The sequence below is a fragment of the Parus major genome, chromosome 5, assembly GCF_001522545.3.
Source record: "Parus major isolate Abel chromosome 5, Parus_major1.1, whole genome shotgun sequence".
Taxonomy (NCBI): domain Eukaryota; kingdom Metazoa; phylum Chordata; class Aves; order Passeriformes; family Paridae; genus Parus; species Parus major.
The window spans coordinates 25029994-25163212 of record NC_031774.1 but is presented as its reverse complement, the minus strand read 5'-3'; the positions used below and the strand labels follow the sequence as shown (position 1 = coordinate 25163212).

The 133219-nt window shown below is 44.2% G+C and overlaps 2 protein-coding genes across 12 annotated transcripts; both read right to left on the bottom strand.

Annotated features, from left to right (window-relative positions):
• Positions 1-15896: 15896 nt before the first annotated feature.
• MGA (MAX dimerization protein MGA) lies at positions 15897-76444 on the bottom strand. Of its 10 annotated transcripts, XM_033515456.1 has the most exons (27): positions 75530-75604; positions 75133-75248; positions 73075-73188; positions 61888-63029; positions 55461-56391; positions 55060-55147; positions 54829-54924; positions 52173-52301; positions 50727-50825; positions 48652-49289; positions 47652-48009; positions 46559-46782; positions 45566-45706; positions 45073-45148; positions 43157-43677; positions 41387-41684; positions 39049-39675; positions 38178-38477; positions 35067-36748; positions 28633-28757; positions 27241-27292; positions 25385-25570; positions 24586-24697; positions 22797-23030; positions 21988-22164; positions 21406-21558; positions 15897-20436 (listed from the first exon to the last, which is right to left on the bottom strand). In XM_033515456.1, the coding sequence occupies exons 4-27, from the start codon at positions 62949-62951 to the stop codon at positions 19136-19138; spliced, it is 9612 nt and encodes a 3203-aa protein (XP_033371347.1). In that variant the 5' UTR covers positions 62952-63029; positions 73075-73188; positions 75133-75248; positions 75530-75604; the 3' UTR covers positions 15897-19135. The 10 variants fall into 10 exon arrangements, with proteins under 10 accessions (XP_033371347.1, XP_033371348.1, XP_015486215.1 ...); XM_033515457.1 differs by having other exon boundaries at positions 25385-25567; positions 75133-75596; XM_015630729.3 differs by having other exon boundaries at positions 38178-38474; positions 75133-75596.
• Positions 76445-88227: 11783 nt separating this feature from the next.
• On the bottom strand, positions 88228-129858 carry TYRO3 (TYRO3 protein tyrosine kinase). 2 transcript variants are annotated; one of them, XM_015630649.3, is made up of 19 exons: positions 129337-129858; positions 125900-126083; positions 123747-123847; positions 119557-119727; positions 116708-116794; positions 112657-112772; positions 109653-109830; positions 109052-109194; positions 107605-107749; positions 103299-103428; positions 102362-102462; positions 101311-101406; positions 99514-99594; positions 97773-97865; positions 96937-97058; positions 96535-96644; positions 94918-95077; positions 93497-93633; positions 88228-90690 (listed from the first exon to the last, which is right to left on the bottom strand). In XM_015630649.3, exons 1-19 carry the CDS (start codon positions 129422-129424, stop codon positions 90315-90317), a joined length of 2619 nt encoding a protein of 872 aa, XP_015486135.1. In that variant the 5' UTR covers positions 129425-129858; the 3' UTR covers positions 88228-90314. The 2 variants fall into 2 exon arrangements, with proteins under 2 accessions (XP_015486135.1, XP_015486136.1); XM_015630650.3 differs by lacking the exons at positions 123747-123847; positions 125900-126083 and having other exon boundaries at positions 129337-129854.
• Between the last annotated feature and the right edge of the window lie 3361 nt (positions 129859-133219).

Here is a 133219-nt window from a genome sequence, read left to right as displayed (position 1 = left end):
GGAGGGAGACGGGCGGCGCTGGCGGAGGGATCACGGCGGGGGCCGTGCCCGGACTGTGTGGGGATCCTGTGCTGTGTGGGGAGCCCGTGCTGGGCTGTGCCTGGGGTGGCCAGCGGTGCTGGTCGAGCTCCGGCGCGCTCTGATGGGGATCCGAGAGCGCGTCTCCCACACGAGAGCCAAGTGAAAACCGGGAGAAGGTCAAAGGGGCGTTAGAGGGCCGTTCTGCCGTGCCCGCCTCCCCTCAGGGCCCATGGTTGCTCCCTCCGCCCGCACCGTCCCCTGTCACCCTGGCGGTCTTTTCCCTGTTTGAACCTGTTAGTGTAGTGTCTCTGGCAAAATGGAACGCAGGTTGACTTAACATCCAAACTTAATACAGTAGTTCCCAAAAATAACCAAACTACACTTGCCCTGACACCACCAACAACGGCTAAGCAAATATGGAGCATCCCTTGAACAGTGACACCAGAAATTTGGAAAATTGGCCCATACATAATAAAAGAGGTAGGACAACAACATCATTTAAACGTCATTTAAATCATCTTGGTGTCTCAAATGGGTTGAATTGTTGGTGGAAATTAGTGTGTCTACAATTCACTGTTTGTGGACCCTCTGACTTAAGTTGTTCCTTTTGACCAAAACCATTTACAAATCTCGGGTGCCTCCTACCCCTTCAGAGTGGCACACCATGCCAAGGGGTGTTTGCTGTAGTTGGGGGTGTCACAATGTCCTGACTTCCCCACACACACCTGCCTGGCCATTCCTGGCTTGTCACCACATCCTGCCTGTGCCACTACAGGAGCCTCCTGGGGAGTGACAGGGAAGGGGACGGTGAGACTGTGTCACCCTGCCACTCTGGGGTGAGAGAGGGGATGGAGGATGCACCTTGTGCCCCCACAGTTTGGGACAGCCAACACTTCACTGGTGTGTGGATCTTTTACAGGGTCTTCAGTGTTCACAGAGGTGGTGTGGAGGCTGCTGGCAAAGACAAACCCATAAGCAGCTGAGCTGGGTATTCCTGAATGACCACAGGAGTCCACAACCACACAGTGGCATGGTAGGGACCCACTGCATAGGTTCCCAACTATGATGAAGTCCTGGAGCTCCTTCTCTCAGCTCTTCGAATTTTTCATTAGGAGTCTGGCAGCCCACTGGCACATCAAGACACCCATTGAATCAGAAATGTGGACACTTGTGTGCTGGCTCCTAGCAGGTGAGAGCCTAGAAGCAAGTATGTGTCAGGCCATCTTTTCCCTGGGGCTAATACCTGTTCCCCAAGGAAGAGTTCAGAAGGCACTATGCTAATTCCTTGCTTCCCAAGTGGGAAGAGAGACAGCTGCCCTCCCATGCCATGGCAGCTACTAAATTTCAGAAGCCAGCAAGCCTGAGCTGCTGTCAGAGGGCATACATTTAGGATGTAGTTCTCTCTCTCAGTCTGAAGAGGTTGTCCATATCAACACTGGTCACACCACAGCCCTAATGGGGAGAAAGGAAACCAGCCTTTCCTAGCATGGAAAAGTCCTGCTAGCTCCCTCTTAACATGCACTACCATTTGCTGCAATTTGTCCTATGTCCTTGGAGTATCTTTCTGGCTCCCTACCGCCTACTGTGGGTGACTTTTCCTGCTCCCTTTCCTGTCTTTGACGATTGTCCTGTCTTCAGTGACTAATTCAAACCCAGACTATTCATAGCAATTGGAGATTATCCTTCCAAAAATACAGGCTGTGAAAATTCGCTGAAGTTCAGGCAGAGATTTACAATGACAAATGATCCATGGGTTAGGGTCTTCCCCATGGTAGCCAGCATACTGCCAGCATCACAGCTCATGACTGGGTAAACCTGCACCGCCGGAATTTCAGGAAAAGTTTGTTCACATTCCAGGTGGGATTCTGAGCAGGCACAAGGGCCTGCAGGACTAGGATCTTAAGGTTTGTCTAGTCAGAAACCTGCATAAATGGATGAAAACACCCAGAGGCATAATTGGACTTGCTTCTAATCTCTATCAGTAACTTGCAGGAAGTGAATTTAAATGTCAGTGTCTAACCTTTGATAGCTTTTGTTTTGATACACATGCCAGATGCTTGTTGCTGCATCAAAATGTCATAAGGTTCTGGGAACTATGGCTTTTTGAAAGATACCAAATTTTGTGGGGTTTACAATAAAATTGCAAGAGTTGTTAACATTGCAATTTTTTTTTTAAATAGAGGTAATTGAAGTCCATGGAGCTAAGAGTGTTAGAATCATGGAATCATATGGGTGTCTTAGTTTTCAGCCCAACACATAGTCTGTGACACAAGAGGTGGCACATAAGAAAAGGATTCTTTTAGAAAATGTGAATATTGCCCATTCCTACCAAACCTCTTGTCCTATTGCTCAATAACAGTGTCTTTATGCTAAGGGTAAGGAGAAACTCATGAAGCAAACCAGGCTTGCTGCTGCAGCAAAAATAAAATCCCTCTTCTAGGAAGAATTACACATATACTTAGTTTTATCCAGGCTATCAATTTTAGTGAGTGGAACTACTCACAGTGGAAATGGAGTTTGAAATGTGCACCAGCCTGTACAGGACTGGGACCTGGCACTGCAGAGGAAAAAAAAATGTAGTCAATAGATCTTAAATTTCTGCTGTTCAACACTAAAACATCAGAGTCATCACATTTGGGAGAAACATGCATACATTTGAGAAAAAACTGAGGGGTGTCTTTGAAAACAAGGGACAGCTGAGATGTATGCTTGGGAGACACTGTTTAAATGCAAGTAGAATTGTTCCTCTTTTGTTGGAAGCTGAGCACAGCATAATGTGATTTGTGATTACAATTCTTTGTGTCTGTGAAGTGACTGAAGCGACAGGCTAACTCTGAAACATCACTGGACTTCTAAATTCACTGAAAAGGAACTGGGACAGGGAACGGATGTTCCTGATTTTCAGACTAAAGCATACCACCTTTCTAGTTATTTTTGAAGCAGCATGAAATGTCACAGTTTTTTCCACTCTTTGTCCTAAAGAGAAAAATCTTGCCAGTGGTTTTTAAAGAAACTTTTTCTATAGTTTCATTAATAAAAACACTTGCTCTTTATTTCCTTGAGCTCAATAATTCAAAAGGGAAACAGGCAGGAAACACCAGTTTCCTCTAGGTATTGCAGTACAAGTCTTACCACACACCTGTTTCATTGTTAGGGGTATCTGATTTTCCAGTTGTAATACCAAATTTATGAAAGGTTAGTGTAAAACCCTTGCACTGACTCTACAACCACTGGAGCTTTAGCTGGAGTGAAACCAGAGCAGATGAAGCTGTCCTGTGTGGCTCCTGTTCTTACAGCCCTATCCTCCAAGAAATACCAAACCACTTGAAATGGAGAAACTGCTTCTCATCCAGTGGTAAGACTGGAAGCAATTGGTAAACCTGCTTCTCCATGACAAGCCTCCTGATGTTGCTCTTGCTCATGGCATGAGCAGCAGTCAAGCTGGTAATCTGGTGGCCAGTCATTGTGTCAAAGCTCATTAAGGGTGCTTGTGTGGCTTGTGTGGAGCAAGTGCTTCACTCTGTGCTCACTCACTCCAGCGCTTGCTGCTGTTTCTTTTGTAGTGCCATTATTGCCTCCACTATTGTCACAGATTACCTTAATTTCTGAACAAGGCTTGTGTTTTTACAGTATGGTCCTGTAGAACCCATCTCCACAGGGCAGCGCCTTGACTGAGATCAGTTAATGATAACCAAAAGCAGCAGGACTTTCAGCTTCACTCTGGAGTCATGAATTCTTCCTTGACAGAAAGGATAATGTACCATGAATAAATTATGTCATTTATCTTTGACATTTCCAGCATTTGGTCTTGAATTATGTGTTCTTCAAGAAGTCTTCTGAGAGATGCCTTAAATTATGAAAGAACAGATGCCTCAACAAATTATATGCCATATTTTTGAGCACTAAGCAATGAAGTATCTGAAAATGTTTTTCTCTGTTGCAGAAATCCTCTGTGCTTTTCTAAGAAACAGCATTTTGCAATAGTTCTGTAATCCTGTAGGGCTCTGTACAAAAGGAACATTTTGGAAATGATTTTAAAAAGAAGTTACTTTCCTAGTTAAGAATATGGTGATTAAAAAAAAGAGCACATATAAGAAGACACAAACACCAGGGCAGAAGTGCCATATGAGCCCTCTCAGGGTGATAGTAAACCTCTCCTTGAACTTGTTCTCCTTACAAAGCTCTTCTCACTGTCTGTGGCCAGGCAGGGAGCATGAGATGAGTCTCCAGACAGCCATGCTGATGTGTTGAAGGCAGATGTAGTCCCACAACTGGATACACTAAGAGCTTTCCAATCTCTCTGTTTGATGGGGCTGCAAGGTGCTCTGTGCCTCTGAAACCCTGATGTGCTGATGTTGCAGCCAAGCCCTTGGGTGGTAGCTTGATCAACCTGGGGTTTTGCCATTTTAAATTTGTTTTCTTAGTCAGAGAAACCAATGTGAGAAAGGATTTCATTTTGTCAGACACTGATGAGCTGGAGCTGACATGCTCTCTGGTACTAGAGGGAGCTCCAAACTGGAAGCTGTGGCAGCCAGCATGACCAATTGAGGCCAGCTCAGTGACCAGGTGAGTTAGTCAGGGATCAGCATCACATTATGCAGATTCATAGTGCCCACACAGCTTAGAGGATGGGTTGATCACCTTCACATGTGCCTGCAGAAATAGTGGGTACAGACATTTTGCTCCACACTCTCACTGCTATGTTCCTGAGCAGTTTTCAGGCCAAGTGAAGAGCAGAGAACACATTTTTCCCACAAGCATTAAATTCTGTGGAAGAAGAGCATTTGTTCTTCTGTAAGAGCTGCCCACCCTCCAACCTCCAAAGGACCATAGTGTTGCTTTCCAGTTAGGATAATGACTGTCATTTCAACCTCACAGGATGTTGATTCAGCAGGGTCATTATGCCTTTTTCCTCCTGCTGACTTCTTGTTAGAGCAGTGAGCAGCAGGCACTCAGATGTGGAGAGAGGGTGGAGGAAAGACAAACAGCTTTGGTATAGTCCAGAATGAAAATAAATGCATGATAAACTAGACAGGTAAAGGGTAAGAGAAGAAAAGCAGCTACCAGGCAGTATATAGAGTGCATTTCATGTTTAACTTTTCTCCATCTGTGAAAACGATGGGAACTTAATAATAATTTCATTATTAACCCCTTAATCAGATATGAATTTGCCCTGGCAAAAGTCACCCAAGAATTCTTTTCTGGACGCATGGAGGCCTCCAAAGCTCAGCATACGGTGTGTCAGGTGATGAAACCCAAACAGAGTTAGTTTGCTTTTGTTGACTTATTTTCTGGCAGTGAGCTTTGTCCCTTCCTCTCTCTCATTTATTGCCACAGCTACAAGGGATAAGCAGAACGATTTTCTGGAAATTGTTTCCAACCATAGCTTAGGTCTTTTTATCAGGCTCCTGATACCTGACCTGAAATGTTTAAAAACCAGACAGCAGTTACACAGAATCCTTTCTTCATGTGTTCCCATAGAAAAGTCATGTAGACATGGTTCATAATGCATCCAGGGAGAATATGCTTATATCATAGATCCCAGCTGTGCTTTAAAAAAAGAAAAATATACATGCATGAATGCCATTCAGCTGGTTACCAGGAAATTTTGTTGATAAAGAGAAACCATGGGGAGTACAAACAAAATGTGTAGTATAGAAAGTTCAGTTGAAGATAGAAAGTTACTGCTTAGAAAAGGTTTGTATCCACTAAGGACTGATAGTTTCTGTAATAAGACCAAATGTGTAGAGATGTACTTAGAAATCCCAGGCAAAGTTACACTCACTTTTTTCTGAAATTAAAAGAATGTGCCCTAAACCAAAGGAAAAAATTACAAATCCATTTCAATTTTGACTCTGCTGTTATAACAGGTAAACTAGTCTCCTTATGTCTCACTCCTGTATTTCAAGGGATCAACAAAACCCATGCCCTCAATTAAAACTATTTTTAACATAATTAGCAAAGTGCTCACAAGTGTCCATTCAGCTGTCAAAGCAAGGCCGTGTTCTGACTCACCTGGTGCCCGAGGCACGCGTGCATCTGGTGTGCAGTGAGGTGTGCTTCCAAACCTGCTGTGATGTGGCAGATGTGATTGATTAAAAAAATTCTCTGCTGGCTGACTGAAGCCTGGAGGAGTGGCTGCAGGACTTCCCACAGCCAGCTTGGGCAGCACATGTGGAGAAGGATCCTCAGGAGAGCCTCCCCAGCACCTGAGTGCTGCAGGGGTGGAGAAGCCTGGCAGGGCACTGCAGAGGCTGGTGGCTCCCTAAAAGCGAGGCCACAGGTCCCACTTCTTCTGTTCCAGCCTCACCACCAGTACAACACTAGTTGTATGAACAGCTATCCCCACTAGCTGTGGCCTAGCCCACACATTTGTGCACTTGCCAGCTTGTGGAGGGAGATAAATGATGTTACAACCCTATTGGATTTCCACCAGAAGCAGGACCCGTCTTTGTTGTCCATTTTTCAGTGGCAGGGGATGAGAATGCTATGCGGTAGCTGCTGAATGTGAACGTGTTGTGCTTTCTGCTGGCTGCGTGGATGTTACAAGGGAGGATAAACATCAAGTACTGAGGCAAAATTCAGCCCAGACACTGCCTGGGGCTGGTGAACTCACCACCATCACGGCTTTGGTTGGTCAGACAAGCCATGATGTGGTACCCAGGATAATCCACAGGGGTCCTTTCAAGCTTAGATCTAACAGAGTCCCATTTACACACAGGACCAAATGGTTTGACAGTCTCAAAAGCCCTCAGTGGGAATGCAGTGCTGCATGAACTCTGCCACTTTTAGAGTGTAGTTATCTGGGACCTTAGATGTGGGTAAAATAGCACCATGCAGATAGGAGAAGGCTGTCTCCCATTGACTGGTCAGGTGCCATGGCTGGCAGGCACACAGAGATTGGATGCTGGATACTCCTGCTTGCAAGGGGAGTCCAGAGCTGAAAACCACATGATAGGAAAGCATTTGACTGAGCTGGTACTTAAATAAGGGATGCTAAATCCTTGTTCCCTTTTGTAGGAGTTATTTGTGTTCCATTGTTCTCCCTAATTACCGCTCTCTGGAAATATATACCACAGGATGAAATTACCATTGAACTCTGTGAGCAGTGATAAAGGCCTCCCTTAGAGCAATCACTTTATATCTTTCCCGGTTTTGGACCCATAAACCTTTTGCAGTGAGTGGGGCTGCAGACATCTACACACTTCATCTTGTTGGCAGTGGGCTTAAGATATTTGTGAAAGGTAGTCAAGAAGAGCTACTTCCCACCTATGTCTTAAAAGTACTTGCAAGATCTCGCTGAGCAGAGGCTGAAAGCTGCTGCTTGACTGCTTGAACATCATCCAGAGGCCTGTTCACTGTAGAAAGGTTGGGTTGGGCTATGTTACATTGGGCCAGGTTAGGTTAGAGAGAGCTCCTTACTGTTCAGGCACAGAAAGGAATCACAAGATAGCTTTTCCAGCATGTGTCTAAACAACTGATTGTCCTTCACTTGTCCTCCCTCTGGCAGCGTAAGCAAGAGCATACAAACTAACAATCTTCACTCCCAGACTTCTGGAATGGAAAGCCCAGAGCTGTTATTTTCCAGGTTCTGCCCTCACAGAAGAGGCCTTGCAGCTTTCTATGGGGCTAAACATCAGACAGGAACAATGCCACTGCATCACTTGGCTGATGTCTCCTTGAATGTTCTTATTTGTTTAGGCCAGCTCTGCACAGACTGCAGGGAGAGCACCCAGCACAGAGGCTGGCCCTGGCCCAGGGGCCTGAGAGATGCTTGCAAACCCCTCTGCTGAGCTGGTGTCCCCAATGGCCTGCTGTCTAACCTCCCCCCATTCCCCAAGGGTATGTAGGTCACATTGTTTTCCTCTGAGCCTCAACTGCTCCTGTTCTGCCACTTTGTTTGCAATTAGCCCGTACTTTTGTAATTGACCTAAATAAGCCCGTTTGTTTCATTTTCCTCCATGCCATGCCTTATGTTTCCAGAGAGCTGTAATTAATAGGAACAATGCAGCATGAATATCTTCTGCAAGCCCAAAGCAAACAGTGTCCTGGCTGGACTTAGTCCTGCTCTCGGTGCTCCACAGCAAGCTGGCAATATAAACCAGAACTCAGGAAGCTTTGGGTTTTGCCCTGAGAACAAGAAAGCATGACAGATCTTGACTGTACTGTATGGTCTCCACAGATGCCTTTTATTATTACTACTGTTAGCAAAATTAAAGAACTAGAGCAAGGTTGTAAGTGAGCAGGCCAGTACGGAAGTCCCTCTGATAGCAAGTGATGTCAAAGTGTTACATTGGAAGCCCTGAAACCCACCCATTTGTATCAGTTTTCACAGCTGCTCACTTTGCCTCCCACAATCACACTTAGCACAGTGATGATGTTCTAAATTTCCTCTCAAGTCACAATCCTGCCCTCCCCATGAGGTCTGAAGTGTGAATGCTGGAAAATCAAATGCAACAGAGCATGGAAGTTACCCCACTCAATCCCTCATGCTGTTGGGCAATACTCAGCTGGACGGGTTTCAGGCACTACTTTTTGCCTCAGTTTTCCCATCTGTTCCCATGAACTCCTGCTTGGAAGGGAACACCTCATGAACATTTTCTTTATTTGCACTACTTTTTACCTTTCACATCCTTAAAAGACAAAAGTAAACAACAAAACAAAACCTTGCAAGAGAGCTTTTCCCAAAACTTCCTGTTGTGTTCCAGAGCTTCCCACAGAGATGTTCTGCTGCTTCCCACTGGTGTGTCCATCTCTGTGTTCCCCTCCTGCCGGCAGGGCTGTGTCAGGGCCCATATGTCAGGTTGGCACAGAGGTCAGTACCGAGGCCCACAGGGATTGTCACAGAGCCTGCAGAAGAGGGCTTAGCACTGTGGCATCCCTGAACACCAAGCTCCATCCTCTCACCTCAGAGATGCTGGAGGAAGGCACAGGGAATGAAATGCAAACTACATGTCATGCTGTTTGGAAACCAAATACCAGAAATGCTGGCACTGCATCTATTTGTAGTTTTCCTGACATGTTGCCAGTATCCTACCTAGGAGCATGCAGTCAGTGTCAGTCCCTTTGCTCAGAATTGCTTCTCTAGAAAGACTCTGAGAGGACTTCAGTCGGTGTCAGAGGGAAAGCACAACCCGGTCCCAGAGCAGACTCTGTCCAGCAAGCAGGGAGACAACATGGAGATAGGCACTAGAGCTGTGACACTTGGTTGTGGAACTGGGGTTTTCCAATAAGCCTAAATTTTGTGCCCAACTCTAACTTAATTTCTTTGGGACCTAGAGCAACATATTACCATAAACCCCTTTTAAAATTGCTTCCATTTAACCTCTTGCTCCTTGACACAGACTTTGAGATCCAGGTTTCCCCCTTTCCCTTGGCTTGCAAAATTCACCATGCAGAACGAAATCTGAACTTTCCACTCCCCATGGCAACCATAATTCAATTAAACAAGACAAACCTTGGACAGCAGTTGATCCTTGGACAGGACGTGGTATACTGAATACGATACCAGCAGGAGGAGAGTGAAACACAAAACTCGTGAAACAATCCTGTTAAAAGAGAGTTGGCAAGTGGGTGCCCTTCAGGACAAGGACACACACAAACACACACTCTTGCCTTTCTTTAGTCCAGCACACTTTACATAGATGACAACAATTAGGAAGGACTGGGATTAATGGCAACTTTTGTGTGCTTGCAAGTCTATCTGAAGAGCACTCAAGTGCACATTTAACTTGTATTGATGGATGCATTTGTTCCCATTGCTAATGTGCAAATACACGTCTGACTAGGGATGCCTTCCTTAAGCAGTGCCAATGTGAGCAGAAAACAAATGTCAAATACAAGAAAACTGCACACAGCCCATTAGTCATCTGGCTGGATGACTGACTGAGAGGGAAATATGAAAGTATAGCCAGATCACACTCTCACGGTGGTGAAAAAAGGAAAACATGGTGACTAAATACCAAAGTCACAGCAAACCCAAACATTATTCTCAGAATGACTAGAATTAGGAATGCTAGAAGGCTGGTAGCAACAGCCTAGAAATGTTGGCCAGGAAGAAGCACTTTCTCCATCCCTTGAGGTTTTTAAGTCCTGTATGAAGAAAGACCTGACCAGCCTGATTTGATCTCATGGCTGCTCGTGCCCTGGACAGGAGGCTGGACTACAGAGCTCCAGAGGGCCTCTCCTATGTGAATTTTCCTATGATCCTATGAGTGCCTATGATTCAGCATACAGAGAAGGCAACTACTGACATTGCCATGACAACAAACTGGGTTTCTGCTGGTGTTGCAGCTTCCTGCAAAGAGAAGAGCGCACGCTTCCCTGAGAGAAATGTTCACAAAACCCCTCAGGATATATAGCACTAGATTCTTTGGAGCTTTGCTTTCAATCTAATGGAAGAATTAATAGGTTATCAGCTTGTTGCACAGTTCATTTCTGCTTCTGTTTCAATTTTCTTTTTTTTCTAAGATAGTGAAGAGAAAATTACATGCAATCTTGCAAAAAGAAGATAATTACATCCTCCCCCTTGGGGTGACAACCAAAATGGCTTCAGCAGATACTCCCAGTGCCAGTGGGAGGCAGACAGTCAGCAGGCAGGGCCAGCTGCATGTGGCTCAGCACAGCCAGCCCAGTGCTGTAAAGTGTATTCCTTCACCATTTGCCCTGTGGTCTTCCTAAATAGAAGCACATGAAGTGAAACGCTTCCAATGTTTTGTTCAAATACAGCAAATGAAATCTCAGCTGTGGTACCCAGGAGTTGGAAGCTGGGAGCTGGGCAGATTCGAGGCAGTGGTGCTGCTGTGGCCGGTCACACAGCCGGGAGTGGTGGCAGGGCCGTGGGACTCTGCTGCCGCAGCTTCTGTCTGTGGGGGAGATTGGAGACACGAGAGCTCTGCTCTCCGCCACGTCCGCTTCGCACCCGGGTGCCGGCAGCACAGAGCACCTTCAGAGGCAGGGGGCTGCTTGGTTTCCTGCATGCTTCTGCTTCTCAGCCACAGTCAAGGATCCAGCCCCCTGGGACTCACCTTCAGCCAGGAATAACTTCTGACTTGAGGCAATTTTAGTAGGTCACCAATGCCGCTGGCTTTTTCCTTTGGCAGTTATGCTTTCCTTCCTCACCCTATGAAAATCGAGTTTTCTTTCAAACATGAATGTGCCCCTTGTAAGCTGATCTGCAATATAATTATTTTCTCCCTTGCTCAGCAAACTTTGAAAAACTGGACATTTTCCCCATCAAAGCCAGACAATGAGGCCTTGTCTACGCTGGAGCACAGTAGTAACAATTCCCACTGTGGCTGCCATCAGTTCAGTTCGCCTGGTGGGAGCCGTTTATTAACATTTTTTTCCTGAAGACTAAGCCTCCCGGTTCAAGTTGATTGCCCCACTTGTCAGAGCCACAAAACATTTGTGGGGCAAGATTTTTTTGCCATTCAAAAGCTAAGGAAGCAATTCAAAGCTTTGCAAAAGCAGTCATGAGCTGCAGGTCTTGAGCCATTTTTAAAAACCGAGTCGCCATTGTAATCTAGGAATGCAGACACTACTCCTAGAACTGCAGACATTACTCCTAGAACTAGAGCTGATCAAATCATGTTTTACTCTAGCTGCATAATGTTTTATAGTAACATCCAGGTTCAGCACATCTCTGAAATAAGGCACAACATTAGCTCACACCTTTTCAAAGCTCAGCACTGCCTGTGCCTCAGCCTTAGGCTGGGACAGACAGCTTCTTATCAAGAGCTGTGCCCCCATGGGGCCCTGGGGCACCACGGGGACCAAGGGCTCGTGGCTGAGGACAGCGCAGCTTCACCCGTGCCAAGCAACAGCTCCTGCAGGAAGAGGCACCTTTAGCTGCTGTTTACACAAACAGCTCCAGCCTTCATTGGATACCAGAAGAAACCAGACACCTTGTCTCCACTGAGCTTTTTCCTTCAGGAGAAAAGAAACTCAGCAAGGAATTCCAGGATCCCTTCAAAAATTTCTATTTTTCAAAAATTCAAAAATTGCTGTTTTAGGACACCTTAGGCTGGAACATGTTTTGTGAATAAAAGAGTACAGCCAGCAAGCCCTCAGCCATGCAGAGGACAGGGCCACCCAGAGGGAAGCAGAAGAGAGCAGAGGGATTGGCTTGACACTGGTGGTCCTCAGAAGAGAAAACCCAGCACATGCTGTGCTTAGCAGCTGACTTGGTGCCAGAAGGCAAATGTAGCCACAGGCCTGGGCTTTGAGGTGCTGGTGTGTGTGTCATGGTGGGCCAGGGAGCAGGGCGGGAAGCAGCAGGGTCTAAGCTCCTTTTTCTTACACAGAGGATAGGGCTCAGAGATCCAGTCCCAAGCAGGCAGAAGGACTGGTGGAAGAAGAGGAGAAAGAGGAGCACCTGCCCCTCAGGCCAAGAGCAGGTGCTCCTGTTTCTCGTGCAGCTGCTGCAAGAGGGTCTGGCACACAGGGCACTGTGAAGGCAGCAAGGGATGGGTGGTGCAAGGGCTGGCAGCAGCTTCTCCAGTTGCTTCTGCCATACTACTGAGTCAGCTCCAGTGCAGACCCACCCTTCTCCTCTCACTGCTGCAGGAAATCCTGGCCAGGCACTGGAACGGAGGCTACAGAGGCACGTGCTGCGGCAACAGCCATCAGCTGACAGTGGTGCACTGTCCTAAAAACACCTGTAAAGCTCTTATTGTCCTGCTAATGGGCTTCTTGTTAAACAGACAGTCAAGCTGCTGCCACAAATCAAACAAGTCCTGATCATACTTTCAGTCTGCAGAAGGTCCAGAGGAAGGGGGGTGGGGTCATCAGTCATCCCATCCTCATGGGCGGAAAACACACTGTGCTGTTCCATAAACCAGCAAGCTTGTGTCATGCACTCATCCTCCCTTTTGGTTTTTTATGTAGATTTGGTCCAGCACAATTTAAAAAACAAACTCCGGCCTCTTTTTTGAAGATGATTGGTATTAACACTGGGGTTATGTTACATTTTTTGTCTAAGAATAATCACAGATCACTGGATCCCAAAGTCCAGGAGTCAAAAGTCTATTTTCCAGATCCAGTGGCACCTCAGAAGCATGAAGAGTTTTATATCCTTGCAGTGCTCAGTAGCCTCAGCTCCAGACTGGAGCCCATTGCTCATGTAAGCTCTGCAGACCCACACGAGCCTACATACCAGAAACTTTGTGCCCTGAAGAAGCCAGGGAAGAGCTGTGCACCCGCACGTTTTGCTGCTCTGTTGGGGGCAGCCACAGCCCTGCCCCAGCAGGCCCGGGGTTTGGCCAGAGGGACAGAGCAGGAGGAGCTGGGCAGGCTGTTTCATACAGCTGTTGCCTAAGGAGTTAATCGGTGCTGAAAGCCGCTAAAAATGGCATGCAGCTTATGTCTGCGTATCTTTTTTTAGCTGCTATTTAATTGCCTGGTTTCAGCCCACGAGGCACAGCGTGCTGCGGCACTTGCCAGGGGCACCGCTCTGCGCCACACAGGGGAACTACAGGGAGCAGGCAGGGAGCCCTGCGCCCGGCAGGGATGGGAAAGGGAGTCAAAGGCAGCAGGAAAGCCTGTCTCTTCCTCCTCGGAGCTGGTCCCAGCAGGCTGGCAGAGATTGAGCCCTGCTCTTACAGCACAGCAGCCCATCTGCTCATACCCATGCTGCTGTGACTGCCCCTTGATAACCCCCCCAGCACATCCACGCCTTACAGGCAGGGATCCTGGTTTGCTGGCAGCTACTCCCATGCTGAGAGCTGAGACAGCAAGGCAAAATGCTGCCTTCAGGTTTGAGTCCCTCCACACTCATCTCCAGCATCACTTTACATTGGAGAGCCAGGACCAACAGCTGTAACCTCGAGGAATCTCAGTCCTGTACACTAACAGCCCTACAAAAATCAGGGAACTCTCACAAGAGCAAGATGAACCAGGTAAGTTCCACCATTAAAGCAAGGAGAGGTCTTTTTGCTGCCACAGAGAGCGGGCCCACCAAAGCAGGGGACAGCAGGGTCATTCCCAATCACATCAGCACAGGTCTGACACCCCAGGCTGCTGGGCTGGATGCATAACTGGGTCAGACAGACACAGCCATAGGTCCCAAAGGCCTTCCTGGCATCAGGATGTGCTTGTGCTGAGGAGCGTGCAGGAGGTCATGGAAAGACCAGGGCAAAGGTCTTTCCAGCTTGAAACACTGCACTACACTGCGAGGCCCAGGCAGCTGGTCAGGAGGACACACTGCGGCTTTCCTCTTCATCAGGGAAGACCCAGAGAAGTGAAGACTAAATCCTTCTAGGGGTAGAACTCTATTAACAGAATGAAGAGAGGGACACCTCCAGAAGAGCTTCTCACCTGTCAGATGCCTCCAACTCCCAAGAGACACAAGACAGACAACTGAAGTGAGAGCTGGGGCAACACAAAATCCAAATGAACAGGAACAGCCAAGTACACCGTGGTGTAATGATGCCTTCTTGGTCTGCAGCAGCATTTGAAAGGGCAAATAGATGAGGCAATGAGCTCAAGTGACAACAAATGGCATTACAATTCCTCCACTACCATGACCCCAAATGACAGTTATTAATATAGATTCCATTCATTGCCAATTATAGACAAACTGGTTCTGCACAGTTTTGGATTGCATTTACAAACTCAAATTTGGCTGTAGCATCAGTTACTGCACAGGCACCCTGAAACTATTAATTGTAAACAGTTTATTTGTACCAACATCTGCATCTCCATGAACATGATGAATAATGCTGAAAAACACAGATCCCCAGCACAGATTGTTGGCCTCTGTTGGAAAGTTCTTTCCATTGCAAGCCTGACTGGATATACTTCATGCTTATAGTTCTTTCTATTCCAAGAAGTAACTTTAGCCCTTAAAATAAGGAGTAATAGGATGAGGCCTTGCTGAAGGGTTTAATGAGAAATTAAAAAAAAATATGTTGACTATTGACCATTTTTATCAATTCTTTCCTGTGAGCTCGGATGTTCCTCTTTAAATAAAAATAAATTCTGTGACATGTCTTCACCAGTCAATTTCTTACCCTCATGTGTACTTGCTCTCTTCATTGTATTTTCTTGCATTTTCTCAGGTCTGTAAGGCTAATTTCTCATTTGTAGAAATGTACTACATAACAAAGAAAAAAATACCACCAAAAAAACTCCAAACAAAAAAACACAAAAAAAACCCTGAAACCAAACCAAAACCAAATTAACAAAAACCATAAAAAACCCCCAACACCAAAAAACCTCCAATCAACTGATGAACCAATCAACCACCAAACAAAAAAAAAACCAAACAAAAGAACCCCCACACACTTGCAACTATGTTATCTTCCATCTACTGCACTTGGAAGCCATAGACAGCTACTTGTTATGAGAATCTTATCTATTTCTTTTTAAAAAGCCTCTCTCTCCTCTGACACTTCACTTGAAGGCAGATCTGCAAACCTGTTCCCATAGGACAGCCCTCCTGTTCAACTCCTCTAAAAGAAACAAAAGATAAACCCAGGCTTGGGGTTGGGGTACGGACTGGAGAACACTTTTCTGGGGGCTTAATCTCTCAGCCCTCAGGTTTTTATTCATTTTGTGCCATGACCAAATGTTAACCACCCTGGCTTCCTGCTCAGGATACATCTCATAGAAAATAAAATCCCTTTGGTGCCTTTTCTGCACTCAGCAAGTCAAAATCCCCTCTCACAAGCGATGACATTTCCTGCATAGTGCTAAGACTAAAGGGAGAAATCTCTGAGTTGTCTGATCACCTGAACCAAAACCCAAATGCCTGCGCTGCCAAAACTTCCGCCTCAGAGCATACCACGTTCTCAGGTCCAATGCCAGGTGCCACCAAGAGCCCACCATGTCACTTCTGCTCCCTCTCTCTCCCTGTAACAAACTTTAAAAGCCAGTTTCTAGTTGACCTTGATTGGTTTATTTTAGTTTTACACTTTGTCTCTCACATACAGTTAAGAGTCTTGTACTGTTAGATTTCTACAAAAATATCAATTTTTCAAAAGCAAAAAAGAGGGAAAGATATATTTTAATATATAAAAGGAAAAAAGCTAAATCTGACATTTCATTATATTCTTAAAAACATTCCAGTCTATTTACAGATGTGTAAAAAAACAAAGAAAATCTCCAGGTCTCTTGGTCAAGCGAGAGCGTGCGCCTGGCAGGGGTTTCCTTGGTTCTCCTGTTTCCAGAATCTTCTCATTAGGTGTCATATTCTATGATTATTGCCTCAAATGACAGCATATGTAATTTTTTAATGTTTGGGAGGTTAAGGGAAGAGCAAAGAGTCAGCATTTAAATTCACAGCAAAATATTGTGCTGCAGACATGAGACAGTGAAACGGGCAAAACCCAAGAGCATTTCAAACATGCTTTGTTGGCTGGTAGAACCCATCAAAGATCTTGGAACCACACCAAATGCCGCCTTTTACAGCCAGACTGGGGGGACTGTTCTTAGTTAACTTACTAATTACATTTAGGGACCAAAAGGTTTTGCTGTCATCTTGACATCTTTACATTTTTACTGCAGTAAAATTCTTTTACTGCCCAGTGCCAAACAGTAAATTCACATCCAGAAATTTTATGCTACCAGATAATAAACAGAACATCCTTTAAAAATACAGCATTTCTTTTAGATCATACATGATCAGTTATCATGTTATCGACTTCTCTGTCCCACAGAGAGCACACAGTTCTGTGTGTGCTAATTAAAATTGGCTGTTTGGAACCATAAAAAAGTGAGGTGCAGAAACAAGGGCTAGTTGTTAGGCATTAATTAAATTAGGAATTTAAAAGTAATGATAGCACAAGTCTTGTTGCTGTTTCTTGCACAGGAGGAATGAAATCTATTGGCAAAACAAACGGCCACAAGTTAAAAAATAAGCAGCTTCAGCCTATTGGAAATGCTCAGAACCAGATTCCCAGGTAGAATAATAATTTAAGTCTGATGTAGTACTAGTAAAATAATTTAGTTACTCCAGATTTCTACTAGTTTAAAATAAGGTTAAAATCCTTAATAATAAGCAATGTTTGTCTAAGTACTTACTGGGATTGTAAATCCCATTTCCTAAGGCAGTAAGTAACAACTCTAAGACCCTGCAGGACTCTCACAATGACCTAAACTCTCTTTTCCAAATCACTAATATGAGACTTGCATGAAATACTACAGTAGTAAATATGCAAAAGGCAATAGAGAGTTGTTTGAAACTACTTTTAAACACACTGTTTAGAATGGCCAAGTGAAAAATCTTTTTTATGTAGTCTCTGGAGTAACTTTACACACACTGAGCTTGAAGGGCTTCTCTCCTCTGTGGCATAATATAAGTGAAAAGAAGATGAGGAAACACCCAAGGTATGTCTATTCCCCGATGGATCTAACCTAGACAGGGATCCAGAAGATGCAGCGTACTGAACAGGGCAGATGGTTGTACAGACACTGCTCCCTCACTGTGGAAGAACAGCACTCACAACACCTGCACAACCTCAGTGCTGGAAGGATGAAATTCCTGGATTACTGCATCACCAAAGATGGGGAATTTGGAGGGCAGAAGGTAATCCCAGCTGCTGCTGCTGGAACAGTTAAGACATGGAATTACATTCCTAAACATAAAAAAAAATGCACCATTGAAATTTTGTATAAGTTTCAATTTTCATGGCAACGTTTTTTACCTTTTTGGAGCAGTTAAGAAGCCCCCCAAGCGCACCGTAACTTATATTTACAAACTTGATAGGAAAAGATTGTGTATACACTCATTAACAAATCATCTCTCCGAGGCTGAAAACTTCATTTTTCAAGAAAACTATGAAAACAGAAATTGTGTACAAAAATATAAATATCTTTACAGTCTGCAGGCCCCTCACAGTTCAACAGTTGAACAGTGAAGAACATCTACAGGTTATTGAGTAAGCAGTGGCAGAGAAGAATAAAAAATACATCTTGTGATTCAATACTGCCCTATTTCCCTGGTAATGAGCATTTTTGTTGACTTTTTTGCTATACACAGCTTGTGCAAATGCAGTGAGAAACCTCTGAGTACCTTTCCTGAATTTATAAAGAAATGAAAGGTTTGGAAAGCTATACACATATTTTCATATTTACATTCACATGTACACCTCGCTCACTTACGCCAGGCTACAAGACTCCTGAAAGCATTCTGCGTTTTCACAAAGCAATACCTGGTATTAACATTCCCAGTCACCTCATACATCTTGAAGAATGACAGAAAGAAAGAAAACAGGACCTGGGAGAACACTTGAGCTACTTCAGCAACGTATTTAAAGATGTAGCAATAGGGTGCCCACATTTTCTTTCGACTCTCTGCAATTTTTCTTTACAGATGTCCTAAGCATCAAAGGGGGAAGTATTTGTATGGGGGCAGAAGGTGAGAGTGAGGACAGTATTATTAAAGTTAAGATACTGTCCTCCTTCTAATTACATTGGGAAATGTATTTTTCTTCCCCAAGCAGTGAGAGCTATAAATGTTTATTAAAATTTTCTGCATAAGCATAAGCTCTTAGAAAGTTTCTGCTAGAGAACTATCTAGCACCAAAGAAAAAGCCTTTTCACTTCAGTCCTCTGCAGTCTCAGATTTCCCTTCTGCTGCTCTAGGTATCAACTTTGAGAGTAACTACAACCTGATTTCTGCATATTTATCATATTCTGCAAATATTAAAACAAGCAAATGTGAACAATGCCATTTCTGCATAGATAATTTGCCTGGTAAAAAAACCAAATAATCCATATTTTTTCCCCCAACAAGACAGCTGCCTCCCTACTGGGGAGAGAAAAAAAAAAATCTCCTTTCAACAGCCTCAGTTTCTCAGTCCCTTGACAAACTATTTCTGTGAAGAACCCAATTTTGGAAGGATACCATGTGCCCAGCAATGGTTATAGATCGTCTTTGCTGTCTTGAGAAGGGGAAGGAGAACACCCAGAATACAACAGTGAGGTAAAAATACATCAACATGCTTAAAGTTTCCTAACACTTATTTGACATTTTGGGGCCTGCCCCTCAGATGAACACAGTGCTGATGCTATACAGAAAACAAGTATTGCAGACAAAGGAGGCTGCTGAACAATGACACTGGCTCACACTGCTCTAGATCTCTGTTCCAGTCTGATAAAAAAATATCTGCACTTATTTGCCTGCTGAATTTGAAGGCAAGGTCCCAGCAGTATTCAACTTTGCAACCACAGGTGCTAATGTGGGCATTACTTTGTTATCCTGTCCTTCTTGAAGAGTTGCAGGTAATGAATTTTTTGCCCCACTAGGTGCCAGTTTTGCAACTACAGGTGCCAGTAAGGGCATCACTTTATTACTCTGCCCTTCTGAGTCCACTGGCAGACTTGCCACTTTTAAACCAAGTGGTGCCAGCTTGGGCATGGGCCTCCATGACGTGTCAGCATTACTGGCTTCTGGATTAGTCTTCATCTGCAAAACTGGTGGAGTCACACTAGCAGCATCTGACAAGGTTGTTACTGTTTTGCCATTCCCACCACTGGTTACAGACAGATTGGAAAGGGGATTCTTCATTTCAGTACCTATCACTATCTTTAAGACATCTGCTTCAGATGAAGGCTCCCCGGAGTTCTTGTCCCCATCACTAAGGTCATCATCTTCCAGGTGTAGCAGAAGGGGGCTTAAAGAGCCACCACTCTCTGGAACTTCAGAAAGGTCCTTGAAACTGCTTCCCAAATGGCCAAACTGGAAGGAAGACCCATCTGCAGTGGAGAGATCACTGGCTGTTCCCCGACAAGCTTCTGCATCTTTATGAGAGAAATCTGAGCTGAGGGCACCAGGCAGCTCTGACATGGATGAGGCATCATCATTCAGCTGCTGGTTGAGGAAGGCGATTTCATTGAGCAGAGAAGTGAGGGTTTCATCAGTGTCATCACTCTCCTCAATGCTGCTCAGTATCTCACTTGTATCCAGGTCTGCTTCCTCCATTGCCGATGCTACTTTCCTCAATTCCATTTCTATCCTGGAATCTTTGATCTGCAGCTTGCGGAATGATAATTCTTTGGATTTTAATCTTTCCCCTCCAGAATCACCATCTTTCCTCCTGGCTTGGTTTCCTACAAACTCACCAATGCAGAGCTTTTTACTGAAGGACTCTGGAGGTTCCTTTGTACGTGATATGTTCCAGAGTTGTGGAAGGGCATCTTTATTTTCAAAGAAAACTTTTGTTGGACCTGTGGTATTTCTTCCATCTCCGCCACTGTCTCCCAGACCTGGTTTGGCTTTTTCTTCTGAAAGGATGTTGCCACTATTTGTAGTTTCAAGGGGTGCTACAGCCAAGGATTGCTCAGAAGCTGGACTGCCTGCAGCTGCTGTTGCATTAGAGTTTTTGTTTCGGTTCAGGTTTAGATTCATGCCTGCTTCCGCAGCCAGTGACGTTACATTAACAATCTTTGGCATCATGAATGAATCTTCGCTTTCTGCAAAACCACACAAAGCAGCATCCATCAGGATATGTGTTAACTGTGAGGTAATTCCTAACTAAGTATAATTTGCTCACTTTCAGGTCTTCCTCAAATAAAGTTCAATTTAAACTGCTTACACAGTTCTGGTCAACTGAAGCTTTAACACACCAATAGCTTAATTTTCAACTTGTAGAATAAGAGCAAGCTCCAGTGCAACCAGCTGCAACACTTGCAGTTCAGATGGTGATGCACAAGGCAAACAAAATGAGAATTTTTCCTCTTACTGTTTTTTTTAAGCTTTGTTTTTATGACCAGTACTGGTTTTGTGCTCTACAGACACATTCCAAGGGACTAAATAATTACTTATTTTCTGCCTCCAAGCCGTTCCTGGTTAATAGCACTCAGATTTTTCCCAGCCCTAAATCTGAAGTGAGCTTTCCTTTTTCGTTATGACCAAATGACTACAAGGAAGCAGAAAGTGATTGGCTTGCCTCTAGTACAACAGATGGCAAGCAGAACCCTGTTGGCAGGAACCACCCCACACCTAGATCCAATGTACAGCACGAGGTCCTGAAAAACAGCCCTCCCATGGGCAGCAGAGCTGGCAGGGTATGGGAAGGGGTTGTGCCACAGTAAGAGCCTGAATATAACAGGCAAAAATTTTCAGCAGCTCCAGCACCACTCTGAACTGAAGGTTCCCCAGGAGGATGCATTACATCACAGCCACATCTCAGTATCCACTCATCCTGACTTTCCTGAGGGCAAGCAGGCTCAGTCAGATGAAGGAAAAGTTAAAAAGCTCTAATCTATAATCTCCTCAAGGCCCCTCTAAACTTTTCAAAACATTTAATAGTGATTTTCTTTGAATTTCCAGACTGTAACACCTATCACTACTTCCTAGTGAGAAAACAATTTACCTTCAGTTTCGCTGGGATAGTGCTCCCTGCATGCAAGCACAAAGATTCATAAAAACAAAGAGTTTACCTGAATGGGGTGCTGTAGCTGATACCACTGCTGAGGGCACTGGATTTTCAGCAACAGTTGACAGTGTAATAGGAATGGTAGAGTTAGTAAGGATTCCTTTTACTTGGACAGGAACTGTTGATCCTGGCAGTTGAATCATCACAGAAGTAATACCTTAACCAAGAAAAGCAAAACAGAGGATGAAGTGGAAACGAAAGCCTTTCAGACACTCAGATACAGTATGTTCAGATACTTCAGATACTCCTGGAAAACAGGAGGTGGATACTTCAAGGCAAGACTTCACATTACAATAACATCTTAAAGTAGTAAAAACAGAAATGCAGACTGCTTATGTGATTAGGAATTCTTCCCTATGTTTCCCTAATTTCTGAATAGCAAAATTTTAACACATTCTACTTAACCTGTTGATAAACTGACAGTTCGAGTTAATGACATGTAATCTCTCTTATCAGAGTCAAATTCTACCTCAGTCAAATTGTAAAAAACTCCTAAGTATTATAGCAAAATTTATTCACTTCATAAACTGCTCTGCACATCTATGAACAGCATTATACTGATGAACATCATCCCATGTGATCCTACCTGGCTGTGTTGTCATGGCAGTACCAACCCCTCGAGGCTTTAATTCAGCCTGCAACAGTGTGGAAGGAACAGCTGCCACCTGCCCTGGGACCAGGGGGCTCTTCAGAGTAAGCACCTGCCCCTGTGGAGTCATCACTACGCTTGCAGCCGTGAGTGTGAGAGAGGCTGAGGAGTCCTCTGCAAGAAAAGAAGTATGTAAAACACTCATTCATTCTGGCACAGCACCTGGCGAGAGCCAGCATTAGGTACAGCTCTGGAAGGAGTTATTCTTTTGGTCCTTCCTACATTTATGATGTGATGGTCTCCATAAATGTTGAACAATTCTCTACAGGTTCTCAGCCACAAAAGAACTCTAGGTATCAGATAACTCTGTCAGCCATTTAATTTTAGAGCAAACTTCCACCATGTTGAGAGCTAGCATTTTGAGGAGGGAGACTTTAAAGAGTCTGTTCTAGCAACCCCAGCATGCTGGGGATTGAACTTCAGGTTTTGACTAACAGAAAAAGAACCACCTTCAACTCTTCACTGCTGTATTGCAGTAAAACTCCCTGAGATCAAAGGACAACTTAGTAAGAATTTACTTCCCATCATTCCGAAACTCCGAAGTCACATTCACCTGAAGATCTCAGTCATACTGGTCTCATCCTTACTGAAAACAAGTGGCTCCACACCTATCATATGGACATTTCCCGGTCCTGTGCACAATTCTGTTTCAGGAGTGAGGCTGCCTGCACAAGCCAGCTGGCATTTTGCCCTCCCACAGGGTGCAGCTTCAATGGCTGTCTCCCCTTGCACCACTTGTAGCCCACCTGTGGCCCGGCCTCCTCTCCTGGCAAGTATCAGTGGCTTGCCCCTTCTGCTTGTCATCGCTATCGGGGCTGGCTCTCTGGGGGCAGCAGAGGATCCTTCTTGCTGGGTGCTAGCAGTGGAGGCTGCAGCTGATTTCTGTGGCTCAGGTTCTTTCTTCTTTTTTTGTGCTTCTATTGCTTTTTGTTTAGCATAAATATATTCCAGCTTCTTCAGGACAACCTCTTCTGTCTTTCCTACAGAAAAATTATCAGAGAGTCAGCCTACCTTCAAACTCTTTCCAAAACTAAAATGCTGAAAGTAGAACTAGTAATATGCTAAGCTGACATTATTCAATTACCATAAAACAGATAACTGCCATCCCCACCAAGTAAATAGGATACTTAATATCAGAGGGAAGTATTTACCTATTTATTCCAAATTTTTTTTTTCCCCCTTCAGAAACATTCGCACATTTTAGAATTTATCTGCCATTTTGATAAGCAGAAATTAGCCTGGAAAAGCACAGGCTCTTGATGAACAAGAGTTGAAAACACCCACAACTATGAAAAAATCCTTCCATGTCTCCTAATGATTAACACACAGCTACTGGAAAAAATGCTACCTTTACCAGGAATGAAATTTCTTGGACTAACGAACCTTGTTACTCAACAAATGACACTTGAATGTAAACTCACATATAGTTTACCATTGCCATGAAATTCTAACCCTCGACAAACACACAGATTTTATAAATAATTTATTTTCTGCATACACATTTTATGTGTTTAATATGATAATAATATGAAATACACAGTTCAATACAATCTAAGTTAATATGACTTTACTGGCTTGTTTTCTGCTTAGTGTTTATGTTCTAACATTATGGTATATTTTTAATTAAGTCTATATTTAATTAACTATCCTGTGAGAGTACCTTTTCCTCATCAAATTTGAGGTCTTCACTAGGAATACAGAAGATCAGGTAACCACTTTGTGAAGTTACTTGCTTTCATTCTCTGCTCAAAAGGCCTCTCATACATTTCTAGATTACTAGACTTCACTACAACACTTTTTACTTATTATAAATCAAATACCTTATATATGCATGAATGGATTAATGTAAATACAAAAGATTTAAGTGTCTTTCATTTCTACTTCACAGGTATTCCCCCTGTTTATATTCCCAGACTGTGAGAAGATTAGAAGAATATTTTGTTTGTTCACATGTTTTGACACTGGTGAAAATGTCACTGCTTTCCTACACCTCCAAATGAGACAGAAAGACACAAGTAAGTACAAGGTGAAATGTATGGATGAGCAGCAGTTTAGAATCTACTGCAGTTTTGTTCTGTGTACATAGCTGACACCTTCTAGCCTCCAGGAGCACTGATTCTTGGGAAAGCAGCACAAGGGGTCATTTGAAAAGCTCTGCAAGTAGACAGAGGTTTTGGTCCTGACCAGAGCTGTGTGTGACTGTGAAGGGCTGAGCAGAAAAGGCGTTTCAGGAAGTGACCAGTGACAGAATGAAGTGACACCATCACCCCACCCTTCCAAAGGAACCAAAGCCTGTGGCTCCCAGCACACAGAGCGTTCTACACTTCCTTTAGACATGAAGGAAAACAAAAGCCATTTTTAACAGCATGATGAGCCTATCACTGAGTCAGAGCTTAGCACAACTTCAGCATTATGAGTCTGAATTTTATGTGAACCAACAGCACATCTGGATCCAGCAATTACGCCACACATTCTCATTCCTAAAAACCTTTTCTTTCATTATTGCAGCTAGTTTACATCCAAAATCAGTCTCACCTGAGAGCGTGGATACTTTTCGAATCAGACCGTCCCGTTTGCGTGTCAGTAACGTCTTCTGTCCAATAAACTTATCTGCCTGATCTGTCAGTCCTTGGATTTCTTCAAAAGCCTAGAACAGTATTGGGGAATTGATTTATAAATCAGTCACACACAAAATAATAATTTTCCTTCCCAGAAACACTTACAAAATTAATTTTCAAATTTCTGTAATCCTGAGAAAATAGGATCAAGAGAAAACATGTAAAGTACCCTGAACACCAGCTTTCCCTAAATGCTGGTTGAAGAGTGATAAACATCTTGTTTGTCCCTCTCAGTAATTTTTAAGAAAAGGTCAGCAATTTTTAAGAAAAACCCCAAGCTTTTATCTCCCAGTTTCTAGGTACAGCTGAAAAGCATAATTACATATCTACCACTCATGTTTAGTTTCCTGTCATTTACATCTTTACAATTAAGCTTTTAATGCCTGTTTTAATGCCTAATGGAATGCTATCTTCTCAAGCATTAATGGATTTAAAAATTTCCTTATGTACACAGTAAACCACTAAAGAATTAAGACATAATGTTCCATGTTTCACAAAGAATACAAGGGGTGAGACAATCCAAAAATATATGTTCACATCATCAAGACCAAGCTTTTCAGAATACAGATTCTTTCAGGTATTGTTTTGTTCTAGAGAGTCCTGCAGAAAGGACAGAAGGCCCCTCTACACTGGGACTCACTTTGAAGAGCTGATACTAGTGTAATTATTCTGTTCAGATTAAATGATTCTCCTCACTCAAGCTCCAAAATACCTACCTGCTTGAGAATGTAGCATTTGGAGACCTTGGGAAGGTTCAGCAGCCCCAAAACTCTCTTCAGCTTGTCAAAGAGACCTCTCATTTCATTACGTCGTCGACGCTCATTTGCCGTGTGTGTCTGGCGGTAATGAGCAAAGGCTTCTGCCTGGGACTTCAGCTTCCTTTTCCAGGTTTGATGCTTCTGCTGGAGGAGTAACCAGATTGACCAGTTTAAGTTAAGAAGGCAATGTAATGGCAGACAATGCTCAAATGCACGTGAGATTTACAGCCTTTCTACAGGCACCTGAAGATTCCACGCCATGCTATCCTGCTACAATGTCTTCCTGAAAGTTCAGAATCAGAAGCACACACAGTAAGAAATTAAATGCTGACCAAAGAAGTGACCAACATAATCATATCAACCCTAATGGAAAAGAGCATGAGTTTCTTTAGTTCATAAGCATTGTTTTTTTTTACAACACAAGGCTACTTAGATAAAATCACAGCATTACAGCAAAATCACATAAGTTTGAGCCAAGTCTTTTTTGCTTGCTTGTCAAGAAAGTCTACTAACGAATGAAATAATTACATCAAAACAGGAGACTTGAGTATTTTCCCTGGAGTTAAACCAGTTTGATTTCTGTTTTCTTTCGTAGGTTCATATGGGTTGGTGCCAAAAAGACATTGTAAGTCAGAATGTGAAAGATGACATTGTCAGTTATCACCCCAGACATCTACTAACAAACAGAAAAGAGCCTCTGGTTTTGAATTTGCTTAAGCTTCCAAAAAGACTACCAGACAATAAGCAAAATTACGGATTTCCACAGATTTAAAAGTTTGTTATGTCATTGTTATGTTACTCTTCCAAGTTTTGTACAACTATGCTATTTATTTAATGGGTAAGTAATTAACGCAGTTGTTTTGGATAATTTTAGGTCTGCTTCAAACCCCAGAACATCAGCAGGAAGACTCCTCAGATTTAGTGATACTATTTCTGAGCCTGCTGGCCTAGGAGGAATCTGAAGACTTGTCTCCTGAAATCCGGCTCCTGAGAGCCATTTTGCCCTCACAGACAGACTTGAGCACAGTACAGCTGCAATTGCTCCTGCGTTGGCTGTGGGTTCCTGTCAAGTGAGGGCCTTACAATGGAAATTCAAGGGCAGAGAGAAGGACACATGGAAAAGGTAAGGCAGACAGAGCATCCTGGACCCCATCCCTGTCTCAGACAAAGGCATACATCCCACTCTGCTCTCATAGCTCAGACAGACACCTGGTTCCCACCACACTCAAAGCCCCACCCAACCACAGCAGGAAGCTCTAGAGCTGATGTCAAGTATATCACAGACAGTTATGGACAGAGAAACTGGCTTCAGAGCCACCCGAAAATACAGCACGAGATTCTGAAGGACTGCAGTGAGTTTTGGTTTGAAAGGATTCTGTGATATCTTTAACTTGCCTAAACACATATTTAAATTTCTGGATTCAGAAATCCTTCATCCAATGCTGTGTCCATATAATTCTACACACTTCAACACATGAAAATTTTGCTCATTTATTATTTTAAGTGTGTTGTAAAAATTATTCATGCCAAGAATACAAAACCTAAGCAAACACAGTCATAAATAAAAGGCAGATCTTCATCCCATAGCTAAAGCTGAATCTGAAACCCACTGATGCCAGCACCAGCACTTTTGCGTTAAGGAGATTTCGACAGAGCAAATCCCTCCCCACCACCCCCAGCACATTTGGTTTCTTGCATTTAATCACAAGTACCTGCAAGGCAGATAAGTCACATTAAGAGCTGCATGTGAGATGAAAGTTTATCTTTAAAATGGAGATGTGATACTAAAAGGAAAGAGGAGAGCAAACATATACCTTTGAATGTTTTTCTGATAATGTTTCATCCGAAGAATTAGGAAGATGGTATCTGGAAGAAAGGTAAAAAGTTTTTCCCAATGCTACTCATCTCATACACTCTATCCTCATTAATTACATTCCAACAGTCTAGAATTGCTCAATTTTATGCCTTGAAATTAACTTTTCTTGTGTAACTGCAGAAAAGCAGGATACTGTTTTCTCAAGAAAGTGAACTCTTATCTCCAATGCTATCATCCTGGAAGTAACTGAGCTGCTCTGAGAGCTGTGAAATTATCTCAGAGGGCAAAAGACAAACTATTTCACTATATGCCAAAGAGAATAAATTCAGCTTGTGACTGTTAGCTGCATAAAGTATCTTTTTAAATTATGTTTTGGTTCTGTTTTTAATAAACACAGATTTAATATAGATGGCAGAGCAATCCTTCCTCCACCGAGAACCAGCAATCAAAATCCTCACATTTATTACTATCCTAATATATAGTAATAGCAGCTTCCTCTTATCTCAGGAGCTGCAACCAAACAAAGAAAACACACATTTTAAAATTATTTTTTATAAAATATGACATCTGTTTTTCTCTCTCACTGAAAGATCTTCAAAATTTAAAACCAAGTCACTACCTAAGGATAAAAGTTGAGCTGTTATCCTTAAAGGGGAGGAAAAAAAGAGGTAACTATCTGGTAGATATATCACCAAACAGTTTTTTCAAAGTTTCTAAAAAAAAAAAAAATCATCTTCAAACAAAGAGAACTATTGATGCAACGTTTCCCATTCTTTTGTTTGATGCAACTGAAAACAGCCATGACTATCATTACATTCCTCAAGTAAAGCCATGTTTTTATTTTGCCTTTGTCATTATAAATGCAAGGGCAGCAACAGTAACAAAAACAAACCAACCAAAAAGTTTAGGCCAAGCTATCCAACCATGGCAGACTATATGTCAATAAAAAAAGTACTTTCTTTGCTGGGGCAATGTTCCCAAAGACAAATCTTTCATTTATAGGGTCAGGGATTAACCTAATCACTGTTCCTGCCCAGAAGTCCACCAGCAAGAATAAACAAAGCTTGCAAAATCACATTTAAAACAAAGACCACCCTCTGCTAATTTTCAGTTTGCAGGAAGGGAGGCCATTCACTCATTAATTTTATATGACAAGATACATCCCCATAAACAAATTAATTAGAGGGGAAAAAGAAAAAGGCTAAGACACCTTGAAACTACTCTTGGTGCTGCCAGCACCACCCTCACAGACACTGGGAAGCACCAGTGCTGAGGAAGGCATGACAGAAGCCTTGCCTTGTCATCACATGACACCTGCTGTTTAAAGGGATCACTCCACGCCAGCCCAGCAGTAGGATACACAACTGCAGTGCTCTCCAGGGGTGCTTACTTCTGGTCGGAGGGTTCGATATGAGCAGCTGTGGCCTTCAGACGGGCAATGTTAATCTTCTCTGAAAGCTCCTCCACGGTCTCAATGTCCACCTGCTCGTCATCCTCTCTGTATTCGCACGCATCCTGGAACAGGTGTTGTTTTGTTTTTTTAAAATGAGTATCTACGTGGCAACAGCGCTCAGGCCAAAACAGTTTCACTTCAGTCTCAAAAGAGATTACATTATAACATTTAGAACCATCAAGGAATCAAGATCTCCAGCTACACCAGCCAATAAACACTGCAAAGCACGAGGTTACTTTAACTGTCACCTCCGGGAATTCCTCCCACTAGCAACTCTGGAAAATGCATTTTGGTAAGTGCAGAACCCATCTCTGTCCTTCATGCTTTTATTATGGGTGAGAGAAAAGCTTTCACAGGGCAGAGTTTTCCTGCCTCTATTTTCAAGTAAGATTAAACTGCCTTTACAAGCTACTACCATAGACTCTTGCCAATTAACTTTTTTTTTTTTTACAAAATCTGAAATAGTTATCACCGTAGTAATGGTCTTTCACACCTAAGACAGTGAAAGCCAGAACATCATACAGTCAGGCCTCTTTGGATCATATATTAAACTGCTTACATGATGAAGAATAAGATTTTGTCTCTTTCCAAACTGCTGCCAAATCATTATTTTAAGTATTTATTATATTCTGAAGAGTATTTTTTCTCCATGCTTGCCTGACCAAAAAAAACTTGCTGCTTGTGAAGAGAGAGATAAGGAACAACTGCAGTTCTATAGCAATGACTAGAGTTAAATATCAATCTTGTAGCCATCTGTAAGTCCAGGTGATACCCCCTCTCCCAAGAAGACATGCCCATTCAACCAATTGTTTAGTATTACAGTTTTTACTGAAGTTTTTTATATTATAATCTTTGGTCTGATTATACAACTAAGAACTCTTTCACCTTAGGCAAGAAAATGTAATTACACTTCCATTCTCTACTCTATTTCATCTAGTTCCCTGAACTACCCTAAGCAAAAACTATTCCAACGAAGATACTATTTAAATCACAGAACTACTGAACAGATATTGCCATTATGTTTAAAATACTGCATGTACAAGAGGTAGTGGCAACATTGATCCATTTTTTATACAAAGAGCATTTCACATTCTTGCCTGCTCTCCTGGGTTATTCATAAATCCGCCTTGATGATTAAAGCCTCCTGATACTTTCTCTAAGCTTTTCCACTTTATACAGTAACATTTCTGTAACCCTTATGTGCAAGAGATGCATACTGGTTTTGTTCAGTGGTCACTGCTACCCGGTCTAAACTACATTTGGACATCATTACACTGCAGGAAACATAGGCAGGCAGGGTAGTCCAAAAAAAGATGCTACAATCCAGAGAGTAAGGGAATTAACTTACCACAGAAATATGTCATAAAATTTTCCAGTGCTGTTAAGTTATACTGGGCTAATCAGAGGGTTGATAGCAATTATCCAGGCTAGAGCAGCTCTAGAATTGAAATGTTCTGCAAGCTATCATATAAGAAAAAAGGTATTCAAAACCCAGTACGTGGTATCTTTTTTCATGGAAGATGGACAAAAAAAAAACAAAACAGAAGTAAAAAACTTAGCTGCCCACCAAGAACTTAACATCTTTAGGTACACACATTCTGAATGTGGACATATGAAAACCAGAATTAATTCATTTTTTCATTCTTACATCTAGTAACAAGGGGAAAAATGCTTCTGGTTGGTAAATCTTTTCCCTCTATCCCTGAATTCCTAGCAACAAGAAAAATAGCACAGTCATGAAGATCACCAGAAGCAGTTCTGACATTAAGAGCAGCTATTCCTACAGAAGTACTGCCAACCTGCCACAGGCTGAACTTTCATCCGTAGCCCAGCATGATTCTTTGAATATGCTTGTGGAAGCCCCACCATTCTAGCATCAGTCAATCCATACTACTTTCACTCTTTCCAAATTACTTCCTGTAGCTATTGAAATTCTAAATGCCTTTGAGTAAGGGTAAAATACCTTATGAAATGAAGACACAAGAGGAGCAATACCACCCTACAACAGAGTTCTGAAGTTGTCATGGAAATGACAGCACTTTTTCCTCTCCGCATTTCAATGCCTGTTTCTAAGCCCTCTCCTCTGATTTTTGTCTGTTCCTGGCAGCCTAAACTGCTATTGTTGACACCTAGCAAATTGCCTGATGGTACAGGATCCTAGGTAACAGCTCTGAGGAAGGAGGTTAGACAGCAGTGGATGTCATTACACATTACCCAAGTATATGTGTCATTTCGGGAGCTTCCTTATATGTTACAGTGTCTGCAGGTTTCACACATGTTCTGAACTAAAAGCAAGAGATTGTTAGAACTCATATTGTCCAAAAAATATATCACTTGCACTTTTTATTAAACTTACCATTTTATGATAATTGATAACAGTCCTTATAATTTCAATGTCTGGCTCAGAAAAAGAGTGACTGAAAAACACTTTTGAAGAACACTTACAATACAGTATCTTGCCAGATACAGAAGCTGTGTTTAGACTAGTAAGCTGAACCCTGGAACTCTTATCACAACCTGGCATGGTTCTGGATTGAGCCAACAAGGACTCATGAACAATTAGGAGCCACAGTCAGTGACGCAGCACAGGCCAAGCACTCCTTCCCAGCAGGAACTCCATGTGCAATCATCATGCCTTAGAGATCAGGAGTTTAACATCACCTCCCAGACCAATGCACTTGAATTTGTTCAGACAACAGGTTCTGATACTCATTAGTCTGCTTCTATAAATATTCCCAGAAAATTTTACTCATGTCACCAAACCCACAATGATTAACCTTCTTAAGACTCTCTCGAAGCAACTCGGGGTAAGAGATGCAAAAGGGCAAAGATACCATCTCAGGAAGCTTCTTTCTGTTGAATAGAGGAGACTAGAAAAGTCTCTACATCAAGGACACAAAGTCAGCACAAGGTAAAAAGGTAATCTGAAGGGCACTGAAGTGCAAAATGAGGAACAATTAACCAGTGTGGAAAAATGTGCTAAAAACAAACAGTAATAGATACTACATGTAGGTACTACCAATTATCCTGACTCTCACAGGAGTTCTCTGAGGTTTTAAATGGCCATTTGTTGAGCAAACAAAACCAGCCCACATTCCAAACTAGTAGAAAAAGAGCTGTCTTAAGTATTTTCACTAAACAAACTGTTAGTGGACATACACGTACTCTTTGCTGCTTTGTTTCCACTAGTTTAATGAAGCAGATAAACCTCTACTAGTCTGTTTACATGATTTGACTTCATCCAGTCTGACAAACAATACCAGTGGAGCCTGTCTTGTAAGCACTATGCCGAGAGAAGAGTACAACCCAGTGAAAAATAGCATTTTTAAATCCAAAACTGGTTTCTCCATTAGGCATTGACGTGCTAACTCAACTTGCTGGCAACAAAGATTAACAAATCCAAATTCCAGACAGATTTTTACAGTCCCCTGAGTTCTCATTCCTCAGCTTTACTGCTCTAGAACCAAGGTTAGCTTATCATATTCATGTGAACTTGCAGTGAAGACATACCCTTAGATGGCTTTCCAAACCATATTACTCAAAACCTGTGCAATAGGTTTCTTCCAAAACAAACATTTCTTAAAATCTCTACTCTTTTGCTTCATCATCCTTTGGAAGGATGAAAGAAAACAGAGTTTTCAAACATCAGCCTTGTTAACAGGCTACTCAGTGACCTAGACACCATTGTTGGTTTACCAACAAATTCCTAAAACTACCATGTCTGGAAAGTTTATCTGGCATCAGGAATGAATTAACAGTGGTTCTCAAAACTTGATGATAACTCTGCTCAAGTTATTAAAGGCTAGAGGATGTATGAAACTGCCACCACCCAATTCAAGACAAGACAGCAATTCCATTTTTAACCTAAAAGAACTTCCAAAAATAACATCTGTATTTAGTTTTCTCACCTTCATGCAGCTGAGATGCTATCATCTTGTCTGAGAACAGTGAGCTGGAATATGAACTGATTAGTCTGTTTTTCTGGAAGTTGAAGAGAACACCTAAAAGCCAGAGCTGTTCACTTGGCTATCATGGAATAATAGAATATCCTGAGTTAGAAGAGACCCACAAGGATCACTGAAGTCCATCTCTTGGCCCTGCACACATACCACGTGCCTGAGAGCATTATCCAAACTCTTCTTCTAGTGTCAGGCTGGTGCTGTGACCACATCCCTGGGGAGCCTGTTCCAGTGCCCAGACACCCTCTGGGTGAAAAACCCTTTCCTAATATGCAACCTAAACTTTCCCTGGCACAGCTTCATTCCATTCCCTTGGGTCCTGTCACTGGTCACCACAGAGGAGAGATCAGTCCCTCCTTTTCTCCTCATGAGGAAGATGCAGACTGCAATGAAGTCTCCCCCCTCAGTCTCCTCCAGGCTGAAGTGACCTCACCCACTCCTCATACAGCTCCTCCTCACTCCTGTACGGCCCTTCGCCACCCTCACGGCCCTCCTCTGGATGCTTTCCAATATCTTAATGTCCTTTTTATATTGTGGTACCCCAAAATGCCCCCAGCACTGGAGGTGAGGCCACCCCAGAGCAGAGTGGGACAATCCCCTCCCCTTGCCCAGCTGGTGATGATGTGCCTGATGTCCCCCAGGAAATGGGTGGCCCTCCTGGCTGCCAGGGCACTGCTGATTCAGATCCAACTCACCACAAACCAGGACCCCCATGTACCTTTCCATGGCACTGCTCTCCAGCCTCTCATCCCCCAGGCTGTTTGTACACCCACAGCTACCCTGTCCCAGGTGCAGAATCCAGCACTTTCTCTTGTTAAGTTTCATATGGTTGGTCTCTCTGCAAGGCGTCTCTGCCTTTGAGAGTCAACAGCTCCTGCCAGTTTGCATCTCTGGCAAGCTTATACAGCATCCCTTCCAGTCCTGCCTCCAAGTCATTTATGAAGATGCTGAAGAGCATGAAGAGCACAGGGCTAAGGATGAAGCCCTGTGGAACCCCACTAGTGACCTGTCACCAGACTGATGTCACCCCATTCACTATTACCCTTCACACCTGACCCATGAGTCAGCTGCTCACCCATCACTTGATATGTTTATCCTACTGAGTGCTGGACATTTTGCCCAAAAGGATCCTGTGAGAGAAAGTTTCAAAAGCTTCACTGAAACCCAAAGATTCCAGCTGATTAAATCAACTGGCTTCCACTGGTCAGCTAGGTGGGTAACCTCAGGGACCTTCCTAACTCATTCCTTGACCAGCCTGAGGTCTGCTCTGCTCATATCCAGGGTAGAAGTCTTGCTGTCATTTTTCCTCCTGTCACCAGAGATTTGAATTTGATTGTTTCGTGGCTGCTATGGCCAAGGCAGCAGCCAGCTGACATTTCACTCACAGGGCCCTCTCTGTTACTGAGCAGCCAAGGAGGGCACCTTACCTAGGTGGCTCCTGTAGTACCTGTACCAAGAAGTTATTGCCCAGGTGCTCTAGGAATCCTCTAGAACTGTTTGTACCAAAGAACTTTAGTCTGATATTCTACTGCAACAGAACTAAAAGAATTCTGTCCTGAAGACACAAACATTATCTTCTCCAATTCAACCACTCTCTTTCCACTTGTATCTCATCCCAAGAAAAGGCTATCTTAGCTCATTTGTCCATTTGACCAATTCATGAAACAAGAGTTTCATAATTTTAAATATGAATGCACTTTTTCTTAAGTCATGTAGTGATACGTAAGAAGTAAAGGAATTACACATTAAATTACTTAGTTTTAATTTTTGGGTTAAATTTGATGGGAATTTTATGAGCATTAAAATCTAAACATACCTTAATTACACTAACCACAAAATTTTACCCTTATTCTGTGCCTTTTGGCACAAAATTTGCTTTCTATCAAATAAGGAATTACAGCTCTCACATACTATTTAAATGTATCATTAACTTAAAAAGTGAATTTAAGGATGGATTCAAATATTCCTTCCAGAAATAAGTGTTAACTAAGGTTGCAAAAACTAAATAGAAGAAAACATCTTAAAATAATAGAAATAACTAGATTGGCCACTATATTTTTGGATCATTAAGTCACATTACAAGTAAGGAAATTATCTGAATAAATACTGGAGGAAGACAACCTGCAACGGTTCTGTTACAGATTGCTCAATAGAACTCCTGTTATCTGAAATATGGGCAATTTCTATAAGGCCACTACACTGCTACATAAAAAAAGGCATGCAACAAAAAAGAAAAAAACATTTCCACTTGGAACCCCAATTTACACTTCCTAAAGAAACTTAAGTCCAAAACACAAACTCACAAAATACTCTGTCTTTCAAATCTATGGATTATGACATGTTAGTTGGGCAATTAAAAAACAAAAAACTAAACAAAAACCAAAAAACTTTCATAAATAGCTGAATGCTTACCACTTTTTCAACATCTACTTCCTCTTCACTTGCGAAGTCAGAAGCACCATCCAGCATCTCATCAGCAGAATCATCAGTTTTTTCATCCTCTTCTTCCTCCTCCTCATCTTCCTCTTCATCCTCTTCCATATCATCAGCAGTTATATCAATAGTGGGCATGTAACCCTTTTTGTGTGCCCTCTGTTCTGGTGCTGTCAGGAAGTCACTTTTCTCTGATGTATCAGCCTTGTTATCCACTTCACTTCTGTTTTCCAAAGGGGGTACAATGCTAGATATTTTGCTCCAAGAACTGTTAACATGTGTTAGAATGTCATGGCCTGTTTTCATTTCTTCCAGAGAATCACAAGCACCTTGTTCTTTGCTGTTGCTGCCCTCCTGTCTAGCTATGTTTCCTTTGCTTTCCTCTGTATCAACTGTATGCTCTTCTCCTAAAGCATTATCCTGTTCTTTTACAGAAGCAATTTCAGACCTACTTCTTGTTTTCTCTCCTATGTTTTCCACTTCTATAGAGCCCTTGTACTCGCTCTGTTCCATATCTGGCTGTGCAGCATTACCCTGGAATTCTTGGCTGTTCTCAAACAGTTCAGTCTCTCCTTGCTCCTCCTTGATCTTCAGCTGTATATCTTGCTCTTGTTGGCTATACAACTGCCCAGAACTTGCTCTGCTGTCCTCCTCCATCTGTGTCTGTGCATCTCCTTCCTCCTCTTTTACTGGTTTCTCCTCCTGTTCAGCATGGTTCTTCAACTGTGCAGTCTCCTGATTCTCAAGACTGTGTGAATGTGTATTATCCAGAGGAGCTACTGAAGACTCATCTGATGACCCACAAACAGTTTCAGAGTTAGCTGAAACTGCCTCCACAACAGTTTCAGAACTGACAGAACCCTCTTTCTCTTCAGAAGCCCCTTTTTCTTCCTCATCATTTGGTTTCTCACTGATGTACGAATGGTCAGATGATACGACATCTGCAGAAACATCATGCTGAGAAGAAAAGCTGTCATCACAAGAACTCTCTAGCACCTTTGAGTTCTTCTCCGCTATCTCTAATGTAGTGGAATTTCTATCGCTGCTAGGTGTGACTGTGCCAGATGCCGGCTCTTCAAAAGCATTTGACTGGTTAATCGACAACTCATTTTCTTCTTGTTTCCCATCTGGCACCGTGGCATCCGACTCTGTAACTTCTGTGTCACCTGAGCACGGAGCCTTCCCATTCTCCTTCTGCTGAGCAGCACCTGAGTCTTCTTTCTTGCATATTTTCCTGTAATCCTTCTTCATCTGAAGAGATGCAAAATGGTGAAGAATAGAGTTTGGCACAGTCTTCTGTCCTGGGAGCTGAAGTAAAGCAAAACTTCCAGACTGTAAAGGTATGAGATTAGCTGTGGTGGCTGGCAGACCACCTGAGCTGCAGGTTATTTTAGACTCAGAGGCTGTTTGGTTTGTGACACTGCTGGCAGAAGAGGAAGAGAGCCTCAGAGTCAGAGTGCCTGCCTGGGACACAAAACTTGTTACTGAAGGAAGAAGAGAAGATGCTTGAGTGGCTGGGTTGGATGGTGGGGATGACTTGGGTACTGCAGTCTGTGCAGCCGAATTTGAGGCAGGAGAAGTGGAAGACACAGAGGAAGTGGGAGAAACAGGTGACTCAGGAGGCTTGGAAGGTGCAGGTAACCGGATTCCTACAACAGACCCTGTGAGGAAAACAAAACATCAACTGAGATTTTCTCAAAGCAACGGTTTTCTTCCAGTTTTAGTATTTGATGCTGTACTAGAATCAGCCACCACTCTCAAGGATCATAATGGGATCAGCTGTTCGACCACAAGTTCTCAGTGGAAAAGTTAGTCCTGCATAAAGACATATAAACTTGATTTTTTTAAAAATAACACCCCAATAGAACACATGAATTGCCCACTCTAAAACTAACGACTTAAGTTCTAGCATTAAGCTTTTTGATCAAAAAAGACATAGCATGGAAAAAGAAAGTCTTGCATTTTACCTTCCCATTTTACATTTATTGGAAAACAAGGAAATCGAGGTTTTTCAAAATAATAAAGAAAGTAAAAAATAGTATTTAATTTTTTTTTCCTCTCAGAAAAAGACTTCCAAAGAGAAAACACAATGTCAAAATTACATAATTATACCACCATCTTCTTCACCTTTACGAACTCTTCTGCAGCATTTCAATACTCCATAAACAAGAAAAGAAAAACATTACCACTGGCAACTAGTTTCTCCTGGTCTGCAAGAGCCTCAAAACAGAAAGAAATTAAATAAACTTGTAGACTGATTCTTCACTATACCTCATGCTCAAACCTCAACTAAAAGCTCAGCATTGTTTGCTCTCCTCACCACAGTTTTATCTACTGTACTTGCTTCTGCTCTCTCTTCCATGCTGCTCTATCTCCCTCTCTTTAAAATGTGTTTTGATACAGGGAGAACAGTAGAAAAGGTTTTGCTACAGAGTAAACCTGCATTTAAAGTCCATTTGGGTTAGAATTTACAAATATGTACAACAGCATACCCAACCTGCAATTTCTAACTCTTCCAACCCTGTCTTCAAATTGTGTCCTAGAGAAATAGCTGAAAATCACATTTATTTTTCTTCTCACACTCTTAAGGAGGAAAAAACCTGGCAATTTTGTATCATAGTGTAATATTTCATCTGAGTATCTTTTGTAAACACACTAACCAACTTGGAAACCTAACAAAAACAGAGCAGCACACCCAGTGAAACATGGGTAACAGCTCATTCTTCTTAAGAGAATCTCCAACAAGAATGTTTGTTTTCATATCACCAGGTTGAGTCTTGTAAGTTGTGACATGTGGACATGGCTCCACTGCCACACACACATATAAGCCCTTCTACTTGCTGCACATAAGTCTCAAATTTTGTTGACTTAGCTTAAAATTAACCACATTTTCTGAATAATATCCACATGGTACTTAAGTTGCATTGCATCTGCATAATTACACTATGTTCTTCAACTATTCACACAGAACCAAGTTAGACCACCCTGCTCAATTACTTTCAGCAGGTGAAAAGCATCACAGAGACATTTCTCTCTTTGCTCATTTCTGAGTAACACAGTGGTCATTTGCAAAAGCCCTGGACTTTGTACCTGGATTGCGGAGCATCACTGGCTGCACGCTGGGCTGAGCACCTGCAGTTCGAACCTGCTGCAAGGGAACAAGCTGAATGATCTGCCCATTGGGATGTCTGAACAGGTTCACAGCCCCAGGGCTCCTGAGAGGCTGAAGGACCATCCTCTGCCTCTGTGCCACCTGTGTGCTGTTCAGCGGTCGCAGAGCAGAAGGTGTCTGGTGCACTGGAATCAGCAGCAATCGAGGTCCAACACGTTTGTCTGTTCCAGGAGCTATCTTTGGGGGAGTCTTACTTGCAGCTTGTGGAACAGCATCTTCTGAAATATTTTAACAAGTTACAAAAAAATCAGTTTAAGAGACTGCCTACAAATCAGGCATTATTCTTAATAAATGCAAGTGCAAATATTTTGGAAACAACTTCATTTCTTTTAAATTAATTTGAAGGCAAATTTTTCTTTTTTTATTCACAGAATGCATGGAACCAACCAGGTCAGAACAGTCTTGGGTTTTTTCTGTGTAGTTCCACTTACATTTTTCAACCATGACACAGGACAGTAACTGCATAACTAATTCCTGAATTCTTTGCCAACCATGAAATTCTAGCAGTTGTAACTGTGCCATACATTTCTATAGGTCAAGGGATGATGTGAGGTCTCCAGCTCACTTCACAGCAGTCACTAATAAGATAGTTACATTTTCTCCTTTCTCTACCAGTTCAGGCTGGAATACAAGAAGCAACTTAAGAGATGGCATTTCTTATCCTATTTTGGAAGGGGGGCAAGGCAAGTGAGTCCATATTTAAATTGAAACCAGATGCAGACCGTATTATAGCTATGAAAAGAAGAATTTTAAAAAAAACAAGTGTTTGCAATAATAAATAAGCATTACCTCTTTTTGGATTCTGTGGAGGACTTGAATTAACTCCTGCTAGTATCACTGGAACAGAGACAGCAGAGGAAGTCAGTGTGGTCACCACGGGTGTAGCTGCCGCAGCTGTTGTCAGTACAACTGTAGAAGTGGATGTTGTGACAACAGCACAAGTAACAGTTGGTGGTGTTACTACAGTTTTTGGGAATGATGTAGCTGCTACTGTTGAGACAATCCCTGTTGTTTTTGTTGTGTTCACACTAGGAGTGGTAGATGGAGTAGTGGAGGTGCTGATTCCAGGTGTAGCAGGAGCAGCTGTGACTGCAACTGCAGGAGGAGAGCAGGGAGGTTCACCAGCTTTTGTCTGGCTAGGAGTGGTCACAGTAGATGCTGCTACACTGGTACTTTCCACAGTAACTGGAGAAGTGGTGGTGGCTGCAGTGACCCCAGGAGAGACTGTGCACAGAGCTGGAGATGGCACTGAAGAAACCACGGGAGCAATAACCGTGATTGGCGTGGGCTTGATACTGAGAAACTGTCGCCCTGAGGCAGCCTGGCGTGTGCTCGCTCCGGGAATCTTCTGCTGTAGAGCTCCTGCTTTGTTTAGCACAAACTGGGCAAACACACCACCAGGTGAGGGTCGAACAGCTGCAAACAAAAACTTGCAGGTCAAAATTTAAATAGATTTCCTCTTTGCCTTTCATGAGCTGCTACAGCTGTAATTTCAACATGAATTTGAGCCTCCATTTTCTATGTACCTTGTAATTAAATCAAAACCTTTATGGCAGTCCTGAATATACCTTATATGTTAGAAATACCTCTGCCTTATTCCACTGCTTTAGCTTTTTATAGCATTTCTTCCCAGATACACAAAAGAATCAGATCTTGAAGAGTTGTTTTTCATCGTGAAACTATGGATAATCCTAACTAACAGTGCAGGAAAACAAACATTAAGTGAAATAATGAGCTCTAACTTTTTTCTAAAACCCAAATTCTTTGTGTAACAGCTTCTCTCATCTTCCCCTTTTTACAGCTTCTTGATTTTCATCCCCCTTCTATTGCATTCATCTTACACAGGCACAGGGGAAAGGGATGGGAAGGATACAGAGTTTCTCCTTCTAGTTGCACTGACATTAGTGCAACTGCAGACTGGATGGAACAAATTTAACCGATGGAAATTAACCCCTGTTATGAAGATCCTTTACCTCATCCCTTTCTCTCCAAGGGATTCTCCAGAATACTGCATTTACATCACCCCAGATGCCTACAGATGAGTACAACAGCATGGAGATTATGGAGCAAGACCAACTTAACTGCAGTTATTTATTTGTGTATTCAGCATTTTTAGCCCAGACTATGCCAGAACTGGTACTTTTTCCTTAAATCACATATGCAGCAATGACTTCACCCATCAATGAAATACAGCCAACTCTTTCACATTGCACAAACACATAAAACAACAAGTTTTATTATGGGACAAGAAAAACAACACACCCATTTACACAGCAATGAAAATTTAGGCAGAAAGAAACAAAATAATCAATCAGAAATTAAAGTTTTTCCAGGACACAGGTAACATCCTTTTCCCTTGCAAAGCTTCTTCAGATCTTTAAATAATGTGTGGGATTATGTGGATGTGTACTGGATTTCTCTTTTTCAAGTTGTGCAAAATGTAGTAGGTTAGGGGCATCTTCCTCCCTTGCCACACTGGGGTAACCAGTACCAACTCAGATACAAAAGTAACTCATGAATCTTCCAACCCGGTTTGTTTGTTTGTTTTTTTAAAAAGCTCTAGGTGCTGTCTAAATCCAACCCTGTTTAGCTTGTGAAATCCAATGAGATTAGAGGCTGGCGTGGTTATTGGCTGCACACCTGTTGCTTCGCTAATCCAGATTTGGACCATCTTGTCTTTCACTGCTGCTTCACACGTCTTTGGTGGTCACAAGAATTATGAATGAAACATCAGCAGAAAATCTAACAGCGAAGAACCACGTATTAGTGATACTTTACTCATTTGAAGTTAATCTATGTTTGATGAAAAGCAATTAAAAATGATAGTAATGAAACTCCAAACAAAAACCCCAGTTAATATTTGGAGAGTCTCCATCCACTCTCATGTCTTGAAAATACGCTCTAGTAGCATTGATAACAGAACTAATAGTCAACATCTGTAATCTTACTCTGAAGTCAAAATAAAACTTTCTGCTTTGAAGAGGTTATTTATTGCAGAGGCACCTTAGGTAGGCAATGCAGCCGAAGGCAGCATGCACTGTTGCACAGAAATCAACATTAATGCTGTACACTCAGTCTGTACTTCAGCTTCACGCAATTTAAAACACAGTAATAAGTTCCAACCTACCTATCTCTCTCTGTGCTGGGACATGGGTTTTCAGAGTCGTCACAGTGGGGGTTGAAGTAGTGCTGGTGGAAGATGTAGTTTTAGGAGCTGATGTTGTGGGCCCCTGGACTGATGGTGTCCCAGAAGCAGGAGTTTTAGCACTGGGTGCTACCTTGGAGATCACTGTACTGAGGGCTGCGATATCAAGTACTGTGGGCTGCAGCCTGCCTGTGATATAAGCTGCTAGCCGATTGGCAGGATGTAATGCCCCCATCTGTCCCAAAAGCAGTTTGGCCTGAGGATACCTTTTATCATTAACCTGAAAAAAGGGGAAAAGGGAAACTTTGTGAAAAGAACGCTAATTCACCACTTCTGGAGAAGTGTTTCATTCCGTGGGACTTCTAAATGTCCTTTTCAAAAAACCATTGCAATTCTGAATGGGAACTCCTAATTTCCTTATTGCCTAGGAAAATTTCAAACAACTCTTCTTTTATCTTTGTAATACAGATTTTAAGTGCTGCTCAGACTCTCACAAAACACCAGAGAGTCCCAGGAACATGTGAAATCACTGAAATTAGACAAGAGTGAAGCTAGCACCTGTTTTTCCTGTCCCATGCTTATGCTGTAGTCCTGAATAAAAATAGGTTCCCTAACTGAAGCACAATATTGAACAAAATTCTCAAACCTAATTAAGACCTAGCATCACAAAAGAAAGAATACTGATGACATATACATTGAGACAAAACTCTAAAAGAGCTTTTAAAAGCTGCATCAACTTTTTCCCTTAACCACACTGTTGTTTAATACTGTAATTAAGGTATGATGTGCTCCCTAACCTCAAATTCCAAGTTGTAGTGGTAATGGACTGCACAGGAAAACACCAGAACAACTTGCTGAATGTCAGACTTTATACCTAGTGGACAATGGGAAGTTTTGGTAAGTGTTGCATTTTGCTTTCACATTGTTTGATAATACCTTCTAAAAGCCAAATGCATTTAAAACACTACCAAATAAACAGTAGTTTTATTGATCAACTTTTATTGAAGGTAAGAAATCTCCTAATCTTTTTCTCTCCCCTAGCTTTTCTTTCTGAGGGTGTCATATCTGCAAAGTGTCATGAAAACATAATTTTACTCTCATTTTTTAATTCATATGATTTTCCTCTAAGTGCTTTTACTATAACCACAAATAGCTATGATGGAAAAAGATATTCATTCTAACCTTGTAGTTCCTACTATTAATTCTTAACACCATGTCAGCAACATAAAACTGCAGGGAAAAGACACTTGGAATTTAGGATTATTAAGTCTCTTGATGAAAAACATATATTCTACAAAGAGGATTCAGGCTGTTAGTGAAAATTAGCAGTAAGCTGTAGCAAAAAGCAATTTAATGTTTACATTTTCATTTTAAAGTTTTGTCCCAGTGTATACTTCCCCAGAAAATATTCTTTCTGTGGACTCATACGATCATTCATTTAGAAGCATGCGTCAAATGCACCTTCAGAGGCTTTTACAAAGAATTAAAAAAAGCTTGAAAGAGATTCGGCACTTGGGTCAACAAGACCCAAATTGCCAAAAAGACAAATTAAATCATCAGATTTCAGGATTCCAATCAGATTTCCTGTTACAGAGTAAATCTTGAAAGGGACAAGCTTATGGAGAGGAATGCCACCAGATACCAAGAACTCTTGTCTGGACAGGCAAGAGACATATTAAAGAGTGTTCTCCCTTTCAAGGAGTTCTGGATGAAACTGCATCTAATCTCCACAGTAAAGGCAGAGGGACCCACCTGAATCAAGCCCGAGGGGCTCGTATTAGCTTTGCATTTGTAGACAACCAGCTTTCCTGCAGGAGAAACCCCTGCATAAAAAGGCAAGCCTTTGCCCCCATGCAGCTTCTCCCGCAGTTTGTCCACTGGGTCTGCCCGCATGACCTTTACATTTTCTGAGTTATTGCATGACGCCACTGTGCTATCAGGAGTCTCCAAGACAGGGATCTCAGGCTTCTCATCCTTGTCCTGGTAGGATGGCACTGAAATTTTCATTCTGGAGGAGCAGACAGAAGGATGGTTCTCATCCTGGGCCTTGTTTTCCGAAGCCAATTCAATAATGAAGCTACCCACTTTGAGGCACTGTGGCGTGTTACTGTTGGTATGCTGTGACAAGATGCTCAAGATCTTATTGTGATCTTCCTCCAAGTTGCAGTCAGAGATAATCTCGATAAGTTTGGTTGGTTCACCTTGAGTGGTGTGATGAACATAGGAGGTGGAGAAAGAGTCCCCCTCACTACGGGAAGAACACCAGCTTTTCTCTGAGAAAGAATTGAAATAGGTTTCTGCAATACTATGGCATTTTAAGCACCTGGATAGTCAAACAATTTCATTCTGCCCACACCTCCACCCTTAGCTCAGCTCAGCTGCAGGCCAACAGCAAGTAAAAGAACTGTTCAAAGCATCATTTCCCCTTGGAGAGCTTCACAGGCAAGCAAGAACTCACTGCCAAACTACTGTAACTACTTCTCACGGTTCAATCCCTGCAGCCATACCACGTCCGGATGTATCCCATTGCATCACAAGCTAAACAAAGATAGGTTGTTTCAATACATGGGTGAAAGTTCTCCAAACACACCAACATGGTAGAAAAGCATCACTGGTTATTCAAGTGATGGCACTTTTCTCTTTAAGTCAGAAAAGCACCTGTGTCCTACACTGGCATGAGGGGACATGCCGCTAGCAGAACTGTCTTTTGCAGATGTGTAAACAGCAGCGTGACTTTTGTTGTCATTAGAGATACATTGTCCCTTTTTGCAAAACTGTAAGGATGTTGAGCCCTGTGTCCTGGCCATTTTAATTTCACCTACTAATGCACCAGCATTTTCAACTAATTGTATTATTTTTCCATTCCCATCCTTAAATGTAGCATATGCTGTTGTATACATTAAAGAATAAAAAAATCAGCTCAAAAAGGCAGATATGGTTCATTAGTGGATGACACAATGCCTCTAGTATAGGTCTCAGTTAAGGCTTGTGGCATGATCTGGGCCACTTCAGACTGAAAGAGAACATGAACGTCTAGCCTATTTCTTCAAGAGCTAGAATCTCCAACCCAGTGTCTCTAACATGGCAAAACTTCAATCTTTCAACTTGAACTAAACAAATTCAACATCAAACAATTCCAAATAAAGTATAGGCGCTTCTTTGTCCCATCCAGTTCTATATGAAGAACATAAGGATCCCACCCTCCCAAGTATTCCTTGGATATTTAATTCTTCAGCAACTACAGAGTCATAGTAAAGAAAAAAAAAAAAAAAAAAAAAAAAAAAAAGGGAGAAAAAAATACCCAGACAAAGCAAAACCATTCATTTCCATTCCTTTCCAAGTATCTAATCATCTGTCTTGACGACAAATGTGCTGTGCAGTTTTATATTTTACTGCTAAACAAGCTACTGGCAGCACTGGTCATTTTACACTTAGAGCAGCAGCAAGCACTGGATATTTAGTCTGCTGTATCTCCATGTGACCCCCCCCCACCAGCTGCTAAGAAAAAAGGAAACTGTATGCATTTCATAAGATTTTTATTAACAACTGTAGCAACTCCCCCAGCAAACAGACTTCTGTTTCATCAGTAGCTACTTTTTTTTTTAAGAAATACCACAAAAATGTGTAAGTTCCAAAAAGTGGAATTATACTCCAGACTCAGCTCTTACCTCTTGATTTATTAGTGTCTTTTTCTACCTCATAGATTGCCTTCTCAAGGGACCGAAGCTCCGGTTCATGCTCCTGCTTGAGGAAACAAATGCAAGAAAATATTCATCTATACATCTCACTTCCACACTAAAATTCACAGTGTGAAATGTACTAATTCACCCCAAATCATAGAAACATGCTGTGTTTGACAATGTTACAGGCTCCACCTTAGAAGGGCTCTATTAACATGAATGTTAAATGAACATTTAAGCCTTACATAATAATGCACTTGTGGCAGGCATGAATTTCCCCAAACAAGACAATGCTTATCACAGTAACAGGGTACATTTACCAGCACTGAAAAGTGATTTAGGCTCCACCTTCCACAGCCCTACCACCACCAAATGCAAGTCAAGCCCTCATGTCATGTGGGAGTTTCTGGGGAAAAAATTTAATTCAACATTTTCAATATTTCTGCCTTTTCTATAATACAGTTACAGTGTGACTTCTTACCTTTACACTACAACTCTGTGAATCACTTTTGTCTTTCTGCTGCTTCTTGTCCTCTCTCTTGTGCTCATAGGCTCGCACCCTTGCACAAGTCATTAAACTCTCAAAGTACATGTAGATAGGATCCTTGTCCTCCTCTCGAATCTAAAAGAAAAAAAAAAGAGACAAAACCCTCTTTTCTCTGTTCTGGATGCACATTACATTCACAAATCAGCTTTGCTTTCTAAAAACACTTCAACATAAATGCTTCAATAGTAAGAGTCAAAAGAAAAGTCCAGCATTTAAAGCTAGATCTGCATTCCCAGTATCATCACAGAGCCACCACCAGCTCCCTGAAATTCAAACCCATTCAGATATTCTTCTAAGTGAAGAAAAAAATGCTAAGTATCATGCATTCTTTAACATTATCTGGTATATATTAAATAGCTACTCTGGTATGTTTGTTCTGCAGATATAACTACACTCCACTCTATGGCTGCTTTTCCTCTACTACTGCTGTTGCTTTTGTTGCTGTTGTTGATACTAAGGTGAGGTGAGACATAAAGCCAGATTCTTAGAACACTGGAACCTCAAGAAAGAACAAAAACCAACATTCCAGAACTACAATGAACACTCTGTGCCAGTATCAACATTTTTTTGCAAGTAATTCATATTTAGATAGGCTACATTATGTACCTAATAACTTTTACAAACATCACAGGACTAAAAATAATTTTGACAAAAACAGCATATAGTACTATACTTTTAAGGAGGCTATTAGTGAATCATAATCACCTTCCACCATCTCCATACTGCTACAATAAATTCTCAACAAAAGATGAACATAATAAAGATCTGTATGCTATCAATCCATTCTAGCTTATCAACACATCTACAGGCAGTCAGTCCTAGGCTTTCACCTCAAACTTCTCTAAAATTGCCTAGCACAGAAGCTTTTGGTGGTATTTGTTTCAATTTTCAGTACAAAAAACCCATGCATCTCTTTTTTTCTCTTACCACTGGATTTGGTCTAGGAGTGTATACTCTGCCTGGTTTTGTCCCACTGGAAGATCTGTTCTTACTAGGAACCAAGACCTCTGGGTTGGGCAGTACCATAGATTTAACTGGTTCCATAACAGATGGTGTTGGGACATAAATTGGCTCTGGATCTACTTCACCTTCCACTTTCACCCACAATGGACAATTCCTAACAGGTTGTTCTGGCTCTGAGTCACAGATAGCTGAAAAAAACCATAAAAAACAAGAATTACTTACAAATAAGACACCATCTAATGCAGAAGTAACAGTATTTTTTGTTTGACTTTGAGGTCTAGCTATGCAGCAATCACGAGTCCAAACTGCCAGAAAATACTACTGGTTGCTTTTCTTGCCTCAAATTCTAGTCAAAAGTGACTGGGATTTGTCCACAAGGAAGAAGAAATATAAATAGAAATGTTTCTACACTAATCCTCATTTCTCACTTTTACTGTGATAGAAGATCTGCAAAACCACTGAAAATTAGTGACCTCCACTGATGCTGCATACTGAAAAATCACAACACACCAAAAAATAACCCAGGCCTGTATAGTATGGCTATATGGAAGAATTAATTTATTCCAGTAGAACACCAGAGAATACTTTGTTTCAGCTATTGCTAAAAGTACTGTTAGGAAAAAACTGAAAATGTAAATTCATGGGCAGTTTCTACCAGATCTGAAATTACCATAAATAACTAGACTTTCAAGGAACTCTACAGCTATATACAGCAACTGAAAATGCAGGTCTAGATACTGACTTGTTTACAGGGAAAAATAATGGCACTGTAGCAGTGAACATTACTAACAATGACAGCAGTAATTATCCCATATCCATAGTCCTTAAAGACATTTGGAGAGTTGAACAACAATTTCAACTACCATGAAGAAACTCCAACTATTTGATTCAATAAATAACTACACAGTGCCCAAAATGCTGATCACATAAGAATTAATAAAAATAAAAATGTTATTGCCTGCCAGCAGGATTTAGAAATGGTATCGCTACTACATCCTAATAAAAAATGCCCACCAAGTTTGGTGGTTTGCTCTAAGTAATCTCCACCAATACTCACTGTATTCCACCCTTTTTCTCTTCTTCCTATCCTTCTGCTTCATCTCCTCTTCTTCCCCATCCCCCTCTTCTTCCACATCTTCATCCTCCTGCTGTTGTCCTTGTGTTCCGAACAGCACAAGATTTCCACGCACAGCCTTCTTCATCATTTTCTTATGTTTTGATCCTCCCTTCACCAGCAAGACCCTTCTCTTGAGGCAGGTACACCCAAACATGCAGTCTGGCCTGCGGCAGTGGGTAGGCTGACGTTTCTCCAGTGCCAGACTGGCACATATGCAGCCCAGTCGGCAGAAATCGTTGTTGCAAGGAGGTGCTCGTCGTCTTATTATCTTGTGGATAGGTTTGTTTTTAAGAGACGCCTAAAAAAATTTTTTAAAGAAATATAAACTTCATATTTTAATAAGAGGAATATTTTAGAAAATTATATCAAGCATATGCAAAATTGCTATTCAATGTTCATTTAGAAAACCCCTCAAGCTACATTGTTAATGCACAAAAACTTGTCCTCTACGTGACAAAAACAAAAAAAAAACCCAACAAAACAGTTTGGATACAAAGTATTTTGAGAGGCAGCTGGAGACAGCAATACCATCCTGATAATAAGCAGGATGCGAAAAAAGCAAAGTTACCATGTGACAACCAGGTTACATGACCAGGATTTTTTTGCAGTTAGCTCAACTGAAAACATTGAAATGAAAATAGCAAGGAAATGCAGTTACTGAATAACAATTATATTAACCTAAATTTTAATGGTGATAACTTTAAACAATTTAAATTATTAATAATTTGTATCAATATGCTAGTATCACAATTAGTTTTTTCTCATGCTGCTAAGTCAGCACTCCTCAAGTTTCACTGCAAAGACTACACCACAGAGGAATCTCATGCTTTTTCACGATTCTTAGCAGCTTCAGTCTTATTTTCTGCACTTCTATGCAACACCCATGAGTGGGCAGATTAAAAAAAGCAACAGTACAGAAAATAAACTATTACAGATTTACCTGAGCCGTAAGCAGGGTTGCCAAAGAGATGTCTGCTCGCTCTTCTGTAATATAGGTCCTTGGTTTCCCATCCCAAAGAGCACAGTCTTCCAAGTCCATTAACTTCACTTGAGATTTAGACAAACCTGGTGGACGAGGTGCTTGGTGATGCTGTGGTGCTTGACGCAAACTAATCTGTTTTGGAAGTGTATTTTCATCCACAGTTGGCAGCACAAAACCATCTGCCTGATTACTCAAACTGCTAGCAGACTTAGAAGACTTTTCCCCTGACACTGATGAGTTCTGTTTCTGCTTTGCAGGAAAAGGTGAAGGCAGAATAGGTTTGTAAGATCTTACTCTGTTTGCAGATGTCTGTCTGGTTTGAGTCTTTGTTTTCCTAGAGGTAGATGATGGAGGAACAGGCTTCAACGTGTAAGATGTTGATGGAATTACAGTGGACTGCTTCTTTAAAACACTGTCAAGTGTTCGAACATAGCTAGTGCTCTTAGTGGGAAGCTGATACACCACAGGAGAAGCAGGAGTGTTAGAAGAAAATCCCATACTTGTTTCCATCAATTTCCCTTCATTTTCCAGGTACTCATCCAGCTTGTCACTACAGAACGCTGAGCGATTCTTCAATGAACCTTCTGAACTGCCACCTAAAAAAACGAGAAGCACTTTAACTTGTGGAGTTAAATCTTACAATAAGCAAACATGGTAGGATATGTAAATACATCTCTAAAAAATGCACTCTTCTACGAGAACTGACTTCTCGTAGTATATAATATATACTAATATGTATATAATACAGGCACACCAAATATAATCTATTCTGAAACACAACCAGCAGCCTGCACAACTGTTTTTGTGGAGATCTTACATGTGTATTTGTGGTGGATTGGCCTTGGCTGGACTTCAGGGGCCCACCAAGCCACTCTATTGCTCACCTTCTCAGCAGAATGGGGGGTTGGAAGTAAGCTGCAAAAAAACCTCACGGGTCAATATAAAGGAAATTTAATAAAGTAAAAGAAAAGGCTGTGTGTTGAAGCAAAGGGAAATAAAAGATTTATTCTCTGTGTCCCATCAGCAGGTGATGGACAGGCACCTCTTGGGAAGCAGGGCTTCAGAACAAGTAGTACTTACTTCAGAAGACAAACATCACAAGTAACAAATGCCCTCTCTTCTTCTCCATTCTCTTAAGCTTTTATTGCTGAGCAGACATACAGTATGGAATATCCCCTTGGTCAGCTTGGGTCAGCTGTTCCATGCCCCCTCCCAGGATCTTGTCCACCCACTGGCTACTGCAGAATGGGGAGTGTTGAGAGGCAGCCTTGGTGCTTTCTGAGCACTGCTCAGCAGTAGCCCAGACACTGATATTTTCAGCTTTCCAGCTGCCAGTACACAGCACAGCACTGTGAGAGCTGCTGTGGAGAAAATGAAATCCAGCTCAGCCAGACCCCACACAGCATTGACTCACAAAAACACTACAGGCCTTCTGTGCCTCTCCTCTTACTTTATTTGTCCTGAACACCTGGCCTACCTGGTCAGCACAATGTATCTGGAACAGTGCAACACAACACTGTATAGAAGTGCAGAATGTACAATATCAATATTTAATCTAAAGTAATATATTGATGAATTTTCAACAATCCATTTGAGGCATGGCAAAATAATCAAATAGGCGAGGGCCATCTGCTCTAACTGGAGTTAAAAATACATCAATATAAGTGAAAATTACTCAGGTTCATTAGGGACCCTGAGGCAACAGAATTCTGGAATTACCATACTTCCATATGAACTCAAAACTCAAAAACCAAACCAAAACTATGACAGCTTTGATCTTCACACAAGCCTACTGGGTAAAACAGAACACGTATTTTTATTTTACTCAAAGTTTCTCTCTTCCCTTACTAATCTCCATTCTGACTATGGAACCAGTACTAAAAAATTCTTTCATCATAACAGTCTCAATATAAAAAAAATACCTCTCTCATTAAAACACACACAAATACCAAATTGCAAGGTCTGTGGAAGGTCAAGAAAATGGCCACATGTTGGAAATATGTACATTGATCTCTCTCTTTTTATTTTTTTACCTTCATTTCTAGAAGCACCATGAAGCTTCCCTCGCCAGCCTTTGATTTTTGTGAAATCATTTGTTTTTCCTGTCCTGGAAACAAAAGGAAATCCAGTATCTGGAAAAAAAGAAAGCTAGCCTCAGTTTATGACCCAAGTTTAATTGTATCAGTGTCTTAGCAAACTCTCCTTACTCTTTTTCAGGGACAGGTGAAAAGCAGCAAAATCAATACGTTTGAAGCAACTTGATTTTTATTCTTTTGTTTTAATTAACAGAATACTTAACAAGAAGGCCAAGGTTCCTGCAGAGTTCTACTCTATGGCCAAGCATCTGCTATTCCACAGAAAAAGTAATTCCTTTATTTTCAGTTTTAGCCTCCTTAGCAATGTGCTAAAGCAGTTGGCTCCAAAAGTGTAATGGGCCAAACAACTAATTAGTAGGCTAAAATGGAAGAGGCAGGTTTTGAGCTCATACTACAGCCTCACTCAGTAAGAGTAATTTGCTTGTCTCCCCTCAGTTGGGCCAATGACTTTTATAACACCTGCAGAAACTTCATTTAATGTTCGCTGTTCTGTCAAATTCAGATGAGGGGCATGGACAGTGAATAACCACAAAAAGGCAAACAATTACATCTTTGTCAAGTTATGCATCAACTGTAGGAGCTAAGATGGGATGTAACAATCCTAACAGGGATCTGTGTGGCCATTTAACATATTCTTAGGCCAGAAATAACTGCATTGGACACTATGCTGACTGAGGTCTTCTGAATTGAATCTTCCCCTCCTGCAGTGTAAACAATCTGAAATTCAACTGCCTCTACCAGCTCCAAAAAGCAGTAGATTAAGAAAGATATAAGTAATCAGAATATTACAGTGGAAGAAACAGGTAAGCAGAAGACAGATAAGCACATAAGCTATACTTTGTCCATCCAGTTCACTCTATCAACAGTATGAGAATCCTAGTCACAGTGTGAGAAATGCACTTGTTTGGATACCAAGCAAGTTTCAAAAAGAACAATCAGTCACAACTTTTGTAACTAATAATTATCATGAAGTTATAGGGTAGCCCCCATGTGGCATCTCAAGGTCTTCTGGAAAAGACTCATACTCATCTCTGTGAAAGACAAGTTTGGTTTTTTTTTTTGTTTGTTTGGTATGTGAATAACATCAGACAAATTCAGATTGCTTAAGCTTTTTCTAAGGAATTTGAGAGGTCAGTATAAAACAGACACTATTAGTGGATCACAACCATAACAAAACAGGAACCCTCAAAATAATCCAGCCACAATTACTCAGGACTCCTTGCCCAGTAACCACAAAATGACCTAAGGAAGTTCTCCTATTTTGTCCTTTTAGTATCATTTTAATCTCTTTAGATACCAAGTTGAACTAAACAGCCATTCTCTCCTTGTTGATAATAAAAAGACAACACTTGAGATATTAAAGCAAATTCATATTCTACCCACCTGGAGAATTGGGGTTGGTACCTGGATAGCTCCACAGAGAGTAATTTGAGTAGGAAAGAGGAAGTTGCACACCCAAATATTTCAAGTCAATGCTCATTGTTGGGTCCACAGAATTCAACTTCAGTCCCACTACAAGAAACAAGTAACAATAAGTCTCAATGCAGAAAGATGTTAGGAAAAAGAAAATCAGATATTCACTAAAAGATAAACCATTCAGTTACCATGGGCTTTTCTGGCATTCCCTCACCATTTTAAGAGACTTGAAAAAAAGCATTAATGCCATAACAGTTACTTACATTGGATTTATATCAGGTATAAATTAAAGAGCATTTTACACAATGGAAATTACTTTTCATAGTTTTTTTGATTGCTACCGACGTTTTCACAGAAATTTATTAACCACTGTGCCAGTGCTGTAATAAATCTCGTAATAAAGACTTTCTTCTGCTTTTCTGAGTAAGTCAGCACAATTTACATCTTTGAAGGCTGGAGTTACTCTCTGAACCCAGCTCAGCTGACTGACATTCATATCCCTAAATTATCAAGCCTCCCAGCAGTACTTGCACATCCCCTTTTGTACTGAGTTAAACTTGTGCAAGAACATATATAACACATACATCAGCTGCAACCAGCAGTAAGAGACAACAAACCACATTTTAGCTCTGAAGAATGTGTGTTTGACTGTTATGATATGAGTTTAGACAGTGATACTAGAACTCATTTGGTCCTGAAACGGGGGAAAATGATTATAAAGAAACATAAAATCAGAGTTGTTAAAAGCACTGAAACATTTGTGGTGGCATCAAAGTGTTCCTTCATTAACAACCCCAATACTCAAACTGAAAGATGTACTTGGTAGCAAAAGTTATTTCTGTCAATGGCAGAACAAATACATATACAGAAGTGCTGAAAAAAGTAAAAGCTAGGAAAACTGATATTGCACCTTTTTAGAAAATATTGTTACACCAAATTCAAGAAATCGCTGTCAATCAAATTCAGCTCACAGCTGGGAGCTGAAAACTTTTATTTTGAATTTTAGCTACAGAAACTTAGAAATGTTGCTCCTGTTGCCCACAAGTTTGAATTGAATACATTAAATGTATACATATTGAAACTGAGAATGTACAACTTGACAAGGCTCAAGACACAAAGTTGTATTTGCACATACAGTGGAAACCTTGTGCTAGCCATACACATTTGTGTTCACAAGTGGAAACACAGTGACCAGATTACTAGTAGCCTGAAAACAATTGACATGAAACAAATCTCAGGCATGGTTATTTAAACAGATATTGTTATCACAGACAGTCTAGTGAGATGTAATTTTCATATCTACGTTGGGAAAATGAGAAGCAAATCGATCTGATGTTTTGTATAAAAACATGCCAATTGACAAATGTCAAGATGCCATCCATTTCTTTTTTTCTATTCAAATGAAATGGAAAGAGTACAGATTTTATTTTTCTTTACACTCCTTTCTGTCACCTGCAAAAACAAGCTTCTTTGTTTTACATTCAAACAAAAATAAGAACATCACACATGCACAAAATATATTTTTTTCAGTTTAGGATCATGCAGTAAAAAACACCCAAGACAAAACCCAAGAGGATAAGCCCAAGTGCAACACGGAATAATGACTGCAGGCAGCCAGAGGAGAACAAATGGTAACAGTTAAGTATTATGTCAATATTTAACATATTGACATGTATCACATAGTTACCAAGACACTGTAATTTTATGATACTTTTTCTGGGTAAAGGTAACACCTAGGAGGTCCACAATAAAATCCTAAAATGGCTTAACATCACTAGTTCTCATCATAGACCACGTATAAACCATTCAAAACAATCCAATGTTCTTCACCACAGCAGCTCTGTGAGGGCCCAGAACAGCTCATATGAGAGCCCAGATCAGTACCTGGAGTCTCAATCCCACAGTGTTATGGTTACATACTTGAAACATTCAGGGCCAGAAGGTCAGGAGTATGAAGTACAACGTTTCCCTGTGTATCAATAATTTTATCATCTGATGCCATGTTCATGTCATTGGTCTCAGGACTGCTACTGTGGATGTCTTTCTACATCATCAGAAGAGAGAACATTAAGCTCCACACTGTGGATCCTCAACTCTCCTCCATCTACCTCAGGATAACATTGTATATAAACAGAAGACCACAAACTGCAAGTAGGTACTTGTAGTGCTTGGCCCTGTTACATGGCTAGTGAACAGGATGAACAGGGACGCAAGGAAATAAGGACTCAAATCATAGTAAATGTAATCTTGGTTAAACACTGCTGGATCTCTAGCTCTTCTACTCACCAGGAAATGCTACTTTTATGAAGGAGTAAAACCAGCTCTATCTGGTTTAAACCTTTCAACTAGGTTTAGGTCATTACAAAACAGGCAGTGTTGGAAGGCTCAGCAACTTCTGCAAGAGGCACACAACACGCAGACTCCTGTTCTCCTGTTGGAGATTCAGGAGTTACCTTTTGACACCTCCACATTTTCTAGTCTGCAACAAAAATGTGCGCAGATGAAAAGCCAGGTCCCAGCTGTATTAGGCATACACAGTATTGGTGCCAGTAGGAAATTATCAGCTGAGTATGACTAAGTGTAAGGATCAAACAGGTGCATCAGTATGTACATGACCACTCACCTTCCTGAAGGCTAGGATGTATTACTTGTTTATGCCTCAAGGTCTTCAGCTCTTCCATCAACTCTTTTTCCAGTACTTGTATTCTTGCTTGACAATCTACTCAAAAAATAAGAAAACATAGAAAAACAAATGCCACGCAAAAAAACTGACTTAATTAATTTTTCAGTGTGTCTTTACAAATTCCCTTTTTGCGGGGAAGAGCCACTCACCAAAAAAAAAAAAAAAAGGTACCTGGATCACTTGTAGTCAACAGGGGAGCCTGAAGATTCTGTGACTCTTCTCCACCAGCTCTATCAACAGTGTTAATATCAAGAGCTTCCTATATACAGGAAGAGCCTTGAGTAAGTTAAGATACCTTAAAACACTTAGATGCAAAGTAGGCCACATCAAATATCACCAAATTATTCAAAGTGTGAGACTGTTTCATAAACAAACATGCAGCCTTTTATACAGAACTCTAGACCCTCTACCTTTTCCTAGGCTGCAAGAAGTATTATGGGCAAAATTAAGAACAGATTCAGAAAGAGGCCACAAAACTCCAAACTCAGTTTAAAAGAAAATACAACCTCAGCTTGTAATCACAAAGGCTTTAAAAGATTTTTGAATTTTACTCCACAACAATGAGGCTTTACCTTTGATGCAAAGGACACAAAAAGTACACCGTCAACATCTTCAAGGTCCGGTTTAACATCTGGAAGGATACTCCCAGGCCCCAGAGAAGTGTTCTTGCTTGCTACTACATTTTTCCCTACACCTTTAGGTGGTCGACCAGCCTTGGAAATTTTCAGTTTCCGGGGCCTTCCTCTTTTATTTGTAACTGATGATAGAGTGCTTTGATTGTTACCAGAGCCTTTGAGGGACATAGGGTTCTTCAGCATGCCAGGCCTTTTTCTGCCACAGATCTCTTTATCTGGAAAGTCACAACTTACTGAGCCCCTGAGATTAAAATTAGGTGATTTGGATAGAGTCCACTGGGCCTCTCCAATTGAACAGTATTTCTGTGACGTTTTACTCCCAGGAGATTCTTTCTTCATAACCAACTCCTCAGGCATAGTCACTGTGCCAGAGCAAGAGTCTTTGTGATTTTCGAAACACACGGGCAAGGAATCTACAATTGCACTCAAAGGGGATTTATCCTTCTTGCAAGAAGAAAGCATGGTCTGCGGCAGCTCAGATATCTTCACTGTGCTCTTTGTGACTGCACAAGGTTCCAAATAGACCACAGGCATCTTACCACTATCCAGTTTTAACATTTTTGCTTTGGCAACACCTGAAGGAGTGGTTAGCATACGCTTCCTAGACCTGAATTCTCCATCAGTTCCATCTGTTTCACGGCGTCTCATTAGGTGTTTCTGTACAACAGGATCATCATCGTCAGTGTTGGAAAATTCATCAGTTTCTTCATCTGTGTCTTCCTGTTTCACAGTAATTCCTTGTGTGCAAATATTTGACTCGTAGTCATAGTCATCTACTGGCTCTTCTTTAATGACTACATTGAAGTGTCCATTTGGGTCCAACGGAGATGCCACACGGGAATTGCTTTCATAACTGCTAGCAATGGGACTGGGGTGAAAGGGAGGGGACAAAACCAAAATATAATGTAAGATCTTTATCAAATCTCCTTTACCAAAATTCCACCATCTCCCATAATTTTTGGTTATATTGCAAAAAGCTTCTAAAATGCTCTCAGACATAAGTCTGCTCAATAAACTGTTATTTACCAGCTTACGTTTTTAGAAGCACTCAAGAAACCCCAAGAAATGGCCATTATTAAGAACAATCCAACTTCTTATCTGAAGGCAGCAGCACAACTTCCTTCCCTACTAATATCAGGATGACATTTGCACTTTTTCTTCTTTTACTCAGCATGAGCTTATTCTTAGCTGTTATATTTGAAATGCTAAGAAGTGGCCTTAGTTTGCTGTGTCTCATTAAGACAGTAAAGCCATTGTGCTTGCAAGTAAGAAGCCAAGTGAGACCTTAAAGCATCAAAATTTTAGTTAATGTACCCTGAAGCCACATACAGACAATTCCTAAATTCAACTGTTGTCTGAACACTTACAGAATACTGATATCTTACTGAATCCTGCTGCATTTGTCGCTAGGTCTGAGCCCTAACCTAACCAGAATTCAAAATACCATGCATCAGATACTGAAGACTAACAGTACAGGCAGCTCATAATGGGCTTCTTTGAAGGCCAGACACATGAGTCAAAGAACTACAGTCACCAGTTTTCTCTAGTGTATCAAAACCTGGCTCCTTGTCATATGAGAAAACTGCTGAGGTATGAAGCCAGATACATATATCCAGAATAAAACTCAGAAAAAAATGTCAGAATTTATTTACTCAACATATCACATAGTATTCCAATAATACCTTTATACATATTATATGATATGCTACATATAATTTAATTACATTATTATTGTCAACTTTGTGTTATTAAAATGCTAATAAAGTAAAATTATTTGTTAATGACAACAATTTTAAGTAAAATTTAACATAATTGTAGGACTAATATATTATGTAGAGAGTGAATATTACTTCACATAATCCTGATGTATATATAAATGTGTGTCTATTTTATCGTTAATATTGTCCATCCCTACCCCTTCAAAGGAGTGCTAAACCCAGTTGAACCCACAGCTGGGACTGAGAAAGGGAAAAAGAAGTGGAGGAAGAAGCTGCTTCCTTCTTGTGTAGACTGAGTATATGCTTAAGGAAGAAGAGCAGGGACACACAAGAATCACAACATGGAGCTGTGAGTACTCCCCTCATGAAGAAACACTGCAGTATTAAAAAAGGGAGCTGACAGTCATACCAAATTCTAAAGAACAAGAAAAGCTATCTAAAAAACTTGTTGCAGCTCATAAGGACACTAAGTAACCAGCATTAAGCTTAAAGGAAATACATGACTGCTGCGGGAATGGCAGGCAGCAAGACACTGGAATACTACTGTTTTCACCAGACAATGAGTTTTCTATTAGAAATTTTCTAACCTTCATTTAATGAATAATGTGAAATTTAAGATTAAAAAGCCTTTCTTGGCCAGTGAAAGAAATTCAATTTCTTATTGTGAAAGAAATTCAAAGACAGACTACTTATAAGTTACCAGCAGCTGAAAATCCTGCCACAATACTAAACTAACAGGTTGATTCACTACAGTAAATCCACAATTTAAGTGAGTATTATTAAAACTCGTCTTTTCTGCTACTTTAAAATTCTTGAAAATCAAGAGGCAAAAAATCCTGGCAAATTTGCAGGCCAGGAATAAATTTCTCATCTGAGTTCTATCACTTCCAGTTGGAAGCCCAGTAAAGCTTGGAGCTCTCTAGACTTCTTTTCCTTTCATCTATTGCAAAGTATACACATGTAAGTTAAGGATTACCTTTCTATTTGTGACAGTATCCAAACTAAAAAGCCCTGCTGTAAAACTGAAACTTCTAAACATAAATATTGTTTTATTCTGCATAATGCAACCATAAGCCAGGTGGTGACAAGGGTGAAGTATCGCCCATGCATGTATATGCATGAGAAGATAAAGGATGTGCACAAATGCTGTTTTTAAATTCTGATACAATAACCAACTTCTCAAAGAATAAAAAAGTTACTTTTTAGCACTAAAGCAATTTCATCTGGCCTTTAGTTTCTGAAGTTACAGGCAACATAAGTAGTCACAGAAACTCCCTCTAATTATGGGAAGATGAATCAAACAAGCTTTTCCTCTCACAGAATGACTAGGTTGGAACAGACCTTCAAGATCATCAAGTCCAACCCAGCCCTAACACCTCAACTAGACCATGGCGCCGAGTGCCACATCCAGCCTTCTTTTAAACACCTCCAGAGATGGTGACTCCACCAGCCCCCCAAGCAAACCAATCCAATAGTTTATCACCCCTTCTGTAAAAAACTTTTTCCTAATATTCTACCTATATTTCCCTTGGCGCAGCGTAAGACTGTGTCCTCTCGTTCTGTCAGTTGTTTCCTGGAGAAAGAATCAAATCCTCAATCCAAGATCAAGTAAAAATTGTAAAACAACGTCTTAACTAGCTCTTTCTTTACTTGATATGAAACAGTGCTCCTATTTAAACCAACTTTCTTATAGCCCAAGTAATGTATTTGGTACCCTTGCAATATAACAACAAAAGCAGAGAGACTGCCTTTTTGGCTTTTCCCAGATTAAAAAACATTACTTATTTTTTGAAAGTACAAAGATAATTTTATTTTTTTGGTACATCATTTTAAAATACACTGGGAAGGAGTTGGAGGGAGAGTCTGATTTCTTGTGGAATTAATCTAGCAATCTATGGCAGAGGTTTGAAGGATAATCACTTGCCTTTCTCCCCCAAAAGAAAGGCAAGAAAGTAAAAAAACTCAAACTGTCAAGACTAAACACAAGAAAACTAAATTAGAATAACGAGACTAATGGAGCATTAAAAATCCCACTGATTTTTAGTTTTTGAAGGAGAACATTCAAAAGGCCTCAGAAAGGAAAAGGAGTACATAAGCCTGTAAGACTTAAGAACCAGTAAAGTTTGTTTGTGGTACCTTCCACATGAGTGGAAGTATGTCCAGAAGTATGTCCAGGAATAAGCATTTCTACTGAAGTATCCACAACTCAAACATCTATTTTCTTTACAACACACTTAGTTAAACTAAGCATACTATCAGACCACAGAAGCAAAAGGAAAAAACCCACACAGTGCCTTGGATAAAGAAAACAGTCCTTTATTTCTGAAGTTCTCTAATAACTCAGGATTAAAATTACTGTTAGGTATATGCAACCTCTTACATGGTTCTATTATCAAAAATGCCAAAAGAATTCAACTAAGAAACCCACCTCTTTTGCAGAGGATTATCTGAGAGGTAGCAGTGCCCAACTTGCTTCTCACTCAAATCTAAGCTTAGCAGAAATCACTACCGCCTAAAAGCAAGATAGTGCCTGCTTATCAAGTACTACCTACTAAGAGCTTGCCCACCACAAAAAACAACAACAAAAAAAAAACCAACCACCCAAACAAAACCACAACTGCCCAGTCTTCATTAATATGCAAATATTAATGTGTTTGTTTGGTAAATAAAAACGCCATACTCTCAGTGCTGTCCTTAAAAAGCTGACATATTTCTAAACTCAACTGTATGGCATGAAGACACTGTGGACAGGTAAGAAGAAAGGAGGAGAACTAATGTTCTGAAAAACTCTAGCACTTACAATGATAGCTTTGTCATTTCTTGGGTAAGATCAATTTTCTCCTTCCAAGTAAAGAATTTGACTTTTCCACACAGATTACAAAAACAAAAAAAATAGCTGGCCATTGCTCGAAAGTAGTTCTAGGACAGTGGTAACATTTATTCATCAAGTGACAGGTGCTTCCAAGCCAGACAACAAGAAGACCCTTTGCAGTCTTTTCCTGTCTGCACAGCTTTTAGCACAATTCAGAGATCAGCTGCCTTGGAGGCAAAACCAGAGAAGGAATCTAACATACTCTGGGACCAAAAGAAATTACATCTGCCAATTTGCATCAACTATTTTTAAGGAAAGTCCCTGAGTCCTTAAAACATTTTTTATTCCCTGGGAATACACAGTTCTCAAAAATACTACTTCAATAACCCTCTCCAAACAAATGAAATATCACTAGAAAGCAAAATAAAGCTGTCAAGAATTATTTTCTGAGTTTTACTTCCAACATACAAAGTTATCTAAACTCTTCTCCATGCTCTTAGGAACTAAAAAAAAGCCAATCCTTCCTGTAATTGGTGCCTTTTCAGTACTTAAGATCAGTTAGAACAGCATTTTTTGATAATAATGTAAGTCTAAAAGACCTTCTTTCTAATACACAGACACATGAAAATACTGCAAAATACAGGTTTGGGCACTCCAGATCTCAAAACAATTCTAGTACTCTTAAGAATTATTACAAATCAACTCAATAAAGTGTCACAGTATGAATAAATTTGTAATTTTAAGATTTTCAGTTACACAAAAGGCAAGGAGATCCCTCTTCCAAGACAAAAAAACAACTGAGGACACCTCTGTCCTCTCTAAAACACACTGCAGTTGTATAGTAATATAGCCTTTGTATACTACAGTTGTACAGTTATGCAGCCTTTGTATAACTACATCAACAATGTAATTTTTCGCTGGTAAGAACTGAAATTTCACCATTAACATCATCCTGACATCCTGCAGTTAAATAATTTTCTTGTGTACTGCTCTGCAAAGGTTGCTTTTGTCACTAAATCTTTGGCAGATTAAGCCTGGTATTAATAAACTGGCATGAAGCAAGATGGCAGAAAAGAAATCTCTGTTTTTTAAATAATTTCTTCTCATTCAAAGAATCTCTACATGCACATTAACTATTCACTAAGTCTGCTCCACTCTATTGCTTGGATTTTCAAAACTAAGTAAAAGTACAGTAAAATAATAGGTTTTGCCAGGCTCACTTTAGAAAAACCAAGTTGTTCTGAAGTACTTCCCTTACCTCACAGCAAATATGAGGCAACCAACAGGCAGGCTACCTCACACTTCTTTGTGGAATAGAAGAATTCACACCAAGCAGTTATTGACAAAACACTGGCTTCCTGCCAAGTACAACTGCCTTGCAGCAATCCCTACACATATGCAGCCTAAATACCCACGCACCATTCACTTTCACTAATGAAAACTGAAGCTATAGACAGCATGTCAATGTGGTGAGCAACCCTAAAAGCTAAGGCAGTGCTTTGATGACTGCAATGAGCTCTGCCTAAAACATGGAAAAAAATTAATTTAGCTTTCTAAAATGCTAAGAAGGTTAAGAGAAATCCCTCAGTGCTTCTTAACAGCGGAAGCTAAAGCAACACAGAAAATAATACTGAACTCTTGCACTCCCCACACACCTGAGAAAGTCAAGACTGATACATGACTGAGCAAAGAAAAGCTTTTAGTAGTATTAACTGTTCTGCCATTTCAGGTCATGCAACCTTTAGCTGTAAACCTCTACACTGAGCATCGTGTTATTTATTTACAGAACATGCCACTTAACCAGCGATTGTATGGAAATGCAGTGTTGACCCACCTTTCAGAGATTTCTTGTTTTAGCTTTGGCATAACACCTGAAGGCAGGTCACTGTCCAGGAGACCCAAGTAGTCTCCTTCTGCATTAAAGGACTCTTTATCCAGCTCAGTGTCTGATGGGTTTTGACCAATGAATGAAGAATCTAAACTTCTCTGATGCACATCTAATGCATCCACTTCAGCAGGGCGACCACAAATGCCAGGAGTGCTAAAAACATCACCTCCTTCCAATGCTAAGTTGCTGTTCTGTTTCACATCACGCTGAGGTCGACTATTCAGCCCATCATCTCTGAACCCTTTAGCAAAAGGATTGTAATCTATTTTCAGCTGGGTAATCTGGATGTTCTGGTAGGCTGTAACTGCGAAGAATTCTGTCTGTGGAAAAGTAAAAGTATGGACATCGGGGCCGTTAAGCTGTATGACTTCTGTGGCTTTGTTTGCAGGCACCAAGTGAAGTCGTGGCAGATATCGGTGCATAGAATGCAGGATTATGTGACCCTCCTGGTCCAGGGTATTGTTGGTAAGTTTAAGTTTGTAGAAGGATACTGGCTGGTGCATCCAGAACTGGCCAGTGGAAGGGGATTCTGGATGAATAAACACTCGCCCTAGAACATGTGGTTCTGCCTTCCCACTGGGCTCCCACCAACGGCCATTCCATTTGTATCGGTGATTGTCCACAGGGGATATGTCCATGACTAGGATGTACTTCTGACTGGAATTCAGCCCTGTAATCCAGTATCGGCAGTACGGAAACATTCGCCTTCCCTGCTTAGTCAGGATCATCTCTGTGTTGCGGTGGTAGAATTCATTCCACATGCTGTTGTTGTCTAGGGTGACAGTGATGCCCCCTGAGACACAGTCAGCTGGGAGGCAGGTCTTGACCCTGGGTTTGACTGGAGTTGATACACTGCTGGCAAGAGCACAAGCATCACGGTTTGCTACTAGGATTCCTTGGTCAGCTTTTCCATTTCCCTGCTGTTGTTTCAAGATGACAAAGAAAGCAGGTGCTGCACCAGACACAGTCCCACCATCCCGGCTAGCCAAGACAATCTGCTGTTTCTCCATGATGAGCACACTCACAAGCTCTCAAACCAAATGCAAATTCTACAGAGTTCTGATAATCTTCTATGTGTGCTCACCATTCTGGAAGAAAAAGAAACCACAGTTAAAATTATTCCAATACAGTCTAAGAAAGTAATTAAGTTGCATGACACATCCTTTTTGCAATAGCTCCCCCACATTATAAACTTAAAAGATAAGCAGTACTATAGAACAGGGCACAATCAGAGTGTAACGACTCAAGGTTGCATGTGTGTATACAATTTTAACCTTATAGACATGGAGGCTATGACACCTTTAAATTGCTTTTCCATACAGGCTTTGCCCCAACAGAACTCCTTGCTTTGCTTGGTATTTCTAAGCACTTTGTTCTGACATTCCTTCTACTCTGCAGGTCATTCATTCATTCATTAGGCAAAAGATGCAGAAGTTTTCAGGAGAGCAAATGGCACATTTCTGACACAACGGCAAAAGTCTTGCCAGAAAGAAATAAAGAGTTCCCTGAGGTCTACAACTTGTCAGAAATTTAAAGGAGAAAAGAAAAGAAAATGTTAAAAACATTTTCTTTTAATTTCTTTATTGAAATTGCCGAAGTTTGTATGTTTAGAATTTCTTTGCTTGCAGTCCCCACCACCCCCAAGAACTTCTAATTGTCTGTCAAGGGCAGAGAGAAAAAGAAGGGACAAAATACTTAAAATGAATAAGCTCTGGAAAAAGACACAAACTAACCCCCTAAAGACCATACAGCTAATATTAAATGGATGACTGTGAAGCACTGGGCAGCCTTCGCTTTATCTTCTGAATTATGGAAATAATTTAAATCAAACAAAAAACATTTGCACTGTTAGAATAAGCATAATCACTGTTCAGGGAACTAAATAAGTTACTTTTATCTGCATATACACAATTCCACTTTTGTGTGTCTACCTCACCAGCTAAGGATTATGTCAATACTGTAACGAAAGACAATGAACTACTGCATTTTCCAAACAGCCTGTATATTTCTCTACATGAAAATTTAATATATGCATTTCTGGTAACTCACAAAAATCCTATTTACACATCCAGATGTTTGTATTTTGATCCTTATTGTATGTGGAACACAACACCAACAAAAGAAATTATTGATTCTTATACCAAATATCTAGTTAGTGGGAGCTGGAGACTAGTTAATCACCACTGCTAGAAGCTGAGATGCATCCCAGAGTCCTGAGGGAACTGGCTGATGTGCCAAGCCGCCTTCTTTAATATTCAAGAAATCATGGCAGTCAGGTGAAGTCCCGGGTGACTAGAAAAAGGGAAATACTGCACCCATTTTTTAAAAAAGGGTAGATAGAAGTATTCTGGTTACTATTGACAACCTCTGTGCCTGGGAAGATCATGGAACAGATCATCCTAGAAGTGATGCTAGGGTGCATGAAGGACTAAGGTGATTTACCAGCACAGTTTCACCAAGGACAAGCCCTACTTGACCAACCTAGTGGCCTTCTACTACAGAGTGACTGCATTGGTGGACAGTGGCAGAGCTACAGATGTTGTTTATCTGGACTTCCACAAAGCCTTTGTGAAACAGTCCCCCACAAAGTCCTTCTCCCTAAATTGGAGAGAAATGGATCTGATGGGTGGGTTGTTCAGTGGATGAGAAAGTGGCACAGTGGTCCCATCCAGAGGGTAGTGATCAACAGCCCTGAGTCCCAGGGACCATTAGTGACAAGTGGTGTCCCTCAGGGGTCCATACTGGCAAGGTAAGTGAAACTAACATGCCCGAATCCAAAAGGGCCAATGTTCAAAAGGGCCTGAACAAGCTTGATGAGAAGTTTGACAAATCCAAGTGCAAGGTGCTGCACCTGACATGGGGCAACCCCCAGTACCATTCATAGGCTGGAGGATGAAGAAATTGAGTGGCCCTGCTGAGAAGGACTTGAGGCTGCTGGTGGGTGAGAGGCTGGACATGACCCTGCCATGGCCCTTGCAGTCCAGAAAACCAATTATATCCTAGGCTGCATCCAAAGCAGAGTGGCCAGCAAAGCAAGGGATGGAATTCTGCCCCTCTACTCTGCTCTGGTGAGGCCTAGAGCACTGCATCCAGCTCTGGGGTCTACAGCACAGGAAGGACACAGACCTCTTAGAGCAAGTCTAGAGAAGGGCCACAAAGATGTTGAGAAGGATAGAACATTTCTCCTGTGAAGACAGGCTGAGAGAGTTGGGGTTGTTCAGACTGGACGAGGCTCTGGGGAGACATAATAATTGCAGCCCTTCAGTACCTAAAGCTGACCTACAACAAATCTGGGGATGACCTTTACAAAGGCAGAGATAGAAAAAGGGGAAATGGCTTCAAAATGAAAGACAGAAGTTTGCACTGGATATTAGGAAGAATTCTTTACTACAAGGGTGGTAAGGGATTGGAACAGGTTACCCAGAGAAACTCTGGGTGCCCTAACCCTGAAAGTGTTCAACACCAGGCTGGACAAATGGGGTTTTTAGCAAGCTGGTCTAGTCAAAGGTATCCCCGTCCACGGCAGGAAAGTTGGAGCTAAGTGACCCTTCAGGTCCCTTCCAACCAACACCATTCTACGATTCTATGGGTTGGAAAACAACCCCATCTCTTTACAGAGAATTAACTCTTAATTCACAAATTTTAAGTGAACTGGATATTTAGTAAGACATCTTTATTTTGTTAGGACTGGGCTACTGTAAAGAGGAGGAAACAAGTGCTAACAAGCTGTCACATGCATGTGGCAAATGACCTCAAAGCTCAAGAGACAATTTATACCCCCTGATAAATGTTCTTGACAGCTAGCAAATACCAGAGATCCATTTTCACTCTTTACACTTCATACTTTACAACTTAACGTAAATGTTAAATTGGAGGAAATAAACCAAAACTGTTCTGCATAGATTTTGATACCGGTGAAGTTACAAGGTCTGGTTTTCAGTTTAACTTTGCAGAGGAAATTCTTCCCCACAAACATACCCACAACCACCCACCCACCGAGGACTCCTTAACAGAGTCCAGGATACAAAATTAATTCAATTATATTGCTCTATATTTTCAGTAGATTACACCTCAAGTCCCAGCAACACAAAAAGCTATCCCAAATAAATAAATAAGAGCTTGCATGCTCACCTATACAAGCAGAACAGAAATATAAATTTCAGATAAACAGAGTGGTGAAAAAGGAACCACAGTCTAAGTTCTATGTGATTTTCCACCAGATATTACTCTGTATGTACATATGTAACACATTTATATGTATACTAAACATACAGTCAGAAAATGAATTCACATTAATGCTGTGCAATATGCACCAAAACTGTATTGGCTCATAAAGGAAACACACTATCAAAGTGGTTTCAGATCTGGTTTAAGATAAGCAGAATGCCTGCACCTTTAAATTTACTTGAATCCTTTACATTTATTTGACTAAATTATCTTAAGACATGCCAGAAAAAAAATTGCAGAAAAAGCTCAACAACCACGTATTCACCTAAAGTTCTATGCACATAAAGACCTACAGAGTAACAGTTTCTGTTGTCCAACAAAGTTCTTACATTGTACTTCTGTACATTTCTACAAGCACCACGCACATTATCAACTCAGACACACATGGTTAAAATATGATTATGTTCAATCAGAGTAATCAAAATCTACGTTATTTCAGCACTAGCACAGTCTGTTACCAGAAAGTAATTTCATATATTTTATTGTATTTGATGACACAGGAGTCTGTTTTATTGTAGTACACAGACTCTAATCCAGTATTTCAGGGGAAACACGTGTATCTGTGGAAGCTGAAGTTCTGAACAGCGCCAAAGATTTCCCTTCTCTACGCGCAGAGCCTGAATTTGAAAAGCAACGTCAAAGCAGGACGCAGCGGCCAAAACCAACAAGTCGCACTGAGACCCGCCAAAAGCAGGGCGACAATCAGATGCGAAAGCGTCCTTCTCAAACAAACAAACAAAAACAAACCAGCCCGACTCCCCACACGGCGACCGGGACGCGGCTCCGCGCGCGGTGCTCCGGGGCGGGCGGACACCGGGAGGCACCGTGGGAAGGAGAGCGGCGGCGGCGGCGCGCGACCCCCGGGGCTGCCCCGCCCGCCGCGCGCCGCCGCCGGGAGCCCCATGGCGCGCGCCGCGCCGCCGTTCAACACCGACCGACCGAGCGGGCACCATGAGGGGCCGCCCCGGGCACGGCGGCCAGAGACCAGGGCCCCGCCCCGGGCAGGTGGCGTCACGGCTGCGGGCCGAGCGCAGCACCTGTCGCTTTCAACGCCCTCCCCCCCGCGTGCCCCCCGCTCCCCTCCCCGGCCGCACCCCAGCCAGACGCCTCGGGACGGGGAGCGGCAGCCGCCCAGGAGCAGCGCGACGTGGAACCAGCGTCCGCGCCGGGTGCCGGAGGGCATCGGGACGAGCGCACGTGGGGAAACCGCGCCGCTCTTCGCCGGGACCCGGCGCGGCCCTGTCCGGCGGTGCGCGCGCTGCCGGCGCTCCCGAGGCGGCCGGCGCGCAGCGGCGCCTCGCGTAGCCGCCGGGGCGCGGCCGCCGGGCCCGGGCCCGGGCGCCTCGTGCCCGCGCCTGGTGTCAATTTTCGCAGTTCGAATGGCGGGCGGAAGGCGCGCGGGGAGGCGCGCGGGGTTCGCGCGCGACGCGGCCGCTGCCCCCGGCGCGGTCCCGCTCCCCGGTCGTTACCGTGCGCGAAGCGCGCGCGGCCTCCAGCTTCCTTTCTCACGCGGACCGTGTGTACGTGCGTGCGCACCGTGCTGACGTCATGGCGCCGCAGCGCGCGCAAGCGCACAGCGGGACGGCATCCCCCTCCCTCCCGCCTGCCCGTCACGTGCCCGCGCCGCGCGCAGGGCCCGGCGCTCGGCCCGGCCCGCGCATCGCCGCGCGCGCGGGGAAGCTTCTCGAACGGGCGCGCGCGCGTCGCTCACGCGCCGGCGGCCGTCGAAGGCCCCGGGGCTCCGGTCGCGCGACTCCGCCTCCCTCCGCCCCCGCGCCAGGACTGCGCGCGAGGCCCGCGACGCACGGCGCCCCCCGGCGGACCGAGCGGGGCGGCGCCGCCCCGCCATCCCCGTGCCCGGGGCAGCGGCCGCCTCCTCTGGGAAAGGGGCACCGCTCGCTGCGCAGGCAACGCGCACCGCGCCTCTCCACGCTTCAGAGCGCTGCCGCCGGCGGGAATCGGCCTCCTCCCCGGGAAACCCTCAGCTGAGGAAGCAACGAAGTCAGCGACATTTTCATCGTCTGAGCAAGTTCTCGCTGACCGGCCAAAGCGCGGCTCAGACTCTGCCCCCGCAGCTGAAGAAGGGCCTTTGGGAGGGCAGACACAGACCTGTCACCCCGCGGCCCCGGAGCCGGGCCCTGGGCGCTGTTACCGACGCGCTGACGAACGGAGAGCCCGGGCTCAGCGCAGCCCTGGCACGGCCTCGACAGAGCGCCCCCGCCGCTGAACGGCACCGAGCAGGCACCGCCCCGTGCCCAGCCTGGCACGCCTTCACAGACACCAAGGGAATTCATTACATGTTATAAACCTGGCACTTCTGACAATAAGCCCACTAAAACGGAATTCTGAACGTTAAGGGAATTCACACCAAAACGCATCACGGCTGCAGGAAAAAACACTTCCATGAAGCCCCTCCATCCCATCCCTTTTTCCATTAAGGTTATTTATTTTACAACACTGCATCCATTACAAAACAATGGAGACTTACACATGGTGCTGAAAGGCAAAGACATTAATTAGTAGGCTGACATCAAGGTCCAGGCTCACCTGCAGACCCAAATTTTCCACTGATGGTGCAAACTATAACTTTGTCTGGACTGCTGCTCAAGCTGTTGGGGTTTCTTTGTCTTCTTTGAAAATGGGCCAAAGAAGAGCAACATCACAAAAGGTCAGCAAACCTTTGGAGGTTTCTTGGCAACATAATTTTATGCTATAGAAATTTATCTCAGAAACACAGAACTAAAGAAAATACATTTTTAAGAGACTTGACAAACGTGCATCAAAACATTCATGAAAGTGGGTCTGTACGGAGGCCCAGAGGAATGCCACCAGCTCTGGGTGTGTATGCACACCTCTGTCTCTAATAGGCAGGGTTCATGTGGATGGAGGGGTGTTGGACATCAGGTAAACTGGACAGTCTCAGCCACCTGAGAGACAGAGCACACGCCAGCACCGGGAACAGCACTGTGGCCTCTGGAGCTTCTGTGTCCAGCAGCAACCAGGAGAGACTAGGATTCAGGAACCACCATTGTCTAAACTCTGCTGCTGGAGGGTATCTACCATACATACATATATATACACACACACCTATGTATATACACACACTCACGTGTGTACATGTGTGACCTCCTCCTGCTCAGATAGGGAAGGATAGTAATTTTACACCTACAGTTATCACACATTCTGTAGAGCAGTCACCAAGTTTTAAGGCCACAGGATAGACACAATTTTGTATTAACCAATTTGCTTCTGAACAGTGGCAATACAGAAATAAGTGGGGTTTTCTTTTCAGCAAGAGAGTAATTTGTACAACTGAGAACAGACACAACTGAAGAGCAGACATGTTCATGGCCCACAAGCCACATGTTCCAGTCATGATAAAAGAAACAAGACAGAGATAGTTGACAGTGCCAGAGATTTTGCTAGTTTCACCTAATGCAGGTAGAAATGCTTGCCTGTACCAAAATTGAACCCCTGGTTTATCAAGAGAACAGATTCATCAGTAGAAGTCTACAGCAGTACTGGACTCCCACCAGCTTAAGTAACCCCATTCTAAGCAGCTTAAAGCTGACAAGAAAAAAGCAGTGCTACAGTAAAGAACATCTCGTTTAGATCAGTACAAACACCAGTTTTAAGGACTTGTTTGTGCTAAACATGAATTGCCAGCACAGAAATTAACTGGCTTGGACCTACTGAATCCCTGATCAGAGGGAGTTACAACCATCCCATTACTGGCTAGTGTAAGGTATTGGAAATGCTCAAGTTCACTACTGTGCTAGATTAGCATTTAAGAAAACAAAGAGAAACACTTAAGGAAGTTAAAACCACTGGAGGCTGATGAGAGTTTGTCCCCTAGCCAACAGCTGGCAATTTCTAAGAACTGACAGCAGTTTTAACCATTAAAAAGTGAGATCAACCTGTGAACACCACTTTAAGACCTAAGCCTGGAAATTTCTTTGTCTCTTTGTTTTCCTGGCTGTGAAAGGTAACAGAGCTCCAGCTGGCTTCCCGTTCCCTGCCCAGGCCATGCGGCTAGAGGGAGATGGGGCCTGCGGGGCACTGGGCTCTGGCCGGGCCAGGCGGGTCCCTGGCTTGGCTGCAGTTTTTGCTGTGACTGAATTCACCAGAGACTGCCGAGTAAAGAAAGGAAAAAGCTCTTGACCTGCGGCAGGCTGAGACAGTGACCACACTCTCCAGAGCAGCCATGAACAATCTTCCATGGAAGACAACTCCAGCTGCTTCTCCGGCAGAGATCACAGAACCATCTAAAAAGCCTGGGCAAGATTTTAACCCTTTCATTACTCAGGTGAGACTTGCAGATTAATCCTTTTTTCCAGAGAAAGAAAAAGAGAGTAATCAACACGTAAAGAGACTTTATAAACTACCAGAGACAGTAAAGAAAAGAATTAAGCTTCAGAAGAGGTAGAGAATAAGGAGATGCTTTAATTAAGCTGAAATATTTTTCTGTTAAAGCTATGGAGATGAACAATAGTGTTCTGAAAAAACTCCTTTAATTCATGACAGAGTATGTGGGGAGGAATGGAGTGTTCAAAGTTTAGATTTTGAGCAAAAGGTGGAGTAGTTGTGATACAGTGAGGTGCTGGAACAAAAAGGGAGAAGTAATAGTTGAAGATCTGAGGCCGCCTGAAGCAAAGAGAAAACTCCTGTTTCCAGGGAAGCTCACAGAGACAGATGAAAAGAACTTTTGCCTTTGAGTAACTCATCTTTAAAAATGACCCCCCTAGACTCATGGCCCATAACACACCTCAGAGTGATGTGAAATGGGAGGACTGGACTGATGACAGATTTTTTTTTTCCGGGCAGCTGGCATCAGAAAAATAGAAGACTATAACAGAAATAGTTTTCTTGTGAAAAACTCCATAGATTAGCAGAAGAAGACTTCTGTTTCTCTACAAAGACTGATGAAAAGACTCTAGCAGGAATTGGGACTGTTTTAAACACCGAAGTTCCAAAGTCTTTCATCTCTATGTTGTCATGTGAACAAGGGAATAGTTAGGTACTGAGAGAAAAAGTTGTTTTCTGAAAGTTATTCTGGTTTTATTATTCTTGTAGTTCTGTTAATAAACTTTCTTTATTAAGTTTTAAGCCTGTTTTGCTCTTGTTCTAATCCATATCTCACAGCAAGAAATAAGTAAGTTTTCTAGTAATTTTTTAGTTACTGCTTTAAAACCACAACATTTATTTGGTGCGTTGGCCAAGAAACGGGATTGACAAATCTAAACCACTACAACTACCAAGAAAGACGTATACTCTTTCCTCAAATGCTTCTTTCAGGCATATTCCCTTGAAGACATGAACTACAGTCTTTACAAGCTGCATTTCAGCACCCAGTAAATCACACTCCTGTTTTCAGTAACGCCTACATAGCACTATAAAGCACCCACTCGAGCCTACGTGCTACAATAAGAGACTGTACCTATTAGAGCTGCAGCAACAAAGTGTCCTTCAGCCACTCTCAAGTCTAACCTGTAGTAAAGATTCAGTAACAAATGAGGAATTGGAGGGTCACAAGTCCCAGACTTTGCTACAGATGTAGACGTGGGAGAACAACATACCTTGTAAAGTATATATGTATATACACATGTAACTATACATAGTTAAGCAAATCAGAACAGCTGCCAACTTGTGAAAAACACACAAGAGGTGTAAATTACATTTTTTGTTAGCAATCCCCTGAACACAAAGATTGCTACTACACAAGTAGATACGTGACAGGACATTTCTGTCACACAGCATAGTATGAAAGGCACCACTACCAGGAACATTACTGGAGCATAAAGGAGGCTTTCAGCTCCTATAAATTCCCTTGCTAAAAACAAGCACTAGCTGGAACTACACTCACTACCTGTAAAAAAGAGCTATCAAAACCAGCTGTACCGGTGTAACACCCCCACAGCAGCAGTAAGCAGTTTATTACAGCAGTCTACAAGTTTACCACTACCTACAACCACACAGACCCGACTGGGCTCAAAAATCCCACGTTTTGCACATTTGGGGGAAAAAAAATAAAAGGGCAAAAAGCAAGCAAAAAACCAAAATCCACAGGTCTTTAAAGAGCTGAAAACCTAGTTATGTTACAGCCAGAAATTTTGTGCAATGCCCACACTAGAAGAGTTAAAATACAAAAAAAAAATAATTCTTTCTTTAGACAATGTTTTACCACTTTGGAGAATGATTAAAAGTAGCAACCCACAGGAAATTCTGTTAATCCAACCCAAACTCTGCACATAGAAAAGTATCTAGTCCCATTTTCTATGTGAAAACCAGCCCCACTGGCCTTCAATCGCTTCTCCAGACAAGCAGTAGTCTCCCAGAGCTGAATGTTTGCTGTACAAGGATGTCTCTAATAATTAGCACCACATATGGCAGCTCCAGACCTCTGTCTTTAAGCAACAGAACCCCAGCCCAAATATACTCTAAGAAAAGTTTGCATAATGTTATTTTTGATAGGAAACTAACTTAAATTCTTGCTTTAGTTAAGAAGTATAGTTCAGTGCTAGGAAGGTAAAAGATGAAAGTGATAGCAGAATCTAGACAAAAAGTGAGACTAAAAAAAAAATTATTGTAAGAAATGGACTGTTGCAGGGAAAAAAATGTTTTTCAGACATTTTTAAAACATTTTTTAGCTTTCTTGCTGATGCAAACATGCAGAAACACATGCTCCAGCTGCAGTCAGAGAGCACTTATCCCCATAATAAGCCTGACACAGCTGGTGCACTGCCAGATTTCAGCCCAGAGCGTTGCTTTGTACTAAAACCAAATTCACATCACACTCAGAGCCCTGACTATTGCAGGATAAATAGGTGGTAGTTCAGGAAGTGTTTCCCCAACTGAGCTACACACCTGCAAGAGCAGCAGCTGCTTTTTGAGGAACAGGGCACATACCTGGAGGGGTGCAAGAAAGGGAGAAACTCCTGCTTCACCTCTCCAATACCCATACCATGTCACGGAGTCCATTCCAGCTCCCCACAGTCAGCAGTGTGTCAAACAAGATGAATCCTGCAATGTACAATGCATATACAAATGCATCTCTCAAGAATTACCTGAACTTCTGGGAAACACTTCCCAAACACTGAAGATAGCAAAATGGAAACACACCAAACTGGATGTGGCACTCAGTGCCATGGTCTAGGTGACAGCTGGTGATGAGCCCAAGGTCAGATTCCATGATTTTGGAGGTCTTTTCTAACCTAAATGATTCTGTGATTTTTGTAAGAATGAACCACTTTTGTGAGAGGGCAGGGGGAAAAGCCAATGTTAACTAGAAATAAATGCTCTTTTTTATCTTTGTACAACATGTTATATTTAGGTTAATGTATTTTATATCACTTCCCATACTTCATCAGTCTGTGATATACCCATTACTCATACATTCAATGAATTCTGTTTTTACTATACTATTATTTCAACTAGCAAAAACCACAAAATAAAACAATAAAGCAATGCTTGATGCTTTTTGCCATGCAACACTGGCAGAAACTAGCCATAATCAGCAGGAATAGCACCATTTTGATGAATTTCAATCCCTTTATGGCCATCATGAGGAACATTTATCACATACATGAATCTTCAGCTGGGGATCTCATCCACATCATAGAAGAAAAAACAAGAGACAAATAGAAAGCCCTCACCTGAGCTCAGGACTATCCTACTCATCTAGCTATTTTATAGCAACACTCATTGCTACAGTCACCAGTGGCTCAGTAAGTTAGAACTGCCAAGGAAACCTTTCAAGTTATGGTGAAAAAAACAAGAGATGCTAATCAAAGTCCAGTCCATTGGAGATGTGTTCCAGGTTTATTATATCCATCTTCATTACTGTTTATTGACTTACCCTGTGGTCAGGCAGACCACGCCACATTAACAGAAAGCACTGTACAAGAGTTAGCAAAACAGCACAATTCAAACATCACAAGTATTTCTTTAACAGTCACAGTCTTGTCATTCTCCAAATTGGCTTTTCCTGAAGATAGTGACTGGAATAAAGAATGCCTTTTTACTGTAGATAGGTTTTCTCTGACTCCCATTCATTTTCTCTCTTTTATGCTGTCCACATTCCTTTAATGCCTTTCTGTTTGGGGCTTGATTTTTTTTAAAAAAAAAAAAACTAAAACAAAAGAGTTTTCTTCTGGTTGCTTTCTTCTTTTGACGTGCTTTCATCATCCTTCTCACACATATCATTCTCACTGGATTCTTCCTTACCCAGTTCAGCAAAGGATTTATCCCAGGTACTAAAACTAGCTATAATCCAACAGTGAAAGCACATTCCATCTTTGTGTGGACAGAGAAGAGCAACTCCACTATCAAAACTGGATTCTTTGTTCTAAGGTGACCCAGTCTTAAAGATTAAAAAAACAACAAACCAACACAGCACAGAACATCCTTAGTTATGGAAGAATAAGACAAGAGGAAAGCCCTGCTGGTGCTACAGCTAATGGCACTGCTCTCTATGCATGTGCTATGGCTGAGTATTTTTTGGTAGATCCTCTGCTGCCTATGAAACAGCAAACAGACAATAGCCTCCTCATAGAGAAGAACTCTTTCTCACTCCACCAGGCGGAGACCTATTTCATTGTGTTTGTAAGGAGAATGTCTTGGACTTCCCATTCCTTAGGAAACCAGATTTAAAGCAACCAAAACCTTCAGACACTACTTAATACATTTGTGTATAAATGAAGTAGCCTACAGTGAAAGAGAAAGAATTTTTTTTCTTTCCTGGAAGGTGACCAAACAAGTTTATTCACAAGCGGTTTCCTCCAGTTACAGGTTTCCACCCCATGGAAGGCACAACAGCGCCTGCACCAATACTGAGCCAACAATGGATGAGGTTAACAGCCAGCTGCTGTTAGATGAAATACAGAAGTGAACAAATGCTGCCCATCTTCACCAGACCTAAGAAATATGGGTTTTTTTCCCTATATAAAGACGCACAAAAATGCTCACCTATGGGAATACTTTTCAAGCAGAATCAATTTCCCTTTCCAGTCCTCAGTACTGATTCACAAGGCACTGTGCCCGAGGGCACTGAAAGGGTGCTACAGCTGCATCGGGCAGAACACCTGCAAGCGACAAGACCAAAGCATCAGCCTGCCTCTCTTCTTTACACCGCCCTCGGTTTTCAGTGTCTGCAGCAACTTCAAATCTTCGGGGCTCTAGCCCATCCCATCAAGTGCGATTACAGACAGCCCATGCCTTAACACAGTTCACGTCGTGAACAAGGCAGCGTGTTTGTTGTGCAAGATTTGACATCTTAATAAGTCAGGCAAGAAGCTCCAACCACGTAATGGGAAGCTACTCATTTCCCCGGGCTGCTGAAACAGCCGCTGGCCCTCGTGCCTACCTACTTCTCACTGAGCTCGGCTTCGCGCTTCGACTGCCTTTTACCCGCATCAGCTCAGTACGAGGAGTTTCAAACAGGACGGGACCACAGGTCACCAATGACCTCTGGCCCGCGCGGCCCCGCGGCCGCCCCCCGCGACGTGCCGGGGCGCACGCGCGCCGCCCGCGGGCCGCCCCGCCCCCGGCCGAGGGGCCCCGCTCCGCCCCCGCCCAGCCCGCCGGCCTCTGGCACCCAGGGGGCACCGGGGCCGCTTCCCGGGAAAGGCTCTCCCGGCAGCCCAGCCCCGGCTCATAGGTGGCGCCGGCCACGCCCCCGCCGGGGGCCGGTCCCCGGGAGCGCGACGGCTTAGGGAGCAGCGGCGGTTGCCCGAGGCCCGGCCTCACCCGACTCTTCCCGGCCGGAGAGCCCGGATGCCGCTCGGTCCCTTTAACAACCCCCCCGGTCAGGTGACCTCCGGCCGCTACCCACTGCCCGCGCCCCCGGGGGCCGCCCGCTCCTGCCCCTGGACGGAGCGGCGCGGGAGAGCGCGAACAGAGCGCGCGGCCGCCGGTCCCGTTCCCGTCCCGCGCGCGACCCCCTCGCCTCAAACGCGGGTGCGGCGGCAGCGCGCGGACGGGCGGCGCGCGCGCGCGTGATTGGGCGGCCGCCGCGCTCACGTGACGCGCGCACGCCTCGCGCCACCTCGAGTGAAAACTTCCAAGGAAGGAGGAGGGGGGCGCGCGGCGGCTCCTACCTGAGTCCGCGCGCCGCCGGCTCCGCGCGCCGCCCGCCAACGCCCCGGCCCACGCGGCCCTCGCCCGCCACGCGCGACCTCCTGCCGTCCTCATTGGCCGCCTCGGCCCATCACGTGGGCGGCGCGCGCTCCCCTGCCCCTTGCCCTGGCTTCTCTCCCGCCCCCGCGAGGCCGGTACCGGAGCGCGGCCGTGCGGGCGGAGCGCGGGGGGCAGCGGGGGCCGGCGGCGGCCGCGCGGTGCAGCTGCCTCGCGACGCCCCGCCAGCGGCACGCCGCCGATTGGCCGGAGCCGCCCGCCGACGCAGTTCCGCTCCCCGGGCGCCGCCGGCCACGCCCTTCCCGCCCCTCCCCCGGCCGTGCGCGAGGGATAACACGCCGTTCGCGCGTGGGGCCGCGCGGTAGCGCCTCCGGCGGCCGTGCCGCGCCCGCGCCCCGAGCGCCTTCCCGCGGGCACGCCCGCTCCCATCGCCCTTCCCCGCGGCTCCTCGTCCTTCCTCCGCCTTCCGCCCTGCAGCATTTGTAGATCACGGAGCGGGGGTTCGCGTGCGGCGGGGCGCGATGTTCTGGCGGTAACTGGAGCGAACGCCGACGGTGCGATGCCGGGGTTCGAAAGGATTTCTCACGCTGTGGGTGCTGCTGCCGCCCGCACAAGGCTCTCGGACCCGGCAGAGCGCCTGGGGACCGGAGCGTTTGCCGGGTGCCCACGGAACTGCACTCACACCAATCCCGGAGTTACCTGGAAACTTCCTGAGGCTACGTGTGAGCCGAAAGAGTTAAATAAAGGCCCGTCAGCATAGGGATGTGTTCACTAATACCTTTAAATATTACAGCCCTGCGTGGTTTAGGTAGAAGGTGGTGATTCTGGAGATTCTTATCCAGAAAGTCTATATTTGGTATACACTGAAATGGTGGAGCAAATGTTGAAGAAGAAGAAATACGTAAAGAACCCCCCCTGAGCTCCAGGGCAGCATGGGTGTGTGTGCAGGTTGGCTGATTTGGGTGGCAGCTGAAACCGGGGGCTGCAGCTGCATCAGTGAGGAAAGCCAGGCCTCTCGTGCAGTCTTGAAAAATAATTTCAGGTTGACTAGGGCAAAGGCAGATCACATGTAATGGAAAGTAATTTAAAATTTAAACAAAAGCTGGTGGTAAACTGCACCATTATGTAGCCCTGTGCTGGAATTTTTGTGTTGGAGGTCTTGGCCTCAAAAGGTGCTCAATCATTGCAGCAATCTGCATTCCCTAGACATTGTGACATTACTGAGAATGTGTGACAATATGGCTGGGGAGTCCATGAGGGATGTAAAAAGGGAAGTGTCTAATTAGACAGATTTATACTTCTGCAAAATTGAACTTTGTGTTGGATTGATACCAAATTGAGTGGTTGGTTCTCAGATCACTGAGAAGCTTAAAGGTACCTTCTGTTACGTCTTACATAAGTGTATTTGAGGAATCCATATAAAAAGGTTACAGGTATATTAGCTGGTACATAAGCAAAACTTTTGTTGGGCTTTTACAATCATACAGCTGAAGTTCAGAAAGGCAGAAAGCACTGGTGGGCTTAGGACCTGTCATCTTGGAATTTCTGGGCTGATTGGGGGATAGCTTCTTTGAAACTCTTGCTGCCATAAGGGATGAAGTGCCCAATTCCCAGCTGTAGGATCTGTTTTAGTTAATAGGCCAAACAGAGGAAACGTCACCCAAATAAAATTTACTGTTTGACATTAACTGTAATGATGTTGCAAACATATAGAAGGATAAAGAAGTAATGCCAAGGCAATCAAAGATACTGGAGTTTTGGAAAAATAAAATATAACACATGGAGGAGAAGTAGGTCTTTGATAATCTTTCGGGGGAAAAGACATTATGACTGGAGTAGTTTTGAATGAAACCTGATGGTGTTTGTGAATATCACAGAAACGAGCCAACTGCCTATTACAGATGAAAAAAAAAAAGTGTTGTTTTGGTCTCTACGTGCAAAAAAATGTCTTTTATTGGAAAGAGGTAGATCTTCTGACTGCTGTGTTGAAGATGTTCCTATGCAAGTTAGATTGGGAAATCTTAACTTTAAAAAAGTACATGTCATTTGAAGCAGAGATGCCCAAATTACAAGTGAGGTTTTGCAGAAAAATCCTTTTGTTTGTTGGCTATTTATTTTTTTAAAAAATCTAAGTATTGAGGAACTAAAGTTCGTTAGAGTTTGAGGAACCTTAAATAAGCAAGAAAAACAATTATCTTCTTCTCCCCCTCATTTCCCTTCTGAATAAAACCTTTAAAAGGGGGAAGAGGAGGAAGAGCAGTCAGTACCTGTTATTCCAGAGGCGTGCCCAGGGACCACACTGCTCTTCAACATAATCTGTTTACCCAGAGGCTCCCACTCGCTATCCTGTTCTCTCCACCCTCCTGTTCACACATCGTTCACTGTGGGCCTCTTCCCTTCTCTTGAAACCAACGCCCAACTTTTTCAGTTCTTCCATCCCCACCCATCCCATTAAGAGTGATAAAATGGGCCTGGAAATCCAATAGGAGTGTTCCCACTGAGGAGCATATTTAGGAAATAAAGGCTTTAGAAAACTGAGCAGAAACAGGCAAATCCTTTTATAAGAAATTATGCAGGTTTTGAGTGGGCTGAGCTGGTGGGAGGAAGGAAGTGTGATACAAGAGAAAGGGTGGTGCTAAATCTGGTATATGCCTAAGGCTGGCATTTTATTGACAAACTCATTACCTGCTCTGTTTATTCCTGGTGACTGTAGAAATCAAACCCCTATAAACAAATTTTATTCTCCTATTAATAATATCCATTTATAATTAATCAAAATGTAAAAATAATTATATTTAAACAACAATAATTGCATTTAACAACCACCACCCTTATGTTTGAAGTATGTTATTTAAACGCTTTAATCAATCACTCAAAGCCTGCAAAATGTCAGATTAAGGATGCAAGTCAGGATCATATGAAGAAAATAATGTGTGAATTTTTCATGAAATCAGCATTACACACGTGGGAACCAGATAAAGATTCCTGAGATAATTGTGAAGCTGACATTTACTAGCTTTGTAGCAGGGATTTTGCATTCCAAATAATGACCGTCTTATCTTAATGCATGGAAAGGGCTCATTGGTGATGGTTGTTTTCTAAGAGTTTCCCATTGAAGCTGCTGCTATTGTGCATCCTCGTCCCAATTTAAACCTGAACCTTCCCTTTACACCGGCCATCAGAGCTGCAAAGGTAGCAGTGTAATTGTACAGCAAGAAAGGTTCTTCTTTCCAAAGCCAGAGGTCAGGAATCAGGCACTGGGACTGGAGAGGTAAGTGGCAGGAGCCTGTGCTTCTGAGGCTGGGCTTCTGCTGTGTCTTTTACAAAAGGCTGCAAGGCGGCCAAGTCTTCCCCCCATGGATCGTCCCAGCTTCTCTCCACGAGGGCCAGGGACAGTTGCGACCTCCGAATTTCCAAGCTGTTGCCTTCCCCAGCCCAAAGAAGGCAGGTCGGGAGCAAGGCTGCACTTGAGCTGCTCACTCTCAGCCCTACTACGGAGAGCTGGGAGACCTGCGGCAGCACCCACCGGAGGGGAGCTGCTGCCGCCGGCGCGTCTCTGCAGTTCGCTCCCGGCACGGTGTTCATTGAACGCACAAACCCCCTGGGAGTGCATCAGTGATGAGCCGCTGGGATTTGGCTTTCTTGCTGCAAGCAAGTTCCTAAAGGGCACAGGCTACCTTTGGAATCTGGCCAAAGACCATCGGTCGCCGAAGGGAGCAGCCCCGAACACCCCGGAGGATCTCTCCGAACCTCGCTGTTATTTCCCAACTGCTTCGTATGCCGCAGTTTTGGCTCTTCTACTGCCACGAGCCCAGTCTTTTTTCCTTCCTTTTCCCGTCCTGAAGGGACCGCAGCCTAACAAACCCTTTCCTGCCCGAATAGCTCAAACCCACCGTCGCCAGGCCTTGGGCTGCCCCTTCCTCCCGGTGACGGGCGGCACCGCACGCCAGGGGTTAACCCTTCCAAGCCCGAGGAGGGAGGCTGCCGGCGCGGCTCCCGGGTCACATCGCTAGCGGGTCACATCGAGCCGGGTCCCGCCAGTCAGTGGGGCGGGGGCCGGGGCACAGCCCTGTCCTGGAGCGCTGGCCGGAGCACAGCCCTGCCCTGCGCCCCAGGGCCCCCCGGTGCCTCCATCCCCGCGGCCCAGCGCCCCTCCGTGAGCGGACAGACGCCGCGGGAACCCCAAGGCTGACCGCTCGTCATCCACGAGAGCACGGAGCTGTCCCGGAGCCCTGGCAGGAAGCTCCAGCTGCAAACCCCTCGCACGCGTCTGCCGGCAGCGGTGAGAAAGCAGCTCAGGCACCCAGCGCTCCTGGCTGAACTTCCCGACAGCACCCAAGCCTCTCCCTGGCTCTTAGAATTATTTCCTTTCAAACTAAAAGTGCTGGTGATTTCTCAGATATGTGATGCCAGTTGTTCTCATGCTCCAACAGCCTCATTTAAAGCAGTTTAGAGAGCCCCAAAAGATATCACAGATCTAAAAGACAAACTCTACCAGCGCCCTCCTGATGGAAGGAGACATGAAGCAGGCAGAGCTCTGCCCCTGCAGCCCAGAATGCCTCTGGCATCCTGGGGCCAAGGCCTTGCACCTTCCCCAGAGTGGGAGGCCTACCCGGTGGGTAACAGGGAGGAAGGAAAAGGGAGAGAGTGGAGTGGGGGAAAGGGAAGAGGCAGGCACCAGACGCTGGGGTACTGCTCAGAGGGGGAGCAGTGGGGCCACAGGTTTCTGGGTGGGTCAGAAACCATTCTTAGACCATTGTGGGCCGTCTAGAGGCTCTCACAGATTGGCAAAATTTTTGCCCTCCCCAAGGGTGTCTGAGTGGTCAACAGCAGGTGAGGGAAGCCCAAGATATCGGCTGTCTCACTTGAGCATAAGGGCACCCTCCCTCTCCCCTTCCCTGTCTCCCGCCCCCAGCAGTGCTGCCCTGGCAGGACTAAGGTGGACAATTTTGCCATCTGAAGGAACTTGCTGCCCTAAGCACTTGTCTGCTACCCACATCCTACTTTTGAGGCTGATGCAAAGGAAAAAGAAAGCTCCTCAGGCAGGCATGCAATGCAGACACCAGCTCGGACACCTGGCAGCAGAGCACCAGCTCTCAGAGTCTGGCCTGAGGCAAGGAAACTTGCCTTAAAATGTTATGGCTGCATCAGTGAGCAGTGCAGTCAGTGCATGTTCACAGACCAAAGCAGCTGGCATTAACAGCCTGCTGCTTGTGCTGTACCTATTTGGGCAGGATGGTTTCCTCAGTCCAGCTCCTCGCCAGGTCTGGGGATTGGCAGCCCTTGGGCAGCAGATGCAGTCTCACAGCCCATCTCCCAGCATGGCCTCAGTCAAAACTCCCCCATGCAGTGTGAGGAGGGACTGTCAGGACATTCACTATGAATGCAGCATCCTCATCTAGAGCAAGGACATGCTAAGGTGTCCACTTCAAGCCAGTGTTATGCATTTCACTGAAATGCTTCCAGAGAAACTGCTAAAATGTCACAGACAAGGCAATCATCAAATATGCAGTTTCTTTATAGATGCTGCTGATAAACATAACCACATCACAAAACTGCACAAGCAGCCTAGGGTGCAAACAAACAACAAACTGTGGTCTGAGAGCTGGCTCTTGAAGACGATCCTGCATCCCTCCCAAGCCTACTTTCTAGGGCAGCTCACCAAATCTACATCCAGGAATCTCATCAGGTTTTGCGTGCTCAATGTCATTGCAAGCAAAAATTACTAGTTTGGGGTAATATTCTCATTTCAGTTGCGTCTTGTAGTTTTGCAGCAGTCAATAGGTATAACTGAGCAGAGGTAAAGAATGGCCAGGAAAATCTCCCAATTCTTAGACTGTATGGAGCCAGAATACAGACTTTTCTCTCATTCAGCAATCTGCTACTCCTTCTTGACAGCTGAATCATGATAAAAATATATTCAGACACATAAGCAGGATTACTCTTTGCTGTTTCCCAGCAAGGTCACTGAGCAGAGTACAGCACTGAGGCCATCTCAAGAAATGTGCCTGCTGCCAAGGACCCTTAGAACAGCTCAGTGGCATGGTGGCAAAGATCCTGAATTGGTCAGCAAGGGGAAGGATCCGTATGGTCACGCACAGTATCCTTGTGGGTGTAAATGCTAGCAGGGATCAGGGACTGCTGGTGGTGCTGGGGCTGCCCCAAGCCAGGCAGGATGGCTGTTCTCAATCTGACTAAGGGCAGGGACAGGAAGGAGAGTGTGGCCATAGGGAGGAATTGAAATTGCATTGTGGGATGCAAAATAGGATTTCATGGCTGAGCAGGCAGCAGGGAGAGCTGCAGGGGAAACAGAACCTGCTGGGAAGGGTTTCCCCTGTAGACCTGCAGATCATTAGATGACTTCAGCTTTCTGAAAGGCCTGTGCTCAATTGCCTTTATGGGCATATTTCTTAGGATCATAAACAATAAATTTGAGGGATTTTAAAAATCAGGCAAAGTCTGCTGTTATACAAGTCCCAAGAGCAGCTCCAATTCCTTTTGTAGGAGAGAAGACTGGCATTTCTGGGACACAAATCCCATGCTAGAGACTACAAAATGTCCCCAGCTGGCACATTAGCCCACCTCTGCCCTCTCTGAGCTGTCTTGGCTCTCTCTGGAGCAGACAACACGGGTTTGCTGGCCAGTCCTCAGCAGCTGGCCCTAGGGATGCAAAACTGAATTGATCCCTGAACTTCCTCAAGATTGCTCACTTCAGGCTGCCCTGGGCTTTTCTGTGCACGAGGGATCCCACCACCAAGGCCTGCTCCTGTTTACAGCATTCTCCCTGCAAGCAAAAGCTCAGGTGTGAAGAAACTGTGGTAACAGAAGCCACTGTGGGTTCATCTACACTGAGGGAAAAGCATGTTGTGCCCTTTAACCACACCTGGTGAAAACAAGGCAGTGCCTTGCTTCCATCTCTGCTAACAGATCCAGGAAAAGAACTGTGGGAGAGACACAGATATACCTCATCCTACTACTGTATGGCAAGGGCACAGAAAGCCTTGTCTTCCTTAAGATTTAATCCCCATTTGCACTAATGTTGTGCTAAGAACAGCTTTTTCTTTATTTGCCAAATTCCGTGTCAGTCATGCTTGGTGAGATGTTTACTGAGAAAATAAATCCATTAGTTTTTTCTCATAAAATTTTAGAGCCTTCCTGGAACAAAGGAAGGTGCCTGTTTTCTACATTCACAGGTTTCTGATAAACATGCAAGCTGTAAAGCACGATGTTGAATTCTTGCCAGCCTTGTGACGGCATCATCCCCTGGACTTCCGTGAGCTGCAGCGCAGTGCCCCTGCTGTGGGATCAGCATCAGGGCTCAGCAGTGCTACATAATGCTTCAGCAGCTGAATGGGCTCAAGGAGGAAAACCAACGTCATCCTAGCAGATCATCTTCACCCAGGAGAGGTCAGGGCATGGTATATAGGCAGACTGGGTGCATTTCCAGGTTACATACCATATCTTTCCCTCAGTTGTGCTATTTTCATGCCAGAAATCAAGCTCTGATGATCTCAGTGCCTTTCTCACAGATTTGCACCACTCTCAGCGGTGGTTCAGACCTGCAGTGCAGGAGGCCTCTGAAATGAGGTTTGCTCCACTGAGATTACAATGGTCAAGTGTGTGAACATAAATCCCCCAAAGAACTCCCTGAGCCAACTGTGTCTTTAGTTCCAGCACTGCAGCTCCCTACCCTACAGCTTGACAGACCTCAGCAGACTGACAATATTTTTTGCAGAGTATATTAAGAAAGGAAACAGAGAAATACTGAGCCGTGCTAATTTATGCCATAAATTAATAGGTTCAGCCTCTCTCATTTGGATCCTTGCCTGATGATGCCTGCAGAAAGACCCGCTGGCCGGTAGGGCAGCAGCCATGATCAGCTTCAGTGGTGACCCAGGGAGACTTCATCAATAGGCGGAAAATATGGCAAAGATTTCACACAGTGAGCCTGATCATTCCCTCAGGTACAGCCCAGCATATCAGCTTCAATGGAAGGGCATTGCCGTAATTGGGAGTGTTGGCAGACAAGCTGGAGTGAATCAGACAGGGGGGAGGGAGTGTGAGAAGTCACCGGCTGTTTGCTCTGCCAGAGATTTCCACCCCCTCAGCAGTGCTGGTAGAAACATGTGCCTGTGCTTCATCCTTTTCTGCGCATCACCAGCTACATCTTCACTACCCTCAGCAGCACCTGCACTGCTGGCCCTGGCTGATGGGGTCCCCAATTACAGCAGAGAGGGAGCAAATATTAGGGAGAGGGTCTTAAACTGCCCCAGGTGTCTGATGCTAAGCCTTGAGGTTCGGATTTGACACAGTTCTTTTTACTTTGCAGAGGTACTGGCAACAGCTAAGTGTCTGCTTCTTTCTGGAACGCAGTTTGGGTCCCCTGCATAAGCCCCAAGTCTCCATCTTCCTTTGCCCTTCCACCCTGCAGCTCAGGTACAAGGTTCATGGTCAGCAAAAGGCTGTTAAAGCTCAGTCCCTCCTCATATGCCCTGCCACATGCCTGCACAGTATTTCTGCTCCTCTTTCTCTTTGTGTATCTCTGCATAAGAAGAGGGATTCTGTAGACAAATAATACCAGGAAATGTATTAATTAGCTCTGAACCTTGCCTCATGTTGGGGAGGCAAGCTGCTTTACATCATCTAGAAACGTGAACCTTGGGGGCTTTTAGCTTCTTTAAAAGTAATTTAATAAGAAGAAACAGCGAGAGGCAGCAGCGAGTGACCTAAGGGCTCTCTGCTCTGGCTAGCGCCGTGCCACACAAGCAGAAGTCACTGTCACAGAGGCACTCATTGGCCAAAGTAGAGAGGCAGCAGCAATCTCCCACGCAGCTCAGGTAATGACAGGGTAGCAGCCAGGATCATTGTCTTATATTAATAACTATATATTAACTAAGAAAGCAGAGACCTTCTGAATTTGCTGCAGTAACTGCCATGTTGCAGTGTACAGTCTGCTTCCCTGCAATGACCCACCATTTGTGTCAGCTCCCCCTTTCTGTCACCTTTACTGGCACTGTACATTTACCAGCATGTGCTGCAATCTCCTGTACTCCAGCTGCATCATTTATGCATGCCAGCCCTCTTTCCTTGTCACGAATTTGTACTTCCTTACACCACATGCTGGCAAGAGCCAGCTCCTATAAAGACTCTTCTGGAAACCAGTCCAGTTCTATAAAATCTATACTGAACTGAGCAAAACTTAAATCAACAAGTGCCATCTGTTTCCTGGGGTCTCACATTTCTTTCAGTTCTATTTCAAGCAGTGAAAAGAAACTGGAGGAAACAAAAGCTGCTTAGATACCTTCTGTACTGCTGAGATACCTGTTCCCTAATTTCAGTCCTACTGTCAAACATAACAAAAAGATGTTCCATTTCACCTAACTGCAGTTGGGAGTGACTTGGCTTGGCATGCCTCAAGCTGGAGGATCCATGGAGTAATTAGGAAGTGAAGAGTCAATCATCTTTGTTGTTGCTAGACCTCGACGCAGTGACTGAGGTCTGATTCATACTGACACTGAATTCCTTTTATATGACAGAAAATGCAATCAAAACCCATGTCCATCGGTCTTTTCTATTCTTAGACTAAGTAAGTGATTTCTAGCTCTGTTTCCCATGGTAACAAGGCTCTCTGATCACCAGCTGCACGTGTTGGCCCTAATAGCTCTTGAATCCACTGCTTTATTTCAGCCAAATGCGATGGCAAGATTGAGGTCTGAAGGATAATTAAGTTCCTACAAGTTTTCTGAAAAAAGTCTGCATGTGGCAGACCCTATTACTTCCACATCAGTACCTTCACTGCAGATGGAAATTCAGTGAGTATTGGATACCAGAGACTCCACCAAGGGAAAAGGTCTTGTAAGAACCTTAACTAGGGGCAAGCTTCACCAAGAGGCTGCAATCACCCACTGGATCCAAATCCATAGGAATCCAGTGTTTGTAGAACAGCTTGCTATTTTAAGGGAGCACAGCAGGTGTGAAATAACAAATCAGTATAAAATTAGGACTGTCTATGAGGGTTCCTCACAGAAATCCCTGGTAAAAGATAAGATGATTTGCAAAAGTTGGTGATGAGCATCAGGGAAGGATGAATACTGCCAGCAACGTACAGGATGTAAATCAGGAAAATATTTATGTGCAAATATTGTTCCCTTCACTGGTCAGCGAAACTCAGATTTTTACTCAAAATTAATTGCATTTCACTTCTAGGAAGTGTTTTTACAGAGCCAAGGCTTCAACACTTCCCTCCAAACACAAGTCAAGAAGGAAGGCGGCTGGTTCCAGGGTAGCTGTGCAGTAGCTCCAAGGTATATCCACGCACTCACTGCAAGCATCTGCTGAGCTGTCAGCCCTGAACACAGCCCAGCACAGCCCAGTCAGAGGCTGTGACTGCAGCCAGCCCTGGCACTGGAGGTGACAGGGGCATGTCTCCCCCTGCGCTAGCCACTCCTATACAACACAGGCAGTGCTGTGAGCTTCTGCTGTGCTCTTGCTATGTGCTGCAGGGTTATGCTGCCTCACAACTTAGCTGGCAACTTCCCCAAGTGGCTTGAGCCTCTGTTAAAAAGAAGGAGACCCTGTCTCATCCTCAGGGAGATGTGGATGAAGGAGTGTGGTCAGGCTTACCCGTATGGGACAGAAGTTGCTTCAGCATAAACGTGCAGATGTTGGACACCCCACTGCCCCAGTAGACTGGGAAAGGGCTGCTGCTTGGGAAGATGGGAGGGACTGCACTATTGTGCTGAGGTGGTGGAAAAAGGAGTGGCTGTAGGAGAAACATTTTGTTTAATTAGGAAAAGTGTGCCAGGCTGGTGCCAAAATCAGAGCTGTTAGGCTGGAGCTTCCCTGGGGTCAGGATCACAGTGCTGTCTCCAAGCAGATGCAGGGCCAGACCAGCTCTGTACAAACTCTTTGTGATTTGAGAGCAAAACACTGCAGGGCACCTGGGCTGGACCAGAGAGAGCACCTCATCCTTTACCAAAACACACAGCCAGCCCCCACTCAGACACCTGCTTGGTCCCAGCTGAGGCAATGCCATCTCTGTTCTGGTATGCCATATATAAAATTTCATGTTTCTGCTTTCTGACTCTCTCTTGACAGCTCATCCCATCTGTCCCCATTTTAAAATCTCTTTTCCTCCCTCTTTTTTTCACTAGTTCTTCTTCTGGTGTTGCCTCTCCCACCCACAACACATCCTCTCTTGTACCTGGTCTGTCCAGGCTTTTATGCAAAAGGATTAACTCATCATTTGAACCAGATCTAAGGGACATCACTGGGCACTGGAACCTCAAAATATCAACTAATTCAGCTGCTTCATGCTTCGGAAGTCGTTTTTCCTGCATTGCAGATGGGGGGTGAGTGCTTGTGGTTTCCCATAACTCTTCCTCTCTGTGTGAGCTGCAGGCAGAGGGCGTGCAGCATGCTGTTTGCTTGTGAAGGATAAAAGCGTGAGGTACACCTTTTCTTCTCTGCAAGTTGGAAATCCAGGGGCTCTTTTATGCTGTGCTAGGAACATTTGAGTCAGGAGCTGAATTTTACCTACCTCCTCCAAACATCTTTTCCACTGAGAGCACTGCCAGTAGTTGGATGGGTGCACGTGACAATTTTCAGGGAGGAACTGACACAAAGGTCTTGCATTCCTGGGTAGGAAGCACCATGTCTCAGGAAGGGATTTTCCCCTGTTCCTGCGAAGTGCTGGCCACAGAACCTCTCTCTGTGGAACCACTAGCCTCTGCCCATCAGATTTTGACCTTCACAATCTCGAGGCTGGAGCAAGGCAGAGTAACTGCGACCTGGACAGGCCAAACATATTCTCTGACCCAAGAAGTAGCTCAGTTGTGCTTGGTGAAGGAAGAAAGATGACTGTCAGCTGGGGCTGACTATGACCCCATGCAGTTAGTGAGCATCACCACACGTTCTGCCACAGTTAAGAGGCTGGAACTCAAACACAGTACAGGTTTTATTATTAAAAAATGCATAAAAACTAAAGACATGCTTCCCAGAGTTAGAGTCTATATGTACATCTGCACTTCCTAGGCAGCTGCAGGGAGTGTAGCCTTCTGCCCTCACTGCAAAAGTGCACTGCACAGGTTCTTGTTACCCTTTGTTAGGTGTTATCTTCTCACCTGCATTTACAGCATTCCAGCTAAGTGAAGAGAAAACCCTGTACCACCTGGGGTGAAAGATGGCAGAATTTGTATCTGTGACTGAGAAACCATACTGAATTTCTGGAGACACCTGTAGGACATCTCTGTTCAGTAGGAAACTTAACAGAAAGGACCCTTGCTCAGGTCCCAGGCTGAAATTCCCCTTCCCTAGGAAGAGTTCCCACTAAGGGCTGAAACTTGACCTGAATTTTATATTTAGACCCCGACCTTACAATAAGCAAACACTGGGTATCGAAGGGTGGAGTGTTCTGATACCAAGTCTGCAATCTTATTTGACTTTTTGGTCCCACCTTTGCCAACTCAGTAAATGCTGACATTTGTGGTATTAGTTTGAAGAAGTGCGATGTGGAATCCTAAGTAATACTGCCAAGTTTTCAGCGCAGTTAAAATAAAAGAAATTAAGATCTAGCAAATATTTAGGATAAGTAGAGTAAGATGTAACTGCACTTCCTTGCTGGGAACCACTGCACAAAACAAATGCTGATTTACAGTAAAATATTAAATTATTAAAAAACCACACAAGCACTTGCAGTTACAGTGAGTCAGACATGCTGATTGGAAAACAAAACAAAACCCAAAGAGCAAAACCCTTAATTTTGCCCTGTCTGGAAGGCTGCAGTGATACTACTCCACATTTTATGTGGCTTTTACAGCATGCCAGAAAACCTCCTAAATAGGAAGGCCAGTGGTTCTCGAGTTTTTCATCATGAGGCCTCTCTCTTCAGAAAGAGATCTTCCAGTTGATCCCTCCCCCCAAGACACACAACCTCCTGAAACTGATTTCACATGTCACTATAGCAGCTGCAGTTCTTGGTCATTTGAAGAAGATATAGGACTAATAAAGAGAATGACTGAAAGAATCCAACTTGGAAGCAAGTGCTGTATCCTGCTCCTGCTGAAACTGAGCAAGTCTGTCATTCTGTATCTCAGTCTTCTTCCTCTCCTGCAGGGCAGCACTTAGCATTAATTAGCACTGTTTCCCCATACTGCTGTTAAGTCCTCTCTACACTGCTTCCTTTCCATTCCTTTGAAGTTGGATTCTGCCCTCACACAAGCCAGCTGCTCTCCCTCCCTTTGCATTTTAATGTCAGCTGCAAGTCTAGTCAGGCCTGAATTGGCATCGAACAGAAGAAAAAGAAAGACATTAAAAAAGGTACATGGGGAGAAGAGGAATGCTGGATTTTCATTTTTTTTTTCTAATTTCCTTGCTCACCAAAAGGTCTGAAACTCTTAAATGAGCCCTGGACTGAGGAAGCAGCCAATGTCACTGCATGAAATGAACCAGATGTTCAAATTCAGTGCTGAGAAGGAGCAGATCCACTGATCAGTTTGAGAACCACTGAGGTAGGCAACGAGTCTAGGCAGTACTGCTGAGTGAACACGAGGGGAATTTTGCCCTCTTGTCCTGAATGATAATATAAATACCCACTAGTGTTTTCAGAGGTACCAGTCCCAAAGTCACGCAGCCAGGATTGAAGACAACATCTACACAAGAGCAAGCACTGACTGAACAGAAGGTGTATTCAGCTCTGCTCCAGCATTCAATGAGAAGAAGCAGAGCACAGACTCTGACTGCCACCTTAGCTCTGAACTCTTTTCAGCAGGATGTGGTCAACCTGTAACCCTACTGTCTCCCCCCCACAAGATATAAGGGGTCGTTGGGGTTGCAGTTCTTCCAAGCTATTTGCCACTGCAGCCCACACAGGTGGTGAAAGCTACAAAAGCTGCCCAAGAGCCCTGGACAGTGCTGTTCAAAGCCATTCCAGATCTGGCATCAGAGCCCCAGGAGACACAGCACCATGCTGCACATATCCAGCCTCAGGGAAGCAGAGTGTCACTGCTATGTACAGGCTAGCATCTTTTCTCTTCTTCTGTCTCTAGCTCATACAGAAGGCTTTTGTCCTCCCCTTCTTGTCCATCTGGATGCCTTTCACCCTCAGCATCATCTCCAAGGCACAAGGGGCTCATGATGTAGCGGTAGTCACTTGTGACAGCAGCAGCTGCCCCAGCAACAGTCTCTTCAGCATCCATATTTCCAAAGGAGGCGTGCAGGACAGGGTCACTTGCAGACGCCTCTTTGTCCTTCCCAATGTTGACATAGAGAGGATCTTGACTGGAAGAGAGCGTGGACATCCTCCCGCGAATCATTTCCAGCTGGGAGCGGAGCACTCCAAAGCTGGGGCGTAGCTTGGGCTCAGGATGCCAACATCTGCACATGAGATCATAGCTGCAAAACAGAGCGAGACGAGAACACTGAGAAGGGGAGCAGCCATGCCCTGCACCTCTGAACAGGGGCTCTGAGCAGTGAACTTTAAAAAACACTGACACTTCCCACAGAACCTGTCAGCTTTGGCCTTGCACAGGTGACACAGCATGGATGGCCATTATGGGTCTAATTTCTTGTTTCTTCCCATTTTCAAGGGCATTCCCCCTTTGGTCAAAGAAGTTAGTTAGATGGTATCAAAAACCCAAAAGCCTTGTCAAAGTATATTGAATTTCTTGGTAAAGCCCTTGTTCCACTGTCTCTAGGGAGCTAGAATAGGACTGTGAGTATGACATCACCAGCTAATAGCTTTTGAATTTATCCACAAAAACCACCCTCACAACCTCTGTCACAGCTGAAGCCATCCCTCCGAATTCTGGTTCAAGAGCAGATAAATCACAGGAAGAAAACAAAGATCAAACTGTGGGAGGTGCATGTTTTTTCCAGAGCATTCTTTCTTTCACGCCATGTTAACTCAGTGCTCCCAGATTAAAGGAAGTGTGCTGCTGTTGCTGCTGACAGGTTGTCAACAGGCCTGGAAAAAGGCACACTGGGTTTGTTCAGGGGGCTGTTAATGAATGGACAACAGCTTCAGTGCTGAAAGAGGGATGCTGAAATGGCCTTTCAACTACAAAGGTACCACCCTGCTGCAGAAGACATGTTCAGGGCCATTACCCGGCCCCGGTCCCATCCTGCAGCGTTCCTCCCATGGTCAAACGCCAGCTACCTCAGCTCTGGCTGCCCCAGGGAGGAGACAGTCAGTGGCTCTGCTGGCCCATGCTCGGGCCAGGGAAGAGGAGCTCTCCTGCCCTGGGGCAGCGTTGGCAGCTCGGTGTCTGCTGGCTGCCCTCCCGCCGGCCAGGCCTCCAGCCGGGGTGCTGGAGCACAGCCAGAGCCATTGTCCTGCTCCTCCTCGTGCATCACCCGCAAGAACGGCAGCTGCATTCCTATGGTGGTATTGTTGCCAGTTTTGCAGGGAACAGGAACAAAGCACAGTGCTGGCACTGAAAAACACTGCATACAAATGAATCTCAGTTGAACTTGTACATGGAAGAAAAAAAATCTGATGTGGCCTTAACTGGGTTTGATTTTACTTTTTGTATTCCTTGCGATCAGGTTTACTGCTTTTGATCTCACACTACTTTTACAGAAAGCTTCTATGGTTCAGTTGTCTTAATCCTGATTTACATCCGGCACAAATAGTAGAAATAATTATAAATGCTGCAGATAAAACAGAAACTTCCAATTCTGTGCAACCACATTAAATACTTTCTTTTTCCTTTGCTGTCAATCAGCATAATCCATTTGAAGGAAAGGTAGAAAAATACTGGCTGTACTGAATCAGCCCAAAATTTGTACCCTATGCCTGACAGAGTCCAGTAGCAACACTTGAGGAAAGCATGTAAGCTGAGGGTGAGCATGTAGCGAGATCTTTCTGGTCTATTCTCTCAAGTCTCAATAATCTGTAGCTCAAGAACCTCACAAAACAATGGTTGTACCTTTTCAGTAGTTTTTGATGGATTTTCCTCTAGTGCTTATCTAGTAGGATTCTGAGACTCTTCTCTACTTTCTACATCCCTAAAATCCTACAGCCAAAAGCTCCACAACTTGGAATCAAAGCTACTCAGAGCAGTCAAGATGCAGATGTGTAGTTAATTTAAGCAGTGATGTAACTATGTTTTCATTTATACTCAGTTAAAATGACCTGCTGAGAAGATAAAAGTGTTCAGCTTTAGTAACATGAGTACAGATTATTCCCTATGTAGAAAAAAGGAAAAGGAGAAAGCAACTACATAAATTAATCCACCATCAGAACAGGAGGAAAGAGGGAGGAAAGAAGTCTTAGACCACTAAAATCAGTGCTCATAGTTATATCTTGCTTTGGGCACAACACACAGAAAACAGAGCCTTGCTTGAGCCCTCAGTGAAATGATTTCACCTTGTCCAGGCAAGGCAAGCTTTTACCCTGGGGTAAGTTATGGTCACACTCCCTGGGGGTTCCCAGCCCCATGTGAGGAAACCAGGAATCTCCAACCACCACCCGTGGAAGAAGGGTTCCTGAGCAAACATTTCCTGTGATCTGCTGGCCAAGAGTGATCCCTTGGCAGCAGGATTAAGGCTGCAGCATGTGGCTGCCTGCTGCCTTGTGGGCTGTCTAGGTCCTTCCTGAAAGTCTGAAAATGTCTACAACCAGAACCTTCAAGATTGTCCTGGATTTGTTCCTAGATGTAATTTAAGGTGAGACACTGATCTACACAACCTAAGTTTGTCCCATCTGCCCTCTTCTCTTTCAGCCTGCTATTTCTGAGAGTAGCAGATCAAATTTTGAAAACTGGGCCAAGTTTTGAAAGACGCATGCAGGCCACTGCCTCTGCAATCCAGTTTCCTTGTAGTCTGACTAGACTGCCTCTCTATTCAGCCTTCAGGGTGTGCCATGGAACTCATCCCTTCGCTCAGATGCTGGCCTGAGGAGGCAGGGTTCAGTGATTCTGGAAACACAATTACAGTTTCCACAAAGCCAAGAACTGCTAATGTTGACACTGTTGAAACCATTGAGCCAAGTTAGCTGCTTGTGTAGTTACCACAGGTTCCTGGGAGCTCTGCCAGCAAAGAGTATCTAGTAGCTAACCCAGGGACTTTCTAGTGAATGGCTCTGTGTACTGGAAAGTGGAGAGATTCAGATCAGCGTCCCAGCCAGCTGCCTCTCTTTCCTTTCCAGAGAGCCAAATTTCTCAAAAAAATCATGTCAGCAGGGTAAGGAAATACTCACACATCTTCCAGGCACTCTGGGGGCTGCTTCAGCCTGTTCCCACTGATGAGGTAGTTGTAGATTTCTGCATTCTCAATGCCAGCATAAGGGGTTTGCCCTCGGGTCACAATCTCCCACATGGTCACCCCAAACGCCCACTGAAAGAGAACAGCACACAGAACAAGTGAACAGACCGTTCCCTGCTCGCTGGGCTTGGTTTCAGAATGCTCAGACTGTGCTGGGTAATGTCATCTGAGCAGCAGTGATGCAAGGACTATCCAAACTCTAGCTAGAAAACAGAAATGACCCACCAGATGCTGCTGATGCTGACACATCATCTGAGAGGAGACAGCTGAAGGCCCTGCCCAGCCCCATACCCTGCAGTGGAGCAGGGGAAGTTTTGGTTCACTTTTTTGGTTCCCAGCTAGAAGAAGATTTTGGTTTGGGGCTCACAAATCAGTTTCTTAATTAATCTAATCAGATTCTGTGTTTCTATTAATGTGCAGGCACAAATGAAAGCAGAGTTTAGCCAATAAGCAGGGCAAGGAACAAACCATTATGGCTCACATTAATTTCTGCTCTACACTGCACAGTTGTACTTTTCAACTAAACTGCAAGGTTTGTGAGGTGAAAAAAATTATTATTTTCATAAGCAACCCCCTGTGCCATGTCTGTTGTAGGCAGTTTAGTGATCACCAATCACTAAACCCTGTCTACAGTGGATGCAGCAATGGCTGGGCAACACAGCATCCACATTACAAGGCACTCTTGGTTATCTCTTCAAGGACATTGTGACAGGGATAACTGGAAAGGCAAGTCCACAGGACTGAAGGACAAAACTAGTGTGAAAATAGATCAAAAGGCAGCAAGGAAGATGGAAGGTGGTGTCAGACAAAGAAAAAAATCTCAAAAGGAAAATAAGTAACAATTTCAGATTGATGTGCTGCTCCCCAGGGGCAAAGTTAAGGGAAGTGTCTAAGCACTGATGTATTCAGATCTATGGAGTTCCAGCAATGCCTTCCACAGCAGAGTATGTTTGCTGCACTTGCATGTAAGTGTGTGGATTACAGGCATTTCAAATATCACCTTCAAACTGTCAGGCAGAAGAGAAAGGAAAAAGAGCAAGAGAGAAGAAACTGCATAAAGAGAAGAAAAGGAAGAGGAGGAACAGAAAGATGAAGAAGAGGGATGGGGATAAACACAGGAAAATAAAGGATGAAAGAACAACAAGAAGAAAAGGGTTGATGTCTTCTGCCATTAACCACTCTCATATATTTTTAGCCTTGAGTTCTGACAGCACCCAAGGCAGAGGTAGCACCATCCCTCAAACACAAGGTAAACTCCCTTTCCTGTCATCAGGGCCTCCTCCCACCCACCCTCAGTGGGATTCCTCCACTTCAGCAGGATACAAATGGTCCCCAATGCACCAGAGCAAACCTCACCACATCGCTGTGTGTTGTGTACAGGTTATCTGCCAGACTTTCCAGAGCAAGCCACTTCACTGGCAGCTTGGAGGCACAACCCTGGCGGTAGTAGTCTCCACTGTAGATTTTCTTAGAAAGTCCAAAGTCTGCAACACTCACGTTCATGTTCTCATCCAACCTATGGGAAAGTTTTCACAGTTGAGGAAAGGAAAGCATTTATTGTCTACCTCAGGCAAAAACAAAACAAAACAAAACACAAAATTCAGAGAGCTCAAGTACATGGCTCACTAAGTATTAAACAAAAGGAGAACAATTTCATCCACTTGGTGACCAATGTGAAATAGCTTAGTGGTCCAAACTAGTTCCTTCAGACTAACAGGGAATTAATTATGACTAAGAAAGTAAGGAAGTGGCTAGGTTCAGATGATCAAGTCCCCTACACAAAGCAAACTCAGATACTTTCTGCTGTTTCCAGATTATCAGAGGACATCTGCAATGCTCACTGCTATCACCAAGGCTTGCACCCCATATTGGTAATCAAAAAAATCATAGGATGATTGCCTAGACTGCCTGTTAAAACTGCTTGAACTGCTAGATCGGCAACATCTCCTGTCCATGCCTGCTTAATGGTCTGAATTGTTCTGTCACCCACTTAAACCTATACATGTTGGCAGATAATCCAAGTAAAGCCTACAAACACTTCATGCTCCCGGGCCTCAGAAAGAACTCACTGCTTTCCCCAGAAGATGTGCTGAAATAGGCATTCAGCTTCCTCTGGAGGATGTCTACGAAAATAGAAAATCAGTATGGGTTTCTCATAAATGTCAAGGCAGGCTAACCCATCATTTTTCATCATAACTATCAGGCTCTTTGCCTATACATCTGGACATTGAAATGCCTTTGGAAATCTGTGTCTCATTGGGGATTTTATTGGTTGTTGTGGTTTTGTTCAGCTGCGGAATTCTGTTGCCACAATGAGCTGTTCCTTATTCCATTCTCATGGAAGAAGCAGAGTGGAAAGGATAAAAAAAGGACTTTTCTTTCCTCCAAAGCAGTCAAGGTAGCTTGGTGTCAAGAACAGTGAAGTGGGATCATATAATGTGTTCATCATGCAACTATTTTTAGAGGCATCCTCCACAAGCTTTCAAGGAAACTACAGTTCTTATATTGTGATAATCAAGTCCTCAGGATAGATACCAGAAATACAGACTTCATGGTACAATGGAAGTTCTTTCCTCCTAACCCAGCCAAACCCATTCCCTCTTGTTGGTTACTTTATATGGTGGAATGAATAGCCTATGCTGACACACAGCCACTGGAGTGGCTAATTACAAACACATATTGTAATCAACTCTATGAAACCCTATGTGCCGACCAATGATGGGAAAGTTCCTTACAAAAAGTGTCTGTTTCAAAGAGCAGTGGGACTTTAGGAGTTGCTCCCTGCTCCCAGCAGCACCACCACAGACTCTACCACAATGGCCATGACTCCCCTATGTCTATTGTCACTCAAATTCAAAGATCAGCATTCTTAGACAGGACCCCTCACAGTTCTGTCATGCAGTAGGTTTTTCATCCCTCCCTCCCTCACCCACTCTGGTCTTTCTTTTCTCTAGAAACTCATGAATCACTTACATGCAGTTCCGAGCTGCAAGGTCCCTGTGTATGAAATTTTTTGAGCTCAAGTACTCCATCCCACTGGCAATGTCAATCATGAACTTGAGGAGTGTCTGAACAGGCAAGTTCTGTAAGAAATAACAGTTTAGGTTCTGCTCCCGGAGGCTTTCAAGCACATATGACAGAACTGCAAGGTTTGCTGCCACTTTACAGAGCAGGGATGGGGAATACAGGGAGGGGATGGGATGAAATGGAGGAGCTGGTCCTCAACATGCATGGAATTAAATACTTTAAGATCACATCTCACAATCTCCTCTGGTACTAAAATCCAACCACCTGCCAGTGTCCTGAGCTGCTCCAAATACGTTCTCTGAAAATCCCTACCCTCCCAGAAGGAATTTCACAGTAAGACAGACTTACAAATGGGTTTTCCCCAATCCGTGACATCAGCAGGAAAGCATGGAGGTCTCCATGCTTCATGAAGGGCAGGATCACCATGGGAATTGGGAGACGGCCCTTGGGACGGCTTCGTAGACTGACTCCTGATGAGGACACACACAGCAAAGGGGTGTTAGCAAGCAGAATATTCCCAGGAGGAATCTTACAGGCTGCTGCGCCTTCCTCTCACAGATCTGGAGGAAAATGTGCAGTTTTGGTGGGTAGATTCCATGCTCCAAGCTTCTGTGTCTTTATGGCAGGCGGTGTTACGGTGCCTCTAACCCTGCTGACTTCAGAGGCTGTACTAAGAGCCTAGTGCCTCTCAGCTGTTCTTGCAGGACCAACTAAAAATGTTTCTAGGATTACTCCAGACCAGACAGCCCCAACCCCAAGCTCTGCAGAGCAATCTCCACATTCTGGAAAATACCTGCACTCCAAAGTGTCCACCCACGAATGTCTCGTTTCTTACTCAGTATTTTGGAAAGGCACAATGTTCCTCCTATCTGCAGTCTACCTGCCCACCTGTTCATATTTCACAGCAGTTTGGACACGCCTCAGCCAGCCAAAGTCTCCCTGATGCATTTGCAAGAACCAAAGAAACATCTTAAATGGGAGATGGTTGTTCCTGCTGTGTGAGAGCAGGTGTGGGGAGCATTACACTCCAGCTCCCTGGGGCCTGGGGAGGAGCAGTGCTGACCTATGCAGGACTCCAGGCAGCACAGAGGAGGCTGCACCAGCACTGCTGGGGAGAGGCAGGCTGTGTGGGCTCATGCAGGAACAGCAGGTGCTCTGTGGCACGAGCAGCAGCGCTGTCTTACCGATCAGTTTGGTGACGTGGGGGTGGTCAAACTCCTTCATGCAGGCAGCCTCTCGCAGGAACTCCTCAATGTCAGTTGAGGTGAAGATGTCCGCTGGAAAAAGTGACTTGTAAGTTTGCTTTCTTTGTAGCTGGCTCCAAGGGACTTTACAAATAATAATTGTCAAAAGCTTGCTCTTTGTGGCTCAGCATGTCTTCTCAGACCTATAGCTAGATGAGCCATTTTACAACAAAGCAGAGCCTGACACCTCTCCTGGGATGGGCAGCAATAAGCACTTAGCAGGGACATCTCGTAAATTGGTTCTTGGCAGAGTAAAGAACTGCTGGTTACCAGCTCTTTTCTCAGTAAGAACTTTGCTTGGAAGTTCTGCAAACTGTGTGGGGGTTAAAGATGTAAGAATTAACTAGGTAAAAGAACCTAAACTACAAATGTCAGGGAGAGGAGACATCCCAAAAATGAAAGAAAATGTTGAAACTGAGGAGATGGCTTGGAGCCCCTGACTGGCACAGCAGGGCTCAATTCATCTCTGACAAGGATGGCATGAAAGATCAATGCTTTTATGTCTCTTAGCATGACTGAGTTTTATAAAGTGCTAGAGCTAAGACTTCTTAAATAACCACACTACTGGACAGCTTGGACCAAATTCAGCAGTGACATACATCAGCAAAATTTTGGAGTAAATTATTCCTCATTGCTGTGACTCCAGATTTATAGAAATACATCAATATAATCAAGAAGTATCCCAGTTGACTCCTTCCACCACTGCTGCTGCTGAATTTAGCAAGAGTCCTCCAGTCCTGCTGCAAGATCAGACTCAGACCTGTAGAGGAGTTTTCACATTATCTGCTTTAGGCAAGTAATTTCAATATGATTCAGAAGACAAAGGAGATTCCCTTCTTACAGTCAATGAAGAAAGGAAGGTGCCTCTGGAGGCTGACAGATTGTTCCTAAGCTAGATGCCTGAAGGGAGATATTCTGACTACATAAAAGCTTGCAAACTGATTAGAATTATTGTTGAAACTGGATAAAATGATAGAACTTACACTAGAATGGTACTAAGTGTATTTAGTGCCAGCTATTATACTGTGACAGCAAACTGAGCTCCAGAGATGAGTGAGTGTGACTGCTCTCAGTCACAGTTAATTTTTGCCTTGCAGGCAAAAGGGATCAAATAGCATAGGGTAACATATATAAACACACATACATGCATGTATTTGATTTATACCTATCTTTAATTGCTTTTCTTGTTACAGACTTCTGCCTGTTAGTTGCCTTTGTTATGTACACTCACCAAATGACAAATCAGAAGGGAGCTGGACTGCTCAGTCAAATGTGCTGACTGAGATGAGTTAGCTTGTCACTGCATTCAGCCCAAACACTCTTCTGCTTATTCCAGGCTATGTGCTTGCAGGAATACTGTTCTTTCGTTGCTGAATTATTAGAGAAGAGCAGACCTGTCTGAGCTGTTTGTGCTACATAATGTAGTGGTTTTGGCTGCATTCACCACGTGCTATGTGCTGTAGAAGCAACTAGGTGGTATAGGTCCTTTCCTGAAGGAGCTTACACTACAAAAAGACTGACATGAAAGGGGTGGGAGACAACACGTATAGAGTGGCTGAGTGGGAAGCTCAGAGAGAAATAAAGAGCACCAGGGGATATTTGCTGAGAATAGGACAGACAACATTTAATCTTTCCAAGCTCTCTTTCTTAAAGTAATTCAGGTAGCCCTGCTCCCACATACCTTTCAGCATCTTCACTGCCACTTTCTGGAAAGAGCCATCATCTAGCTTCAATAGTGCCTCTCGAACTGACCCAAACTCCCCTGTAAAATTATCAGAGTAGGCAGTGAGGGAACAACTTCCTGTGAAGAAAGTATGATTCACAGCAGGTTCACTTCAGGGGTCACTGGCAAAGAAGCTGAGTACCCATAAGAAATGTTTCATTTTGCATTCTGCAGCTCCAGACAGCAGCTTTCAGCACATGTGTGTCTAGAAGAGATATCACTACCAGTAGACAGAGCTCACTGTGCTGGCAGTCCAGAAAGTGAATGAAAACAAAAAGGGAAAAAAGCAATCCCTGACCAGACAGGTGATGCAGAGACAGAGTTTAAGCTGGGCAAACATTTCTGGGGAAGCCATATCATGAGGGATGAGACTGAGTGAGGTTCTGTTCAGAGAAGAGGCTCTTTGCTGGAGCAGCAAGTGGATGGGTTGGCTGAGGAAGCTCTTACTATTGACAGCCATCAGAGCTGATAGTGCCAGGACTCAACCATTGGAGACACAGTCAGCCTTCTCTCTCAAAACTCAGAGAATAACTTCTGTGAATCACAGCTGACCAGAGAAAACAGAGTATCTACATGTGTGGGAGTGATATGTTGATTCACAGAAGGCTGTGTTTGCCATGGCGTGCTCTCTAAGAGAGTTAAGAGGAAATGCAACAGGCCAAAACCTCTTCAAAATATTTAGCCTAAAGAGGCTTTATACCACAGCCTAACAGCCTCTTTGCATTAGATCTGGCTCTAGACCTGCTCTCCCTAATTTGGTAACTGCTTGTCCCACCCAAAATGCATTAGTATGAGGAACTCTGATGCTGAAAAGAAGGAAGCAAAATATGGCACTCAGGACACCTACCCCAGAAGCATTATCTTCCCACTAGCTTTTCACCACTGCTCTTCACTACTCTATGGCACATGCTTACTTCACAAAACCATGAGCAGCAGATCTGACCACAAATCAGGAAAATGGAAAGGAACAAAGGTATTCTGTGCTGCTTCCATAGTATGGAGCTGTTGCTCAGCTGTAGATCAGCAGAGCCCAAGATAATGCAGTTATGTCATCTCATAACCTGTAACCTGGGGGTGTGGCAGTGGGGCTGACAACACAGACCAGATCCTGCCAGCTGGCATCCCCACACCAAGGCCATGCCCTGGGGCCCCTCTGCAGCCAATTTCAGTTCACCTGTCGTGGGAGCAGCCCAAAAGGGTTGAAGTAGGATCCCAGAACCTGGCCACGAGCTAACACTCACAAACAGATGACACAGCTGTTTAATTATTAGCATTGTTAAGCCCTTTGAGACCACTTCTTGCAGGAAGGTCATCTTCCTGCTCTGAAAGAAATGCATTTGTTCTAGGCGGGATGGAGTGGAAGAATGCTCCCTGTGGGAAAGGGTCAAAAAAACCTGCAATAAAACTAGTCTTAGGAAGAAAAAGGAATGGGTGAAGATTGATTGCATATTCCTCTGTTTAAATCTCTGCAAGAAATTCACACACCAGTGAATTAACACTACTTTGGAAAGCTGAGCACAGACTGCAGCTCATGATTGTGTAGAGACATATTATAGGAATGGCTTAGCCAATATCCTCTTAGTTATGCTAAACCTCTGAAATGTTTTATCCCAGCGGAGGGGATAGTTCCATTTAAATTTCCATCCACAAGCTGGAGAGAAAACAGGCTGCTTGTAATTGCTTCTCCCTACTCAATAGTTAAAATAACACAAGTGGGATTTTCAATGTAAAGCCTTGTTCAGTTTTGGTTCTTACCCTTGCCCAACATTCTTCCCAGGGTGAACTGCTGTTCCTGGATTAAGACATCTTTTAGTTTTGTCTTCAACTCATCACTGATCCCTACACTCTCCACTGGAAAAAAAACAAAACAACAAAACCAACAAAACATATGAAGCATCAAATAAGGGATATTTAAATATTCTGTCACAGCATAAGAGTCACCTGTTCTAGTCTCCATGTCTAATCTGATTCCCACACTGTAAGCAGGAAAACCTGAAAAAGGCAGAATTCCCTTCCATGTCCTCTAGCCTCACCACAGACAAGCAGCCAGTAACTTTCAACCATCAGAAAATGTACTTACAGTACTTAAAGGGAGAGGGCGTGATAGTACCACCCTTAAACACTCCAAGAACAGGAGTGGAATACAGAAATAATGTAAAGAATGCTGAGAAGACAAAATCCAATCCAAAGGGCCACAGATAAGACTGGTTCATGCAGCTTAATTTAAGCTGATGGAGCTGCACCATTTTAATGACAGTCTGGAGCATCATCCTAACCCAGCTTTGCAGGGCTGCCACAGAGAGCCATGTCCTTCCTGAACCAGGAGACAGAAATGGATCACCTTAATGGATCATCTGGCAATTCCTGGGACTCAGTCTCCTGTTTGATAAGTTACTAATTCCCTGGCTTTCCAAGACTGATTAATTGCTTCATGCTCATAGCACAGCTCAGCATACTGAGTTTAAAAAGTCCTGCTAATATTTTTCAGCCATATTTATCTCACCACTGCATTATATTCCAGTCAAAGGAGTCCTTGTAGAGTGAAACTGGGGCAGGGGAGTGGTGAATTTATGTCTTGCATTAATAAACATAATGACTGTAGCTGTAATTAGCAAGGGCTGTGTAATTGGTATGGCAACAGCCATTCCGGCCTTTCACCTCTGCAATTCACAGTGTCTAAGACTCATTGTAAACTAATCCCATGTTTTTGATCAAGAAACATCAGTTTCAGAGAAAACAGAGAGAGCATTGTAAATGCATGAACACAGCCTCCCCCAAGCAGAATCACTCAGGTCATTTTACTTACATGTTGCTTCAATGAGCTCTGGGCCCTCCCTGTTGAAAGACCTGGCAGCTCTGAAATGGACTGCTGGATCCCCTCTGCCAACCACACTGCCAAAGGCATGGCTAGAAGGCAGAAAAGACACACAGGACCATGATTACATGGGCCATTCACTTCTAAAAGGGTGTGTTGAACAGTATGGATGATTTCCCCGACCCTTGCCTTATAAATACTGCAGACTGTTTTGTTAAAGTGGGTGTATCTGGAGAGGAGGAACAATGGGTTTATGCTGCTTTGCTGATGCACCTACAGCCTTCCAAAACAGGGGAATCACTCCTCCCAAGTGCCTGGGAGAAGCTGCAGGTTGGGGCAGGTTGCAGGATTCATAGGAACAGAGATGCTGCTGTGGCAGAGAGGTCTGGGAGGCTGCAAAGAATGGGAACCTTGTTTGCAGTAGGGAGCAAACCCCAGCCAAGTGTCAGAGGTGATGGAAAGGAAACTTTACTGGGGATCCAGAGGGTTCTGGGCAGTCAGGAAGCTCCAACCAGCTGATAGACTGAAAACCTGCATGGGATAAAGGGCTCAGCCCATAAGAATACAGATATTTCATCTGTGGATCTCTTTGAATCTCTTAAGCAGCAGTACTAAAAATTACCTTGAGAGAGTTTGTATTTCTGTAGTCTAATAAGGCCTAGCTATTAACATAATTTTTTTTTCCTACTGTACTTTTGGTGTTGTCATTGTGAAGAAAAGGCAGGCACCCCAAAACTATGGAAAAAAAACCCAGTAACAACAACCCCCCAAAAAAATTCCAAGAAAAAAAACAACCAATACAGTTACCCAAAGAAACTGCCAAAAGTACTCCATCCACAATGCTTTTTTGAAAAATAATTGAGTCAGAAACCACAATAGAAGAGAAAGCAGAGATCTCTCTAAGCAGCACAAGAAGAAACTCCCTTACCCAAACCGAGTTTCCTTTCTTCTTTTCCGAAGGAGAATAAGAGCCAGGGCAACAGCTGTGACCAGAGCTGTGAGAATGCCCAATGCCACAGGAACCCAGGATGTCCCATAAGGAGGTTGTCTCTGGCCACCTAGATGATGGAGAAAACACCAGTTAAGAAACAGAAGACTGTCAGTAGTAAACAGACCAATTTCTCCTTTTGCTTTTAAATGGGAAAGCCATGCTGCTGGATCTGGTGGATCTTTGTATACAGGAATCCCAGGACATTGGTATAAACAGGTACTCAGCCAATCATCAGGAAAATTAGCTCTTTCTCACAGCAAAGGCAGAGCAGAAACATCTAGTTGTCAGAAACTATTGGTTTTGAGCCTAGAGAAAGTAATGGGTGCTGCAGCAGATTATACTATTTATTTATTATACTATTTTACATGAGCTCATGATATGGGGCACTTCAAACTGGAGCCTCAGGACAAAAATGTTGCTTCATGTGAGCATTCCATGTGTGGGTTTCACCCTGTCCTTTTTGAGGCAGACATCAGAATCTTGACCAGTTTCCACTGCACTGCCTGAATGTCAGCCAGGCAACATTTTGAAAGACAACAGAGAAGGATAATTGCCTTACGGCAATCTGGCTAAAAATATTTACATTTTTCCTCTAACCCTTCCCACAAAGGGAAGCACCCTGAGGGACTTGGTATTAGCTGTAACTTCACAATGTTGGTTGGTTGGTTGCAGCTTCTTAGTGTCTCTTCCCTAAAGAAAAGGTGAATTTTAAAAAGTCCCCTGTGAGTCAAGAAACAAGTTAGTCAGCCTACAGGCTCCAAGACTGAAATAATATTTGCTCCCAGAATACATACACTTTTGACTACAAAATGTCTACAGAAGAAATGGAGATGCTGCCAATCTGAGCAAGCTGCCAGGCAAGGAAGATAAGCAATACAGTTCTGAATAAAAAGGATATTATATATGCCTGGCAAAAAAAATGATAAATTAAACCAACTCCCTGAGAGATTTGTTCTCCAAATACAATTACTAAAGATTAAATGTGAATTTGAATGGGTCTATTAAAATATAGGATAGCCCTCATATCTCCAAATTGTTTAAGAGCAAACATGAAAAGGTACCAGGCCCCTGAGCACCTCCTTCATCTTCCTGCTCACTTGCTCACCCTCAGCAGCTCACTGTCCTTTACCAGAAGGTAAGTAAGAATTATCATGAATGATGAAAGTAATCCTTTTACAAGCCAAGAGAACATAAATAAACTTGATCTTAAAAGAGATGTTAGGCTCATGGGCTGGAATTTGGATGGATCTCTGCATAGATGCATATGGAAAAGGAGTCAAACAACCCTTACTAGCAGAGCCTTGGCAAGCAAGAGGCTTCTGAGGCTTGATTAACAGATACATTGAGGAGCCTTATCACCCAGGATTTTAAGGAAGTGATATTAGTCTAAGAAACAGGTAGAGCTTAAGGACACAGAATTGTGGACAAAGGGAAAAGGAGACTAGTACTTCTCCACTTGAATCAAATCATCAGATCCTTGTTACTTATTTTCCAGCATCTTATCTTCTTCAGTGACTCACATATTCTTTTACCACCCAGAAGGCTTTACAGGCTCCGGGGCTTATGATACTCCCTCTTGCTGCAATTTTCAGCCCAGCCTTCAAGGCTGTTTATGAGGAGGGAGAGCTCAGAAACAGAAGCTGTATTTCTCAAATTCAATAGAGATAACTTCAACCCTCTCCACAATTCCCAAGCCAATCACTTGGGCTGTTTCTGCCTATCTCTCAGGGTCAACACTGATGTAAAAGATCTTCTCTGATAGGTAACAAAAAGGTTTCCCTCTCCCTCAGGTGAGACAGACCTCTCTCGGCTTATTTTTCTAGTCTCTGTTGACTGCCCTGGTGAGAGAGCAGGGATTTAGGTCAGCTTCTGGTGAGCCCCTCCAAAAGAAGTATGGATGAGGATGAAAAAACTCAACTAAGTTATACTCCCTGTTTCTAAACTGCTGGGAATCAGGAGCCCATCCCACAGTTTATAGCAAATGTGTTAGAAATAGAAATGAATGTTGAAATCCACAGCTTCTCCTCCTCTGCCCCACACATTGTTGCTTCCCACTCGTGTCAATGAGCTTGAGAGGAGGCTGCAGCCCACAAGTTGCCTCTCCTCTCTCAACTCTGTCTCTCTCCCATCCCCTGTACCCACTTTTTCAACCAGCATATGCCTTAAGACTGCACAAGGCAGAGAGAAGACGGTATTAATAGAAGAGTTTAGAAGAGTATTTAGGAGCCCTTTGAAGATGAGCCCTTTTATTTCACAGAAAGTTTGTATCTCAAAGGTCTGCAAAGAACATAATCCAAGAGTCCTCTCCTGCCTACAATCATGAAGATTACAGATGGGAAAAAGTTATTAAACCACTCTGTTCCTTGCTCTGCAATGAAAAAAAAAAAAAAAGAGGTTTCTACTGAAAAAGTTTCTGAAAACATTAAAACAGTCTTTGTTAATAGCTCACAAGATCTTTGCATAAGTAGGGTGGAGCTCCCACTAGCTTTGCTGTGATGACAAATTCGACTTAAAGTTTATACGAGCTTAGTCATCCTTATTGCCGCACTGGGAGCTGGTCAGAAACCACCCCTGGCATTTCTCACATGCAGCAACCAGTGCCAGTTTGCTATTTTAGGAAAGGAAGCGACTTATGTTTTCTACCAGGCCTGAAACAAAACTGCAGTCTTTCTGCAGCTCTGCTGCTTAAGGCATGTCAGTGTTTCCACAGTGAACTTTTACTTCCAGCCTGTTATGCTCATGAAGAAATATATGTGCTTCCAGACAGCATTTGGCCAAAACAAGCACCACTCCTGATGCTACTTTTTTTTGAAGTGGTTTGTAAGTCAAAACAATCGAGCAACAACTTATAGTGCTTTCAGGATTACCCCATTCCAGCTCCCTGTAAAATGCAAACCCTAAACTTTCCCTGGTGCTTCTTGCCAGTGATGGCCATTTTCCAAAGAAAGCTCCTAGCTCTTTCAGATACTTTTGTCTTTATTTGGATGGCACAGAAAATACCCAATCAAAAAAGTAGGAGGAAAAGATTAATGGAGCCACTGACCAACCTCAGTAGGTTCAGCTCAGAACCTTCACACCCCTACAATCTCATTTAAATAATCTGAGGGCTTTGATCCCACAGTGACTGTGTGCTCACACTTGACCTTCAGTGCCGACTTTGTCACAGGAACTGGGCTGCCAAAGGACCTGAGTAATGCGTGTGCTAAGACCAGCATTAAATGCACTACCACAAGTAAGGATACAGTTCTCTACTGGTTGCTCTGTCTATATCCCCCACGTCCTGTTTGCTTGGGAGCTCCCCTCTGGAGTCCCCCTGCCACCCCTCAGTGAGGAGGGATCAGGAGAGCTCAATGTCTGTGTGATTCCTCAGAGATATGTGGAATGGGAAGACAGCAGCAGCAGGTGGGTCAAAATCAGAAATTAGAGACTGGTATCTTGTCCTGCCATGGGCACTTGGAGACAAAACCTCAGGAGACTGTGGAATTGTTGTGTGGTCACACCTCACTGACTTCTTATCACCAATCCATATCTTTATCTGGAATGTCTTCCTCTTAGTTCTCTTACAGTTTCCTTCACAGTTTCCTTCCTCCCTCCTATCCATCTCCCGATATAAGATCCCCTTTCCCCTCCTATTTCCCATTCACTGTGCAATAAAAGCAGCAAGCAAATCACCCCAGGGAAGACCAACTGCCCCTCAGCACTAGGAGTGCACCATGGTCCAGATTGCATGGTACAGCATCTGTACCATCATCTTCCTCTTTTACCAGTAACTCAGCTTTTCCATGGAGACAGCTAAACTGGTTTAATATAAATACATTCAGTAAAACCATTAAGAACCCCCATGTGGCCACAGTTTAAATTTGGCTTCGCTAAAACTAGTCAGGAATAGCATAAAATTAAATCAAAGAAGACAACCTGTATTAGAGGAGTCTTCTGTCACATTTACTTGTGTAAATCTGTGAAAACCTTCATTTGCATATTTTATATTGTGTCTGCTCTTCTGCTCTGCACTAAACACAGTAAAACCCTGTTCTAAGAAGACACAGTAGAGGCCAGAAGCTGTTTTGTTTATACCAGCTCTTTAAAGATTATTAAATGTCTAGTCTCCTTGATGAAGTGTGCTGTTGTATAAGCCCATGTGTCTAAATAGTAAGCACTGAAAGAAAAAGGCTGAGAAAAAACAGCAGTCCCAGTTTTTCTGACTTTTTTCCCAAAGTGAAGGGAGAAAATAATGGACACTCACCCATGACCTCCTGGGCCTCCAGCAGGAAGAGGTCACTCCAGGGCCCGCACCCTGCAGAGTTCAGCACACACACTCTGATAATCAGGTCTTTGAGAGGGTTCCACATGGTGAGATTGGCTTTTGTGTCCTGCACAATCATCTCCCCCTGAGTGCAAATGACAACGAACTGTGAGCTGTCTTAAAAGGCATCTAATGTAAAACTTCACCTTTAAACCAAAACAGTACCAAACATGCACTTCACTGGTGCTATAACAAGGGCTGGGAATTGTGACTTCTGGGTCCTTATCTCAATTTTCCTTGAGATTTGGGCTGCTGTCTTGGGTTGCTCTTCCCAAAAAATTGCTAGTAGTTTCCCAAGGCATAAGGGAGATAGGAGGTTTAATAATTTCTTCCTTTGAGGTCCTCCCATGCACGTTGCTATAGAAATATGGGGTTTTTCTTCTATTAAAAGATATACCTCCTTCTTGTGGTTTACTGTAAAGCATCTGGTGGTTTTAATCCAAGGGAGGAGTCTGTCTGTCTGTTTTAACTTGTTGACCAAATCCGAAATGGCTTCTGAATTTCAGCACCAGTTTTCACTTAGGATGGCAAGGCCAACATATTTTCAGTAGTTTTATGCATCTTCTTCATACAGCAAAGCCATGAATATTTGTCTGCCACCACTGACACAGAGTAAATTCAATGAGAGCTCAAAATACCATCCCTCAAAGTCAGTGACACTGACCTAGTGTGAAATGGGTCATACAAAATAGGAAATAAGTCTTTTTTCCCTCTAGCTGTCTATTATTACAGGCTTGTTCTTCATTAATAAGCACTGGGTAAATACCTATTAGGAAGCTAGAAACCATAAGAAATGCTGTGAACTTCAAAGGCTGATAGATACCTGGGAAAGGTCAATGCCAAAGAACAAATGAAAGGCCTTCTACTCTGTCAGGGTCCTTTCAACTCCCTAAGTATTATAAATGAAGCTAAAGAATCCACAACCTTCTTTCTGTGATTTACAGCACAACTCATTCACTTGCTAAATACACCTTTGCTGCTAGGATTTGGAAAGGCAAGGCCCAGTCACAAGAGACAGAAAGCCCACATCCAGCACTGTCTGGGCTGCACAGCCCTAGCTAGAGACAGAGGGAGACAAAGTGGATTCTCTCTATGCTGCCCTTCTTGTACAAGAGAACGGCAGAGAACTGATCTGTCTGCAAATGAACAGACACTGGAATTCCTTCCACTGAGGAATTCTGAATGTGCCAGGAAGGAGGAAATGGTCCTGTATCTTGAAGTCAAATACTGAGGCATTCCCTAAAGTCAGAAATAGATCCATTTACACAAAAGCAATGTTAGCAATCTAATCCCCTGGTATGGATGAGGGTCCTGAATGCCTAGAAAATTTAGTACGAACCTTCAGCAATTCTATGCTCAATGGCTCAGTACCATCTCAATCTGTTACCTGAGTTACATTATCCTGAATCCATTCCAGTCTGTATCCCAGGACATTTTCTTTCAGCACATCTGGAGCCACACCTTCCCACTCCAAAATTAGACCAGGATCTCTTTGAATAACATGGATATTTTGAGGGGTGCTGTTTGGAGCTGAAAGCAGAGAACATATATACAATCACTTGTGCAGGAAAATAAGGCACTATCCACACTGAAAATGGCAGTTTCACCCTCTTTCCTGAGATCATCCAGAAAAGAGAGGGTGAAGGGAGAGAACAGCTTCTGCAAGCCATCAGAACTCTGCAGTTTCAAGTGCAGAAGACAGGTCAGCACCTCTCATTTCTCTCAAGATCCCAGGAATCTCATAGAGCTAAAGGGACCAGCATGCAGAAGCCCCATGGCTGGGTCAACTCTTGTATTATGCATCACTGCTGTTAACCACTTTTGACTGTGTATTACTGGTTTGTTCCCCAGAGACCCTGAGAGTGGGTGAGCAATCTAACAGCGAAACGTGTTCGGTACTGCAGAATCAGCAAGGAGTTAATGACATCTACAATCGTCTCTTTTTCAGCTTCAGAACTACTGTCATGTTCTTGTCTGCTGTTTCTTACCAAGCTCCAGGGTCTGGAAATAAACCCTGTCGGTGAAAGGGGAGCTGCCCATCTCATTGCTGCACTGCACACGGACGCTGTAGTTGGTGGAATGCCTCAGGCCTTGCACGGTGTAGGAAAAGGGTGGCACTGGGGTGACTTCAGTGGACACCTCCTGGCCACCTGGTGACTCAGCTACCTGTGCCAAGAGTAAAACAGAGATGACTGTTACCATTAACAATATGACTAACTTGTCCACATGGATAAGAATCCCATTTAATTGTCAGTTTAGGAATGTGTAAGAATATAGCACCAGTGGTGCTTAAAATTGTGAAAAGGGAGTTGTCAAACTAAGAATCATGAAGTGACATCACTTGGGCAGTACAAAAATTTTCCACCAGATGAAAATTTAGTTCCATATTTTAAAACATTCCCTTCCCTATGTTACAATTTCTACAGCTAGTTATTATTCCTTTAAAGAAAACTAAATGTGCTTGTCACTTTGAGTGGTAGCAGCCGGCTTCTGAGATCTGTTTAAATCTGGGCAATGAAAACCAGTAGATCAACTTGCCTGCTGCCTACTGTCACCTTTTGCCAAACTCTTTTTTTCCAGAAGTTTGTGTATTTTCAACTTTGTAGTGGATGAGAGACATGGTAGACATAGGTGGCTTCGTTCAACTAATCTGTTTCAAATTAAACTGAAAAGAAACTTCTTACCACTCCTGCATCTCTTCTTTTTCTTGCTTCCAAATCTGAGCTTTAAAGCAGCATGAATGTAAATTTAAATCTGGTATCACTGTGTGCTTTTAATGCACAGACAATGTTCCTACTTTTGTACTAACAATAGCAGAAATCACTGCATAGCTCCCAGGCTCAGACTTTCTCCTCAAGTGCATACAAAATAGCAAAGCAGAGAGTAAAAGCAAGATGTACTGACAAAAGTGAAACAATCATATGGACTTTATGTATTTTATATGGCAGCCTTTCTTCCTTTCTCATTGTCCTTCTGCTCACTCTCACATACACTTTTGGCACACTGATTTGTTTGGCTGGTAGAAAGAAAGACTCTCAAGTTTCCTGAAGAGAAAAGCATATCGTTGTCATTATCAGCGTCATCCACAGGACGGAGAAACACAAGACAACTATTCTGCAAAACCCTGTCTGCTGGACGATGTGTTTCTGTTCAACACTCCCAAGAGCTGGTGCTCGTGCATCTTCCCCTTTCACAGCCTGGAACCTGGCTTGTGTTAGCAGTCAGAAAATGCTGCCATGCCCTGCCCTGTCCCCAGAAGCAATCTGCTTGTCTGAACACAGGGCTCCTGGGGCACCCGCCGCAATGCCCGAGGGCCAGAAAAACACACCAAGCTTCCGATCCCCCTTCAATTTCTGGGAGACTCCCAGCAGAAGTGCAGTTATGAGGAGCCAGGAACATGTGCATTTTCACATGGAAATGTAGGTCAATGCCTCACACAGAACCTCTCAATGTGGGAGTCAGAGGAAGCATGGTTTTCTGACAGCGCAGGGTCATTGCCAAGTTATCCCGCTCCCAGACTCAAATGGAGAAACTCTGTCCTCCCCAAATAGAACAGAAAAGGCTTAGAAAAGGGGTGAGAGACTGCTGAGTTGACAGAAACTGGGCTGCTCTGATTCAGCCTCTTTTCCACGTGTCCCATCCCCCACCCCTGCCCCTGCCAAAAGTGAGAGGGAGAACTTAAACCCCAGAATGATTAGCATTGCAGCGTGCAAGCCAGAGAGAATAGGCTGTTCCAGCTCGAGATAACTGGCATTGTAAAACAGAGGAAGAAAACCATTTTCAACTGTGAACAAGAACAGAAGCAGCAACAAAACCCACAGACCAGGGCCAGCATTCAGAAGTTCTTTCTGCCAGTGAGTTAAACTAGATGACAATTTCTTTTACTTCTGAAATATAATAGACATCAGAGCATGAAACCTCTGGTTTCCAACCCAAATAAAAGGGGACTGCAAGTAACTTAGCAAGACTGCTCACAGCATACCTTAAATTTATAATCCTCCTCTGCATAGTTGGCAACACAGCATAGAAATTCCACTCCAGCTCACAATGCTGCTGTAATCAGGTAGGGAAAGCATAGAGGCCTGGCAAATAAATCCATGGGGAATGTGCCTAGCTGTGTTTGCACAGCCTGCTTTGGGTATCACCATTTATTCTCTCACTACGTTACCTGTTCTTTGATCTGATTCTACAGCCAAGTATGCAATGATAGAAGCTAACCCTGCCTGAGGTTGGACACATACCATTGCTCTCAGGAACTTCAAGAGCAGACCAGTTTTTCAGAGATGTGGGGTACTCTGCACCTGGCAGAGCTACAGAACATTATCAAGCTTGATTTTCTGGGAAGAACTGGTCTTTGACAAGGGAAATCCAATCAAGATTTAGAGACAGAGCCTAAAATTGCTCTGAAACATGCAAATAGGCCTGTTCTTGTATCAAAAAGCCCAGTCTGTCTCCTGCCTCCATCATTCCTACCTTTCCTGTACCACATCCTATACTTCGCAAGCTCCTCATCCCTTGGACTCATCGGTATGTCCAAATTCCTGCCCTTCTTCTGGCATCCCACAGCACAGGCCTGATCTGGCGTGGGACTCACAGGCCCCTGCACTGGAACGAACTAGAGTGCTCCATGCAGGAAGGGTGAGCACCCTGCAGCCACAGCTGCTCCGGGGCACTTCCCACAGAGTGCTGTGTGCCTCGTGTGTGCTGCAGTGCAACAAGCTGGATGGAGCAGCTGCCACGAAGCAACTGATAACCTGCTGGCCAGGACATTGTGGCCAGCCTTTAACACTTAACTTTCCAGCAGGAAGTTCATGGCCTGCTCTTTGGCACCTGTGAGTTGCCTCCTGTTAAGTTTTTAAGTTTTAAGGCTGTGAAGTAGGAATTGAAACACTGCTAATAAGATGTGAGAGCAAACAAGGGCCCAGGAAATGTTGTGGCTCAGGAGAGTGCTGTTATTCATGCAGGGCAGGGCACAGCCCAGAGAGGCCATACCTGGAGAGTGCAAGAATGGAGAGGTGCACGACCATCAAATCCTGGCACCCAGAGCACGCTGGCATTGCTGCTGGTGACTTGGCTTACAGTTACATTGAGAGGCGGGAGAGGCATGGCTAGAAAGGAAACAAAGAGACCTTTCAGTGTACACAGAACTGAGCAGGTATTCACGTGGAAATGGAAGAGGCTTGAGGCTAAAAATTATGCAATGAAATCACTAACAGGAATGTGGTAAAATATCACATCTTTAGAGAGTGTCCCTGACTTCTTGTGAATGAAACTTGAATTATTTTAACATTGGACAAGCTATTGTCAGCCATTCTCACACTGTCCATTGACGCACACAGGCAGTGGTTGATCTCTTTGATAGCAACGCCAGCGTGTGATGTTTACACCTTTGCTACTCAGCTCTCTTCCCTGCTCCCTCCATTGCAGGCCATGACTCAGCCCTGCACACAGTTGCCTGTGGACCCATATTGTGAACTAAATCAGGGCTTTAAAATCCCACCTCAGGTTCTCAGTCCAGCTTTTGACACCAGCTCTGCCAGCACTGGGTGGAGGGTGGTTTGCTGTAGTGACCTGAATACGCTGGAGCTGGATTTGCAGTAGACCTCTTTGTGCTGCCTCCAGGCGTCCATTACAAACTCCCACTGAAACACCCTGGGACAGAGCCTGGACTGAAAACTGCCTCCTCAGGCTTGGGATGAATAAACTCTGTTTTACAGAGGGGAAATTCAAGCCAAAGCAAGTGCCTGCCACACATGGCTGATACCACTCCACAAATTAAGGGCAGGGCCAGGAACAAAATCAGGATTCCAAGGCTGTACAGTTAATCAGATGCTCGTGCTTCCTATCACCACAGCACAGCACCAAACTGCTTGGCTTCCTTTTAGGATCCTTGATGCTTCCCTTTGACTTCTCCTTTCCTCTCACTGTAATTCCACATAATTAATTCCTATCCTTCCGGTCACCATCCCTTTTTCACCTCTGAGTTTTCATTTGGGCACTTCACTCCTGCCAAAATTAGCAGCTTCATGAATACTAACCTCTCCCTTGACCTTCTTCTCATTTTGAAAAATTGTATGCCAATGCTTGTAGTAGTTTTCCCACAGCACCTCAACAAATTGTACCCTCAGGAGTCCTCTTTCAGAAACCCATCCTCAGGACAAGGGTCTGCCTGCAGATTGAATTTTCCACGTCTCCTGAGTTGTAGCCATTGGAAAGCAGTAATAGAAGAGTAATTGCAAGCCAGGATTCCTACCCTGCCAGAGCACCTTTGTATTTCACTGCACCAAGGACAACCACAATACTGCTGCCATCAGCATATCCACAGGGCCATCTTGCAAGAGAAATGCAGAGCCCAAACACTCGGGGTCTCTGCAGAGGGCCTGAAGGAGAGGAATAGATGGTGACAGAGATTAACCCTATAAAGCCTTTGTTGTCTGGTTAACCAGTTACCAGGACCCAGGGCAGGGCCTGCCACCTAGATAAGAACAGGGTGTGTGGGTGGGGGGCACGGCAGCAGACGAAGGGTCTGGGGTGGAAGCTGGGCAATGAGCTCTTCTTTAGTTTCTTTTTTAGTTCTTTCTTTAGTTAAGACTTTCCTGCATCTTTGTTTCATCCTCTTTTGATGTTTTGTGTTCTGGTCTGTAAGTTCTTTGAAGGGAAAAAATCCTGCTTTCACTGCTTGCTGGGTATTGTGGAAACACTGTCCATAACCCAAGCTTTTGCAGACACACTTGTAACTTCTGAGTTTAGCAAGGTGTACTTTCCAACACAGGATGGTAGGACTGAAGGAGGTATGTCCTGTGCCACCAGTGAGAACAAATCATCAACTGCTAACACAGCCTGTGTGTAAAGGAGACAGTGGCTGAGGAGGGTTGGTTTGTTAGCACCTTCCCCTAACTCTGCAAGCCAGGGCCAGATGTGTTTTCCAGTCATCTCTTGGGAAAAATCTGTGGGCGGCTGTTTCCTGTTGTGCTCCAAAACACGGGATACAACCCTAAAAGTGTTAGCTGCGCACATAAAGAAGAGAAAAGCCTGTCAGAAAGCAGGACCTTGAGTGTTAACATAATGAGAGTTAACTTCCCCAGTGCTTAGAGAGTGGCTGAACAATGGGGCTTTGTAATGGCTGGGGACTGTGGGCTACAATAACAGTAATTTTCTGCTTGGAGTACACCCAGCACATTGTGGGCACTACACAGGATAATGAACAACAACAGGAGAAAATAGGAAGAAACGTTAACAGTTTGTAAATGTCCTAGCAAAAATATTTGCCTCTGGAAACACAGAAGAAACTAATTGTTTAATAAATTGTAGAAAGATTTAAGAGCTTGCATTAGCAGATGGGTTTGTGTAAGAGAGGAAGGCCCTGAACATGCATGTGCAGACAACTACTCCCAGGAGTAACTTCACTGAATTCTGCACATTTATAGGATCAAGAACTAAATAAACATTATTTGGGCCTGCCCTATTTCTGCTGTGTAGGAGCTCTGCTTTAATTTTAACAGGGCTATGCTAGATCTTCAAAGCTTTTCTATTTAGAAAAGCCTCATCACTTAGGCAAATTTTTAAGTACTTTTTTAGACATATCTTTGAGGTATTACAGACAGCTTTTATGACTACAGCACTGGACTTGCTATACAAAACCTGAGTTTTTTTCTCTAGGACATGCCACATACAGGTGCAATGCTAGTTGAGTGACTTAAGCTTACTTTTTCTCAGCTCCAGAATGTGTGTGTGTGTGTGTGTGTGACACAAGTGTGTGATGGCAATATCTCCCTCCTAAATTGGCTGTGTGGATTCATTAGCTGATGACCCCTGAGGAACACTTTCCAGCTAAACATAATTGCTGGGAAATGAGACAATTCTGAGGTCTTTACCTCTTCATCTTATTTATGATTAAAAAAATAATGATCTGTATTAACATAAACAACTTTAAAAACTTGTTTATGCTAAATGTTTTCTCAAATTATGGCTTGACAAGATATTTTAAATTGTAATAGCTTTGTGAACTAAATTCTATCCCAGGATAAAATATCCATACAAGATATATTCTACAATAACTAACTCCTCTGTGTACACAAGCCTTTAAGGCAACAACTCCAAATGGTTTTAAATTAAGCTATAAATCTTACTAGTCCAAGGTACTGCATTCTTGGCATAGCAGTAACCACAATGTCCTGAACAAAAACACACTCCAAGAGCAGTAGATTACAGCTGGATTTTGACCTCTCCTTTAATGAACACTAGCTACTACAACTGTAAGTTCTGATACTGACACAGACATAAAGGATTGCTTGTATTTGTGCTGAGCAATAAGCTGCCACTTGGAACAAATTATTTTTGTGCCATGCCTCTCCTGGAGCGGATGATCATGTAATTAAAAGTGCATTAAAGCATGACTAAAAATTCTAATACAGAAGCATCTCAACATGAAGAAGAGGGGAAGAGCTGATTGCTCTGACTATCCCTGTTTCAGCCTGGAGACTTACAAATGGCAACTGGTCATGCACAGCCTAGGAATTATTTGTTTTCAACGATTTTAAAGAGCAGAGAATTTAAAAAATAAAATTCATAAACACAGTGTGGATGAGCAGACCTTACTGGCCACTGGTGATCACCTTCCTTGACTTTTTTTTCAGGATCTAATGTGATGCTAATAAAAGCAAGCAGAAGTAATGGCCTCTTTACCTCTAACAAGACCCATCTATTGCCAAGAGGGAAAGACTTCCCTGCTACAAATTTATACCAGCTTCATCTCTCACAAACAACTTAATCACCCCAGCTCTCTCCTTTTCAAGGAAAAGCTGTCATTTGACATCACATTTCCACTCCTGAATCAGATGTGGATTATTTTCAACAGCCTGGGACATGGCCCTGCATAGGAAGTGGGAACTGCTGTTAGAACACAAAGCATTGTTTCGACTGCTGAGAGCTCCAGCCGGTGCTGGCAGCTTTGAGGCCATTCCTTGCATTAAGGAGCCCTACCTTCCCTCCCCAGAGAGCAAATCCGAGGCCCTTGCCCAGACTTTTGCACCCAGTCTCTCACCTTTAATTTGAACAGTGGCGGTCCGAGATGAAGACAATCCCTTTATGTTGTGAGCTTCACAGGAGAAAACTGTGCTTTGATTAATACCTGGAGATCAGCCAAGAAAAGGAAAGGAAACACAAATAGCTATATAATCCAGCTTCAACCTTCAGCAGAATTTCAATTGTTTGTGACATCCAGCTCAAGCTGTACAGGCAGTTGGAGGGGTGAGCTGGGTGCCAATCAAAGGCATGCAGATTTCAATGTGACTAATGTGCTAAACGCATTTTTAATGGAGGGAGTGTGGCAATGTAGAAAAGCTCTCATGGAAGTGTCAGAAAGCACTGAAAAGGAAGGAACAATCTGTCAGAACAGCAGCTCATACTGCTCAGGTAGTAGATGTCTGCTTCCCACATTCTGGTGAGCATCTTTGGAGCAAGGATTGTGCTGAACTGTGAGCTCACACAAAGCCCAACGCTTTGGGCCTCAGCCTACACCTGAGCAACATTCATCTTCTAACTGGGCTGTAAGCCCAGGCAAACTTTCAATCAGATGCTGCCAATTTCTAGTCAATGCCCACCTGTTCCTCACCTTGCATCAGACTTCTGAAGACACACAAAGGATGTGCAAGGTAAGTGCTACTGCATCAGCACTGAAACACTTTCCAGGGGTGATACAAGTAAGAATGTCTTCTATTAGCATCCATCCATCCATCCAGCCATCCAGCCATCCATCCATCCATCCATCCATCCATCCATCCATCCATCCATCCATCCAGCCATCCAGCCATCCAGCCATCCATATCATACTGATGTCTGGCTGTTCCAGGATGCATATAAATATGGCAAATGAATCAGAACTGAGATAGGTTTGCAAGGCTGACTGGAGAACTGTGTCCAGCAACTACTGTCATGTGTCTTGGCCCTCAGTTGCCTTAAAAGGCTCTACCTGAGAAAAGGTAAAGACTGGCTCACTGTGGGCATACAGTCTAGGAAGGAAAAACATTTCAGAGCTGCACAGAGTAGCTTGCACAGTGTCTCTGACCTTTGACTCACCTCTCAAGCCTGAGACTAACAGCATTGCAAAGAAGGTGAAATGGAAGAGAGGAGGGAGTGCTATTCTCATCCCTGTGAACCAGAGGAAGATGCTGCCAGCAGGCTGAAGACCAGGCAGCACAGCAGAGCAGCACCTGATGTGGTAGGCCTGTCCCAAGACAGAACCCAACACAGCCCTGCCCTGAGGAAAATACATAATACACCACAAACCAGGAACTGCGTGTTCCCTAGCACCATGCCAGCACTGCTTTCCAAATACAACATTGCTGAACCTTCTAAATGCTTGCTTTCTAGCCAAGTACTTAGTTACTATTTTCTTCAGAGCACGATACTTTCCTCAGCTAGCAATGCTTGTTTTCTTACCAAGTGTCTTTTTTTTGACATGCTTTGGTAATCCAACCATGCAGGTTGTGTCCTGCTACATATCTTAAATTGCAAAGACAAGATATGCCCAAGGGGCACTCCAACGTGCACTGAAAGAGGGTGTGCCCAAGGGGCATCCCAAAGAACACTGGAAGCAAATAGAGGTGCTGATGACACTTAATAAATAAAATAGCAATTCATCTGGAGAATCACTAGGAGCAGATGTCTCTTTTTCAGGCTTCCAAGCCACTGTCCCCCAACAACAGACATTTGTGAGGCACTGTGGGATGAGTTTAGTGGAGGAAGGGTGACTTATTTTTTTTATTGTCTTTCCCCTCTTGACTATCCATCTTTTCAGTTTCCATTTCAACAGGAAGATTATGTCATAAGGGAGCAGTTTTCATTTCCAACTTAGAACAGCATCGGTGTCTACGTAAGAGAGGGAGCAGATGATTAAAACCACTTAAAATCACAAATCAGATTTTGATTTGTGAATAAATGAAGTTCTAAGGAAAGCCTGAAAAGGATTGGGTTGTTCAAAGGATGGTCAAAGACATATAAAAACTCAGCCTGGGTGTAACTGTATTAATACTGATAAAAAGGGCATAGAGGTGACTCTTAGCTGTAAAGAGTTTAGTTCTTTTATTTCTAGATAACTAGTTAAACTTTGGGTCAGGGCTGCTGAGAATAATGAAACAACAGCAAAGAGAAAACATAACACAAGGCTGTTGGACAACTAACTAGAATAAAGTCACTTTTAAGAGGTAACTGCAAGAATAGCTGCAGTCAGTTCCTGGTAGAGATCACCCTTTCTGAAAGTGGTCTGAAGAGAGGCCCTAATACCCACTGGCTCCTGAGTTTTTCTGCTGGCCCTGCTGGGAAAAGCTCTGCTCTGGGGCAAACAGTGGTCTTGAAGGGATCAACCAGCCCATCTGAGCACTGATTCAATCACTCTTCAAGTGTCAAACAATTACAGGCAGTCAGATTTTCATGATAAGAGCATCCAGCAAGCCTGCAAGAGCAGAAATAGGGGTGGGTAAGAGAGAGGAAAGCAGTGTGTGACAGGGCTGTGCACAGAAGGAGGGGATGGTGTCTGTTGTATGCGAATGCTTGGAGAGTTCCAAGAGAAAGGGCACCTACAGAGTCACTTCCATAACCATGAACACCCTCCACGAGGTGGAACAAGAGGCACCCAACACATCATCTGCTCAATGGCATCTTTAACAAGAGTGCCAAACTCTGTAAGAGCCTGTGTGCCTCAGGCCAGCAGAAAACACTGGGCAAACATCACCCCTCGAGATAATCTTTGTATGTGATTATGACCACTGAACACTTAATCAGAGTTAAACACCATTCCCATGAGTGGCTACCCAATCAGAGGGCATGATCAGAAGAGAGCTCTTCTCCTCTTCTGATGCTCAAAGTGATCCCCTGCAGCTGCAGCAGCCTTACCTGACACATTTAAGATGGAGGGGGAGACGTCTGGAAGCCCCACTCTAGAGTCTCCCATCCACCAGACAATGGTCACTGGTTCAGGGGGACCAACAGCAGCACAGGCCATATGAAATGGGGCATTAGGAGACACAGACACATCCTCAGGTTCCACAGTAAAGTAGGGCACACCTGGAAAAGCAACAGACAAGTGACAATAACTGGAGTAACTGCCTCTTGTTTATTTCCACTAATATCAGTGCCCAACACTGGACATCCATCTGTCCTGCTGCTAGCCCAAATCCGACGCCCTCTAAGCCCTTCACAAAAACCAAGGGTCAGATATGCTGGATCACCTCAGGGCATGAATGCCTAAATGCTACTACTATTAGAAGCCAGAGAGAAAAATTGCTTGCTTCCCACAATGCCTTTGAAAAACCAATTTCAATTCAAGACTCCCCTACGAAACAGCTTTTAGTGGTAGCATTTTCTCAATTTTTCAGCAGGAGAGATTGGAGTTTAAAGAGGCAACAGTCAATAACTTTAGTGGTGGCAGACACCACTTTAAAAGACAGCTAATCCAGCTGCAGATACTTCTTGCCATGCATTAAAAACTGAAGCTTGAGAAAGTGTTGCACTACCGGCTTTAACAAACCCATGAAAGAGGAAAGAGTCCCCGCGGTGAGAGACTGGGAGCATTTACAAGGCTCTCTCTGGAGCTTAATTGAATGGAGATGCCTTCCAGCACACTCTGACACCACGACAACCAGGCTGCCCTGGAGTCAGGGGTAATTTGTTTCAGAGCTGAAGGCTATCCACGGACACAGCTCTCTTGGTAATTATCTGTTCCCCACCATGGAAAGACTCCTGGTTGGTACAACAGGTCTCAGATTAGGCCCACAGGGACCAAAGGGCAGCTGCAATGCTACCTACCTTAGGTCATCCCTAAGTGGCAATAGCAGTGTAGTTCAACACATCAAGAGATGTGGTTCCTCTTATGGGCAATGCCAAAACTCTCGTGGTTTCAGTGCCCCAAACCAGTAGCACAAATTTCGCCTGCCATCAGCAGCAGTGCTGACCGTGCAGGACAGCCAGTTTGTATTTCCAGTGGTTGGTGGAATAGCTGAAGGCCCAGAGAAACGTTCAGTTCCCTTCTATACAGAAATCTTTGTGTGTCAAACACTGCTGATACCAAGAGCACTTACCCCAACCAAAATAAGGTATTCTCAGCTGCAAAAAGCATGTTCTGGAAGCTGCTGATCTGTTGCCCCACAGAAACAGAGGAACTGACAACATTGTGCATTCACATGCTGACCTTGCACTGTCTGTCCCTGGCCAAAGATGACAGGCCCAAGCACCTCCAACAGCAGTCAATTAATACAGTGCTTAAACAGGGATTTAGAAGCCTAACACTTGACATTTCCCCCAAGCTACAGCCAAAAGTGCTCTCCTCAGTCTTTCACTGACTGTCCAGTCACTGTTTATGTCTTTCAGGCAGCAGTTCCTTTGTGCCTTCCTTGCCTCCTTCCCTTAGAGAAGTAAATGAACAGACTAAACCAGGTCTAAACCCAAGTCTCTTGAGGAATGACAGTGCCTATCTGTGCAAAGGGTAATGTTCAGGACAGGTATATCCATTGTCACAGCATACTGCTTGTTTTTGCTGACATATTATACTTCATTTTTTTATTGCATGCATACATAAACAATAAAAATGAGTAAGCTTTTGAGATACCAGCTGAAACACCTCTGCCTGCTTTGCTCTCCTTCTCCAAGGAAGATTAGAAGAATCACCGTTTCTCTACCTGTGAGCAGGATCCCTGCCTCCTGTCCATTTGTCATGACACCCAAGGTAAACTTTCAGGAAGATCCTGCCCAGCTCAGCAGGTTTTCTCACTTTGGGAGCAGCTAAACAGAGCAGACAAGACCACAATTAAAAACTTTCATAGTTGAGGGAGTGCAGCTGACTCATCCAGCTGAGGAACTTGCACTGCCCCTGTCAGTGTTACCTGGGCAGCTCACTGCCTGTGACACGTTTGGCCTCCCAGCTCCTGGTACAAGAGGTGAGTGTCAGCACTTTCACAGATGCCCCATGGAGGCACTGAGCAGCCAGCAGACAGGAAATCAGCAGCAAAACGAGGAAAAATCCCTCCTATTCCCCCTTCCAAGCCAGCGTCCAACCTTTAAAGCTGATTTTTATGTACAGCTCGGTTTTGAGACAGCGTTGATTCAAGGGAATGTGTCTACACGGGTGTGGCTTGGTCTCTGACTAGCCACAATGGGGGCTAGCAGCCCCAGGAACAGCCACACAGTCAAGGTGTAATTTCAGATGGAAAGTTCTGTAAGAAACACAATCCGTTTTTTAACGCTCCACAGTGTGCCTCTGAGATCACCTCTCCAGGCATCAAACACCATCATGTTCTCAGGAAGGCCAGAGACTGGTTTCTAAGCCAGGAAACAGGTTCAAAACAGTTTTAGTTTTGTAAATTATAAGAAGTGTTTCATAAGATCAAACATTTTTATTACAAAGGCAGTTCAAATACCATAGCTAGAAAACCTGGCAGATACAGACTACCTAAGCAGATATTACACAGCACAGAAATCCAGTCAAGCTCATTTTAAGTTAGATCACCAACAGCCCACACTTGTTTGTGTGCCACACTGAAGTGTGTCAGCACCTACTGAAAGCTGCAAATCGCCAAAGATCCTCTCTCAGTCAAGAGGACAGTTGTTATCAATAGAGCAACCACTGCCACACAAAGTTGGCACGTCCAGGGAAGAAATACAGAGATAACAGCAAAGGTGGGTCTGATAGGCTTTTGCATTCCCAGGTGTTTTCTTATGCTAAGAGCTGACACATTTTTTAAACTCCACCCCTTATCACTACTTGTTAATTTTTAATTTTATCCACCAACTCCCTTTACACATGACCACATTCCCAGTTCAAGTTTAACTACCTTCTTGTAACTACCATACTTGTTTTTCTCATAAAGGCGACTAGTTGCATTTTTTTTTTATTTCTGCTGTAAGCTTTGGCCTTCATTCTCACACTTCACCTCACCTAACTGCAGCTGTTTTTGGTGACTTTGATACTTTTTGCCTGTGCAGTCCAGAAGGGCAGCATGGTTTTTTTCTGACAGCTTAGCATGCTGAGCTATCCAATCACTCCTAATGCACCCACCATGCAAATGCAGCCACCTCTGGAGCAGGCCATGGTAATTGGATAGAAATAAAAACTCTGCACAAGGGAGTGTTTTAAGCAGTAAACAACGTTTTCCAGTTGAAACTATACCTGAAAACTTAGGTGGACAAAAGCCTGGGATTTATGGAAGGCAGAACGGGTTACTCTTCTTGTGAGAGCTGCTATGAACGTTTCCATGCTCTGAGCGAGCGAGACCTTTGCTGTAAAACACCCAGACCACATCACCTCCCACTACACCCTCCCTGCTCCCCCCTGTTTATGACTGTCAATTCTGGCCCAAAATGTTACCCAACACATCCAAAAAACTACTTCTGGCTGCAAATGCATTGTTCCTGTCAACTTCTTCACCAAGTATTAAGCCATCCTATGACTACTAGCTTCTGAGGATCTAACAGAATCGTGGCTCAAGGGAAATGAAACCAGAGAAAGTAAGATCCACGCTGCCTTGGGTGAATTTTGAGCAGCCACGTAGAAGCCATTCTTATCAGACAACCCCGGACAGAGAAGTTCTGCATGGAACAGTGACAGCTAGGAAGTGCTGATGTACAGCACTTCTCTCAAAACTCACAGCTGGGTTAAAACTGCACCTTGCCCACAAAGACCTGTTTGGCTGACACACAGGAACAGACTGTGACCCTGCTTAGAGAAGTGGGTTGGACCAGATGAGCCCCATGGATTCCTCTCGAGCCGAACTATTCGCCATTCTATGAATTATTTAGAGATGACCGCAACAATGGACTTAAAAGCTAAGAGGAAAGAAATGCGCTTGCACAAAAAGATCTTGTTTCCTAACATGCCAAAATAAAACCAGAAGGCAATGAACTGACAGCTCTGCTCTTTGAAGCGGTTCTCCTAGTTCTTATTCCTGCTCTGTAGTGATTTCCCTGCAGTTAGCAGCAATGGTTCAGAGCCAAGAAGCCTGTCACTGGAGCAATCTGCTCTCACCACTTCGACCTAGAGCATATTGGTGGGTCAGCCCTGAAAGGAAACCAGCACTACTACTCCTCCTTACCTTCCACTATGAGCCACACTTGTTGTGATTCTTCCTTCTTCCCCCCGTTCTCAACCTGGCACCAGTACTTCCCAGAATCTGTCCGCTCGACGGATTTCAAGCTGAAAAAAGTCAAAAGCCATATCGATATTTTATGTGGATAAAGCATGTTTTTGCCCCAAAGGACCCTCCAGTGTTTGGCAAACCAGATGCATGGAAAACACCGAGACACAGCCAGCTCTGGGGAGGAGATCAACAGCCAGCCAGCACAAAGCACATGGCAAAACAGCAGAGATGGGAGGCTCCTCTCTAAAGTGAGTGGAGAGAGTCCTTGCAGAGCAGACAGTCTTCCTCCAAAAATATCCTCGCAGAAAACCAGTCATCTGTGTCCTCTGAGGATAGGAAAGGGTCATCTCCATCCTGAATCTTGACTCTAGCTAGCCTTCAAGTGCGACAGCTTGGCCTACAACATCTGAGCTAGCAGGAAACTCCACATTGCAAACCTCCAGCGAGCTCGACTGCTTTGCCTCAGGTGACAGGAGTGGCAACAGCCTCACACAGGAGCAGATGGGTCAGAAAAGGGTCCCCCTCGCCTCAACTGCGCTCAGCGCTATTCTGATCCCAAGAGTGGCTCACTCTGCAAAACTCCTGGGGCCTCCCCGTTTGTGATTTCAAGGGGTTATGCTGGTGCATGGTGAGCAAGGGCAGACTTTGGTCCCAGAGCAGCAAGGTCTCGGTTACCAAAGGCAACAGTGTGACTCTGAGAGCCCGTCAGTGCACCAGCGCTGACTGCTCCCCGCCGGACGCGCGGCCGTGCGTCTGCTGCCATGCAGGGATCCTCCGCAGAGCTGATGCCCACCTTTCTAACGCTAGCACTCCTCCTCGGAGAAGGGGAAGGACGTCTCAGGAAGGAAGACAGAAAGGGGAGAGTGTTTGCCGAAATGCACAAAAGGGACCCACTACAGCCCGATTTTCAGAGCTGGACCTTCAAATGGCATCAGCTGTCCTGCCCAAGTTCTGAAACACAGTGATCACAGCAGAGAGTCACACGTGGGTGGTAGAAATGATCTCTTTAGGAAAAGAAAGGAAAAAGGAGAGAAAGATTCAGATACATCCAGATTTAGCACCCTAACTTATCTCTGATGCTGCAGAGAGTTCTCAGCGGAATAAAACAAGAGGCAAGAAAGGAGATCAGAATGAGATTGTGAAGGACAGAGTTAGCTAGCGGAACTGGGGGGAAGTAAACAGTATAGTTTCAAGACAAACTGTTTCCACAACATAATGTTATGCAATAGTTTTACTGTGCACAGATATTTTCTCCGACCAAAATGTTTCTTACCGACAAGCTTTAACACAAAGACTTTTAGTTGGTGGGATTGGAGACTGTGCAATGTCAATCCAAGAAACATAGTAGGAGATGAAGCCAGAGCTCAGGGAAGAGTGATTCTCAGTCAGTCAACAGTTTTGAGCTCTTGTGGTATTGGTATATTTGTCTGTACAAGCTCTTTTAATGCATAAAATAGAGCAGAACCTTGGGTCTTGTTTATCTCAGTCCTTCCAGAACTAGCTGACATTCCTCTTCTGCTGAAATAAAGGTACAGAGATCTGCTTTGCGTAAGAGTTTTATGCCTCTGAGTGGGGCAGAACTGCTATCACGTAGTGTAAATGTATTAGGAATAGATCAGGATTCATTGCAAAATGAATCAGGGATGGTTCAGAGGACAAACACTCCTCCCCAAAGAAAGGAAGGGGATGTAGTCCTGGGAGTTTCATTTCTATCAACAATCCTCACCTTTTAGGCAGACTGACAGCTCAAGAGAGAGAGTAAGAGAACAGGATGAGTACAAGAGAGAAAACCTATTTATACTGCTGCACGGCAGAACAAGATGAACAAACAAAGCAAAGACCATCCTTTCACCTTGAAGTCACGTCTCAAGCATCACAAGCATTAGCAAAGCACCTGTCCCCACAGTAGTCAGAAAACCAATATGGTTCTACTGGATAGAATCTCAGTGCTCAGTGGCTTCAGTTCTGCTCTCAGTTATGCCCTTGCCACACAGTGAACTGCAGACCTAAGGACTCTGCCCCACTGAGGGCACTGCAGAGAGATAGCTGACAGCAGAAAACTGTGCAATAGTTTCCATGATATTCTTCCTTCTCTGCATCTGTTGTACCTGAGGAAGCCGATCCAGTGCTCTTCATCTACTGGAATGTACACCTGGTCTACGCTTTGCACCACTGCTCCGTCCTTGATCCACAACATCTCGGGATCTTCCATTCCCTCGAGGCTGCAATTTAGTTTCACAGGTTGACCCTGGGACACCTTTAATTTGATTGGAGGTCCTGTAAATTTCATACCTAAAAAAAAAATACTACTCCGCCCCACCCCCAGAAGAAGGGGGGTTGGAGTACAGCAAATTACTCTAGGTTGGTGGTCTGGAATTACATACCCTACCAGCACATGCTGCAGAGGAGTGTGTTAGTCTCAGCACTGCTCTACTATGTCTGCTAAGCGATAGGCAAATGCAAGCACTGAAAGCACAATTGCTGGAGAAAAGTGGTGGTTCAGTGTGTACATGGGGATTTTTTCAACTCCTCTAACAGCAGGGTGATGTTCTGCAGAGCAGTGCCCAAGCAGAGACGCACAGAAACGCCAGGAGCTTCACCGTGTCAGTGATCCAGCAGTGCTAACTGCATCTGTTCAACATGCTACCACACCTCCCTCTTTTCCCCAGGCCTGGATTTAAGCCACAGTGTTCTTGTGCTGCTCAGAAATCATCACGCTTGCTCCATTGTATGCATTTGTAAAGAGGTTGGATATGAGAAAGAATCAATTATGTTTTGTTATTCGTCATACACTGTTCTCCTGCATTACAGAAAGCTTCTCTACAATTTTCAAAATCCATGAAAGCAAAGCCTATTCCACAGCATACCTCACTGAGGAGCAGAACTGTTTAGAGAACAGATATTTCTGTCGCGTGATGTGGGTGTGTGCTGAATGAGCCGCCTGGAGGACCCTTCGGTCCAGCCAAAGGACCACACTGTACCCAGAGCTACACCATTGTGACCCCAAAGCAGCAGGGCCAGAGCTGGTGAAGCTGCTCAGGTTTGTATTGACACAGAAGCGATCAGAATTTGGCCCGGAGCACTGTTACATGTGTGGGTGGACGGGGAGTGTTTCCCTCAAGCAGAAGCGAATGTATGGAATGTGTTACCATGAGAAGACACGGAAGCCAACTATCTAAGCACATTTAAGAAAGACAGGCATATAAAGGAGGAACCAGAAGATCAAAGGAGACCGTGGGAAAACAGGAAGGTAGAAAATACATGTAAAGTTAGTTTTGTTAGGGAGAGTGGCTATTTCCTATGCAGTGGCACAGGACTGACAGACCAGAACTGGTCTAGCCTAGTCCACACCGGCAGTGGACTACACATCCTTCAGAAAAAAAATTACTCCATCACTCTTGCCTGGCCCTCACAACACATTATAACTTCACCCAGTTCACTAGGTCTCACAAGATGCCTTGCTAGCCCACAGAGCCAGTCAGAAAGCGCTGCTTAGCGAGCAGCCCTGTTGCTCTCAAACTCTGTTACAGCCTTACTGGTGATCCAACACAGATGTCAGATGTGCCACCTCCCTTCTTGCTCAAACGCCCCCCTCCCACAGCCATGAAGGCACCACCACCTCACAGGGCAGAGGAGCAGCAGAGGAACTCACAGCGTGGCTGTATCAGCTGGGAGTACGGGGAACCAGCACAGTGGGACCAGCCAGCGCTCTGCCACCCGCAGCCTGTACCCAGATGAGTACCAGTGGTCTAGGAAAAAACCCAGAACACAGGCAAAAGGTCTTTATTCCTTTCCTCACTGAGATTCCTCAGCTGGTTTCCCGACACTCAGTCTTTTGCCTTTCTGTCTGCTGTTACTCATTTAGCAAATTCACGGAGAGCACTGGAAAACGGGCTAGCTGATCATTTGAGCTTAGTTGCTCCAGCTCATTTGCTGGGCTAAGGATTTGATCACCTTGGGTGAGGATGATCTAACCTTGCATTACTTAACTCAAATGTAACACAAACGACACGTCCCAGTGCATGCCAGAAAGCATCCTCCCTCCCTTTCACCACTTACAGTACTGGAATACAACATGAAAGCTTCATAGCAGCTCTCTCTGTGCTACAGAAAACTGATATAGTCAGGCTGCTACATGAGCACAAACTGACAGACATTTTCATTACAGGTGCCTTCATGGAAAATCAAACTACTCAGCATCCTTCAGACTGCCCTGCTGAAAGAGTTAGCCACAAATGAAACCAGGAAATATTGTTAGAGATCCTTTATAGTTTTCAGTTAGCAGAGAAATCAGTGATGTAGGAAATTAACATACAGTACAAGTGTTCAGTCAGAGTTGCACATACCATCCAAGTATAATCCCTTCATCAATTTCAACCAAAATGCAGAATTACAGATCAGGTATTTTTAATAACTTCACAGGTCAAAAATGCAGTTTTGGCTGCAGCATCTCTTCCGGCAGGTATCAGGAAGAATCACATAGGGATTTTAATTTCTACCTATTCCTTGTTTTACTCTCCCACCCACTGTTTCTCATCTGACAACACTCTTGACTGTGCAAGAAGTAATTTCATCCAAATAGGTTCCGCCAAGCCTACCTGTAAGAGCTGCAGATTGTGAAATGTATAGATAGGAAATAGAACTGTATTAAATTTCTTATCAAGCAGTTGTCTGAATTGACAGCAAGTGAACACACTAGTTGTCAAAATACATGGCACGTCTGTTTGTTTGCTTTTTAAACTTGCTACCTCTGAATATTTTAATTCCTAGGAACAAAATATATTTTTTGTGATGTTGGGAGCGGAGAGAGAGGAAGACGTCTGCTCATGCATGCCAGGGTAAAGGCTTTTTGCTCCTCAGACTCCTCAGGACACTAATCTAGCGATGCAGCCTGTGCCCCAGCCTCCCCAGCTCCGTGTCACTGCACGCACATCGCTCCACACGCAGCGCGGAGCCCAAACTCCCGCTCAAGTCGGGAGGAGGTTGGCCGGGGCGCCGAGACGCTGCAGCACGCTGCCTTTCCCTGCCGACTGGGGGGTGAAACTTCGGAAAATGAGTTCGCGAGGGAAAAAAACAAACAAAAGCCACTCAGGAATGCGTTAGCTCCCGGCTTTCCTCGGCCACGGCCCGCGCTAGGCACATACCAGTGCGATGGCTCCGCCGACACCGGAGAGGATTACTCGCTACTCTACTCGCGGGCGGGCGAGGCTCGCACAGCCCGGGCTCCCCGCCGGCTCCCCAGCGCCACGTCGCCGGCCCCACAAACGCGGCGGAGCCTCCCGTGCCCGGCCGGGAGGGGCAAAATGCACCGGCCCCGACCCCCACCTGTGGCTGCCCGAGGCCCCGCGGCCGCCGCAGCGGGCGGACCAGGAGCCCCGGCGCTCCTGCCCGGCGACCCTCAGCGGGCTGCCGACACCCGCAGGGGTACCACGGCCGCGGGGAGACCCGGTCCGACGGCAGGAGCCGTGCCCCGCAGCCCCTCCCGCCGCACCCGGGGTCTCGGGGGGCAGTGCCCCGCCGCCACCGGGTTGTCAGCCCCGCTCACCTGCCACGGCAGCGACGTCCCGGAGTGCCGCAGCCCAGAGTCCCAGCACGAGGAGCCGCGGGATCGCCATGCTCCGCTTCAGCTCCATCGCTCCCGCACCACCATCCTCCCCCCTGCTCCCGGCGCCGCGGGGGGCTCCCACCGCCCGTGCAGGCGGCGGCGACAGCGGCTGGGGCAGCCCCGCGTCGCCGCCCGAAACCGGGCTCTCCCGGGAGCCTACGGGGACGCTCAAACTTCTGGCTCCGGCCGGGGCGAGCCTCGGGAGAACCTGCTGCGGGGCGACGGCGCGGGTCGGTGGGGTCGGGTCGGGTCGGGTCCGGTCCGGTGGTCGCCGCCGGGCGATCTCCCCCTGCCGGCTTGGCCGCCGCGGCGCCACTCTGCGGGTCCGTCCGTCCGTCCCTGCCCAGCCGCCGCCGCCTCCTTCAGGAAATGGCGCTCTCGGGCGGTCACCGAGCGCTGTGCTCCCCCTCTGACATCACGTCATGAATATGCATGAGCCGGGCGCCCACCGCCCCCGAAGCGGCGAATCACCGCGCCCGCCGCCCCCGCTCCGCCGCCCCGGGACGGGAGCGGGGCTCCGAGCCCCCGGGAGGGCGGCACAGGACGGGACGGGGCGGGGCGGGGCGGCAGCGGTCGGGGAGGGGTGTGGAGGCGGCGCCCCTCGAGGGCTGCTCTGCCGGGCGGCCTGGTTTCCAGAGCGCCGGGAGCGGGTGACCCACATCCGCGGGAGCTGCCGGGGCACCGCTTATCGCCCTAGCCACAAGTGGCCCCTCTGGAGCCCCGGCGCACCATCCCCAGGGGAGGAGGAGGACGTGGGGCCACCACCGGGACTCAGCCCCTCCAAGCCGAGGCTCCGCCGGGATGAGCAGAGCCCCGCCTCATGCACACAGCACCCCCAGCCCCACCTCCCTCGGCCGGCCCTCTCCAGCTCCTTGCTTCGGCCACGCTCTCCCCACCCTCCGGGCCCTGGCCCCGGGGATGCCGCTCACCCCAGCCCGGCGGCTGAGCTGTGGAGGAGCACCGGCAAAGGTGAGGACATCCACCCGTGCCCTTCAAGCAGGATCGGCTCGGCCTTGACCATTTTTCCGCTAGCGGGAAAGTAGGGAGAGAGCTTAGGAGAGACATCTCTGCTGCCACAGGGTTAGTAGAACGGCGTGGAAAAAGTCACTTACAAACAGCGTTTTTAAAAATCTGGCGCTGCCTTTTCGTAGGAGTTACGGTGAGAATCTGGGTTGAAAGGCGCCATAAGGAGCGATATCGTTACAACACGATGCAGCTCTTGGCTCTGCCACAGCCATCAGCGTGCAGCACTTGCCCAGCAGCTCCTGCAACACTCTGGAAACCTGGCTAAAAGGAGAAGTGCAGGGAAACTGCATTATCCCCAGGAGGGGGAAGGAGAAACTGAGGCACGAGAAGCTCATATAATTCCATTCCAAACTCTAATCTTCACTCCCTCCCAAGTCATTTGCATTTCTGATAGGAATTCCTAGGGGACTGGAGCAATGCCAAGAAGATGTCATTACTGGAATGAAAATGTCACTCCCTCCCCAGTGCCTCCTGCTGCAATGAGGTAGCTGGGAGGAGACACCGGCAAAGCCATCCATTCGAGTGCTCGTAGGAAGTCTGGTTGCACTTGGGGACAGGAGATCGCCGGGATCACTACAGCTCTCGGGATGAGATGTTCTGTGCTGGAGCTTGCTAAAAGCTTCATGCACACTTTGCTGTCGCTGCTGCCTCTCCCCCGTGTATCCATCCAGCTACATGGTGTGTTTCTGCACTTACGGGAAAAGCACCCTCCAGACTGTAGCTACTTCTGCATATTTTAGTTGTCTCATGAGAAAAAAATAATGGCTATTAGAATAATGACATGTTTCTGTGGTGTTTTCCTTCTCAGGATTTCTTCTAGCCCTACAATTACACAGGCTTTACATTACACTGGTCCCATGGGCTCAGGAAGTACTCCAGTTGGAGTACTGTAGCATGGCACAGGGCAGATTTTGGGTTGGTGTAAGAGAGCAAAGCTTTGCTGGAAGCAGTAGACCAAGGGGGATTTTGCCCTGATGGGATTTGACTTCAGCTGTTCTGAGAAGGGCTTTGTGTTAACAGTGATAGGCAGGAAGAGCCATACGAAAATTGGACTAAAATTCTGCACACACTGCCAGTTGAAGTGCAAACTGCAGTGGGAAAACTTACAGAGAAGTGCAATATCACCATGCAGAAAGCAGAGGAACTGCTGAATCTTAAATGTTTTTAGGAGCTGAAGGCAAATAAACTCTCTTGGCCTCTTGTGGCACTGAATCAAGCACCATGGCTTTATTCTTCAGGCTGTAACATCAGTGACAGTGCTCACTGTTCACACACAGGACACAGCTGCTGGCTCTCTGAATTACATTCTTTCCTTACTTCTGCTGCAATAGTGTGTTGCTACATCTCACCCAACATGCTGGGAAGTGTAGGTATATTCCAGAAAATGCATGAAGAACTGTACAATAATCCAGAGGTGAGTGCCCAGTGCTGGGAGACTTCTGAAGAAGAAAAAGAGAAGAAAGGACAAAAGGGAGGGAAGGAGGGGAAAGAGAGAAGGCAGAAGGAAGAGAAGTATTTGCTGGACTTCCTCACCTTCCTCTACTGTTCAGCCCCTTCTAACTAACTACTGAAACCCAACAGGACATCTGGAACAGGTTATCCCAGTGAGAAAGCACCCCGAACCCCCATTTCCACGTGAGAAGCCATAGCCCTGAAAGTTCAACAAAAGCTGCTAGCACATGCCACTGCTTCACTGTCAAAGTAGTCAGTCTGCAACTGGATAGAAAATCCCTGTGTTTTTGTACAAGGTGTTTTCTACAGAGCTGCCTGGGTTTGCACTGGGACTCAAGGACTTATCCACTCCATCCTCTGAGCTGGGATTTGAAAAGGAGCATTAACCCCTCCATTGCTAGGGGGCAGATCCCTCATCCTGCATGAGGAAGCCATGACAGTGGCAAGAGCAAGGATGAAGTGGCATTCAAGGGTTGCAGGAGTACAGGAGTTGCTCTGCTGTACAGTGTAGGAGACCCAGGATGGCTACTGAGGTGCTTCCTGAGTGGGAGATCTGTTGAAGCCAGCATATTTAGTCCCAGACTAGAACAGGAGCTGCTCCCAGCTTTTTGGTCACCACCAGAGACTACAGCAAGTGACAGGAGGAAGCTCCATGTGTGTGAGGGCTTTTGCAGCTTAGGGATGGCTTCTCAAATGAATGTCCCAAAGTGGGGCCAGAATACAGTGACTGAGGAAGCACAGATCCTGAGGACTTTCCAAAACTTGCCAAGGACACAGGCTGAGAGCTACTGGATAATGCAGTGGGTTTTCAGGTCACTGAAAAGGACTAAACTGAGAATAAACTGCCTCCATTCTCTGCCCAACCCATCATAATGGATTGTTCATGTCAGATAATAATAGTGTTTAACATGGCCACTTCTGAGGACCCAAATATAACTCTCCATCTTGGCACACACGTGGGACAAAACTAGCCATCCCAAGACCTTGGGTTTGGTATTTAAAGCCACGTGTGGCTGGAGCAGCAACAGCAGCTCACAAGAAGGCTGAAACTCATCCTGCTTGTATCTGGGCTAAGCTTACCATAACTGAGTTATGCTGCTCATTTGGGAATTCTCTTAGCTACAGCTGAACTCTGTTCTCTTTTAATTTATATTATTCTGCCATCTCTTCCCTTCTCCTTTCTTGTCTTCCTCTCAACCACCTTCTTCAGTAAGCAACTGTGTTGAAATATTCCAGCCTCTCTGTTTCAGCCTCATCCAGCTCTTACATCTTTCACATGTGCTGGTTTTAACTTTCTGTGTGAATCAAAAAAGGACAGAGAACTCTACTAAAAACTTGCGTTTAC

Excerpts from the sequence above, each read along its gene's own strand:
- TYRO3 (XM_015630649.3), bottom strand. The coding sequence starts at position 129,424 with ATGGAGCTGAAGCGGAGCATGGCGATCCCGCGGCTCCTCGTGCTGGGA. Across the intron at positions 103,429-107,604 it reads GGAGGCCCAGGAGGTCATGG|GTGGCCAGAGACAACCTCCT; the intron begins GTGAGTGTCCAT and ends TCCATCATCTAG. Across the intron at positions 102,463-103,298 it reads AGAAAGGAAACTCGGTTTGG|CCATGCCTTTGGCAGTGTGG; the intron begins GTAAGGGAGTTT and ends TCTGCCTTCTAG.
- MGA (XM_015630727.3), bottom strand. The coding sequence starts at position 62,951 with ATGGAGAAACAGCAGATTGTCTTGGCTAGCCGGGATGGTGGGACTGTG. Across the intron at positions 55,148-55,460 it reads TTGTGTCCTTTGCATCAAAG|GAAGCTCTTGATATTAACAC; the intron begins GTAAAGCCTCAT and ends TCCTGTATATAG. Across the intron at positions 50,826-52,172 it reads TACCAACCCCAATTCTCCAG|ATACTGGATTTCCTTTTGTT; the intron begins GTGGGTAGAATA and ends CTTTTTTTCCAG.